Raw genomic sequence first — 144179 nt, forward strand, 5'->3', positions numbered from 1 at the left:
CTCTGGTCCATTCTGATCATATAAACATTGTCAAGTAATAATGTCGCCAGCTCCTCTGTTCTCAGGAGAGTGAAGATGTATTTCTTGGTTCTTTATCTAAATACTTTCAACAGAGTAACAAATCTGAAACCCAACTGAAATCCCTTCCTACAACTCAAACTCAAAAAAACTGCATGATATTTTAAGAATTCAGTAGAATTATGCCAGGCCAATATAGAGAGGTTTGTGTGTGTACATAAAAATATTAATAGCGGGAGTCGGGCGGTAGTGCAGCGGGTTAAGCGCAGGTGGCGCAAAGGGCAAGGACCAGTGTAAAGATCCCAGTTGGAGCCCCGGCTCCCCACCTGCAGGGGCATCGCTTCACAGGTGGTGAAGCAGGTCTGCAGGTGTCTGTCTTTCTCTCCCCGTCTCTGTCTTCCCCTCCTCTCTCCATTTCTCTCTGTCCTATCCAACAACGACATCAATAACAATAATAACTACAACAATAAAAAGGGCTGCAAAAAGGAATAAATAAATATTTAAAAAATATTAATAGCATGTCTCTGTGTAGTAGTGCTTTGCATATGTTTTTAATAATAAATGTGATTTTGCTGTTATGTGGAAAGTTTTTTTGTATTTTTTTAGACTTATTTTATATGAAATAAAGAGAGCGTGCTTCATGAAATACAGTGATGTTGGAATCAAACTATGAGTCTGAGCATGCAAGTTCCAGAACCTACCAACTAAACTATTTTCCTGGCCACTGGACAGCTTTTTTTTTTTTCTTTTAGTAGTACTCAAGTAATTTATCAAATCATAGACTCATATATGTTCCCACTAGATTTATTTCTGGATTCTAGTTTATAAAATACACTATCAGGGGGCCAACTGGTGGTGCACCTAGTTGAGTGCATACATTACAATGCTCAAGGACGGGGTTCAAGCCCCTGGTCCCCCACCTACAGGGGGAAAGCTTTGTAAGTGGTGAAACAGGACTACAGGCCTCTTTCTCTCTATCTCTTTTTTTTTTTTTAAATATTTTATTTTATTTATGTATTCCCTTTTGTTGCCCTTGTTGTTTTATTGTTGTAGTTATTATTGTTGTTGTCGTCGTCGTTGTTGGATAGGACAGAGAGAAACGGAGAGAGGAGGGGAAGACAGAAAGGGGGAGAGAAAGATAGACACCTGCAGACCTGCTTCACCGCCTGTGAAGCGACTCCCCTGCAGGTGGGGAGCCGGGGTTCGAACCGGGATCCTTATGCTGGTCCTTGTGCTTTGCGCCACCTGCGCTTAACCCGGTGCGCTACAGCCCTACTCCCTCTTTCTCTCTATCTCTGTCTGCCCACGCCTTTCAATTTCTGTCTCTGTTCAATAATAAAATAAATAAAAAGTATATATGAAAAATAGACCCAGTGGAGGCCAGAAAAATAGGTCTTTTGGATAGTGTGCTGCTTTGTCATATGGCAACCGAAGTTCAAGCCCAGCCCCCATCTTACTGAAGGAAGCTTCAAGCTATAGTTCTCTCTCTCTCTCTCTCTCTTTTTCCCCTCTCTCTCTCCCTCTCTCCTCTGTCTGTCATTTTTTTTTATTTAAAAAAAAAGACAAAAAAAAATCCAAAATTGTTCATAGTACATATGTTGTGAACCCAAGTTCTCAATGAAAATTTTGGGGGGGAACTAGTGTTTCCCAAATTTGCCTCATTATTGAGCTCCTATCTTTCAGGAATAGTCACACTTGACTCTACCATAACAGTGACTCACTAGGGCTAGGTCCACTCAGACTCCACAAACATTTACAGTAAGGGGTCAAGGAATAAATAGTTTAGGCATTTCAGGTTAAATGGTTTTAGTTGCAAGTACTCATCTCTACCATTTCTTTTTTTTTTAAATTTTTTATTTAAGAAAGGATTAGTGAACAAAAACATAAGGTAGGAGGGGTACAACTACACACAATTCCCACCACCCAATCCCCATAACCCACCCCCTCCCATGGTAGCTTTCCCATTCTCTAGCCCTCTGGGAGCATGGACCCAGGGGTCGTTGAGGGTTGCAGAAGGTAAAAGGTCTGGCTTCTGTAATTGCTTCCCCGCTGAACATGGGCGTTGACTGGTCGGTCCATACTCCCAGTCTGCCTCTCTCTTTCCCTAGTAAGGTGTGTCTCTGGGGAAGCTGAGCTCCAGGACACATTGGTGGGGTCTTCAATCCAGGGAAGCCTAGCCAGCATCCTGGTGGCATCTGGAACCTGGTGATTGAAAAGAGAGTTAACATATGAAGCCAAACAATTTGTTGAGCAATCATGGATCCCAAGCTTGGAATAGTGGAGAGGAAGTGTTAGGGAGGTACTCACTGCAAACTCTAGTGTACTTCTGCTTTCAGGTATATATTTTGCAGTAGTTTATGGATACGTGTGCACATAAGCTCTCTCTCACAGAAACTGGTATATATCTAGATTATGGGACTTTGTTAGAAAGTGAACTACCTGAGATGAAATTAGAGTGTACTATAAAAGGAAAGGTCTCACCCGAGTAATGAAGTTGAAGGGTTATCTCTACCATTTCTATTGCCAAAAGAAAAAAAAAAACCTGACAATGTGTAAGGGGCAGGTAGACACCAGGGAAACTTTATTTACAAAAAATGTAGTAGACACAGCTACATTCTAGTATAGTATATTTTTGACACTCAAATCAGAATTTTGGGGTGGGGGGGAAGAAATAGCATTCTTGGCAGAGTGTATGTCTTGCCATATGGGTATCCCAGGACTGAACCCCAGTTCCTATGTCATCAGAGGAAGCTCCAATGTGGCCTTCCTTTTCTTACTCTCTATTTGAATGGAAAAAAAATAGTGAAGTTGTGCAGGTATGAGCTGCAAGCTCAATAATAATAATAATAATAATAATAATAAATTACTTATACAAAGGACACCAAACACCAATTTGAAGGGACATATCTGTCCCTATGTTCATAGCTGCATTATTCACAATAGCCAGAAAGTGGAAGCAGCCTAAATGTCCATCAACAGAAGACTAGGTAAAAAAAAGTTATGGGATATATATTACATGGAATATTACTCTGTGACAAAAAATGATGATATTGTGTTTGTTGGGAAAAATAAATGGAGATGGAAGTGATTATGCTTAGCCAAACAAGTAAAGAGATGAAAGACAACTACTGGATGGTTTCTCATATATTGAATCCAGAGATCTGATACAAATAAATTTGAAAAAAACTGCTCAGGTGGTGGGAATTGTATGAATTATACTCTTCTTATTCCACAATCTTGTTATCATTATTAAATCACTAGTAACAATAATAAGAAGAAGTTGAAAAATAAGAAAACACAAAGCAGAACTTGGGCTAGTTTTTGGTGTATTTCACTAAAGTAAAAGATGGAACGGCGGAGAATCTAGAGGGGGCTGAATTTTTCTTTTTCCTTTCTTTTTATTTAGTTTTAATAAATAATTCTTTTTTTTTTAGAAGTCCTACACCTCTTTATTTTGATCAACAGTCATAAAGCCTTTTATCTTTAGTTTATTTTACCTAACATATATAGTTGACTTTTTTAATAACAAATAAATATACTGTCAATATAGAGAACCTGGGGCACTGGGTGCTGTATACTTTGATTTCTCTACAAAGGCTACGGCTGTCATTGGTGTCCCGATGCTTCCTCTTGCTGAGGCTGTCAATTCTTCAATCTCAGCATTTAATTTATGTGTTACCCATTCCAGTGCTTCTCGCCCTTTATTAGCATTTGACGATATCATACTTGCCATCAGCCCTTCCAGGTAGCTACTAAAACTAACTCCTTTTACAGTGATGATAGCTTCCTGAGTCAAAACAGTTTTTCCTGGGTCCTGAGGATGTGGTTTGTATGTAAGTCTCTCATCTACTGAAACCATATTTGTAAATAAAATATTAGTAGACTTAAGTTCATTGTTTTCTCTACTGGATCAACTACAGAATGTCCTTGCACATATGTTTTGGTTCTTACTGCACCGATAATAGATTTCACAATGGAAGGCAGTTCCCACTCTGCTGAGAAGTCTATGGCTATGCAAGTTTCCAGATGGTTCTATACGTCTGTCCAATACATCAACTGCAACCACATTTGGGTTCATAGGGTTTGGGTATTTCTGCATTGCAGCTGCTGTAACAGTTTCCTAAGGGTCGTCAAAAACGTGCTCAGACGTACAGATTCATGGTGCCGGTAGCCAGTGCGATGTCCCGGCATCTGTAGGGGACTACGAGGCAAAGAAGCCACACTTGCCCCCGGGGGGCCCCGCCCCCCGGCAGCCTTTTTATTTTAAAATGTATGTATGTATGTATGTATGTATGAATGTATGTATGTATGTATGTATGTATGTATGTATGTATGTATGTATGTATTGCCTCCAGGCCAGCACTATGAATCCACTGCTCCCGGGGACTCTTTTTTCCCAATTTGTTGCCCTTGTTGTGGTTGCTATTGTTATTGTTGTTATAGCTGTTGTTGTTGTTGGATAGGAGAGAAATGGAGAGAGGAGGGGAAGACAGAGGAGAGAAAGACACCTGCAGACCTGCTTTACCGCTTGCGAAGCGAACCCCCTGCAGGTGGGGGGCTGGGGGCTTGAACCAGGATCCTTACGCGGGTCCTTGCACTTTGCATCATGTGCCCTTAACCCACTGCGCTACCGCTCAGTCCCTGGGGGTTGAATTCTTATGTGGAAAAGTGAGAAATGTTACACCTGTACAAACTCTAGTGTATTTTACTGTTGACGGTAAGCCATTAATCCCCCCCAATAAAGAAAATAAAACATTAAATATTTTCTTTAGGTAAAGGTTATATCATAATAAAATTTATACTGTAGTAAAAAAAAAAAAAAGAGAAAGTTTTACCTTTGTCTCTTCCAAGCCGAAAATTAACAGCCAGAAAATATTAATGCTAATGGGAAAATTCAGTTGGACCATTCATATAGAATGCATTCTGGTATAATAAAATGGTATGGGTTAAATATTAGAAAATCTCCATGTATTTGGCTCCTTTATAATAAATTATTTTTATTTTACTGTTTAATTAATTAATTTTACCAGAGCACTTCTCAGCTCTAGCTTGTGGTCGTGTGGGGGATTGAACCGGGTACTTTGGAGCCTCAGGCATGAGAGTCCTTTTGCATAACCATTATGTTATATTATAGGGCAGGAGTAGTCCTGCCCTATAATCAATTATTCATAGACACGTCTTAATTGTCATTTTTTGAGAGGGAGAGAGACCAGAAAAAAAATAAAAGATTATGTGCAGTCTCAAAGATTGAACCTAGGACTTCACACATTCGAAACATATAAATTAGCACTGAGCTACATATCTGGGCCCCTAACCAATTATCCTTGAGCTTATTGCAAATAGCAGGTGCCTCCAGGACTATGCTGACTAATAATGGTGATAGTAGATATCCTTATCTAGTTTCAGATTTTAGAGGGAAAGCTGTCAGTTATTCCCCGCTGAGGGGAAACTGAAACTGGAGGTGATTATGCTTGGAGAAATAGAGGTGAAAGACAGCTATTTTGTTTCTAGAAAGACAGCTATATTGTTTCACCCATGTGTGAATTCTTGAGAACTGGAATGTATGACTTTAAAAAATGCAGAAACAAACAAGCTGTTTCTAAGATTTTTTAAAAATTTATTTATTTTCCCTTATGTTGCCCTTGGTTTTTATTGTTGTTGTAGTTATTACTGTTGTTATTGATGCCGTCGTTGTTAGATAGGACAGAGAGAAATGGAGAGAGGAGGGGAAGACAGAGGGGGGAGAGAAAGAGAGACACCTGCAGACCTGCTTCACCTCTTGTGAAGTGACTCCCCAGCAGGTGGGGAGCCGGCGCTGGAACTGGGATCCTTCCGCCAGTCTTTGCACTTCTCCCCATGTGCGCTTAATCCGCTGCGCCACCCGACTCCCTGTTTCTAAGATTTTATGTAAATTATGGTGATTACCATTGGGAAAATGAGGGCACAGAATTTTGGTGCTGGGTGTGGTGTGGAACTATTCTCTGGGACTTAGGTTCAAGCCTCCAGGCCCCAGCTGCAGGGGCAAATATTCAGGAGTGATGGAGGGGCTGCAGGCGCTTTCTTTTTATCATATATAAAATAAATAAAACGAAATATTTTTTCTTCTATAACTAATAGAAATTGAGAGGGCAAGGGAGGGAGAAAGCAAGATAGACACCTGTAGACTCACTTCACCCCTTGTGAAGCTTCCCCCCTACAAGTGGGGAGCAGGTGCTTAAAACCTGGGTCCTTGCGCGTGGTGATGTGTGCTAAACCGGGTAATGACAGGCTATTACCCCACATCTTTTTGAGGCTTGTCATTGAATCATGTCTCACTGTATGATGTAGCATGATTTCTTTATTCTCAAGAACATCATGCTGGCTTCCAAGTTTTGATCATTATGAACAGAGTTGTTAGAAATCCGCATCTGCATGTGCAGGTTTCTAAAATAAATTTTCACTAGTGATTTAATACTGACTTCCAAAATCATCACAGCGGTTATAATTCCACACTGTTCCCACCACCAGAATTCTGTGTTCCCATTCCCTCCACTAAAAACTGCAGTAGTTCTTCCAAGGTCACAGATATGGGCTGACTATTATTTCTAGAAATATATATATATATATATATATATATATATATATATATATATATATTCCCATTTTTTTCTATGGTCTTGCCTTCTTTTCTTTATTTATTTAAGCAAGGAGACATTAACAAAATCATAGGATGGGGGGGTACAACTCCACACAATTCCTGCCACCCAATCTCCATATCCCATCCCCTCCCCACTAGCTTTCCCATTCTCTATCCCTCTGGGAGCATGGACCCAGGGTTGTTGTGGATTGCAGAAGGTAGAAGGTCTGGCTTCTGTAATTGCTTCCCCGCTGAACATGGGTGTTGACTGGTCAATCTATACTCCCAGTCTGCCTCTCTCTTTCCCTAGTAGGGTGGGTCTCTGGGGAAGCGGAGCTCCAGGACACATTGGTGGGGTCTTCAGTCTAGGGAAGCCTGGCCAGCATCCTGATGGCATCTGGAACCTGGTGCTGAAAAGAGAGTTAACATACAAAGCCAAACAAATTGTTGAAGAATCATGGACCCAAAGTTTGGAATAGTGGAGATGAAGTGTTGGGCGGTACTCACTACAAACTCTAGTGTATTACTGCTTTCAGGTATATATTTGTCCTAGTTTATGGATACGTGTGAACATATGTTCTATTTCCTGGAACCTGGTGTATATCTAGGTTTTGGGACTTTGTTAGGAAGTGAACCACCTGGGATGGAATTAGAGAATACTATGAAAAGAAAGGTCTCACCCGAGTGATGAAGCTGGAGGGTTGTCGTTCCACACCTGAAGTCTCTGGACACTGTCTGAAGTGAAGCAGGCTGCAGTGGCACTTGTTGCGTTGATTAGGCTGCGATCAGCGGATACAATATTATTTGATAAGAACTGGGAGAAGCATATGGGAAAGTGGGCCCTACCCTAGGGTGCCAGGACTGGGGGAAGTTTACGCTCTATAGTGGAAATGTGAGGTTCCTGCTGTCTTAGGGTGCAAGAAGACAATGGATAGTTACTGTTATCACATTATTTGGTAATTGGGTAAACTTTGAAAAGTCCCTTTGTTAGACATACAATCAACTTTTCCCCCTCTCATATTAATTAAATAGTGATTTATATGACTACAATTTAATAGGTGTGTACATAAACACCTTTCCCATCACCAAAAGATTATGTCCCATCCCACCGCCACCCCCCGCCGGCCCCGGAAGCCACATGTCCACCCTCCCCTCACCACAGGGTTTCTACTTTGGTGCCTTACTTCTTTTCTAAGTCACAATTACCACAACTATACCTGCTACTACTTCTGAATGTCCTTCTTTTTAATACATAGGCTGAGTCTTTGATATGTTGACTCTTTCTCTGGAGAGATGAGGTACTAGGACACATTGGGGAGATCCTTCCTTTGTTTCCTTTTCTCTCTGGGTCTTGATAGAATTGGAGTTCAGAGCCCTCTAGTCATCTTCCCTTAACACCCCCCACGGGGTATATAGAGAGGGATGGAGAAAGACACCTGCAGACCTGTTTTACAGGTCATGAAGAGTTCCTGCTGCAGGTGAGGAACGGGAACTTTGACTCAGGTCCTTGCACGTAGCATATGTGTGCCTAACGAGGTGTGCCACAGTCTGCCCCTTGGACCAAAATGGGGCGCAGAAAGTCGAAGGTTTGGCTTCTGTAATTGCTTCTCTGGATGTGGATGTTGGCAGGTTGATCCATACCCCAAGCCTGTTTCTGTCTTTCCCTAGTAAAATAGGGCTCAGGAGAGGTGAGGTACTAGGATACATTGGTGAGGTCATCTGCCCAGGGAGGTCAAGATGAAATCCTAGTAGCATCTCACGTGCAGGTTTTTATGCAAACAAAAGTGTTCAGCTCCCCAAGGAACGTGACTGCAATATTACGTGATACAAAACTGACTGGCTGGAGAGACAGGATAATGGTTATGCAAAAAGACTTTCAAGGTCAGATGGTAGCACAGTGGGTTAAGTGCACATGGTGCAAGCGCAAGGACTATCGTAAGGATCCAGGTTCCAGCTCCCAGCTCCCCACCTGCGGGGGCGGGGATTTGCTTCACAAGTGGTGAAGACACTCTGCAGGTGTCTATCTTTCTCTCCCCCTCTCTGTCTCCCGTCTTCTCGTCTTCTCTCAATTTCTTTGTCCTATCCAACAACAATAACAACAACAAGGGCAACAAAATGGGGGGGATTGGTCTCCACTTAAAAAAAAAAGACTTTCATGCCTGAGGCAAAAGACCCCAGGTTCAATCCCCAGCACCACAAATCAGGGTTGAACAATGAGTGGTAAAAAGAAAGAAAGAAAGAAAGAAAGAAAGAAAGAAAGAAAAAAAGAAAGAAAGAAAGAAACAAAGCAATAGATGTATTATCTTCTAAGTTGGCTGCACCATTTGCATTCTCTCTACTGTTTGGTACTGTCAGGGTTGTGCATTTTGAATATATATTATAGTATCTCATTGTTTCCATTTGTCTGCCCCTAAGGATTTATGGTTAGTAACTTTTCATGTGCTTACTTCATTTTACTCTTTGGTGAGGTGTCTTTTCAGATCTCTCACCCAATTTTCAGTCAAGTCACTTATTCTCCTACTGTTTTAAGTTTTTTTTAAAAATATTTTGGATACCAGTCAGTCCTTTGTCTGATGTGTGTTTTACAAAGATTTTTCTCCCAGTCTTTCTCCTATTTTCTTATCACTTGTTTAGCTTTTCTTTAAAAAAAAATTCACTTAGGGTCTAGGAGATAGCATGATGATTATACAAACAACTTACTTTTTTTTTTTCTGTGTGGTTCTTTTTTTTTATTTAAGAAAGTATTAATTAACAAAACCATAGGGTAGGAGGGGTACAATTCCATACAATTCCCACCACCCATTCTCCATATCCCACCCCCTCCCCTGATAGCTTTCCCATTCTCTATCCCTCTGGGAGCATGGACCCAGGGTCATTGTGGGTTGCAGAAGGTAGAAGGTCTGGCTTCTGTAATTGCTTCCCCGCTGAACATGGGCGTTGACTGGTCGGTCCATACTCCCAGTCTGCCTCTCTCTTTCCCTAGTAGGGTGGGTCTCTGGGGAAGCGGAGCTCCAGGACACATTGGTGGGGTCTTCAGTCTAGGGAAGCCTGGCTGGCATCCTGATGACATCTGGAACCTGGTGACTGAAAAGAGAGTTACCATACGAAGCCAAACAAGTTGTTGAGCAATCGTGGACCCAAAGCTTGGAATAGTGGAGAGGAAGTGTAAGGGGGATATTCACTGCAAACTCTAGTGTACTTCTGCTTTCAGGTATATATTTTGCAGTAGTTTACGGATACGTGTGAACATATGCTCTCTCTCACAGAAACTGGTGTATATCTAGGTTTTGGGACTTTGTTAGAAAGTGAACCACCTGAGATAAAATTAGAGTATACTATGAAAGGAAAGGTCTCACCTGAGTAATGAGGCTGAAGGGTTGTCATTCCACATGTATAGTCTCTGGACACAGTCTGAAGTGAAGCATGTTGAGGTGGCAATCGTTATGTTGGTTAGGTTGTGATCGGCAGATGCAATATTATTTGATATGGATTGGGAGAGGCATACAGGAAAGTGGGCCCTATCCAATGGTTCCAGGACTGGGGGAAGTAGAGGCTCTATAGTGGAAATGTGAGGTTCCTGCTGTCTTAGGGTTCAAAAAGACAATCGATAGTTAATGTTATCATCACATTAATTGGTAATTGGGTTAACTTTGAAAAGTCCTTTTGTTAGGGTTTGCTGTACAGTACCCAGTATCTTGTATATAGCTGTGCTATTGGTTGCTTCTGATCTACTTGGTCTAGGCTTTTGAGAGAGTCTGCATATCAATTACACTGCGTATACTGAGAAAAGATTCAGTTTGTGTTTTGAAAAACTTCGAGACATACAATTAATTTTCCCCCTCTTGTATTAATTAACTAGTGATGTATATGACTACATTTTACTAGGAGTGTACATAAACACCATTCCCACCACCAAAAGACTGTGACCCATCCCTCCCACCCACTCCCACCCCCCACTGTCCCAGGAAGCTGCATGTCTACCCCTCACCACAGGGTTTTTACTTTGGTGCCCTACTTACAATTTGGTCAGGTCCTGCTTTTAGTTTCCCTTTCAGATCTTCTTACTCAACTTCTGTTGATGAGTGGAATCATCCCATACTCATCTTTATCTTTCTGACTTAGCTCACTTAACATAATACCTTCTAGCTCCATCCAAGATGGGTCAGAGAAGGTGGGTTCATTGTTCTTGATAGCTGCATAGTATTCCATTGTGTATATATACCACAGCTTTCTCAGCCACTCATTCACTTAGGGTCTAGGAGATAGCATGATGATTATACAAACAACTTTCTTTTTTTAAAAAAATATTTATTTTATTTATTTTCCCTTTTGTTGCCCTTGTTTTTCATTGTTGTTGTATTTATTATTGTTGTTGTTACTGATGTCATTGTTGTTGGATAGGACAGAGAGAAATGGAGAGAGGAGGGGAAGACAGAGAGGGGGAGAGAAAGAGAGACACCTGCAGACCTGCTTCACCGCTTGTGAAGTGACTCCCCGCAGGTGGGGAGCCAGGGGCTCGAGCCTGGATCCTTATGCCTGTCCTTGCGCTTTGTGCCATGTGTGCTTAATCCACTGCACTAGCGCCCGACTCCCACAAACAACTTTCATGCCTGAGGTTTTGACATTCTGAGGTCCCATGTTCAGTCTCTATCACTACCATAAGCCAGAGTTGAGTGATGTTCTGGCTAAGAAAAATAGCATTAACGTATTTATGAGAGAGAGAGAGAGAGAGATATTGAGAGGTGAAGACCAGACCAGAGCACTGCTTGGCTTTGTGGTACTAGTGTTTGAACCTCACACCCCCATGCATGTGAAACAGGCAGTGACCCATCTCCCTGACTGAAACACATATTTTTATTTAATATGAATATCAACACTGAATGTCTTTAAAGTGGCCAGGGGAGGTGACTCAAGCTTTGAAAACCTGCGACCCTAGATTTAATCACTGGCATAACTTATGGCCAGAGTAGTGTACCAATTTTCAAATTAAAAAAAAAAAACTTAACGGACAAGGGTAGATAGCATAATGGTTATGCAAAAAGATCCTCATGCTTTTAAGTCCCAGCTTCAACTCCCCTTCACCACCATAACCCAGAGCTGACCAGTGCTCTGGTAGGAGAAAAATAAGTAAACTTAAATAAAAATAAATCAATTTAAAGATTTGAAAGATCCCCAAGTTTTTAGGCTTCTTACTCTTCGAAGGGATGGGCAATGCTAATATTTCATTCCTGTGTCCCCGTGATTGTTTTTGCGGTTGGTCTTATTTGTAAATGGATCGAGTCATCAAACCCATCAGTGGCTCAACCTCAGACCTCATGTTCTTAACCGGGATCATCGTTGCCATCATCTGAGAGGCTGCCGATGGCTTGTCCAAGTTGGCTGGGTATCCCTGAGCAGATTGGAGCGGTGGACATTTTTGCTGACTGGAGTCATGCTATCTCTGCCAGTTTGCTGGAACAGCCCCAGACACAGATTGGGTCACGCCGAAGACATTCCTGTCTTGTGAAGCAAGTCTGTTTGTATTTTCACTTGGCCAGGACTAATGAATTAAAACATTTGGACTCCCCACAACTTGCTGTTTATCAATGCCTCTGACAGGAGGAGGGTGTTCTTGTGCTCTGGCTTTTTCTAGAAGCATGACAACATCCTGGCTGTTAGAGAGGCAGGGAGGGGAAGAGTGAGGGGTTGTGGAGGGAAGCGGAAGAAGGAGGCCCCGTGGGACGCCAGGGTCTGGGGGAGAGCAGGTAGCAGTGAGCTGCTCCACAGCTGTCACAGTGTCTCAGAGTGGCAGTGGCTGCTATGTAGCAGGTGCAGCCTGTACTCTCCCCAAGTCTTCACTCCACAAAGGCGACGACCGGCCAAGGCAGTAGCTGGCCCTGGATTACACAAGTGCAGACACTCTGCGAAGTGAGGTAAGGCAACAGGTGTAAAAACCCCGACTAACTGCTCAGAGCACCAGCAACTTAAGCAAAGCTCTTTTGCAGCAGCCGGGTGAAGGAACCAGTGGTCTGTTTCCCCAAGGTGGTGTGATGAAAAGGCAAGTTGGTTTCGGGTGGGTGTGGAGACTGAAAAATCTCCTGGACTTTACCACCATCATCCTTTGGGTGGCAGACAGATGTTCTTTATTGAACAGAGGGGAGGGGCTCTAATTAGCTGTGCTGATCAATTTTATTTCCTGTTGCTGGGAACCAAACCAAGGATGTATTTACACAATCTGGGAAGTAGATTTCTACCTCCTGGGTTTTATTTCTCCATGCAGGAAAGCCTTAGGAGAATTAGCCAAGAGACTAGCAGATTTTCACCCTGGGATGCCGTGATACAATGTTCTGGTGCTGGTCCAATGTGTAACAACAATCAGACTTTTGCTTCTAGCTCCCACTTTCAAGGGGGTTGAGAAAAATGGTTTGTTTGTTTAACTTTGAGACAGGCTGTTCTATTTCCCAGGAACAGGTGGTTAACAAGACACTTGATTCTGAGCAGATGAGATGATGCAGGAATGTACACGGAACTAAGATAAAACAGACATTGAGTAAAGTTACTGTGATTTTATGTTATACTTTTCTTAAGCTGAATGCTTCATGTTACGACTTAATGCCCTGCCTCAGAGTGCTTTCCTGTCCATAGCTATTTGCTGTGTTAGATGAATGGGCCAAGTAAGACTCTAACTAGGTAGTGAACAGTTGCTAGGTTTTCTTCCAAATTCTAGTAAGTATTTAATATGAACCTGTATTTTCCCCCCATACTGTGTGAGATGATCCCATATGCATGTGTGCCTAGATATATGTGGATTTATATATATGCATGCATTAACCTTGACTATAAATAATTGCAAAAACAAAATTAAGTGCTCTGGACACTATTTTTAGTAGAGAAAAGTTATGGGAAAAAGTCAGAAATCTAGCTCTGAGAAAATGTTCTGCTAGTGTAGTTCCCAGAATCTCACTAAAGGGGAATTGAAGAGATGATTTATACCGAGCCATTTTTAAGAGACATTTTCCTTAAAATATCAGCCAGGATTTTTGGTTTTCATGACAAGGCAAGCACAGGGTTTAGGGGAAACATAACTAAAAATAAAAAAGTGAAGTATATGTGCTCATACAACAAAGATGCCATGTAGTTATGATAATAATATGTCTTCTTGGGTCAGTGAAAAAACGACCAAGTAGCTTGGTTAAAGTATATTTGCACTAAGTTCTGTTATTATAACAAAGAAATGTACTTTTGAGTACTCCAAACCATCTTATCTATAGGCCATTTCCATTCATTCTATCTTTATTAGCTTAGTGGGTGGAGTGGAACATCAACAGACTGTTTTTAAGTTTTGTCTCTGGTCAGTATCACATATTGTTTAGATATACAACTTTAGACAAGTTTTCTAGATTTATAAGTAGTTTTTCCCCCAGATATTAAAGCATAGAGGAGTCATAATATAATTAAGGGATATTTTAAATAGTCTTTGTATTCTTGAAATGATTCTGTAACAGTCATTTTTATCCCTCTTAGGTCAATAACTCAGATGCAGTTCGGACTTTTGAACATAAAAAGCAAGTCTAATCTGAAGTCATCTAATACCCCCTTAATTAAGCCTTAATTTATCCCTCTCAATTAAAAATAAAATGCTATGTAAGAACCTGAAGTGCTAGGGTGGGGCTGATTGGTGTGAAGGGAGATTTAAAAAAGTAAGGGAGATAGAGAATTTGCTCCATCTCATATATTTCATGCTCTTTTTAAAAATTTTAAATTTATTTATTTTTCTTTTTAAAAAATTTTATATTTGTTTTCCCTTTTGTTGCCCTTATTTTTTATTATTTAATTTATAAAAAGGAAACACTGACAAAACCATAGGATAAGAGGGGTACAGCTCCACACAATTCCCAACACCAGAACTCCGTATCCCATCCCCTCCCCTGATAGCTTTCCTATTCTTTTTTTTTAAATATTTATTTATGCCCTTTTGTTGCTCTTGTTGTTTTTTTGTTGCAGCTATTATTGCTGCTGTTATTGATGTCATCATTGTTGGATAGGACAGAGAGAAATGGAGAGAGGAGGGGAAGACAGGGAAGGGGAGAGAAAGATAGACACCTGCAGACCTGCTTCACTGCCTGTGAAGCGACTGCCCTGCAGGTGGGGAGCCAGGGACTCGAACTGGGATCCTTATGCCGGTCCTTGTGCTTAGAGCCACGTACACTTAACCCACTGCACTACCGCCCTACTCCCCCAGCTTTCCAATTGTTTAACCCTCTGGGAGTATGGACCCAAGGTCATTGTGGGATGCAAAAGGTGAAAGGTCTGGCTTCTGTAATTGCTTTCCCTCTGAACATGGGTATTGACAGGTCTATCCATACTCCCAGCCTCTCTCTCTCTCTTTCCCTAGTGGGGCAGGGTTCTGGGGAATCAGAGCTCCAGGATACATTGGTGGGGTTGTCTGTCAAGGGAAGTCTGGCTGGCATCATCTTAGCATCTGGAACCTGGTGGCTGAAAAGAGAGTTAACATATAAAGCCAAACAAGTTGTTGACTAATCATGAAACTAAAGGCTGGAATACTGCAGATGAAGAGTGGGGGGGGGGGTTGTCTCTGTTTTGTAGATAGCTAGTAGGCATATTTTAGTTATATTCCAAAGGGACTGTGGCTATACTAGTTTTTTTTCTTTTTTTTTCCCCTGATCCTGAAATCTGAAATGCAGGTGGATCCAAGTTATTGTCTGGGGGGCTGGAAAAAGGACCAGAAAGCTGAGTTAGGGAAGAGAGTAGCTCCCTAATATGGGAAAGGGGTATAAATACTATTGACTATAAACCCCATTGATTTGATGTGATCTGGGGCCCATATTCAGCTTAGGAGCCTATGTGACCTCTGCATCCCTGTAGATCTGAGCTCACATTCTGTGGTCATGAGTAGGAACATTCCAAGCTGCCCCAATATCAGGACCCATCTTCCTCAGGTATAGCATAGAGTACGTTTTCCAGCCTCCCTTTGGAGGATGGAACATCCTCTACCGTTGTTGATCCAAGTTGAGGGCAAGGTCCTATAGGGGCCCACAAAGGGGTCTATTTTGTTGTTCCTGATAGAGATGACTGGTAACAATGAAAAGAGGGATTTATTTGAGGTCTAGGCCCATTATGTCTGTTTGTGAATCTCAGGACTCCCCGAATAGGGCCCCAGCTGATGGGGTGGCCTGATAGTGACTAAAGAGTCATCGTTAAAGTATGCCAGTCTCTTGCCCTTATTCAGCTTTTGCAGTTCTTGCTTTGATAAGGTTAGCTTTGGAGTGAGTAAGGGAAGTGTAATAGGAAGTAGGTGAGGAGGGTATCTAAGTCTAAGTAGAAACTATTTCATTATGCAATTTATACTGACTCACTGTAGACTATTGAGTACTTTTGCTTGCAGGTATATATTTTGCCCTAATTTATGAATACATGTGAACATATGCTCTATCTCATGGGACCTCGTCTATATCTAGGTTTTGGGACTTTATTAGGAAGTGAACCACCTGGAATGGAATTAGAGAATACTATGAAAGGAGAGATCTCACCTGAGTAATGAGGGTGAAGGGTTGACATTCCACGCCTGATGTCTCTAGATACAGTCTGAAGTGAAGCATGCCGAGGTGGTACTCATTGTGCTGATTAGGTTGGGATCAGCAGATACAATATCATTTGGTATGAATTGAGATAAGTATGCAGGAAAGTGAGCCCCACCCTAGAGGTTCCAGGCCTGGGGGAAATATAGGCTCTATAGAGGAAGCGGGAGTCTCCTGTTGTCTTAGCGTTTAAGAAGGCAATAGATAGTTATTGCTGTAATAAAGTTATTTGACAATTGGGTTAACTTTGAGGTTTTTTTTTTTGCATTATCTTTATTTATTGGATAGAGACAGCCGGAAATCGAGAGGGAAGGGAGTGATAGAGAGGGAGAGAGACAGACACCTGCAACACTGCTTCACCACTTGCAAAGCTTTCCCCCTGCAGGTGGGAACTGGGGGCTTGAACCTGGGTCCCTGATCACTGTAACATGTGCGTTCAACCAGGTGCACCACCACCCAGCCCCTTGTGTTAACTTTGAAATATCCCTTTGTTAGGATTTGCTATATGATACACAACATCACCATAATTTATGTCCTTTGACATTATTTGTATATAGCTGTGCCACCGGTTGCTTCTTATTTCATTCTCAATGTGTATTTCCAAAGCGAAAGTTTTCTAAGCCATAACATTTAATTTTTTAATTTATCTGTATATTTGATAGAAGAGAGAGAAATTGAGAGGGAGAGGGGGAAGAGAGAGAGAGAGAGAGAGAGAGAGAGAGAGAGGGGCATATCTGCTTTACTATTCATGAATGTTTTCCCCTATAAGTGGGGGCTAAGGACTTGAACCCAGGTGTGCATGCATGGTACTGTGTGCACTCAACCAGGTGCACTAATGCCTACCCCTTATGCCAAAAGCATAAGTTGATTCCTGGCAAGTTGATTCTTTCTTCTTTTTAAAATTTCTTTATTGAAGGATTAGTAGTTCATAGTTGACAGCAAAATACAATAGTCTGTACATGCAGAACATTTCCCAGTTTTCCACATAACAATTCAACCCCCCCCTGCTAGGACCTCCTCTGCCATCATGTTCCAAGACCTGAACTCTCCCTGCCAACCCCACCAAAGTAAAACCCCAACAGAGTGTTTTTTTGGTGCAATACACCAACTCTAGTCTAAGTTCTGCTTAGTGTTTTCTGATTTTGTTTTTCAACTTCTGCCTGAGTGAGATCATCCCATATTCATCCTTCTGTTTCTGACTTATCTCACTTAACACGATTTCTTCAAGCTCCATCCAAGATAGGGTGAAGAAGGTGAATTCACCATTTTTTTAAATAGCTGAGTGGTATTCCATTATGTATATATACCACAACTTACTCAGCCACTTATCTGTTGTTGGACAGCTGGTTTGATTCCAGGTTTTGACTTTCTTTTTTTTTTTTATTATTGGGGAATTAATGTTTTACATTCAACAGTAAGTACAATAGTTTGTACATGCATAACATTCCCAGTTTCCCATATAACAATACAACCCCCACTAGGTCTTCTGAATCCTTCTTGGACCTGTATTCTCTCCACCCACCCACCCCAGAGTCTTTTACTTTGGTGCAATATGCCAATTCCATTTCAGGTTCTACTTCTTTCTTTTTTACACAAATGTATTTATTTATTTATTATTGGATAGAGACAGAGAGAAATTGAGAAGAGAGGGGAAGTCAGAGAGGGAGAGAGACAGATATCTGCAGCACTGCTTCACCACTCTTGAAGCTTTCCCCTTGCAGGTGAGAACCAGGGGCTTGAACCTGGGTCTTTACACACTGTAAAGTGTGTGCTTAACCAGATGCACTACCACCTGGCCCTGTAAGTTGATACTTTCTTTCTTTTTTTTTTTTTAATTTATTTCTTTATTGGGGAATTAATGTTTTACATTCAACAGTAAATACAATAGTTTGTACATGCATAACATTCCCCAGTTTCCCATTTAACAATACAACCCCCACTATGTCATTTATCATCCTTCATGGACCTGTATTTTCCCCACCCACCCACTCACCCCAGAGTCTTTTACTTGGGTGCAATATGCCAATTCCATTTCAGGTTCTACTTGTGTTTTCTTTTCTGATCTTGTTTTTCAACTTTTGCCTGAGAGTGAGATCATCCCATATTCATCCTTCTGTTTCTGACTTATTTCACTCAACATGATTTTTTCAAGGTCCATCCAAGATCGGCTGAAAATGGTGAAGTCACCATTTTTTACAGCTGAGTAGTATTCCATTGTGTATATATACCACAACTTGCTCAGCCACTCAGTAAGTTGATACTTTCAATGTAAGTCAAGAAAACTAGGAACTAGGAAGATCTTTATATTAAGAGCACAATGTTTGCCAACTTTCTCTTCTAGTTCTTAAAGGTCTCTGTATTTGAAAGTGAACTGATGGTGGCTCTTTCTTCCACTTTCAGCTGGAAGACCCAGGGGAAGGCCGAGGCTCAGGTGCCCACATGATCAGCACAGCCAGGGTACCTGCGGATAAGCCAGTACGCATCGCCTTCAGCCTCGAGAATGCCTCAGGTACGTTTGCTCCATGGGAGAGGACACATCTCCCTGACTGCTACCGTTTTCCCCCCTTTAACCTTTGGGTTCCCCAGAGGGGTTTAAAAATTACACTTAGGGGTGGAGAAGATAGCACAATGGTTCTGCAAACAGACTCTTTGAGGCTCTGAGATCCCAGGTTGAATCCCCTGTACTGCCATCAGCCAGAACTGAGCAGTTCTCTGGTAAAAACAAACACCCCCCACCAAAAAAAAAAAATCAAGACACATGCTTGTCATGACCTAATGATGCAGTCTGTGATCTACCTAACTCCCCCCCCCCCCCCTTCCTTCTTTCTTTCCTGTCATGAGGGTTATCTCTGGGGCTTGGTGCCTACACAATTCAACCACTCCTGGCAGCCTTTTTTTTTTTTTTTTTTTTTTTACTTTTCCTTTCTGTTCTAATAGAGAGTGAGGAATGTAAGAGGGAGGGTGAGAGAGGAAGTTAGGGACAGACAAAAGGAGAGGCACTGGTAGCACTATTCCACCAAGGATTGTCATTTTCTATCCTGTTGTTGCCCAGGTGTAGTCTCCAGAGGGCGCCTGATGATGCTTTCCAAGTCTTCCATCCTGTGGCTGTCTCAGCATATTTCTTCTTCTTCTTCTTCTTCTTCTTCTTCTTCTTCTTCTTCTTCTTCTTCTTCTTCTTCTTCTTCTTCTTCTTCTTCTTCTTCTTCCCCTTCTTCTTCTTCTTCTTCTCCTTCTCCTTCTCCTTCTCCTTCTCCTTCTCCTTCTCCTCCTCCTCCTCCTCCTTCTTCCTCTTCCTCTTCCTCTTCCCCTTTCCCCTTCCCCTTCTTCCTCTTCTTCTCCTTCTCCTTCTTCCTCTTCTTCCTCTCCTTCCTCTCCTTCTTCTCCTTCCTCTTTTTCCTCTTCTTCCTCTCCTCCTCCTCCTCCTCCTCCTCCTCCCTCTTCTCTTCCTTCATCTTTTTTTCTTTTCCTTCCCCTACTTTAGACTTCCTGTATTATATAGTTCACAGAGCTGTGGCAACCTCTGATAGTACACTATGTCATTGTTCAAACGGCGTGAGGAAATGTTTATTGAGAGCTCACAGTTGGTTAGGTAATACAAAAATATCACTGCCCCAGTGCCAACAGCATTTCCTGAAACAGAAGTTCCAAATGCTGTTTTCTCACTGATGCTCCCACACTTCCGGCTGAATAAACAGACTGCAGCCAGAGTGATGAATGGGACAGGTGAGGCGGACCGTCTCAAAATAGTGAAGTCTGAGAGTAGTCTGCCATACTTAGAGTCCTCCGTCATGGCTCCCCTCAATGACCTCTTAACATACATATCAAATTACACTACCTTTGACAGGGGATCTCAGGTGATGCTGGGTCACAGCCGCTGGGAGGAAAGGCTTGGATCTCTTCCTGGCTTTAGTTGCTTTTCAGTCCAGTGCCATCTGTTAAAAATCACATAGTCACATGCTCAAACTGTCTGACTGTTTAATCCTTGGGTCTTTTGAGGACTGATTCTATTTCTTTCTGTATTCATCTGTTATATTTCTTTTCTTTTTGCACTGCTCATGTAGGGGTACTGCTTAAAAAAAAACTAAGGATTTCAAAGGAACCAGTTTATCCCCCAAATAATGCAAGGTCTGGATGTAGGGTAGTCTTACGTTACACCACCAACTCAAGCATCACCATGTCAAGTGACTAAAGTGAGTGCATAGTTATCTCCTGGGTTTCTCAAACTGTGCAGTGTTTAGGGGGTGGATTTGTTCCACAGCAGGAACAGGTAACGCTTTGACTTTTCATTACTTGTCTTCTAACATTTTCCCTGTGATTTGCTATCGGCCCATATCCCCATGAAGGGGAATCTTCATAGGAGACAAACTAAACTAAACTTCAGATTGCAATTGCTTCTACTACTAGGCATCTATTCCTTTTAAAAATATTCAGTTAATGTATGTATGTATTTATTTATGAGTCAAAAGGAGGAGGAGGTGGAGGAGAAGAGAGAGAGAGAAACAGAACATCAGTGTGGAATATGCAATCACAGAGATCAAAATTGGGACATCATGTTTGAGAGTCTGACACTACATTTACATAGTACCACCTCCTGGGCTGCTATGTCTGTATTTCTGATCTTGAAAATAATCATGGAGTATGGGCATTAGGACAATTTGCAGAGATGGAGACTGAGGTCCAAAGACCTTTCTGTTAATCATGAATGGTGTTTTGATTTAAATTCAAGTCCTTGGACTAAGTAGCTTGGTTTCTCTCTGTTATTCCAGTTGCTTCTCTAAGAAGAAGAAAAGTTCTTCCTATTTTTATCTATTTCACAAATATAAGATTTTGAGTATGGGTGGCTACTTCTCAGCATTGACACATGTAGACTAAAAAACCCAAGGAAAAAAGATGTATCATTTATCTCTCTGGTATTTACTTATGTTCCCCATGAGCAGAACAAGTCTTGTTACAACGGACATCTCAGTATAGAAAGCTTATTTATTCGTAATCTTACTGAGTCATAGTTTTGGATGGAATAAGTACATGTGCTGTTTCCTCAGTTTCATTTTAATAGCATTTAATTTATGTTCAGAAAAGGGCTATGGAGATGTGGATCTTGATATTTGGGCTACAGGAATAGGCTCTTCCTTGTACAAGATGCACAACTTGGAATTGATTAGCTACCATCCTTTTAATTCTCTTGGACCCTCATTGGAAATTCTTGCGCGTGTTTTATCAACCAGCTTAGATTTGTTTGCTCCAGCCTCTCTCAAGAATGCCCACTTTTGAAATTCATGTTTCTGATATGATCGTTCCAAAGTGGTTGTCACTTATTTCAAGTCATTCCTACCTTCTACTTTCACAAAAATTGCTTTTGCAGTCTTATAAAGAACCCATAAAAAAATGACCAATGTGTCCTGAAACCCTGCTTCCCCAGAGCCCACAAGGGAAAGAGAGAGACAGGGTAGAAGTATGGATCAACCTGCCAACACCCATGTTCAGCGGGGAAGCAATTACAGAAGCCAGACCTTCCACCTTCTGCACCCCATAATGACCCTGGGTCCATACTCCCAGAGGAATAAAGAATAGGAAAGCTATCAGAGGAGGGAATGGGATAAAGAGTTCTGGTGGTGGGAATTGTGTGGAGTTGTACCCCTCATCTTATGGTTTTGTCAGTGTTTCCTTTTTATAAATAAAAATAAAAAAGACTACATATATATATATATACATATATATATATATATATATATATATAGTAGATCTCACTACATGATCTAAAGTATAAGTTGAGGTTGGATGTTTCTTAATTATTCTTAAGATAATCAAATGTGAGCACTCATCAAAAATGCAAATTCCTAGGCCCTATTTCTGCATATTCTGATACCCTAGTCCAGATGGAGGGCCAGTAATCTGTATTCTTGTATGCACACAAGATTGCAAGTTCACTGAAAGATGCTTTGCAGATATTTGGGGACACTCCCTCTGGATTCTGGAATGAGGAGCACATGGAGTGCCACACAGAACAACATTTGGCTTCAGGAACGTTGTACATGCCTTTGGAATTCCAGTGCATGTGGCCTGCAGACCACACATTTACAAGGGAAAATGTCCTAGACTTTCCGAGTAAATGCGGGAAATGAAGGTGGGCAGTTGGAGGGCAATTTCATACTGGTGGGTTTATTGCTGAAATGTAACCACAACTTGTGAGGAAAGGAGACATCTTTGCCTGTGAATGTTGACTTGCATATTTCTTTAAACATTTTAATTTATTTTATTTATTTATTGGATAGAGGCAGAGAGAAATGGAGAAGGGAGGTAGAGATAGAGACAAAGATGATAGAGATAGAGATAGATTAGCTAGCTAGACAGACAGACAGAACTGCAGCACTGCTCATTGCTTGTGAAGCTTGCTCCCTATAAGTGGGGATCGGGGACTTGAACCTAGGTTCTTGTGCACTGTAACATGTGTGTGCTCAATTGGGTGTATCATCACTCGCCACCCAAGCCCTGACCTGTTTGTTTCTTACTTCAGTGATCATTTGCCCTTTATGTTAGAGGTATTTTTTTTGTTTGTTTTCAATTATTTTGCTTAGGCTATTGAAGTAGCATAATGGCTATGAAAAAAAAGCTTTTGTGCCTGAAGTCTAAGGTACCAGGAGGTTCAGTTCTTGGTGCCAGAGCCCAACAGTGCCTTACTTAAAAGAAAAAAAATTGGTTAGTTAATTTGGCATGGACCTACGATTATTAAGTTAGCAAGCTGCTATTTCTAAACCATTATCACAATTGCTTGTATGGTTTTGGGCAGTTCATTCAATTCTCCTGAACTTCATTTTCCCTGAGGTATACATAATAATTCACAGAGTTGTGGTAAGAATTAAATAGCAGTATATAGGTAAAACATTTAGCATAGCACATGACACAAGATATGTTCAACAGTATTTATGATAACTGATTCTTGAGTGTCGAGGGAACTGTCAGTAATGAATCTGTTTTACATTTTGCCTACACCTCACACCTTTTTAAAAAAAATTTTTAGACTTATTTATTTATTCCCTTTTGTTGCCCTTGTTGTTTTATTGTTGTAGTTATTGTTGTTGTTCTTGATGTCGTCGTTGTTGGATAGGATAGAGAGAAATGGAGAGAGGAGGGGAGGACAGAGAAGGGGAGAGAAAGACACCTGCAGACCTGCTTCACCGCTTGTGAAGCCACTCCCCTGCAGGTGGGAAGCTGGGGCTCAAACTGGGATCCTTCTGTGGGTAAGGACCACACCACTTCGAGCCAAGTGCGCTTAACCCGCCCGACTCCCCACCTCACACTTTTTTTTTTTTTTAAAAGTTATTATCCAATACCAACACTGGTTCGTTGAAGAAATTGGGATTTAAGGATTTTTGTTGTCACCAGCGTACATTTCCTCATTTTCCCAAGATAAGATTTGGTACATTTTAACTTCATGCATACCAGCATCTCCTTTTTTCCAGTTTTTTTTTTAAATTGTGATTAATGGACTATGAGTCTATGAAATTACAGTGTATAGTTCCACACTATATCCACCACCAAAGTCCCCACCTTTCCACTTCCCAAAGAGAACCACAATAGTTCTCACAAGTGTTAGAAACAGTTTGGGGCTGGTCGGTGGGAGGTATGGCTGAGCACACATGTTACAATGCACAAGGACCTGGGTTGAAACCTTCCCCAGGCCCTGCCTGCAGGGGAGAAGCTTCATGAGTGCTGAAACAGTACTAAATATATCTCACTCTTTCTGTCTCCTCTTACCCTCTTGATAGTTCTCTGTCTCTATCCAATAAATAAACTTTAAAATATTAAAAAGAAAAACAACTAGCTTCTGTTTTTTTTTTTTCTTCGAGTTCGTGGGTATTAGTTCTCTAGCTTCCACATATGAGTGAAGCCATCTGGTAGTTGCCTTTCATCTCATTATTAGTTCACTAAGCATCGACACCTCCAGTTCCATCCATTTTGTCCCAATAAACCACCATCACCTCACACTTGTTGATGTCAAGGCAGAGTCTGTAATATAACAGACCTGTACTTATTTAGGGGCAGTCATCTACTTTGACAGATTATGGTGTCTTTTATTCTCTTTTCTCTTAATTAATGAGCAAGACCTAAGTCTTTATGTTTCTAGTGCTATCAAAGGTTCATTTCGTATATGGGAGGGGAGCGTCTTACGATCTCTCTCTCTGTTCCTTCTCAGTTTCTCTTAGTCTCTATCCAAAAATAAATAAATACAATAAAATATAAAAAGTTGATATATACATATCTATATATCTACTTTGAGTTCATGATATCTGACGTTAGCAAGGGTTCATTATATCTTGTCTGATATCTATAGATGGCTAAAGCATCAATCTAGATATCTGACAAAGATTCTTTGAGATACAACTGAATTTGTTGGTTGCAATCTATAGCTTAAGTCTGCAAAGAAAATGTTTTATTGGGGGCTGGGCGGTAGCGAAGTGGGTTAAGTGCACATGGCTCAAAGCTCAATGACCGTCAGAAGGATCCAGGTTCTAGCCCCCGACTCCCCACCTGCAGGGGAGTGGCTTCACAGGTGGTGAAGCAGGTCTGCAGGTGTCTATCTTTCTCTCACCTTCTCTGTCTTCCCCTCCTCTCTCCATTTCTCTCTGTCCTATCCAACAACAATGATAGCAGTGACAATAATAATAATAATAATAACCACAACAATGGTAAAAACAACCAGGGTAACAAAAGGGAAAAGATGGCCTCCAGGAGCAGTGGATTTGTGGTGCAGGCACCGAGCCCCGGCAATAACCTGGGAGGCAAAAAAAAAAAAAAAAAAGAAAAGAAAATGTTTTATTTATTCACTAGTGAGAGAGAGATGAGAGAAAAGCATCACTCTACCACATAAGACAATCAGGCATCAAACTGTAGACCTCATACTTGAGAGTCTAACACTTTATCCACACATCGTCTCCCAGATCACACGTTATTATTTCTTTTGTAAAATTTGTTTATTTATTTTATTTTTACCAGAGCACTGATCAGCTCTGGTTTATGGTGGTGCAGGGGATTGAACCTGGGACTTCGAAGCCTCAGGCATGACAGTCTGTTTGCATAACCATTATGATATCTACCCCTGCCCAACACGTTATTATTTATTTAGGTCACATTTTATTATCTATTTAGAGGTTGGGAAATATAGAAGAAGTTAGTGGTTTTTTTTTTTTTTTTTTTTTTTTTTACCAGAGCAGCATACTGCTCAGCTCTGGCTTACAATGGTATGGGTAATTGAACCTAGGTAGCCTCAGACATAAGCGTCTTTTTGCATCACCATTATTGCTATCTCCCTATCTCTCCAACCTGAAAAAGTTAGTATTTATACAGCAAGGAAGAAGGAGAGGTATGATGTGCTGACAAAATGTACTTTTAATAGGTTTTTATTATTTATTTGCCACCAGGATTATTGCTGGAGTTTGTTTGATGTATCATGAATCGACCACTCCTAACAGCTATTTTTTTCCTTTTCAGAATTTCTTTCTTTTTCTTTTTTTTAATAGAACAGATAGAAACCAAGAAGGGAGAGGGAAATAGAGAGGGAGAGGACAAGATAGACACCTGCACCACCCGTGAAGCTTCCCCCTGCAGATGGGGAGAGGGAGCTTGAACCTGGGTCCTCCCACATGGTAACGTGTATACTTAACGGGGTGCACTACCACCTGACACCCTTTTAAAGTAGATGTTTCTGAGCTAGAGCATATGCCATCAGCTCCATAAAAAAGTTCTTGCTATCGGGGGAGGGGGTGGGATATGGAGATTGGGCGGTGGGAATTGTGTGGAGTTGTACCCCTCCTACCTTATGGTTTTGTTAATTAATCCTTTCTTAAATAAAAAAAAAAGTTCTTGCAAAAGGAAGAATAGATGAAAGTCACACAGTGATGTCTACAACAGTGGCTATTAGATGGATATTGCTAAGAAATGTAAGATAGGGAAGAAATGTAAAGCAGTGTGGGGCACAAGACTGGGATGCATGAGGTTCTTAGTTGATCCCTGACCCCATATATACCAGAGTGATGCACTTTTATCTCTCACTCTCCCTCAAAAGCAAACAAACAGACAGACAAACAAACAAATAAAAAACCTGAATCGCATCTCTCCATGGAAAGAAATATTGTTCAGTCTAAATGGTGTATGATCTTATTTGGCTGAGAAGTTTATGCTCTGGTTAATGTGTCGTGGTGACTATCACTGATTATAAAGATTTAATAGGGGGCTGGGCAGTGGCTGCACCAGGTTAAGTGCACATAGTATGAAGCGCAAGGATCAGCTCAAGAATGTTGGCTTGAGCCCGGCTCCCCACCTGCAAGGGGTAGCTTCAAGAGCAGCAAAGCAGGTCTACAGGTGTCTGTTTTTCTCTCTCCCTATTTCTCCCGCCTCTTTCAATTTCTCTCTTTCCTATCCAATTAAAAAAATACGGCTGCCAGGAGCAGTGGATTCTTAGTACTGGCAATGAGTCCAAGCGATAACCCTGGAGGAAAAAAAAAAGGGAAAAAAAAATTGAGAGGTGGTTTGGGAGGTAATGCAGTGGACAAAGCATTAGACTCTCAAGCATGAGGTCCTGAGTTCAATGCAGCAGCACATGTACCAGCATCATGTCTGGTTCTTTCTCTCTTCCTATTTTTCAAATAAATAAATAAAAATCTTTAAAAAAGAGTTGATAGTTGACTGTCAAGCCAAATCTCTGCCTATTTCTAACTCTCTCTCTCTCTCTCTCTCTGTGTGTGTGTGTGTGTGGTTTTTTTTGTATGGAGATGGAAATCAAGAAGAAAGGAGATGGAGAAATACCTGCTTTAGCTTTATTATTTGCAAAGCTTTCCCCCCTGCAGCTGGGGACCAGGGGCTTGAACCTGGGTCCTTGAGCATTGTAAGAGGTGTGCCTGGGCCCCAAGTGTCTGTTTATATCCATATCCAGACTATGTCTATACTTTTCATATTGTGGGTGCTGAATATCCAGTGTGTAATAGAGTTTACATATTTAATGCTTTACAATCAGGAGGTGAAATTTAAAAAAGCTTTGATGTCTCCCCAAATGACATGATACTTTAACAAGAAGCTAACCATTAACAAAGTTTTTTTTATTATTAATGAGTTGGCAGCTTTATAGCACTTATAAACATCTCTAAAAATAAAATAATGAATCTTGATTTGGAACTGAAATGAAAATACTTATGGGAGTAGATAGAACAGTGGTTATGCAAAGAGACTCTCATGCCTGCGTTTCTGAAGTCACTGAACCACCATAAACCAGTGCTCTGCTTAGAAAGAAAGAAAGAAAGAAAGAAAGAAAGAAAGAGAAAACACTCATAGGCCTTTCATGCATAAGTTATACATCTTTTACAATATTTTATATGAAAAAGGTTTGCTTTGGTTGGGAAGTAAATTTAATTTCTTTTTTTTTAACAATGTTGATTATACATTTTAAGCATTGATAGTTTATTATTTCCCAATTAAATGAAAATCAAGGAAGTTGAAAAGACATTTTTAGTCAAAGGGGACATTTTGTGTACCTTAAACCTGTAGTTTGATCAAGATAACTACTTTCAAAATATTCCTTATCAATCAAATGCAATTGTTTATCTATAATATATAATAGAGCTATGTACAATGAAAAAAAGAAGGCACAGTTAAGTGCTAAAAGCTTATTAGGGTTTGTTATTTTATTATTATTTTAATTTTTATAATCTTTATTTAAAAGATGGAAATATTGACAAGACCATAGAATAAGAGGGGTATAATTCCACACAATTCCCACCACCAGAACTCCGAATCCCATTCCCGCTCTTGATAGATTTTAGAGAAGAGAGTAAATATGCAAAACCTGAGTTTGTAGCCTCACTAGAGATGTCCCCTCTATTTGGCCTGGGAGTCTTAACAGCTGAGTAGTTAGAGTCAGAATTCGTGAGCTTGCCTGCTCTCTCTGTTATTCAGATATTGCAGAATACCTTCAACCCCCCACCACTATACACCTGCTCACATATGCACAAAAGCTCACAGTCTCCCTGGCCTCACTGCTACTTTGGTTGTATGGACCTAGAGAAGGAATAGCAGGTAAACTCCATCATATCACGCAGTCATAACTACTAATGACTATTTCTCTTTTTCTTTTTTTTTTTTTTGCCTCCAAGGTTATTGCCTGCACCGTGAATCCACAGCTTCTGGAGGCCATTTCCCCCCCCCCCCTTTGTTGCCCTTGTTGTAGCCTTGTTGTGGTTATTATTGTTGTTGTTGTTGATGTCATTCGTTGTTGGATAGGACAGAGAGAAATGGAGAGAGGAGGGGAAGACAGAGAGGGGGAGAGAAAGACGGACACCTGCAGACCTGAGTCTTTGTGCATAGTAACGTGTGTGCTTAACCAGGTCTGCCACCTCCTGGCCTTATTGAGTATTTATGTATTTATTTATTTGCCTCCAGGGTTATCACTGGCACTGCAAATCCACTGTTCCTATGCCATTTTTTTTTTTCGTATTTTTGGATAACACAGAGAGAAATTGAGAGGAAAGGGGGAGATAAAGAGAAAGAGAGAAAGACACCTGCAGACCTGCTTCACTGCTTGTGAAGCGACAACCCTGCAGGTGGGGAGGTGTGGGCTAGAACCTGGATCCTTATGTGGGTTTTTGTGCTTTATACTATGTGCGCTTAACCTAGTGTGCTACCAACTCCTCCCCCCACCCCCCACCCACTGAGTATTTCTTAGGTGTCAGGCTTTATGTTACATAGTTGACTTATGTGTTCCTTTACTGGTGGTAAGTTTTGGAGACAGGATCTATTATGCCCTTTTGTGGGGGAAAAATAGATTCTGAAAGAGATGGTGCTAATTTATCTACCAGTTAGAAAAGGACTGAGTCAAGATGCAAATGCAAGTCTGTCCTGAAATGAAATTTGCTCCAATCTGTCATGTCTTGGATGTTTAGCCACACTCACTAGAACATGCTTAGCAAGAGAGCTTTTGTGTAAGCCTTTATGCTGTAGCCACTAGCTGGCCCCAACTCACAAGTCTATTAAGTGTCCCTTTGCCTCTGGTGGCTTAAAAGACAATCTCTAGCACACCAGTACTCAGGGTGTGAACTGCAGGCAGGCCTACCTACGTCATTTGTGGGGAGGTAGTGCAAACTAAGTGTTGTTCTTTGTCCAACAATTGTTGAGGATTGGAATTCTTTTTAATTTTTTAAAAAATTATCTTTATTTATTTATTGGATAGAGACAGCCAAAAATCAAGAGGGGAGGGGGAGGTAGAGAGGGAGAGAAACAGAGAGACACCTGCAGCACTGCTTAACCTCTCACAAAGCTCTCCCCTGCAGGTGGGGACCAGGGGCTCAAACCTGGGTCTTTGTGTATTATAATGTGTGCTTAACCAGGTACACTGCCACCTGGCCCCTAGAGGATTGGGATTCTACAGCGAGAACATTAAATTAAATGCAGCACCAGCCTGGGAGAAGGTGCTTTGCGTCTCTGTGCAGGTGCAGGTGCAGGTGCATGTCCTTGACTTTGGCTCTGAGTACAGAGATTGTAAACAGATGGACTTGTGTTCTGGCTAGGGCTGCTTCCTGAGTTGTATTTATGGAGAAGGCGGGTGTTGGGCATGTCCTCTGAACGTGCCTTCTCCCTCCTCTGAGATTTTCTCTGGGTAGAAACTTTCTGTCAAGGATTTCACTTCTCAGTCTAGTTTCCAGCTATATCTAAGATGAAGGGAGAGATATTAAACTATAAAGTGCAATTAAGATGTTGTCTAGAACCCTAGCTAATTCATAGTCCTGGCTTTGAGGATATTTTTACCTCTCTTATAGTAGAAGAAACAATGACAAGAAAGAGATGTGTGTGTGTGTGTGTGTGTGTGTGTTAGCTTTTGTTTAGAAAGCTAACTTAAAATTTTTTTTTATTAGTGATTTAATATTGAGTGACAAGATTGTGGTATATGAAGGGAACAAATCCTACCACCAGAGTTCTATATCCTCTCCTCTCCATTTGAAGCTTCCCTATTTTTTATCCCTCTGGGATTATGGACCAAAGATCTTTATGGGGTGCAGAAGGTGGAAGGTCTAGCTTCTGTAATTGCTTTGGAAATGGGCTTTGGCAGGTTGATCCATACTCCCAGCCTCTTTCTATCTTTCCCTAGTGGGGCAGGACTCTGGAGAGGTGAGGTTCCAGGACACACTGGTAAGGTTGTCTGCCCAGAGAAGTCAGGTTGGTGTCATAGTAGCATCTGCAACTTGGTGGCTGAAAAGCATTAAGATATAAAGTAGAATGTTTTAAAATAATCAAGAATCTAAAAGTAAAAGTATAGCAGATGAAATTTAGGGTTTTTATTTGGTTGGAAGGAGCTAGGAAGTCTATTTTAGGTATATTCTAAGGAACCCATGACTTTACTAATTTTTGCCTGAGCCTGACATCTAACTAGGTGGGCTAGGAGTAGTGTCTGGGAAGATGGTGTCAGAACTGAGGATAGGACTAGAACTAGAAAGCTTGATAAGGGCAGAGAGAAGCTCCCAAATATGGGGAAAGTATGTAAATACTGTTAATTATAAACCCCATTGATCTGACGTAGGGCCCAGGTCTTTTCATATTTAGCACAGGAACCTGTGTAACCTCTGCATCCCTGTCAGTCTGAGCTCGCATTCCATGGTCATGGCTAGGTACATTCTAGGCTGCACTCTTTTCAGGACCCATCTTCCTCTAGTGGCAGAGTATGTTGACCCAGCCTCTCTCCAGAGAGTGGGGCAGTTTCTACTACTGTTGTTCTACCAAATCGAGGGCAAGATCCTCTGGAGGCCCACAGAGGGTTTATGATGTTGTTCCTGTTGGAAATGACCAGTAACAGTGGAGAGAAGGACCTATTAGAGGTCGCGGTCCATCATATTTATATGGGAATCCCAGGAGTCCCTGACTAGGGCCCCGGATGATGGGGTGACCTGGTAGTGACCAAAAGGGCTATCATTAAAGTGTACAAATCTCTTCCTCTCATCCATCTTTTGTAGTCCTTACTTTATCTGACACAGTTGGAATTGGGGTGATTGAGAAAAGTGAAAAGGAGTAGGTGAGAAGGGTATCTAGGTCTAAGTAGAAACTATTTAAGTACTTTATGATGTCTTCTTTAGGTTTTTCTGCATGCTTGCTGTACCTATAGAATCATTGTAGACTATTGAGCACTTTTACTTTAAGGTATATATTTTTCCCCAGCTTATATATGCCCTATTTCTTGGGCCCTGGTCTATATGTAGGTTCTGTAAGTTTATTAGGAGTTGTGCTACCCAAAATAGAACTGGAATCCTATGAGAAAGATAACTTTCTTTTGGGTTTCCTTGTAATTCTTAAAAAAAAAAAAAAAAGAAATTTGTTGTTGTTGATGTTGAGGGAGTTAATGGTCTACAGTGTATTCACTGACACATGGGTGCAGTTTCTTTATGTGCTGGGACCCCAAAATTCCCTTCAGTCCCTTCCTCCCACTCCTTCTCCAGAGTCTTTTGCTTTGTTGCAATATACTATGTCCAGTCCACATTTCACTGTGTTCTTCCTCACTGTCCCCCATATATTAAGTACCACTTGTAAATGAGATATTATGGTGTTTGTCCTCCTTTTGGCTTCTCTCACTTAACATGATACCTTCAAGAGGATGCAAGGGAGATGACTTGATCATCTTTTTTTAACAGCTGAGTACTATTCCATCGTGTATATATACTTCATAGTTTTCATTAGCCATTCAGCTGACATTGGACATCTGGGTTGCTTTCAGGTTCAGGCTATTACAGATTGTGTTGCTATGAACATAGATATGCATAGATGTCTTCTGATCTATGCTTTTTTTGTTTGTTTGTTTGTGTTTCCCCCTTTGGGTGTTTTTGTTTCCTTTGGGTAAATCCCCAGGAAAGGAATTGCTGGGCCATGGGGTAGGTCTGTTTCTAGTGTTTTTGAGAAATCTCCAGACTAGAAAGCTAACTTTATTTAGCACCAACGAGTACTCTTCTGTTTCATGGTTCTGCTAGTCTTATGATTTTGGTGCTAAGATGTTCTCTCTGTCATAAAGAGACAAAAATGAAACATGGTAGTTGTTTTGGGGTCAAGGTCACAAGTTGAATGATTCCTTTTGTTTTGGGGACTCTGGTCGTCAGCCTTACCCTGAGAGAGCTGGACCAGAGAGTTACTTCACTCTGGTCAGTTACATCATCCTGCAAAGACGCTGACCACATAGTGCTCACTGGTAAATAACCTTAGGATTTGGATTACTACCCTGTGGGTTCCACTTACCCAGTTCATGGGCACACACAGAGAAGACAATTTAAGGAAATCTGAAGACAGAATCACCACCTCAAAACCCAGCAGCTTCTCAGTCACTGCTAAGTGAATTTCAGAATGCTCTATGGTCTATCTTAGGGGCTGGGATATCAATAAGGAAGTTCTAGCTTAAGTCTCATTATCTTAATCATCTCATGCTTGTTAACTAGGCAGTGAACATCTGTTTATTAAAAAAAAAAATCCTTCTTAATCTGTTTCTTTGTATGTCAGCCTTTCTAAAATGCCTCAGAATGTCTACGGCCAGCTGCCGTGAACACGCCTGACTTTATCTGAAATGCTTCAGAACAGTTGAGGAGGTGTTTACACAGGGCTTGTATGCTAGAAACTCTAGGGTGTTATCCTTTGCACCACATATACTAAAGAGATTCTCTGGACACTTCTTTCATAAAATAAATAAATAAATGAATAAGCAAACAAATAAATGTAAATAGATTTCTTTTTTATAAATTTTTTTCATTTTTTAAATATTTATTATTGGATAGAGACAGAGAGAAATTGAGAGGGGAGGGGGAGGGAGAGTGGGAAAGAGATAGACACCTGCACTTGTGAAGCTTTTCCCCTGCAGGTGGGGACCAGAGACTTGAACCTGGGTCTTGCGTACTATAATGTGTGCACTTAACCAGGAGTGCCACCACCTGGCCCCCAAAGATTTCTTAGAATTTACTTTGTGGGCCAGAAAAATAGCTCACTTGGAAGCTTCAGTTTTGTGGTCTCTCTGTCTTTGTTTTTGTCTCTATTGAGAGGATACTTTTTAAAAAAAAATTCTTTATTGGGGAATTAATGTTTTACATTCAACAGTAAGTACAGTAGTTTGCACATGCATAACATTTCCCAGTTTTCCATAAATAATACAACCCCCACTAGGTCCTCTCTCATCCTTTTTGGACCTTTATTCTCCCCCCACCCACCCCAGAGTCTTTTACTTTGGTGCAATTTGCCAATTCCAGTTCGGGTTCTACTTGTGTTTTCTCTTCTGATCTTGTTTTTCAGCTTCTGTCTGAGAGTGAGATCATGCCATATTCGAGAGGATACATTTTGATTGGTTCGTTTAACCTATAGTACCATTTTGAAAAAGAAGTCCAGAAATTATTTCCTTGATGCATTAAAAAAAAAAAAATGACAAAGCTGTTTGCCAGTTTAGCAAAGAGCCTCAGTAGAGATTTCACAAATAAATATATTTTAATCAAGTGTTCTTGCATTCTAATTTTGTCTCACTATAAACATCTACCAACTGCTCTTCCATTATTATTATTATTATTATTATTTTTTTTTTTTTTCAAAAAACAATGGCCATAACATTTTTGGGCATGGGGAGGGTCTCTTGTTTAACTACTGTACAGTCTACTTTGTGCTTCTGGAATTGTCAAAACAGACTTAACTGCTCCCAGGAATTCTGATCCGCTCCCACTGTCAAAATGTTTTACAACAATTCAGCCAAATGTTTGTGGAACAGCTGTGCTACTACTCGTCTGCCTGAGTCATTTTCCTTCTTTCCTCTTGGCCTGATCCTGTGATTCATCCTGCTGCTTTTAGAAGATTTGCCTATTTTTAAAGCCAGTCAAAGAAGGCAGCCACTGTTTAAAAGTAAACACACCACACATCGACGTGGGGCAGGCAGCTTGGTAAGCAGTCTTGCATGCCCTGAAATTTCTGGCTGGTCGAGATGCCAGAGAAACCAGATGGCAATGGAGCAGTCAACTGCAGGCCTGGCTCCCAGACGTGGAAGCTTTCTTACATCTGTCTTTGGTTTCTTCTTTCCTCTGCCACTTCCTACTTGGATTAATCCAACTTGATCCATTCTTTAATGAGAGCTTTACTTTTATTTTGCTAGTCTCTCTAAAATACCCATTTCATGCTTATTTCTTTGTTTCATATATATGTATTTGTAATTTATGTATTCATTTTTTTTGGGGGGGGGTAGAGACATAGAGAAACTGAGAAGGAAGGAGGAGACAGAGAGGGAAAGAGAAATAGAGACACTTGCAGTATTATTCCACCATCTGTGAGTCATTTCTCTGTAGGTGGGGACCAGATCCTTATGCATTGTAACGTGTGCACTCTACTGGGTGTGCCACTGCCTGGCCCCACACTTGTTTCTCTCCTTTCTTTCTTTCTTTCTTTCTTTCTTTCTTTCTTTCTTTCTTTCTTTCTTTCTTTTTCTTCCTTCCTTCCTTCCTTCCTTCCTTCCTTCCTTCCTTTCTTTCTTTCTTTTTAATTTTTGATTAGTGATTTAATAATGATTAACAAGACTGTAAGATAACAGGGGGATAATTCCATAGAGTTCCCACCACCAGAGTTCCATATCCTATCCCCTCCATTGGAAACTTTCCTATTCTTTATCTCTCTGGGGGTAGAGACAAACATTCACAAAGATTTTTTTTTAAGGGTTGTTTATTTGAGAGGGATAGAGGAGACAGAAAGAGAAAGAGTGACAACTGCAAAATGGCTTCACCATTCATGAAGTTTCCCCCTAACAGTTGGAAACTGGGGACTTGAACCTGGGTCCTTACACACTGTAATAAATGTACTCTCCTGGGTATACCACTGCCCACCACTCCTTTTTAAGATAATAATATTTGTTTGAATAGCATTTTTCCATTCTTTTGCATAGATACCTTGGAGTGGACTCAGCCAGTCATAAAATAATTTTATATACATATAAAATTATATATATATAATGTGTATAAATAATAAAATTATTTTATATACATATTTTGTGTAAATGCCCAAGTGTTTATTTATTTATTTTTCTTTATTGGGAGGATTAATGGTTTATAGTCAACAATAAAATACAGTAGTGTGTACATGTGTAACATTTCTCAGTTTTCCATATAACAATTCAGCTCCCTCTAGGTCCTCCTCTGCCATCACGTTCCAGGACCTGAACCCTCATCCCCTTTCACCCCAGAGCCTTTAACTTTGGTGCAATACAACAAATCCAGTCCAAGTTTTGTTTTGTGTTTTTGAACTTCCACTTTTAAAAAATTATTATTATTATGATTTAATAATGATTGACAAGATTGTAGGTTAAGAGGAATACAATTCATACAATTCCCACCACCAGAGTATACATGTTCATTTCTATGTCTATCCATTACAATTTTATTCCAACTCAAGGAATTCACTCTAAAACAGTTCCCTAATTTTCAAAATTATCAATGTGGTCACATGTATGTGTTTCTGCATATATGTAAATAACAACTTTCACTCCAGTGATGAGCTTTGTTAGTGCTGGGTTACATCAGATATCTGTTAGGAGCTTTGTTCTTGCAAGGAAAATAGATACGTATTTTTCCTTTTTATAACTGTGTAGGAATGGGTGTGACGGCACAGGGAGGAAGATGGATTAAATCCCAGGAAGCTTTGAGTTCCATTCTTGGCAGTCTTTCATAATTCTCAAATTCACTGTCTGTTCTGGTGCTTGACAGAAATGGGTTTTCTTTCTCTAGAGTGCCTGTTCACTTATGATGAGGGCAAAGGAATGTGACTCTTTGAAATGCCAAAGAATAGCAAACTCTCATTTACCTGCATCAGATTCTTTTGGCCTTGAACTCAATAAGCTAAAATCGTCAGTGGTGTCTGAGTTACTGACATTTGACTGAAGAAAATTTACATGTGATTTCTACCAAATCAGTTTGATAAAGTATAGGCCTTATAAGAAAGGCTACCTCAATGAGACAGATGGTGGAAAACAAAAAACAAACAAATAACCCCCCCCCCTTGGCAATTTTGGTTTTGGTCCAATTATTTGCAAATAACTGTTGACTTAGAAATCTACAGTAGTTGGTAGATGTTGTTGCTACTGCTCTTGAGTAGAAAGTTGATTCAATGAGTTTGGACTTGATTGCTTTATTCACTTTCTTTATTTATTTACCTCCAGGGTTATCACTGGGGCTAGGTGCCAGCACTACGAACCCACTGCTCCTGCGGCTATTTATTGATTGATTGATTGATTGATTGATTTGATAGGACAGAGAGAAATTGAGAGAGGAGGGGAAAACAGAAAGGGGAAGAGAAAGATCTGCAGACCTGCTTCACCACTTGTGAGGCAACCCCCCTGTAAGTGTGGAGCCCCAGGCTCGAACTGGGGTCCTTGCGCAAGACTTTGCTCTTGGTGCTATATGCACTTAACCCAGTGCACCACTACCTGGCCCCCTTCGTTTCATTCTTTTATTAATAGTTTAATAGTAATTTACAAGATTATGAGATGATAGGGGTATAGTTCCACATCACTCCCACCAGCAAAGTTCTGGGTTCCACCCACAAAAGCCCCCCTCCCAGTTCTCCTACGAAGCTCCCCCCTCTGTAGTTCTCCCAAGGCCTTAGACACAGGTTGTCAATTTTTTTTCAAGTTCATGTGTTTCAATTTTCTATATTCCACATATGAATGAAGCCATTCAGTAGTTGTCTTTTACTTCCTTCTTTACTTCACCAAGCATGACCACCTCCAGTTCCATTCATTTGACACTGAAGAACATAATATATTGTCTTTTTAAATTGCTTAGTAGTACTTCACTGCATATGTATCTCACCACTTCACTTCTCTATTCAGTCATCTGTCAATGGGCATTTAGATTGCTTCCATATCTTGGCTACTGTGAATAATGCAGCTATGAACAAGGAGGTGCTTCTGTGGGACTAGATCTCTCTCTCTCTCTTTTTTTTTCCTCTCCCTTCAGCTAAGATAGCAGAAGAGGTTATTTATTGTACGTGGGTTACATTCAGCCACAAGGAGAGCAGAACCAGTCCAGAATGACAAGTCCAAGGCAAAGGAGCAAAAGGGACTGTGTCTTGGTATGAGCAATGAAGGTCCCTCAAGATGGTCGCGTAGGATCAAATGGTGATGAGGTTCTAGACCTGCTAAAACAAGTTCTAGGCTGCAGCACAGAAGTCCAGTTTGTCCCAGTGCCTCTGGCCTCCGTCCTCCTTTATTTCTGCTCCTGTGGTTTCCATGGGTAGACAAGTCTACTTGGACCTCTGCCTCATCATCAGCCTGCGCATTCGCTTCTTCCTCCACTTGGCTCTCATTGTGCAAAGGGTTCTAGGAAGATGGCGCTAAGGCCGAGAGCGGGACTAGATCTTTTTAACTTGCAACTGGAGTCTTGGGAAGATCTCCCCATTTATACTTGCTCTCTGATGCTAAATATTGTCAGTGAACCTATAGGCTCCCAGTGTTTGGCACGGGTACAGCAGCAAATGGACTCAAATCTGGTACTGCACTGTCATGATCTTAAGCCACCCTTAAATGGCAGTAATGTTAAACTACACATAGCATCTAAAATATACCAGAGCTGAGTGGTGGCACACCCAGTTAAGTACACATATTACCAAGCCCAAGGATGCGGGTTCAAGCCTCTTCTCCCCACCTGCAGTGGGTCTGCTTCATGAGCGGTGATGCAGGTGATGCAGGAGCTAAGGAGACAACATAATGCTTCTGCAAACAACTTTCATATCTGAGGTTTGTGTTCCCATGTTCAGTCCCCAGAACCACCATAAACCAGAGCTGAACAGTACTAAGGACCCATGAAATATCTAAATTAGTTCTTCGTCTCTGGAAGATGTTGCAAATTTTCTATTTTTGTGTTTACAATTTACTATTTGAATTTTCTCACAGTATCTTCTCTTTAAAAAGCTCACAAATCAAATGCCTCACCACAGGAAAATATAAAAAAAACATGTAGGAGGTGAAAGTCACTACTGTGTGATCCTAATGAAGGAAGACATGTCAGCAACAACTCAGAATGGACACTAAGACATGAAAAGGTTGGTGGGCAACACTTTAAGACATCTCTCAATCTAAAAATAGATGATTTAATATCACTAATATCCCCTATTATGTGTAGTAATAGGGAAGGTGGATCAGTGATAGAGCAAAGGACAGGTGTACTTCTGTTTTCACGCAAAAGTACACAAGACTGTACATCAAATCGTGTCCTTTTAAATGAACTTCATAAAACACATAGTCTTGGAAACTGTCCTTTCCTAGGACATAGACTATCTCCTGCTTCCCACTGAGATTTGAATTTGGACTTCTTATAGTTTTCATAATCTAAATTGTACATTTGTGTATTGCTCAGAACTTAGAATGCCATGCTTTCCAACAATATGATTATGGGAATTATTTTCCTTTTTCAAACTGGTATTGGGATTTTGGGAAATTCATTGCTATTTTTTGTGTATTTTTACATTTTTGCAAAATGTCCTCCCCCAAAAGAAGCCCTTGGATATTATTTTCCTTCTCTTGTCTGTTAGTAATATAATAACTCTTTGCAGCAAATTAATTCTCATGGCAACAGACTTTTTTGGCATTACAAACTCTTTGAATAATTACTGGTGTAAAGTACTTTCATTTTTATATAGACAGTCTCGGGGACTCTCACTTTGTACAACCTGTCTCCTAAGTGTGGCTCAGGCCCTCACTATCAGCCCTAACAAATACAGGTGGACTTGGCTGAAGGACAGAATACACCAAAATACCATGGTCTTTCTTCTTTTGTTTTGGGTCATCAATAGTCTCATCTATATAAGACTTTTATTTTTCCTCGATACTGTCAAAGATTACAACGTCACCGACAAATTTCTGGTGAAAATGTGTCCAATTATACCACACATGAATAATGCAGTGACATTTTTTAATATGAGTATTATCACCATCCGGGACTTTTTCCCCCTCATTCTCATGAGTTTGGCTAGTGGCTATATTATGGTTTTCCTTCATAGGCACCAGAAAAATACTCAGTATCTTCACAAAAACAACTTCACCTCTAGGACTTCCCACGAGACCAAAGCTAGTAGAACTGTTCTATTCCTTATGCTTTGTTTTGTTATCTTTTATTTGACCAACTCATGCCACAGTCTCTACATAAGTATAACAAAGAAGAAACATCAATTGTTGGAGACTATTTCAGATGTGTTTTCTATATGCTATCCTGCTTTTTGTCCATTTTTGATCATTGCTAGAGAAAGTCGTGTCTTGAGTCTGAATTTTCTTGTTATGATGTGGAGAAGTATATTGAATCTCCAAAATCTGTCCAAGTAGACTCAACTTATATTCTTTTTTCAACCAACAGTAATGAAGAATGAATATTTATCTGAATAATAAGAAATAGGATTCATGTCCTCAAAATAGCATATTCCTTTGTACACAGCATGAAATCTAACCTATACATCCTTACCTTAAACACAATCTGGAGGCCGGGTGGTGGCACACCTGGTTTAGCACACAAGTTACAATGCACAAGGACCCCGGCTTGAGCCCCGGCTCCCACCTGCAGGGAAAAAGCTTCATGAATGGTGTCTCTCTCTCTATAACCCTCTTCCTCTCAATTTCTGGCTGTCCCTATCCAATGAATAAAGATAATAATAAAAATTAAATAAAATGAATAAATACAATAATACTGTATAATTTCATGTATATTCATATTTGTATCTGATCACTTAACATATATATTTACATACACAGATAAATAAATGATTTGTAAATAAAAAATAAAATAAAATATACCAGAGGCTATTAAGTGACGTGACCTTAGAGGTCTTTGGAAGAGGTGAATTCTGTCTTGTTTGAATTGTCTTTTATCTTAGGTGCATTTCAAAGAAATGTAATCCCTTACAAGTCAAGAGCTCTCTGTGTGTTGTGTTTTACTCAGAATAGAGAGGTAACACTTCATTTTTGCATTGTGTGAATGTCTTTTTAATTTTAATTTCTTTATTGGGGGATTAATGTTTTACAGTCAACAATAAATACAATAGTTTGTACGTGCATAACATTTCCCAGTTTTCCACATAACAATACAACCCCCACTAGGTCCTCTGCCATTGTGTTCCAGGACTGAGCCACCCCCGTGTGTGTATGGCTTATAGCACATTTTTGGTAGTTGTCATAGAAATTATTTCTCTTATTTATTTTTTTTACTACAGCACTGCTCAGCTCTGACTTATGGTGGTGCGGGGGATTGAACCTAGAAATTTGGAACCTCAGGCACAAGAGTCTCTTTTCATAACCATTATACTATCTATCCTTCTCCTGAGTTTTGTTTTGTTTTTTAAACAAGTAAGCTTAATTATGATAGAAAGAAATAATATATGTATATAAATGTATATATCTCTATCTCTATATATGGAATGATCATCACATACTTTTTTGGTTTTTACATTTTTATTGATTTAATAATGACTGACAAGATTGTAAGATAAGAGGGGTACAGTTCCCACCATTTTTAAAAATGTTTTTCAAGTGAATGATTTAAGGTGAGTGAGGCTCAGTTTGAATTATGTTAAGTACTAACAGGTGAAAAGTGGGAAAACACAAACACTTTCCTTCTAACTAAAAAATAAAGAGTTTGATGCCCGGACAAACTAGTCTGTCTAACAATAGCTGATCCAAAAGGCTAGAGACGTTGGATGAGAAAAATGCACTTAGATGCACTGTCCTCTGAGAGTCTGCCTCCATGAAGAGTAGCAAAACACTGAAAATAAAAACAATTAAATGGCTCAATAATCAGATGGCACAGTTGGTTGAGCACACATGTTACAATGCACAAGGACCCACATGCAGGGGGAAAGCTTTGTGAGTGGTGAAGTGCTGCAGGTGTCTCTTTTTGTCTCTTCTATATATCTCCCCATTCCCTCTCAATTTCTGATTGTCTCTATACAAAAAATATATTATTAAAAATAATTTTTAAAAGAGAAATTAAGAAGAGGAGCTAGTCAGAGATTGTAAAAAAAATTGAGAAGTGACACTAAATGTACCTAGATTAATAATTCTGAAGTTTCCTTGAGCTGACCAAAGTGTATATAAACTTTGATCCTTTGAACAGTGTTTTAAAAAAATATTTATTTATTTATTCCCTTTTGTTGCCCTTGTTGTTTTATTGTTGTAGTTATTGATGTCGTCCTTGTTGGACAGGAGAGAGAGAAATGGAAGGAGGAGGGGAAGACAGAGAGGGGGAGAGAAAGATAAACATTTGCAGACCTGCTTCACTGCTCTGGTGAAGCGACTCCCCTGCAGTTGGGGAGTCGGGGGCTCAAACCGGAATCCTTTTGCTGGTCCTTGCGCTTAGAGCCAAGTGCGCTTAACCCGTGGCGCTACTGCCCGACTCCCGTGTTTTTAAAAATTTCTTTATTGGGGGATTAATGTTTTACAGTCAACAGTAAATACAATAGTTTGTACATGCATAACATTTCTCAGTTTTCTACATAACAATACAACCCCCACTAGGTCCTGAACAGAGTGGTTTTAACTAATAGATTCTCCAAGGCACCAAACTGAATTTTCAAGTATAATTTTAGTTATTTGTATCTAGAAAGATGGAAGAAAAAGCAGGGGATGGGGTGGGGGCATTGCCAAGTACATAGGACAAAAGAACTTGGCAGCCCTAGAATTCCCAGTCCAAGTCTTTTTCATCAAGAAAATCACATTCCAGCTCAGTCCCTGGTGTTGCTGGAGGCAGAGGTATTGACAGCTTGTGGTAAGCAGGAGACAACACTTGGAAGCACTGGATCCTGGCTTTCTTCTCTCATCTGTTTGAAGAAAACATGGGATAATATACTGCTTGCTGATGGCCTTTTCTCAGGATCTTGTTGCAAACAGAGCTGTACCCAGCTGAAGAAGGCAGGAGAGAAAGTTTTTGAGGATGGTCACTATTAACAGTTCCAATGGAGGCAAGTACGCTTTCTCCAATTCTCGAGCGTACACCTGATCAGGAATTTTTTCATTCTGAATTCTGACTGGGTGAAAATACTGCTATCCAATGGGCTATAAGGAGGACCTTTCAATTTCTGTAAGAGCATCTGAGTCCTAGGCGGGTCCTGCAAGAGTAGCTGCCCACTGGCCAGTTCACACACTGTAATCCAGACACTGTAAATATCTGACTTTACATTATATCTCTGTAAATCCATTTTGGTGCAGATAGTTCCAGTCCTCCCACTGCTCCAGAGAATATTTCTTACTAAAGTTTCTCTCATTTCTTCAGGAAAGTAAGTCTTTAACAGCTGGCTTGCTGGGGCTGGGTGGTAGCACACCTGGTTGAGTGCACATGTTACAATGCACAAGGACCTGGGTTCAAGCCCCCAGTCCCCACCTGCAGGGAGAAAGCTTTACAAGTGGTGAAGCAGTGCTGCAGATTTCTCTCTGTCTTTCCTCCTTGATATCACTTCCTCACCTCCTGATTTCTGGCTGTGTCTACCCAATAAAAATAATAATAAAAAAATTAAATAAAAAACTGGTTTGCTGAGCCATAGGCCATAAAGAGAAATAACCCAAAGTCAACTTCTTTTTTTAAAATTTTATTTATGAAATGGAAATACTGACAAGACTATAAGATAAGAGAGGTACAATTCCACACAATTCCCACCACCAAAACTCTGTATCCCATCTCCTCTCTTGATAGCTTTCCTATTCTTTATCCCTCTGGGAGTATGGACCCAGGGTACAGAAGGTGGAAGGTCTGGCTTCCATAATTGCTTCTTTGCTGAACATGGATGTTGACAGATTGATCTATACTCCCAGCCTGTCTCTCTCTTTCCCTAATGAGGGAGGGCTCTGGGGAGGTGGGGCATCTGTCCCAGGGACATGGTGGGGTCGTCTGCCCAGGGAAGTCAGGTTGGCATTATGGTAGCATCTGGAACCTGGTGGCTGAAAAAGAGTTAAGATATAAAGAAGAACAAATTGTTGATTAACCATGACCGTAAAGGCTGGAATATTGCAGATGAAGATTTGGGGTCTCTGTTTTGGAAATAGCTAGTAGGTCTATTTTAGGTATATTCCAAAGGGCCCATGACTTTACTAGTTTTTGCCTGAGCCTGACATCTAATATGCAGGTTGACCAAAGTTATTGTCTGGGGAGATGATGTCATGGCTGGAAAAAGGACTAGAAAGCTGGATCAGGGAAGAGAGTAGCTCCCAAATATGGGGAAAGTATATAACTATTGTTAACTGCAAAGCCAACTTCTAACAGTAAAAGTTGTCCAGTAAGTTGTAATATTGGGATACCAGAAGAAGCAGGATAGAATCACTGCTGTCTGTAAAGCTTTCAGACATTCTTCAGTGCAGTTTTCCATATTTGTAATTTTTACAGTCACCAGTGTAACATGTGTGCTCAATCAGCTGTGCCACTGCCTGGCCTCTCCTTGATTATAATTTAAAATAGCTTTGGTTTCGGGAGTCGGGCGGTAGCATAGCAGGTTAAGTGCACGTGGCGCAAAGCTCAAGGACAGGCGTAAGAATCCGGGTTTGAGCCCCCAGCTCCCCACCTGCAGGAGATTTGCTTCAAAGGCAGCGAAGCAGGTCTGCAGGTGTCTGTCTTTCTCTCCCTCTCTTTGTCTTCCCCTCCTCTCTCCATTTCTCTCTGTCCTATCCAACAACAACGACATCAGTAACAACAATAATAACTACAACAATAAAATAACAAGGGCAACAAAAGGGAATAAAAAAAAATAGCTTTGGTTTCTTAGTTCTCCTTTGGGCCTGTATTGTGCCTTATTCCCACAGTCATAGAACCTGGGGAGATGCTTCTAGCAAGGAGGATCCAGTGAAGGCCAGTGAAGCCTTGAGAGTCTGTCTGGTCACATGGAGGTTCTGCTGACAAGGGGCTTGTCCTTTGGTACCAGGGCTTGGTCAGCAGTGTTCTCTGGAAGAGACTTGAGGGTGACTTTTATTTATTTGTTTTTTAAATAAATTTGTCATTTTATTTATTTATTCATTCCCTTTTGTTGCCTTTGTTGTTTTATTGTTGTAGTTATTGATGTTGTCGTTGTTGGATAGGACAGAGAGAAATGGAGAGAGGAGGGGCAGACAGAGAGGGGGAGAGAAAGAGAGACACCTGCAGACCTGCTTCACTGCTTGTGAATCGACTCCCCTGCAGGTGGGGAGCCGGGGGCTCAAACCGGGATCCTTATGGCAGTCCTTGCGCTTTGCACCACCTGCACTTAATCCACTGAGCTACAGCCCGACTCTTGGTGACTTTTACTTTTATATATAAATCTTTTTTAATAGTGATATAGTGTTGATTTACAAAATTAGAAGGTAACAGGGTTATAATTCCACACCTTTCCTACCACCAGAGTTCTGTGTCCCCATTCTTTCCACTGGAAACTGCGTTAGTTCTCTCAGGATCACAGATATGGGTTGACTATTATTTATGTAAAATCTATCTGTATTTATATATATTTACCCATTTTTTTCTCCTGTGGTCTTTCCTTCTCTTCCTTTCTAAGGTGACTTGGACAGTTGAGGTCAAATTTTTCTCTGGGGCCTCCTCTGATGCTTCTGGGCACAGCATCTTTTGATCCAGAAACCCCTGCCAAGGGTCCTGAGACATTAATACTCTCTGAGCTCAGACTTTTCCTGAGCCCTGGTGGTTACTGGACTTCTGGTGCTGAGTGTTGCTTGGTTCACTGGGAAGAAACTCCTCATTGAGTCATTGCTTGGTGCCCACTGTCACAGAGGAGTGGTCTCTGGCTAAACACCTGTTCATGGTGGTTTGTGGGAATGGCAGAAGGTACCGCAGCCACAGCTTGTCTGTCACACACGGAGTCACTCAGAGCAGAGCTCACACTTCTGTTTCACTCACATGTTCTTCCATCCCACTGAGGTTGTCAGGTCACCTCATTAGCACCTTGTTAAAGCACTTTTCTGCAGATCATATTTTTTGCTTTTGGCAAACAGAGGAGTCTTGAGAGACCAGCAGTGCCTAGTTGGAGAGCTACCAGATGGAATGGAACGTTTGAGGATTCTGAGATTTGTTTGCAAAAATTTGGCCAGACTAGTTACACTTGAAGTAATTCTGTCCACAAAAGGCAAAACTATCTTCTGCATTCTATCTGTCCCCAACTGAAGAGATAAAAATAACTGTATATATATATATATATATATATATATATATATATATATATATATATATGGTTTAATTCTGCAAGTCCAGAGATGATGGCAATGACATTACTCTCCTGACAAGAAAGATTTTTTTTTCCTCCAGGGTTATTGGTGGGCTCGGTGCCTGCACCATGAATCCACCGCTCCTGGAGGCCATTTCTCCCCCCTTTTTGTTGCCCTTGTTGTTGTAGCCTCGTTGTGGTTATTATTATTGCCATTGTTGATGTTGTTCGTTGTTGGATAGGACAGAGAGAAATGGAGAGAGGAGGGGAAGACAGAGAGGGGGAGAGAAAGACAGACACCTGCAGACCTGCTTCACCGCCTGTGAAGCGACTCCCCTGCAGGTGGGGAGCCGGGGCTCCAACTGGGATCCTTACGCCGGTCCCTGCGCTTTGCACCACATGCGCTTAACCCACTGCGCCATTGCCCGACCCCTGACAAGAAAGATTTAATACTGAGAAATGAATCATTTTTTTGTCTCCTCTTCTTCTTCCCCTCCCCCTCCTTCCTCCTCCCCTCCTTCCTTTCCCCCTCCGCTTCTTGCTCCAACTCTCCCCTGCCCCCTCTTCTGCTTTTTTAAATTGAGGTAATGCTGGTTTAAATGACTGTAAATTTTATGGCTACCGTTCTCTCTTTCTTCAGATTGTGTGTTGACACATTTTAATCACCATCAAAGTGAACATCTCCCTTATTTTCATGTTTTAGATGAAACACCTCCCGACGATTCCATTCCTCTGGTCTTTCCGGAATTAGACCAGCAACTTCAGGTAAGGATTTTTCTAGTCTCCCTTCCTTCTTCCAATGTAATAAAACAAAATGGTTGGAGTCGGGTGGTAGTACAGCAGTTAAGCTCAATTTCACAGCGGGTTAAGCGCTGGTGGTGTAAAGCGCAAGGACCAGAGGAATGATCCCGGTTCGAACCCCTGGCTCCCCACCTGCAGATGAGTCACTTAACAAGCTGTGAAGCAGGTCTGCAGGTGGCTAAGTAAACAAAATGGTGTTGCTCCCAGTGGCCATTTTTTCCTTCCTTCCTTCTTTCTTTCTTTCTTTCTTTCTTTCTTTCTTTCTTTCTTTCTTTCCTTCTCTCTCTCTCTCTCTCACTCTCTCCTTCCTTCCTTCCTTTCTTCATTCCTTCCATTTTCTTTGATAGGACAGAGAGAATTGAGAGGGGAGGGAGAAATAGGAAGGGAGGAAAATAGACAACTGCATACCTGCTTCACTGGTCATGAAGCATCCCTCTCTGCAGGTGGGGAGTAGGGGCTGAAACCCAGGTCCCTGCACGTGGCGATGTGTGCATCAACTGGGAGTGCCATCACCAGGGGGATCTTGAGTCCAGGACACAGGCATTGCCACAGCCTGCCTGCCTTTCTTTCTTTCTTTCTTTCTTTCTTTCTTTCTTTCTTCCTTCCTTCCTTCCTTCCTTCCTTCCTTCCCTTCTTTCTTTCTTAGCTCTGAACATTGACTTTGAAATGTTTACATCTTAGGACAGCTCTTCACTATTGAGTTCCCAATAGACCCTGCTGGTCTCTATTACTTCATCCTCAGCAATTTTTCTTATTTATTTGGGGCATGCCTGGTGTTCTGAGATCATTTGAATTTGATACCCTTGCTTCTGAGCAGCTCAAAACAGAGGAAAGTAGAGACAACAGTGAGCCCACATGCCATCCAACACGGCTTCCATTTGTTGACTCTAAGCTCTTTTCTCTGTGCCAAGTATATTAAACACAAAGCTGGAAGCAACTAGGCTGGATTTGAAGAGATGGGACTCGATGGCTGGAGAAGCTTCTAGACATCAATTCAGGTGTGACTGGGTCCCTTAGAGGAGCCCACATTCTTACTCCTGTCATAGTTCTGGTCACTGTCACAGCCCTTTAACAGAACAAGCCATCAGCGCACTAGTAGTTGTGTAGGTGGGAGGGCTATAGAGATTATCACACCAGTGTCAAAACACAGGTCAGTCTTCCTCTAAAAGTCCTTCTGCAGTTATTGACCGTCTGTCTTACTCCTTTTCTTTCCCTTATTCAGTGTCCTCAGCCCAGCTCCTCCTGGATCTTTGTATCTATCTCCTCTTTATCTTCTACTATCCTTTCTTTCTGTCAAGAAGAACCATTCAGTCCTCTCTGATTTTTCCATTTACATCCTCACACGACACACTGTGTTCTCTGCTTAGGTTCTGTTACTTGAGGAATAGAGGGATTACAATGTAATAACTACATTTCTCCCACCAAGGGTTTTTCTCCTTTATTTCATTGTAAGCTCAAAGCTGTGTTATGACCATGGAAGTGAGATGAAAACAAGCAGCAAGAATGCTTTGAAAGTTAAACAGTAAAAGCATTTTCTAAAGAAGATTCTTGTTCTCTATCAAGTGATGAATCATCGCTTCTCTTTTTTTCTATGGGCAACAGATTTTTCTCCCTTTAGGAAGATTAATGGTCTTTTCTGGCTGATTACTTATTCTTCATAGCAGTCATAGGCCCCTTGACAATAACTCAGATAATTTCTTTGTTCAAACATCACTAGATCCATTTGTATTTCATAGCTTTAATTCCATTTGACAAATATTAGAAATTAAGATTCTTTAATTATTTTAATCCAAGGAGACCATTTCCTCTTCACTGATCCTTTGCAAGTTAGGCAGTTGAGAAGCTGACTTCTGGCTCGTGGGTTTTGATTTCCCCTTACCACTTCATGGACAGAGAGAACATTCCCAGTACTGCAACAGAAAACATTTAAATATGTTCTTGTTTGCTGGATGAAAGATAGGATTGAGTTTGTCATAAACAGTTACAGTCTGGTAAGCTATTTATTTGGGTTTTTCTCTGTCTAGGCATTTTACCTGTCACCTTGATTTTATTCTTTAGAGCACGCATAACTAAAAATCATGCTAGTATTTTTTTCTTCTTCTACCCTTCCCTCCTTTCTCTTTCTCTTCCCCTTCCTGTTCATCTCCTCCTTTTTTCTTGTTGCAAAGCTGGGGCCTTGAACATGTATAATTTCATATGTCTGGGTCAATTTTTTTTATTCAGCAAGAGGTAGTGAGAGAGAGAGAGAGAGAATGAGAGAGCAATATAGCAGTCCAAGATAGCAGGTTTTAAAAGGGGAATAGCCAGCAACCCCCCCCCCCCAAGAAAATAAAATCTAAAACCAGATGCTTGTTTCTATGCTAAGCACAGCCATTTAATTCAAGTCAATCTGAATATGCAACAGGGAGTCTCTGTGTTGAAAGCAATGGAAATGCTTTATATTGTAAAGGCCTTCTTTGCACTTATACTTAAGTGCTTTCATCACACAGTAATAACTCAGAAATTTATTGACTGTCATTATCATCAGTGGAAATGTGAAAATCAGGTTACAAAGGCTTATGAAGTGCCTTGGGGTTATCACTATTTCCTTGAAGATGAACTGACTTTTTTTTTCTTTTCAATTTTAACTTTATTGCATAGAGACGGTCAATAATCAAGAGGGAAGGGGGAGATGTAGAGACAGAAAGACACCTGCAGCACTGCTTTACCACTAGCAAAGCTTTCCCCCAGTGGGTGGGGACCAGGGGCTCAAACCTGGGTCCTTCTGCATTTCAACAGGTGCACTCAAACAGGTGCGCCACCTCCTGGCCCTAGGATGAACTGACTGTTTGATTCCCAACTGGAGCTATCAATTTTGCCTGCTTCTAGGGGAGGATGCTCCATATCAGAGCACAGGACTTACATATCCAAGATCCCAGAGGTCTCAGCTTCAGTCCCTGGTCCCACCATATGCCAGACCTGAGTAGTACTCGCTATTCAATGTAATAAATAAATAAATAAATAAAGACAGGTGACTTTTTTCAGCCCCACTCTTTGCAGACACTCAGATTTGAACCTTACCAATGCATACAGAATACTTAAAGAGCAACGGTGTTTCCTTGCAAATGATCTCAGTCAATTTTTGCAACAGCTGAGTAAGCAGTTATAGTTCCACTTTCATGCTGAGATATGTGAAGTCAAATTGTGGTCACAGATTCAGACATGATCTCTGATTGTTTTGTTTACCGGAGCACTGCTCACCTCTGGCTGATGGTGGTGCAGGGGATTGAATGATCTCTGATTCTGAGTCAAAGTGATCTGAGTCTGGCTTGATCTGATACCTCTTGTGAAACCCAAGGACTGATCAAATTACTTTTGATAATTGGAGAGTTTTACTTTTTGTTAGTTTGTTTCTGGTCTGCTAGGTTGTCAGATGTGCTGATGGAACAACGTTCTGCTCGGCTTTTCAGATATCCACTGAACCTTCTTTGGTGGTCTGTACAATTAAGCAACAAAATATCTGTATGGTAGATACTCCCTCACCTATTTGGCCCCCAAGATTATTTTTTTCTGTTGCTTTGTCAAGAATGTGGACATGTTGGAGCATGCAACATGGTGCTTCTATTTTCTCAGAAGCCAAAAAAAGCCTTGTGCAAGAATAGCAGTGACAAACATTTCTCTTGATGTCTCTATTAATGTAGAATGTTGGGCAAGAGACCAAAGGGGAAGGGAGGTGTTAAAATGAACGTCTCTTTATAATGTTCATCTGTAGGTTGTAGGGCACAGCTCAGGGGGCAGGTCAAAGGTTCATTCTATTTTATGCAGATTCCTCTTCTTCAATGTGGTTCCTGAAATGTTCCCTGCCTACAAGAAGCAGTGTTTGGGGAGACCTAGTTTATACCATACAGAGACAAGAAAGAAGGTCCTGGTCTGGCAAAATAGCTCACCTGGATAGTGTGTTTGCTTTGTCGACACCCCAGGTTCAATTCTGACCCCCCCACACACTTCATCAGGGGAAGCTTTTATGTCTTTCTTTGTGTGTGTGTGTCTCTATCTGAAAAGGTCAGACTGAGACAGCAAAGCTCTGATGATGACAAAGAAACAAACAACAACATACAAAATAAGAAAAGAAGCCCATTTCTAGGAATGAATGAAAAATCACCATCATATTGCTATTATTTTAATTGCCACCAGGGTTTCCTTTTTTCTTTCTTTCTATTGTTCTTGATGAAGCGGGGAGAAATTGAGAGAGGACAGGAAAATAGAGAGGGAAAAAGAAAGACAGACACTTACAGACCTGCTTTCCCACTTATGAAGAGTTCCCTTCAGGTGGGGAGCAGGGGCTAGAACCTGGGTCTTTGTGCATGGTAATGTGTGTGGTTAGCTGGGTTGCACCACTCTCATATTATTGCTGTTGTTGTCTTGTGATCTAGGACTTTGGGCATAGGCAAAATTTACTGCTCTAAACAGGTTTTTTGTTCAGATAGACAGAGAGAGACACCATACCACTCAAGTTTCCAAGCTTTTGATGTCTCTGTTAATGTTATCATAGTACTTGCCATGAAGTGCTTGTGCTTGAATCTGGACTAAGTAAGTGCCTGGTGATGCAGGCACCCTACCCACTGAGCTATCTATGATTCTCATTTGAATGTCTCACACTCCTTCAGTTTGAGAAAGAGGTAATAGTTGTCCTGACTCTGAGAAATGATATGATCCTGTCCTACTCCAAGGGCTGGGACAGGACCAAATTTGTCTTAAAAATTAACCATATTGTTATGTTTTGGAGACTGTGACTTGGCCTAATAAAGATCCAAGGCTGAGTTGCAATATGGTTTAATTGAGTTGAAATGAGGAATATATATTATCAGGCAGAAGACTTGCATTGTAATAAGCTTCCCCATGGGAATTATAATAAGTGGAGCTTGTGCTTTGGTTTAGTTTTGTCTGGACTTAGTTCTCAGCATCACATTAGCTATTCGCTTTGTGATTTATTTTTTTCTATTTATTCTCTGAAAACCACCCTCATTTTTCAGAATTGCAAAGAAGAAATAACAGTGTCTTCCTCACGTTGTTGTGAGAATCCAATGTGATAATGAAGAGGTTCTAGCACAGTGCTTGGCAAAATAGTTACTCAATTAAGGTTAATTACCTTTCCTTTTTTTTTTAAATTGCAAACAGAGTCAGTGTGGCCATTTGTTTCCCATTTCTTCTTTCTCTCTCTCCTTCCTTCCTTCCTCCCGTCCTCCCTCCCTTCTTTTTTTTCTCCCTCCCTTATTATTTTTTTATAGAAACAGAGAAATGGAGGTTCAGGGAGTTGGGTGGTAGTGCAGCGGGTTAAGCACACATGGTGCAAAACACAAGGACCAGCACAAGGATCCCAGTTTGAGCCCCCAACTCCCCACCTGTAAGGGGGTCACTTCACAAGCAGCTCAGCAGGTCTGCAGCTGACTTTCTCTTCCCCTCTCTGTCTCCCCCCCCATTTCTCTCTGTCCTATCCAATAATAATGATATCAACAAAGACAACAATAATAACTACAACAACAATAAAAAGCAACAAGGGCAACAAAAGGGAAAATTAATAAATATATATAAAAATCAGGACAAAGAAGACACACACACTAGAAACTTATATAAAATCATTATACATATACATATATGTATTACGTATATATCCAGGTGATGTTAAGCACACATGTTAAGCACCATGTTCAAAGACCTGGGTTCTAGACCCCAATCTGTACCTTCAGTGGGGAATGCTTCATCAGCAGTGGAGCAGACCTAAAAGTGTCTCTCTCTCTTTTTCTATCTCTCCCTCACCCCTCAATTTCTTCCTGTCCTAGAAAGTAAAATAGAAAGAAAAATCTCTCATATGAAATACATGAAATAAAAATTTAAAAATTACATAGCTGACCCTGCAACAACAACAATAAATACCTCTTTGGATTTTTTAATGAGAGAGGTTTTCCTCCCTTTTAAAATATTTAATTTATTTTGTATAAAGACAGAAATAAATTGAGAGGGAAGGGTGAGATGTGGGAAGGGGAGTAGAGATACCTGCAGCATCATTTTCAGTGCTCCTGTAGCTGCCCCCCCTGCAGGTGGGGACCAGGGGCTTGAACCCAGGTTCATTCACATTGTAAAGTATGTGCTTTACCAGATGTGTGACCACCCACCTGTGTAAGATTCTCTTGGTGCCCTCTTTTCTTCATTAAGCTGAAGTACTTGGAAAGCAAACTGACTTTTTATTTTTAAATGCTTATAATTTTTTCTCCAGCAGTTTATAAAAATGTAATATTTTGGGGGTATAGTTCACACCGTGTGTGTGTGTGTGTGTGTGTGTGTGTGTGTGTGTGTGTGTTTAACTTACTGACCCACCACTAAAGTTCCTGCTCCCCTCTATCCAGTTTTTGCTTGTTTGTTTTGCTTTGCTTTTTGGTAAGCTGATTGAGCAATAACTCCAATCCCTCCTCCATCTTATTCAAGAAGACAGTGACAGGTGTTTCTGTGGTACACATTGAACTTGCTTTTTTCTCAGACAGTCTTGTAAGTGCAGCAACTGATGTCACCGCCACAAATAAACAGTCTCATAGCTCTAGTCGTACTATAACATCCTGCTTTCCCAGAAGTCTCTCCAGAAACTTCTTTGAAGACTTTGATGTATCACTCCATCTCTAAGAAATAAAAATAGTACATAAATAAAGAGATTTTAGCATTTCACTATTCTGTTCTGTGGATCTTGAACTTTCATTCAAACACGCAATCAGGAAATAGCCCCATACAAAGCACTGAAAATGTCTTCCACGTGACCATTAGAACAGCCCTCTGATCCTAGAGTCCTGTCAATATTTCCATTTTATAAAGAGAAAGAAAAGGAAAGAAAGAAAAAGAATAGGTCCTTTTGAAGTTTGAGGTACTCTCGAGTTAACCAGTTAGTATTGTTTGTGTTAATAGAAATGACTTTCATAGGACCCTGGCAGTAGTACACATGGTAGAGTGCACACATTACCATGTGAGAGGACCCGGGGTCAAACTCCTGGTCTCCACCTGTAAGGCAGATGCTTCATGTGCAATGGAGCAGTGCTGAAGGTGTCTCTCTTCTCTGTATCTCTCTCCATTTCCACTTCTTTCTGTCTCTAACCCTCTATCAAAAAAAAAGAAGAAGAGGAAAGGAGAAGGACCTTTGGAAGTAGCAATAGGTGCAGGTGTGACTTAGAAAGGAAGAGAAGTGGGGGAGAAGTAGCACACTGGGTTAAGCACACATAGTTCAAAGTGCAAGGACCTATGCAAGGATCCCAATTCGAGCCCCGACTCCCCACCTGCATGGAGGTTGCCTCACAAGTGGTGAAGCAGATCTACAGGTGTCTTTCTGTCCTCTCCCTCTGTATCTCCCCTCCGCTCTCAATTTATCTGTGTCCTAGCCAATAAAAATGAAAAATGGACTCCAGGAGCAGTGGATTTGTAGTGCTGGCACCAAGCCCCAGCAATAACCCTTGAGAAAAAAAATGAGAGAGAGATATGGAGAGAGGAGGCAGGACCATAGAAAGTAATGGGCAAATATATACAAATATAGATAGCTATAGAAATAATAGTCATCCCATAGCTGTGACCTTGGGAGAATAACTGCAGTTTCCAGTGGAGGGAATGGGGACACAGAACTATGGTGGTGTGAATAGTGTGGGATTATACTTCTGTTCTCTCACAAATCAATATTAAATCACTAACAGAAAGGAAAAAAATAATAAGAGGAAAAGATGGCCACAGGAAATGGAGCTATGCAGGCATGGAATTTCGGAGATACTGTACTCTACTGGATATGTATATATTCTTTCTTGGCTCTTCAAAGTGGTTCCTTTAATTTTTTTTTTTTTAATTTGAGAAGCCAATGTGATATGGCTTTATAAAAGTTTGAAATACTCTTGAGTTAACATCCTCTTTAATATTGTTTATGACAATAGACATGACTTATATACTCTTCCTTTCAATGTTATATAATGTATTATCACCAGGGCTGACTGACTCTAACACAGACATTATAGAAATGTCAGTTTTTTAAATATTAAAAATTCTCAGCTAACAAGAGCTTTCAAAGATCAGACTAAGTTTAAATTGTGTTTTTTTCCATTAAGTATTTTTTTTTAAAAAAAGCAACAACTATGCTTGTTAATTACAGGGCACTGAAAATGTAGTTTAATTTTTTAAATGTTTTAAATATAATTTAAAAATTGAGCTTAAATCTAATGTCTCATCCTCCCCCGAATGAAAATAAACCACTGGGAATCAATGAATAAATAAATACAGAGTCTGCTCAGCAACTGTAGAAGATTTAGTTGTTTAAATATAGTCTCTGTGTGGGAAGCTGGGCTAGGAAAATTAGATTTTTTTGCTGTAGATGGGGCCAGTAGTCTCAAAAGAAGCCAAGTAGAAAACGGAAACACTTAAGCTGGCGTTGCCCCTACTGAGGGAGGTTTGGCTGGGTCCTTTCCCGTGAGGCTCTTTCCAGAAGACTGAATCCATTTCAGGAGATGCTTGCCATAAACTGATGGTCTGGGCAGAGGACAGAGTTGGGCCAGCATAGTTCAAGCTGACATTCTTGGAACAGGAGCTGCGGTTTCTCCCTGACTTCATTCTCTTAAATTGGTCCTGATGATTGGGGCGGATACCAGAGATAGTAGTGGTTTACTCCCTGTGTGGTGTAATTTCAAGTGTTTGAAAACTCCATCCTCTGGCTGGGGGAGGCAGAGATGGAAGAACAGAGGTGAGGAGGAAGTGTCCTTTCCTGGGCTCTGACCTCATCCAACCCCCAATTTGTGTCTTGGGGAAAAAAAAAAGATCGCAAGTTGACTTGAAGCAACTGTTATGAGAATGTCTTCATTGAGACTTCTTAGTACTGGCTGTGTTGTACATACACCAGATGCCCCAGCATCAAGCATGTTTGAAGAGTTGTGTCTGTCATTCCACAGAATTTATGTTCTCATAAATGAAGAGTATGCTTGCCTTTCCATTTTCAAATCAAGTATCTCTGGTTTCCTTTTCTTCAGATTGCACTATTCTTCAACTGGGACTGTAGGATAAACGTATCTAAATGTGGCCTGGGATGTGGCTCAGTGGATAAAGTGTTGGACTTTCAAACACAAGGCCCTGAGTTCAATCCCTGGTATCACACATGCCAGAATGATGCTCTGGCTCTTTCTTTCTCTTAGGTAAAATATTTGGTTGTTGGACAAGTCATAACATATGCAAACATGTGTCATGACATGTTGGACAACCCAAATAAAATTCGTAAAAACTATATATGGGGGCGGGGACAAGCAGTGGCACACCTGGTTAATTGCACACATTAAAGTATGCAAGGCCCCAGGTTCAAGTTTGTGTTCCCCACCTGCAGGGGGAAAGCACCATGAGTGGGCTGCAGGTGTCTCTCTGCCTCTTTTCCTCTCTATCTCCCCATCTCCTCTCAACCCAATAATAAAACTAAATAAATACCAAAAATATGTGTGTGTGTGTGTGTGTGTGTGTGTGTGTAGTGTAATAATTGAGAAAATAACAAGGAGCTATTACCCTACATCAGTGCAAGGAGGAATTCATTATTGGTATAGAGATATGTTTTAAATTAAATCAAGTTAAAATTTTAATGTAACTCTTGGGAACAGTATGAAGGTCTTGTGCAAGTCTGATATTACTGAGCCCTAGACCACTTTTCACTTAGCGTTTTTCTGAGAACAAGAGTGATATAGATTAAGAGGGAGAGGCAGACACAGACTCCACAGCACCAATGCACCACCTGTGGACCTCCCTGGTCCCCTCTATGGTGATCCCATGTTGTGCCTGAGCTTGAACCCGGGGCCTCAAACACATCAGTGCACATGGTCTACAGGGTGAACTATTTCACCCAAACCCATGAAGAATTTTCTTCTTTCTTTCTTTCTTTCTTTCTTTCTTTCTTTCTTTCTTTCTTTCTTTCATTCTCTCTCTACCTCACTCTCCCTTTCTTTCTTTCTTTCTTTCTTTCTTTCTTTCTTTCTTTCTTTCTTTCTTTTTACTGGATTGAGAGGGAAGGGGTGATAGGAAGAGAGAAAGACAGAGAGACACCTGCAGCCCTGCTTCACCACTCACAAAGCTTTCCCTTTGCAGGTGGGGCCCGGGGGCTCGAATTGGGCTCCTTGTGCACTGTAACATGTGTGCTCAAGCAGTGGTGCGACACCACCCAGTCCCAAGAATTTTCTTTAATTGCTTGTTTATGTCTAACTTTGGAGCCTAACTACAAATATCTCTTGGACAAGAATAGCTATTATGAAGCAATGAGAATTTAAGTAAGTGTGAATTTGTATTCCACATCATTAGTTGATGTTTTAATCAGGTTACCAGAGATATTCTTTTAAATTAATTTTTAGTTTTTAAAAATATTTATTTATTTATTTATTCCATTTTGTTGCCCTTATTGTTTTATTGTTGTAGTTATTATTGTTGTTATTGATGTCGTTGTTGTTGGATAGGACAGAGAGAAATGGAGAGAGGAGGGGAAGACAGAGGGGGGAGAGAAAGATAGACACCTGCAGACCTGCTTCACCGCTTGTGAAGTGACTCACCTGCAGGTGGGGAGCTGGGGGCTTGAACCAGGATCCTTACAGCGGTCCTTGCGCTTTGTGCCACCTGTGCTTAACCTGCTACGCTACCTCCCGACTTCCCCATTAATTTTTAGTTTTAATGTGAACATATGTTTCTATCTTAGCCCTGTATGTGTATGATAGATCAGTTTGCAGATAACCAGTGTTGTACATGCCACATGATGTAAAACAACTGGTAGTTCCTTTTTAATATATTTAATATTTATGTATTTATTTATTACCTTTTGTTGCCCTTGTTTTTTTAAAAAATATTTATTAATCCCTTTTGCTGCTCTTGTTTTTTTATTATTGTTGTTGTTATTGATGTTGTCATTGTTGGATAGGACAGAGAGAAATGGAGAGAGGAGGGGAAGACAGCGACCGGGGGAGAGAAAGACACCTGCAGACCTGCTTCACCACTTATGAAGCAACTCCCCTGCAGGTGGGGAGCTGGGGGCTCGAACTGGAATCCTTGTGTTGGCCCTTGCGCTTTGTGCCACCTGTGCTAAACCAGCCATGCTACTGCCCAACTCCCTAGTTCCTTTTTTTAAACTGAAACTTGATTCTTGTGCTTGAACTTCAGGAATCTATTTCATTAGGGAAATGCTTTTTCAATGAACACTGTTGATCATATATTTTATTTTGAGGTGTTTTAAGGAGGTAGAAGACAGGGTCCAGCAGTGGCACACCGGGTTAAGTGCACATAGTAGGAAGCACAGGACCCCATGCAAGGACCCGGTTTGAGCCTCTGGCTCCTCACCTGCAGGAAGGTAGTTTCACAAGCAGTAAAGCAGGTCTGCAGGTATCTCTCTGTCTCTCTCCTTCTTTATCTTCCACTCTTCTTTCAATTTCTCTCTTTCCTATTCAATTAAAAAAAAGTGAAAAATAGCCTCCAGGAGCAGTGGATTCATAGTGCTGGCACCAAGCCCCAGCAATAACTTTGGAGTTAAAAAAGAAAAGTAAGAGAGAGTCAAACTCAGTAAAAACCTCATACATGTGAACACATGAGCATACATTATATTGTAAAGCAATGCTAAGTTTCCTGTGTCATAAAGAATGCCATACTTCATTTTTCTCTAATTCTACTTTTAAAATATTAGACATAAAACGTAAATATCAGCACACTCTTACTTGCCAGAAATCCTGTTGGAATGATAACTGCATGTATTTAAGTTCTTTGATAAGTTTCCTGGTTTTGCACAATGTCCATTGATGTCAGTTTCCTTTTAAGGACTACTTTGTCTTATCCACTTGGGCTTAGTGGTGAGTGACCCTGGTTTATAAACAAGTGAGATTTTTCTTTTAAAGATTTATTCATTAGAGAGAGAGAGAGAGAGTCTGTGTGTGTGTGTGTGTGTGAAAGAGAGATAGGGAAAGAGAGAGAGGAAGGGAGGGAGGGAGGGGAGGAAGGGAGAGAGAAAGAGAGGGAGAGAGAGAGGGAGAGGGAGATGAGAGAGAGAGAGAGAAAGAGAGAGAGAGAGAGAGACAACATGTCGGCACCACTGTAACATTTAGCATGCTAAGGATCAGACCTAGGGCCTTATACTTGTAAGTTTTCCACTCCACTCTATCTGCTTGTGTTATCTCTTGGTAGTTAAGAGTCAGAAAATTTAAGTTCCTTGAAGAGAAACTTGGGAAGGAAAGGCTAAGTGCTAGTACAGTGAAGCACAGACAGAATCCTCATCATTCTTAGGAGATAAGCTTTGGGCATGCGGAAAGGTATAATGACAATCGTTTTCGCATCAGCTTTTGTATTATGCTAAATACATCACAGGAACTTTATTGTTTAAGCTTTTTCTAAGCGTACAGTTGAGTAGTGTCTCGTATATTCACAGGGTTGTGCAATCTATTTACAGAACTTTCACATCTTGCAAAATTGAAACTCTATGCCTATTCAACAGTTCATTTCTCCCTGCCCCCGGCAACTAATGAGATAATTTTGCATTACTGTGGTGGGTTGTGCAACGTAACTTCCGTCCTCCGTGCTGAAAGCACATCCACATTGCTCTGGAATGCTTTCATGCAAATTGGGAGAACTTGAAGTGGCACAGAGTCACATGTCAGGCTGGGTGGAGACAGAGTTGTAGGTGTTCAAGTGATTCCCTGAAACACTAACCACTGTCTTTATTTTTGTGACTTGTCCTTTTTTATTTTTGGACTTCATCATCATTATGGGAATTTTTTTTTTTTTTTTTTGCTGGTGTGGGAGATTGAACCTGGGAACTTTGTATAACTATTATGCTATTCATGTAATTTTATTCGTTTTTTAATAATGGTTTTATAAGAACACAGGGGTATAGTTCTGTACTGCACCCACCACCAAAATTCTTTGCTCCCCCCACCCCAGTTCTCAGAAAGTCTCAGAGATAGTTTTGTTACTTCTTTTTTTCTTTTGGAAGTGTTTTTAATGCTTAATGTTCTGCATATGAGGGAAAGCTTACTCTAGTTGTCTTTCACTTCCTTACTTCACTAAGCATAATCACCTCTAGTTCTATCTCTTTCATCCCAAAGGATATTTCATCTTTTTTTAAGTTGCAAAGTTATAGCCCTTTGGGTATATATCCCAGAACTTCCTTATTCAGTCATCTGCCGATGGACATTTAGGTTGCTTCCACTCCTTGTTTATAGTGAATAATGCAACGAGAAACAGAGTTGCATATGTCCCTTCTTCTTCTTCTTTATTTTTTTTCTTTATTGGGGGATTAATGTTTTACAGTCAATAGTAAATACAATAGTTTGTACATACATAACATTTCTCAGTTTTCCACACAACAGTACAATCCCCACTAGGTCCTCTGCCATCCTGTTCTGGAACCTGAAGCTCAATTTAGCTTCTCTGCCAAGCCCAGCAGCACTGCTGGGCCCTGTGAGTTTCTAATCAAGTCCTGTTTATAGTTTGTAGGTTCTGAGGCAATTATTCACCATGTTCTCCCAAGAGAACAATGTGGAAAGTCTCCTCCCACTATACAGCCCCACCACTAGACCATGGGGATGTAGTCTTCTCCTGAGTTTCCTGGTCAGTTTTCTGCCTCCTGATATCAGCAGAGGGCCACCCCCCCAGCCTCTGAGGGCAGTAGCAAATGGAGACTCACAGTTGCATTTGGTGAGTCTTATGGGAGTCCTCCCTTCAGCAGTCTTTTTGTTGGTTATACAGACTGGAGGTGGTTGCTCAACTGGCAAACTGCCAGACCCTTTACCAGCCGCTTGGGAGTAGATATGAGCTATAGCCCCAGGAATCTCTCCTTAGGTTCCTCTCTGTCCACGAGCCACACGTGTTTTCACTCACCAGTGACTTGGTGGGTTCCCAGAGTAGCCCCAGTTTTGTCTTGTTGCAGTCTCAGGTGATCTTTGGTATTCCTTATTCTTTAGAGAAGTTTCTCATCTGGGTTGAGCTGGAGGTCTGGGCAGAGTTGTGGTCTCTGGATGCCCTGGTGATTTGGTGGGTTCCCAAAGTATCTTATGTCCATTCTAATCTGTGTTTTCTTGCTCCTTGGGGGAAACCTTTATAACATTAATGAATAAGTAATATGATCATTCTGCTAAGAGCATATGAGAATAGTGAATGTGTCTTGACATATTTCCTTTCTTTATGTGCACTTAGCAGCACAAACATGCTATTTATATGGAATAATATTATCCATTTTTCTTTTTAAAATATTTATTTATTTATTTTCTTTTGTTGCCCTTGTTGTTTTATTCTTGCAGTTACTATTATTGTTATTGATGTCATCGTTGTTAGATAGGACAGAGAGAAATGGAGAGAAGAGGGGAAGACAAAGGGAGGAGAGAAAGAGAAATACCTGCAGACCTGCTTCACCACTTGTGAAGCAACACCACTGCAGGTGGGAAGCTGGGGCCTCGAACCGGGATCCTTATGCTGGTCCTTGTGCTTTGCGTCATCAGCACTTAACCCACTGCACTACCGTCTGACTCCCCTATCATCCATTTCTACAGCCAAGAAGTGCCAATAGAAAAAGACATATGAATAAATGCTCCATTTTATAGAATGCATTTTAGGGTGGCAAGCCAAAGGGAAAAACAGGCTTCTCTCACTCATCATTTTTATTTTGAGTTAAAATTGCATTATGACATATATTTCTTTTTATTTCTTATATTCTTTATTTATTTATTGGATAGAGACAGACAGAAATCAAGAGAGAAGGAGGTGATAGAGAGGGAGAGAGAGCGAGAGATACTTGCATCATTGCTTCACCACTTGCAAAACTTTCTCCCTGCAGGTGGGGAGCAAGGGTTTGAACCTGGGTCTTTGCATATTGAAACATGTGCACTTAAACAGTTGCGCCACCACGTGGTCCCACAACATTTATTTCTGGTGTGTTGTTAAAATTTCAGGGCGCCAGCTGGCCGGGCTAGCTTTGTGGCGGTAGACAGAGACAGACTCCGGGACACACTGCTGGGCCGAGAAGCTGTAGTTTAATCTTTATTCACAAATGGGCACATCACCACACCATGTGCTTCCCAATCATTCTTCCTCCGCCGCTGCTGCTGGGACTCTGCACATCCTTAGCATACGGGGCAGGGAGAAAGAGGGGCTCGAGAAACTAGCAAGGGCCAAACCAATTCTCCTGGCGGGGGGAGAGTGAGACCAAACCATTGTGAAGCATACAACACTGGTGTACACCATTAAACAGTCAACATCTGTATATACTGCATTAAACTCACTACAAGTTCAATTCTGCCATTCAAATGAAAATTGACCTCCTCTTGCTGATTTATCCACCTTGATTTTTCTTCCTTTCTTTTTAAGAAAAATCATATATATATATATATAATTTATGAAAGAGATGATATATACATGTGATATATAATATGTGTATCTCTCAGTTTTCTATTTTAATTAGAACAGTTAAGGACATTTCTTCCTTTTTTTTTTTTTTGCCTCCAGGTTTATCAGTGGAGCTCAGTGCCTGTACTATGATTCCACTGCTCCTGGAGGCCATTTTTTCCATTTTATTGCCCTTGTTGTTACTGATGTCGTTGTTGTTGGATAGAACAGAGAGAAATGGAGAGAGGAGGGGAAGACAGAGGGGGGAGAGAAAGATAGACACCTGCAGACCTGCTTCACCACTTGTGAAGCGACCCCCCTGGAGTTGGGGAGCGGGGGTGGGGGGGCTCAATCTGACATTTCTTCCTTCATATGACTCTTCTCAAATATATCCTCTTTAGCATGCCAGCTCTTTACATAGATTCCTAGGATCTTCTGGCTGTCATATTGAAATCGGCACTGAGTTTATGGTCCAGGTACTTACATGTGTCTAATAGTGGACAGAGTATAGCTTATGTGGTATTTGTAGGGGCAGGAAATGGGATTTGTAGAGTCTTACGGCTGTCTAGTATGCAGATCCTTTAACAGGGCACAGATGATTTAATAGCCACTTGGCTAGGGTGCCCACAGTAAATTGCTTTCATTCCCCTCACTGCTATACCTGGGAATTTGCCAGTGCAACAGGTGAAAATTGATGAGAGGGTGATTTCTTGGACATACTCTGGAGGAGCCAGGAGTTCTGAATTCCTTTGGCATTGGCTTTATCTCCTGGGTTGAGTTCTTCTGTGACACCACTGAGTGCTATGTTTCCATTTACTTCTGTCTGGGAAAAGATCATTGTTTCCACAGGTGGTGTTTATGTCGTGAATATATTCATGGGCCAGATGGGAAAAATGCTGAGTCATATACTTAGTAGATTAACTATCAATGAGAACATGATGGGTATGTCAGGAAGGTAAACCTTACCCAGTTCTATTTTTGTTTAGTAGTTGTTTTTTTTTAAGACATTAATTTTAATTTTATTTTTTAATTTTTTTCATTTTACCAAATATATTTATTTATCTATAACATAGAGGCAAAGAGAAATTAAGAGTGAAGAGGGATATAGACAAGGTGAGAGAAAAGAGAGATCTACAGTACTGCTTCAAAAGCTTCCCCCTGCAATTACAGAAGCCAAACCTTCCACCTTCTGCATCCCATAATGACCTTGGGTCCATACTCCCAGAGGGTTAAAGAATAGGAAAGCTATCAGCAAAGGGGATGGGATACGGAGTTCTGGTGGTGGGAATTGTGTGGAGTTGTACCCCTCTTATCCTATGGTTTAGTCAATGTTTCCATTTTATAAATAAAAAAATTATAAAAAAATTAAAAAGTTTTCCCCATAGGTGGGGGCTGGGGGCTTGAATCTGGGTCTTCGAGCATTTTAAGATGTTTGCTTAACCAAGTTTGCCACCGCCAGTACCTTTATTTATTTATTTTTATGGAGACAAAGAGAAAAATGAAAGGGAACAGGAAGTTAGGGAGAAAGAGAGACACTTGTATCACTGCTTCATTATTCATGAAGCTTTACCCTTGCAGGTGGGGACTGAGGGCTTGAACCCAGGTCCTTGAGTATGGTGCTGAGTCTGCTATACCAGGTGCACCACTGCCTGGGCTCTATTTATTTTATTTTAATGAGAGAGACACACAGACACAGAGAGAAAGACATACACAGAGAAAAGTTAAAGTACCGGAGATCTGCTCAGCTCTGGCTTATGGTAGTGGAGATTGAATCTAGGACGTTAGAGCCTCACGCACTAAAGTCTTTTACATAACCATTATGCCATCTCCCCAACCCCTGTTTCTTTTTAATTTGATAAGAGAGAAGAAAAGAGACCAGAGCATTGCTCATCTCTGGCATGTCACACAGTAGTAGGAATTTATTTATTGGATAGAGACAGCCAGAAATCAAGAGAGAAGGGGATGATAGGGAGAGAGACAGAGAGATACCTACAGCCCTGCTTCACCACTTGTGAAGCTTTCGTCCTGCAGGTGGGGACTGGGGGCTTGAACTCAGGTCCTTGGTCACTGTAACATGTGCACTCAGCCAGGTGCACCACCACTTGGCTCCTCCCAATCTATTTTAAATTTTCTTTTAGAAGATCTCTACAAGAGGCCTTGTGATAAATAAGAAGAGTCATTTTGTCTATCATCTAGACTTTATAGTTATTTATTAGAAGTTCTATTATGTCATAAATAGGGTTGCTAGGTATGATCCTCAAAGAAATCTGAATGAAAGGCACAAATAGTAAGACATTCATCAATTCTCTCAATTTTCCCCTCCTCCTCCTTCTCCTCCTTATTCTTCACTATCTAGTAGAAAAATCAGTGAGATTATGATCTAACCAGACAAATAGATTACATGTATAGACTGTTGTGAGTAAATTATTAGGCCAAAATATCAACAATTGAGTCCCATTTCTCAAATATTATTTCTCTACAAATAGTTGAATAAAGCAATTAAAAGACTTTTGAAAGGCTACTCAGTAGTATTTCTAAAGGTAATGCTTTAATTAGAAATTACAATTATAAGCTCAGGAAAAGCTGGCTCTTTAAAAAAGAATTTCTGGAAGTAGGACTTTTTTTTTCTTTACCGTGATATAGTTGGAAGGACTTGTAATGCTTTTGTTTCCCTGGGAGAAAAAGCAAAGACAAATCTATTTTTGGGACTGGGAGGTAGCGCAGAGAGTTAAGCGCACATAACGTGAAAAGCAGGGATCCACTTAGGATTCTGGTTGGAGCCCCCGGTTTCCCACCTGCAGGGGCGTCGCTTCACAAGTAGTGAAGCAGGTCTGCAGGTGTCTGTCTTTCTCTCCCCGCTTCTGTATTCCCCTCCTTTCTCGATTTCTCTCTGTCTTATCAAACAACAACAACAGCAATAACAACAGCAATAATAACAACAAACAATAAAAATGAGGGCAATAAAAGGGAAAACAAAAAAAGAATGCTTTAAAAAAAGATAAATTTATTTTCGCAAATAAAAATGGAACTACCTTATGATTCAGCAATACCTCTCTTAGATATTTATCCAAAAGACATGCAAACACTAATTCTAAGGGACATATGCACCCCTATGTTCACAGCTGCATTATTCACAATAGCCAAAGAATGGAAACAGCTTAAATTTCTATCAACAGGTGCCAGGATAAAGGTTAATGGGATATATATATATATATATATATATATATATATATATATATATATACATACACTCAATGGACTATCATTTTGCAATAAAAAATATGATGTTTCCTTTGGGACAAAATGGATGGATCTGGAGGTGACTGTGGTTGGCATAATATAGAAAGAGGTAAAAGAAATCAGAAGTAGCGCAGTGGGCTAAGTGTAGGTGGCGCAAAGCACAAGAACCTGAGGAAGGATCCTGGTTCCAGCTTCCAGCTCCCCACCTGGGGGGGAGTCACTTCACAGGCGGTGAAGCAGGTCTGCAGGCGTCTCTCTTTCTCTGCCCCTCTCTGTCTTCCCCTCTCTCCTCTCTCCATTTCTCTCTGTCCTATCCAACAACAATGACAACAATAACAACAACAATAATAACTACAACAATAAAACAATAAGGGCAACAAAAGGGAATAAATAAATATTAAAAAAAAAAGAAATCAGGAGTTAAAAAAACAAAAAACTGTCTCTATGGGCTGGGAGCATGGCTCGACCTGTCAACGCCCATGTTCAGCAGGGAAGCACTTACAGAAGCCAGACCTTCCACCTTCTGCAACCCATGATGTCCTTTGGCCCATACTCCCAGAGGGATAAAGAATAGGAAAGCTATCAGGGGAGTGGATGGGAAACAGAGTTCTGGTAGTGGGAACTGTGTGGAGTTGTACCCCTCTTATCCTATGGTTTTTCTCAATTTTCCCTTTTTTATAAATAAAAATTATATATATATATATATAAATAACTGTCTGTATGACTTCGTGAGAATCATGATGGTCATCGTTGTTAAGGTGAGGGCATAGCACTTTGGTCGGTGTAGTGTGGAACTATATTGTATCTTACAATCTTGTGAGCTACTATTAATCACAAATAAAAATGACTTGTAAAAAAATAACAAAAAGCAATTCACATTCTTTCATTCAATAAGCCTCATTTTATCTTGGTTTTTCACTTGATGCATTCATCTTCGAGAACGTTGTTTCTAGTCCAGCATCATTCTTCAACTTGGGTGCATTTGTCAGAAGAGAGCTTTTCTGGTCCAAGATGAAATTATGCCCTGCAGTCTAGGGACAGGAAGCAAGGGATAATTGTAAATTCTCCTGAAACATTTCCTTACTTCACTGTTCTTCACCAAAGCAGATTTTTCAGATTTCTAGGGAAAAATGCAAAATCATTATAAGATGATGTGTGCCAGGTAACTGACATATCAGCTATCTCACGGTTCTGACTAGGTCTCATTATTGACAGGGGAAGATGGATTTGGGGTGTGTCCATCTCTATTTTTAGCCAAGTAGAATCAGTGAGTGAGTTGTGTGGAATGTTGATTGACAATGTTCCTCTCTTCATGCAAAAACAAAGATAGATAGATAGATAGATAGATAGAGAGAGAGAGAGAGAGAGGACTCCTAAAATACATCAGGGGAACAAAATGGCTGGTAATTTATTCTGTGTTATTCTGACTCATTTGTTCTTGTTTTTGAAGCCTTTGCCACCTTGCCATGACTCCACGGAATCCATGCAGGTGTTCAAACAGCACTGCCAGATAGCAGAAGAGTACCATGAGGTCAAAAAGGAGATTGCCCTGCTTGAAGAAAGGAAGTAAGTGTTGCTCTTCTAAATACTCCCAGTTGGGAGTCCTAAAACTGGGAGGGTGAATAATGAGATTAAAAAGGACCAGGCAGGATCCTGGCGGTGGCACTCCTGGTAGAGCACAGATGTTAAAATGTACAAGGAGGTTGGTGGTTCAGGCCCCTGGTCCCTACCTGCAGGGGGGAGAGTTTCTTATGCAGTGAAGCAGTGTTAATAGATCTCTCTCTCTCTCCCTCCCTCCCTCCCTCTCTCCCTCCAGGGTTATCTCTGGGGCTTGGTGCCTGCACTATGAATCCACAGCTCCTGGCGACCATTTTTTAATTTTCTTTCTTTATTTGACAGGACAGAGAGAAATTGAAAGGAAAGGGGAGGTAGAGAGGAAGAGAGAAAGAGACCTGCAGACCTGCTTCACTGCTCATGAAGTACCCCTGCTGCAGGTGGGGAGCAGGGACTCAAACCCAGATCCTTGAGCATAGTGATATGTGTGCTTAACCAGGTGTGTCACCACCTCCTTCCCTTACAGCTGTCTCTCTAGCTCTTCATCTCTTCCTTTCCCAATGGGGTTTTCTCTGTCTTCATACAATAAACATCTAAACTAAACTAAACTAAACTAAACTAAACTAAACTAAACTAAACTCTTGAGGTAGAGAAGGAAAGAGAGAGAGAGAGAGAAAGGGAGCAAGATATATATAGGAAAGCACTGGCACTCGGAGGTTCAGAGGATGTAAGGTCCTGTCTGATTTGAGAAGTGATCCAAATGCAGATGAAGGGCTTCACACAGTCATCAGAGAGGGGAGCTAGGGAGCTAGAGAGATAGCTCTCCAGGCAGAGTACCTGCCTTGCTATTCTTACAAGCCAGGCTTGAGTCCCAGAGGCACTATGGTAACAGCAGAAATTCTGGTATCAAGAGGAAAAAATGGTCAAAAAAAAAATTACAAGACAAAAAAGAAAAGAAAAGAAATTCCGGTGTCTTGGTCCCTTTTTCTCTTCTCTTCTCTTCTCTTCTCTTCTCTTCTCTTCTCTTCTCTTCTCTTCTCTTCTCTTCTCTTCTCTTCTCTTCTCTTCCTTTTTTAAATTATCTTTATTGCTTGGATATAGACAGCCAGAAACTGAGAGGGTAGAGGGTGATAGAGAGGCAAAGAGAAAGAGAGAAACCTGCAGACCTGCCTCACCACTCAACAAAGCTTTCCCCCTGCAGGTGGGACCTGGGGCTTGAACCTGGGTCCTCGCACATTGTAGCATGTGTGCTCAACCAGGTGTGCCACTTCCCAGCCAGTCTCTGATAAAGAGACTGATAAAGAGTCTCTGATAAAGAGCTTCTGAATGGTGAGATTACACATAAATTTGTCTCAGTTCCACCAAAAACAAAGCAAAAATAACAAGGAAAGATTGTTTTCTACCCCAAACTTAATTTTTTTGGAGGCATTTTTAATTTTGGGAAAAGAAAATGACATTAGAAGAAAAAAAAAAGCAACACTCAGTGTCTCACTATGTTCCCAGTGAAATTACAAGGTCCTAGGGAATTCAGGCTTGGTGTGAAATTTAATTAATGCTTACATGGTAGAATTCCTGCTTGCACTCAAGAAACCACCGGGATAGCTCTCTGCAAGAAAGTTCACCATATTCATTAAGTGCATTTTCTAGCCTGTCAGTGTGAGTACGTTTTTATCTTCATTGCTTCAATTACCACTGTGATTCTGCTGCAGGCAGTTTTATTAATTACAGTGTCCTAATCTTACTCACTCATGATGTTTTGTTTCAGAAGTTGCCTCCTTAAATATATTTATATATATTTATTCATTTATGAGTGTGTGTATAAGAGAGAGAGAGAGTGCGAGCCAGCCCATAGTACTACTCTGCCATCTGTGCACTAGTTACTGAACCTAGAGTTTCACACGCAAGGAATCAGCTCTACCCACTGAACCAAACCCTAAACCCATCTCCTTTGTGGTTTTCTCCTTGTCTCTTTATCTACGTCTTTCTTTTTTTCTTCCTTCCTTTCTTTCTGCCTTCCTTCCTTCTTTTCCTCCTTTTTTCTCCTTTCTTTCTTTCTTTCTTTCTTTCTTTCTTTCTTTCTTTCTTTCTTTCTTTCTTTCTTTCTTTCTTTCTCTTTTTCCTTTTCATCTTTATTTTATTTTAATGAGAGAGGTACAGAGGGAAAGAGGTACACACACACACACACACACACACACACACACACGCGCGCGCGCTATTTTAAAATTTCAGGTTAAGGGGCAGGATGGTGGCGCACCTGGTTGACCGCACATATTACAATGCGCAAAGATCCAGGTTCAAGACCCTGGTCCCCACCTGTAGAGGGAAAGCTTCATAGATGGTGAAGCAGTGCTGTATGTGTCTCTTTGTTTCTCCCTTTCTCTATCTCCCCCTTCCTCTCAATTTCTGGCTGTCTCTATCCAATAAATAAATAAATATAATAAAAAAATTAAAAAGAAAAGGGAGCTTAAAACCTCTCACTCTTTAAAAAAATAAAAATAAGTAGGGGAGTTGGGCGGTAGCGCAGCGGGTTAAGCGCACGTACGCAAAGTGCAAGGACTGGCCAAAGGATCCCAGTTCGAGCCCCTGGCTCTCCACCTGCAGGGGAGTCGCTTCACAGGCAGTGAAGCAGGTTAGCAGGTGTCTATCTTTCTCTCCCCTTCTATGTCTTCCCCTCCTCTCTCAATTTCTCTCTGTCCTATATAACAATGACGACATCAATAACAACAACAATAATAACTACAACAACAATAAAAAAAAGACAATAAGGGCAACAAAAGGGAAAATAAATAAATAAAATTTAAAAAAATTTAAAAAGTAAGTAAATAAAATTTCAGGTTAACAGTACAATGTAATATACCTGTATATTTTGATAGATATAATAAGTAGATCTATACACACACATCATAATAGGTATTATTAGGGATTTAACATATATATGAAAATCATATTTATATCTACAAAGTCATATATTATAAATATTTAAGACATATAATATGGATATTAAAGCCATGTATATGTACATATATGTCATACATACATATGGAAGTCATTTACGTGTGAGTATATATCTATGACTCACCATACTCACTACCAAAGTTCTAGTTCCATTATGCCAAAGAGACCCCTGTATCTATTCCCCACTTTCCCCACCCCATCCCCTCCAATAACCATCACAATTTTCACAAAGTTTGAGGATTCGTTATGTTTTTATTATGATTTTCAAATTTGTATGGACCATTTATTTATTTTTTGGTAATTCTTTTTTGTTATTAATTTAATAACGACTGACAAAACTGTAGGCTAAGAGGGGTACAATCCCACACAATTCAGTTCCCTCCACCAGCATTTCATATCCCATCCCCTCCATTGGAAGCTTTCTTGTTCTTTATCCCTCTGGGAGCATGGACCCAGGAACAATATGGGGTACAGAAGTTGGGAGGTCTGGCTTCTGTAATTGCTTCTCCATTGGACACAGGGGTTGGCAGGTGTATCCGTACTCCCAGCCTGTTTCTGTCTTTCCCTAGTGGGATGGGGCTCTGGAGAAGTGGGGTTCCAGGACACATTGGTGGGGTTGTCTGCCCAGGGAAGTCAGGTTGGCATCAAGGTAGCAACTACAACGTGGTGTCTGAAAAAGCATTAAGACATAAAGCAGAAAAAATCGTTTAATAATCAGGAATCTAAGGTCAGACCATAGCAGATGAGATTTTGGGGTCTCTATTTTGGAAAAGGCTAGGAAGTCTATTTTAGGTATATTCCAAGGGTCTCATAAATTTACTAGTTTTTGCCTGAGCCCAACAGCTAACATGCAGGTGGACCAAAGGTATTGTCTGGGAAGATGGTGTCAGGGTTGGAAAAAGGACTAGAAAGCTGGATCACAGCAGAGAATAACTCCCCAATATGAGAAAAATATATAAATATTGTTAACTGTAAACTCCATCGATTAGATATGGGGCCCATATTCAGCACAGTAGTGTTTGGACCATTTCTTACTTCCTGATACTGTGGTACCTCAAACAGGAAAAGTCATACCAGGACTTTCCATTATAGGAAAAGAGGATATTTATGAGGAGATCAGAAACACAACTTCCTTTCCCCACATAGATCATACTGCTCTAGGAATCCTTTTTTTTTTTTTTTGCCTCCAGGGTTATGGCTGGGACTTGGTGCCTGCACTACAAATCCACTGCTCCTGGAGGCTATTTTTCCAATTTTGTTTCCCTGTTTTTATTGTTATTGTTATAGGACAGAGAGAAATTGAGAGAGAAGGGGAAGACAGAGGGGGGAGAGGAAGATAGACACCAGCAGACCTGCTTCACCGCTTGTGAATCAACCCCCTTGCAGGTGGGGAGCCAGGGCAGTGGGGTGGGGAGGGGGGTGGCTTGAACCGGGATCCTTGTGTGGATCCTTGCGCTTCATACTATGTGCGCTTTACCCGGTGTGCTACCGCCTGGCTCTAGGAACTATCATAAATTGTTTGGGGTGACCAGCTTACACATTCATATACAGTCTGAATCCTAAAAAGAATTCTGTGAAGAAACTGAAAACACTCACTCATTGCGCAATGGGGAATGAAGTTAAAGGAGGATTCATATGAGTAAGAGCCTATAAACACATCTTCTGGTGAGTTTGCATGGACATACATACATGAGCTGCAGTGTTAGAACTAGAAAAAAACCCCCAGATAATTTATATATCTGTAATAAGTTATTCAGATTGAAGCTGTTATAGATTTTGCTATTTAAATTGATCATTTTATACCTTCTTATTTATAATTGAGTCTGAGAGAGAGAGAGAGAGAGAGAGAGAGAGAGAGAGAGAGAGAATGAGACAGAAACAGAGAAAGAAGAGAGAGCCACACACATACATACATGGAGCCAGGGCATCACGCTTGCACATGTAGTACTGAGTTTTGAACTCAGGACCTCCTGACTGTAAGTTTGTCGCTTTGAGTCACCAGGTCACCTTCCAGGCTGCTACACTTTCTCTTTAGCAATGAAGAAAAAAAAACCCTCAGAATAAATGAGCTATCCCATGAGTTTATATATATTTTGCACGTTGCATTAGATCGTTCTTTTGGCCATAGCACTTCTCAGTTCTTTCTGTCTTTGGGTGGGGCCAGGAATTGAACCTGGGGTCTTCAGCCCTCACACATGAAAGCATGTTACATAAACCTCTGTGCTCTCTCTCCAGCCTTGTCCATTGCATTTTAGAAGCATGACAGGGTAACTGTATAACAGTGACTCATTTGGTTTTATTGAAGCACCTTCTGCTGTTTTGGCAAAACTCATAGTCTCTTCAGACATATTTGAACTTTCCTTGAAACTCTCTTCTTACTTTTCTCCCTAAATAACTGGCTAGATATGAAGCAAAGACTAAATTCTCTTATTCTTTTTTTTTCTTTCTTTCTTTCTTATCTTTGTAAGTCTCTCCAATTCTTTTTTGCTCTATTTCTGCTTATGCCACTTGGGAATTGGGATTTGTCATTTCCAACATTATAATTGGTTTCCTTGTGTATGAGTTCACCTTCTGGAAAAGGTTACTATCTCAACATAACCTTAACTTTGTAGAATATTCTGTCTCATTCCTCATTTTTAGCTACATTGCATGACTCCCTTCCCCTGCCCCCGAACCCTTGCTGACATCAGTCTTCCGGCTTGGTGCCTACACTACGAATCCACTGCTTCTGGTGTCCATTTTACTGGATAGGACAGAGAGAAATTGAGAGAGGAGGTGAAGACAGAGAGGGGGAGAGAAAGATAGACACATGCAGACTTGCTTCACCACTTGTGAAGCGGCCTCCCTGCAGGTGGGGAACCAGGATCTTTGCTGTGGTCCTTGTGCTTTGTACTGTGTGAGCTGACATCAGTCTTTCTGTCTAGACTCCCACTCCTTCCTCTTTGCCTGCCCAAAGGCTGCCTGTGAGGCAGACTTATCTCATATCCATGCTTCAACAATGCCACAGCAATTGGCTCTTTTCTCAGGCAAAGGGACATTCCCTGGAATGATTTTTTTAACACTTTTTAAAAGTCAGGGTTGTATATGGGAATCTGGGGAATGTTAGGCATGTACAAACTATTGTACTTACTGTTGAATGTAAAGCATTAATTCCCCAATTAAAAAAAAAGAAAAAGAAATAAAATTTTAAAAAGTCAGTATTGTCAGTTGTTATCCATTTAAATTCTTATCTTGTCTTTCAAACTGGGTGAAGTTCCTACAGATATCTCTATATCCCAGTTCTAAACAAGGAGTCACATGCAGGGTTAAATATAGGTAAGGGTGATTTACAATGGCTGATTACAGAAGTTAGAAATATCTCCTGTAGAAGGATGAATACCAGAGGAGCTTACCAGCAGGTGTATTTAAGAAACAAGGGCAGAAAGGAAAAACACAAGATGAAATCTCTACCACAGCAAAGGACTCTGAAGAAGAAAGGGAGGGAAAAGGCTCTGGGGTCCTGATGATGGTGGAAAAGGACCTCAGTTGGGGGTGAAAATATTTTGTAGACACCTATCATGGGAAGAGGAGGGGTTGTCCATGTACCGACAACTGTATTGTGTACCATTAGTCCCCCAATAAGTGATAAAGATACCCACTGTACACACCGTGCACACATGTTTTATTTGTAATTTAAAATAGTGGCCATAAACAATTGTGAAAGGCCAATACCAAATGATCTCACTTATTGGTGGAACTTAAGAAGCAGGGACAGTAAGGAAAAACATAAGGTGAATTTGGACTGGGTGTGGTGTATTTGACCAAAGCAAAGGACTCTGGGGAAGGAGGGAAAAGGACAGGATGGCAGGGCACTGGTGTCTTGTTGTAGGACGTGGGGGAAAGAACTTAGGTTAGGGGAGTCAGTATTTTGCAGACTCATGAGAAGATGAGAGATCACACCAACGCATCAACAGCTGTACTGTCAACCAGTACCCCCTCCAACAAAGTATATATTAAAAGCGTGGTGCATAAATTAAAATATATCAGAATAGTCTGACTACATCTTATATTTGTGAATAAAAGAATTATTTCCAAGGTCTTCTCATTGATTATTATTTCCTCTAACACTTCGGATATTCATTCTGCAACCATATTTTTGCTGTTGTTCAAGATGCGTTCCTGAACAGTATCTGTTTTGTAGTAGGATAAATTAGGCCAAGTGGCTTTGAGTGAGAATTTCTCCACATCATTTCATAAAAATATGGCTGGTTATGTGGCCGCTGGTGATTGACCAAAATGAATGGGACAAAGAGAGGCAACTCAGAGTACTTTCCAGGCGAAATGTTTCCTTACTGGAGTCCTGCAGGCACAGCTGAGGCTGAAGTTCTCTCTCATCTCCAGAGGGGGTCTCCCTGGGTAAGCTTTGGGAGACTGCAGAGGAGCCAGAAAAGTTGATAGAAGTATGGCTTTAAATCGTGTCTACTGGCACATTCCTTTCTTTTTAGAGCTTTATTATGGAGGTTGAATGGATTACAGTACAGTTGTTGACACATGAGTACAGATTCTCATCTCCTTGTGATGGGTATCTGCAAAATACTCCCACCCCCAACTTGGGTCCTCTGCTAACCATCATGTATGTGCCAGGATCCCCAAACCCCCCTCCCAACCTCTCCCTTGACTTCCTAAAACTTTACTGAGGCAACTTTGTTTTACAAACCTGCTTATGTTTTAGGGGTACATTTCATACCTCTTCACATATGTGCTCCAGTAATTTGTCAATTGTCAAAAATGCCAGTACCAGAGTTTGGGGACACCCTCCTTCCTTTCCATGTGGTTACCTCAGATCTGTCGTCAGAAATTGAGGCCTGGACTTGGCCTGATATTTTTCTATTCTCCTACTTTGTTCCTTATATCTCTCCAGACGTGTGACATCATCTGACATTTGTTTTTCTTCTGGGTTATTTCACTTAACAAGATTCCCCTCCAGCTCTACCCATGTTGTAGCTAAAGACAAGATTTCATCTCTTTTTGTCGACTGCTATTCTATTTTGTATGTGCAGCACATCTTCCATGCCCATTCATCTGTCACTGAACACTTGAGTTGTTTCAAATCCTGACTATTGCCAACAGCGTTGGCATGGAAATAGATGATGTGCATATCTTTTCAAATGGATGGGCATTTTTTTTTCTCTTTGGAAAATCGTGAATGGAATTGCTAGATTTACAGCTTTTTTTTTTCTTTGTGAAATTTCTGTACTGTTTTTATAAAAAGACTGCACCAATCTGAAGTTCCCATCAGCACTATTCAGCATAGGTCACGTTTAAAAAGTCACATCTAGTTTTTTGTTAATTTTGTAAGGAACGCTTTTTCTACTTTCATTGAAGTTCTTTCTGTTTTCATTAATCAACTTTCTTTTCTTTTCTTTTTAAATTTATTTTTTATTTAAGAAAGGATAAATGAACAAAAGCATAGGGTAGGAGGGGTACAGCTCCACACAATTCCCACCACCCAATCTCTATATCCCACCCCCTCCCCTGATAGCTTTCCCATTCTCTATCCCTCTGGGAGCAGGGACCCAGGGTCTTTGTGGGTTGCAGAAGGTGGAAGGTCTGGCTTCTGTAATTGCTTCCCGGCTGAGCCTTGCTTAGCTCTGGTTTATGGTGGTGTGAGGGATTACGTGAGGGATTACACCTGGACCTTGTAGCCTCAGGCTTGAGAGTTTTCTTTTTTTTCTTTTCCCCTCCAGGGTTATTGCTGGGCTTGGTGCCTGCACCATGAATCCACCGATCCTGGAGGCCATTTTTCCTCCTTTTGTTTCTCTTGTTGTTGTAGCCTTGTTGTGGTTATTATTATTACCATTGTTGATGTTGTTCGTTGTTGGATAGGACAGAGAGAAATGGAGAGAGGAGGGGAAGACAGAGAGGGGGAGAGAAAGACAGACACCTGCAGACCTGCTTCACCGCCTGTGAAGCGACTCCCCTGCAGGTGGGGAACCCTCTCTATCTCCCTCTCCCCTCTTGATTTCTGACTGTGTCTACCCAACAAATAAAGATAATTTAAAAAATTTTTAAAATATATTTTTACTTCTTTTCTTTATTTTAATACATACTTACCTATTATCTATCATTTATCTGTTTTTCAAGACTGACTTATTTCACTTAACATGATTTTCTCACAGACCAACCATGCTCCATGCAAGTATCCCATCCCCCCTTTTTTTTAAAAAAATGTTGAATAATATTTCATTTGTGGCTAATCCATATTTTATTCATTCACTCATTAGTTGAACATTTGAGTGATCTACACTTTTGACTTTGCTTATTTCTTCTTCTTTTTTTTTTAGTAAACTCTTTTTTAAAAATATTTATTTTATTTATTTATTCCCTTTTGTTGCCCTTGTTGTTTTATTGTTGTAGTTATTATTGTTGTTGTCGTTGTTGGATAGGACAGAGAGAAATGGAGAGAGGAGGGGAAGACAGAGAGGAGGAGAGAAAGATAGACACCTGCAGACCTGCTTCACGGCCTGTGAAGTGACTCCCCTGCAGGTGGGGAGCCGGGGTTCGAACCGGGATCCTTATGCCGGTCCTTGTGCTTTGCGCCACCTGCGCTTAACCCGCTGCGCTACAGCCCGACTCCCAGTAAACTCTTTTTTAAATATTTATTTATTTATTGGATAGAGACGACCAGAAATTGGGAGGAGTGGGGAGAGAGACAGAGAGACACCTGCAGCTCTGCTTCACGTCTCACAAAGCTTCCCCCCTTAAAGTGAGAACTGGGGGCTTGGACCTAGGACCTTGCACATGGTATCATGTGTACTCAACCAAGTGCACCACTGCCCAGCCCCTGATCTAGACTTTTTTTTTCCCCTCCAGGGTTATGCTGGGGCTCGGTGCCAGCACTATGAATCCACTGCTCCTGGTGGCTATTTTTCCCATTTTGTTGACCTTGTTAGTGACCTTATTGTGGTTGTACTGTTGTTATAGCTGTTGTTGTTGTTGTTGGATAGGACAGAGAGAATCGAGAGAGGAGGAGAAGACAGAAAGGTGGACAGAAAGATAGAGACCTGCAGACCTGCTTCACCATTTGCAAAGTGACACCCCTGCAGGTGGGGAGCTGGGGGCTCTAACCGGGATCCTTATGCCTGTCCTTGGGCTTTTACGCCCTGTGAGCTTAACCCGCTGCACTACGGCCCACCACCCTGATCTAGACTTTTTAATTATACCTGATTGCATGCAGTCAAGTATCTTATTCCTAGGTATCACTGAATGATCTGTCTGGAGCCATATTAAAAGAGACAGACTCCTAGTGGGGGCTGTATTGTTATGTGGAAAACTGGGAAATGTTATGCATGTACAAGTTATTGTACTTACTGTTGACTGTGAAACATTAATCTCCCAATAAAAATTTTTTTAAAAAAGAGAGAAACAGACTACCTCTCTTCAGTGAGAGGCCTCAAAGTATGTCTTTCTTGGTCTCTTGGAAGAAGAGAAAGTAGAAACATTTTGCCTTTCATTGTATTTCTACCTCAAGACAACCCCCTTTTGGTATGATTAATAATAGAGATCTCTATTTTCTTTATTTACTTTAATTAGTGATTAACTAGTGATTAACAAGATTGTAAGAGAACAGATGTTTGCTTCCACACAATTCCCACCACCAGCATTCTATGTCCCATTCCCTCTATTGGAAAGTTCCCTATTTTTTTTTTTTTATCCCTCTGGGAGTATGGACCAAAATTCTTTATAGGGTGCAGAAGGCCCATACCGCTCCCTCCTCCCAGCCTGCCTCTATCTTTCCTTAGTGAAGTAGGGCTCTGGAGAGGTGAGACTTAAGTAGTTCTTCCAAGAGCTGATTCTCAGTCTCCTACATATTGGCAATGTCTAAAGGCATTTGGTTATAATGGGCAGAGAAGAGGAATTAATGGTTCCACTCAACGAATAGGGCCTAAGGGTGCTGCTAAATCCTCTAACATGCCAATATTTAGAGCAGTCCCTAGTGGCAAAAAAGTCAGCTGGACCCAAAAGATCGATTGTGTCAAGACTGAGAAACTCAAGAATTTCACCTCTTTACCCGAGGGTATAGAGTTGCTCTCTGGCTCACAGAACATAGAATGCATTTAGTCCTCATGCATTATTCATTTATTAAACTGAACCACCACAGTCTAGACTGTGCTTTGAAAATTTCAGTTCAGTACAGTTTATAGTTTCTGCATCTACATAAACAAAATGAAGATAGACTTTTAGTGGTCATTTTTTTACATTTTATCAGGTAGGACAGAGAGAAATTGAGAGAGGAGGGAGAAATAGGGAGAGATCTAGACACCTACATACCTGTTTTGCTGCTTGTGCAGGCTATAATTCCCCCCTGCCGGTGGGCAGCTGGGGGTTTGAATCCAGACCCTTGCTGTGTGCTTAACCAGGTGTGCCACCACCCAGCTCTCTCTCTCTCTCTCTTTCTGTCTCTCTCCCTTTCTAATTGCCACCAGGGTTATCTCATTGAGGCTCAGTGCCTGCAGGAGGCATCTGCCTCTCCCAGCAACGATTTTTTATTTTCTCTTTCTTTTATTTAATAGAACTGAAAGAAATTGAGATGGGAGGGGGTGGAGATAGGGAGAGCAGAAGAGAGACACTTGTAGCACTGTTTCACTGCACATGAAGCTTCCTCTGCTTGCAGCCCAGTAGGTGGGGACCTAGGACTTAAACTTGGGACCTTGTGTATCGTAACATATGTACTCAATTGGGTGCACCACTGCCAGATCCCTTATTCTTTCTTTTCTCTGTATAAATGTTCATACTGTTGATAACACACATTTATCTTTTTAGACTTTTTATTATGTTTATTAATTTTTTATTTGTGATTAATAGTGGTTACAAGATGATAAGTTTACAAGGTATAGTTCCACATTATACCCACTACCAAAGTTCTGTGTTCCCACCTTCCCTCCTCCCAAAGACAAACACCACAGTTCTCACAAAATCTTTGAAGCAGTTTTCTTGCTTCTATTTTTTTTTTCCAGTTCATGTGTATCAGTTCCCTAGACTCTACATATGAGTGAAACACTTTGGTAATAGTCTTTCATTTATTTTGCTAAGCACAATCACCTCTAGTTCCATTCATTTTGTTCCAAAGGACACAGTATCATCTTTTTTGATTACAGAGAAGTATTTCATGGAATATATATCCCATAACTTCTTTACTGTTAATGGACATTTAGGCTACTTCCACTTTTTGGCTGTTGTGAGTAATTTAGCTATGAACATAGGAGTGCATATGTCCCCTCAAATTAGTAGAACATGTATTTCTTTATATTATCAAACTATTTAGCCCATCCGGGCAAACTGTCTAGTATTTTATTTTTTTCAAATAAAAGTCTTTAGTTAATTGGAAAGTCTGAAAAACTATGCCAGTGGTCTTTTCAGAAACATAAATATTTGTCTTAATAATTAATCCATGTTCTAACCTCTTTCTGCATAAAAAATTTCCATTATTTAAAAAAATAATGATTTATTTACTTTGCTTCATATGTAATGTAAAAGAGGGGGGGTTGGGTAAGAAGATACTGAGGATTGAATGGGGAGTATTCTATATTTGAATTCATGAGTTGAACATAAGAGAGTCCATGACTGAGCTATTTCTCTGGCCAATAATTTTGGAAATAGTTTTCACACTGTTTCAGAATTCTGTTTGCCATTTCACTTGAACTTTTCCTCCTCTCATTTGTCTTTGCAAATTAAAAAAAAAAACAACCAAAAACTTGTCCAGGCATGTACTGAGTTGTCAGAAAAGTTATGATGTATTTTTCTATGTTTTTCAAAGCAAAAATGTGTCATGACTTTCCCCACAAATAGTGTGGAGTAAAAGGATGACAGAGGATCTAGTGGGGGTTGTATTGTTATGTGGAAAACTGAGAAATGTTATTCATGTACAAACTATTGTATTTACTGCTGTATGTAAAACATTAATCCCCAATAAAGAAAATTTTTAAAAAGTGTGAAGTGGGAATAGCAGATGATCTACAGTGAACTCAGAGTAATGGTCCCTCCACTGCTGAAGTGCATCATGTGGAAAGAGTTATAAGTTCTTGATCTCAGAAATGAGATCCCTATAACCATGCCTTCGACTCCCATATCACCTTATACTAAAGATAATAATACAAATGATGAATAAGAAATCAAAGACATGACCGCATTTTAGCCGAGATAGATATTGATTTGTTTCTCAGATCACATTTCTGTGATTGTCTTTAGAGTTTTATTTGTCAGGATTTAACTATGAATTTCTTTATTTTTATTATTTATTTATTTATTTATTTATTTAAGAAAGGAGACATTAACAAAACCGTAGGATAGGAGGGGTACAACTCCACACAATTCCCACTACCCGGTCTCCATATCCCATCCCCTCCCCTGATAGCTTTCCCATTCTCTATCTCTCTGGGAGTATGGACCAAGGTTCGTTGTGGGTTGCAGAAGGTGGAAGGTATGGCTTCTGTAATTGCTTCCCCGCTGAACATGGGCGTTGATTGGTCGATCCATACTCCCAGTCTGCCTCTCTCTTTCCCTAGTAGGCTGGGGCTCTGGGGAATTGGAGCTCCAGGACACATTGGAATTTCTAATGGATAAACATTAATCTGTATACATACAGGACAGGAGACGACTAGACATTCTGACAATATTCACTTAATATGTGGATAATTGCTTATCACATACATGAAACTAATTTAGAAACCTATCAACTGAGTCTTCCTGGTTCGAGCAAGGAAGAAATTGCTGTTGACTTTTTCTGATGAAAGATTAGACTAGACAATCTCATCTACTTGTTTTAGTAACAAAATATGATTTTATATTTTCTCTACCAGGCAAAACTAATAACAGATGCTCATAGGAGTTTTAAATATATAGAACCAGAACAATTGTCACTGTTAGACCTAGAAAAACTCTATTGTCACCTGATTTATTTGTGTGGCATAGTCGATTTGAAGTGAGGAAGAGATTAGGAATCAGTGATATGATGAGTGGAGAGTCATTTTTAGTTACCTACATTTTGCTTATCAACTCAACTAATTTTTTTTAATTTTTTAAATTTTAAAAAATTTTTTATTTAAGAAAGAATTAATGAACAAAAACATAAGGTAGGAGGGGTACAACTCCACACAATTCCCACCACCCAGTCTCCATAACCCACCCCCTCCCATGATAGCTTTCCCATTCTCTAGCCCTCTGGGAGCATGGACCCAGGGTCGTTGAGGGTTGCAGAAGGTAGAAGGTCTGGCTTCTGTAATTGCTTCCCCGCTGAACATGGGCGTTGACTGGTCAGTCCATACTCCCAGTCTGCCTCTCTCTTTCCCTAGTAAGGTGTGTCTCTGGGGAAGCTGAGCTCCAGGACATATTGGTGGGGTCTTCAATCCAGGGAAGCCTGGCCAGCATCCTGGTGGCATCTGGAACCTGGTGATTGAAAAGAGAGTTAACATCAACTTAACTAATTTAAAGAAATCTGCAGAAGGGAATTTACTAACACTGAACTATAGACATTTATTGCTTAAACCTTGCTGAGAGGCAAAGAAAACTACACATTTAGGAAGATTTTTTTATTAACCATGTGACTTTTCAATTAATTTAAGCACATTGAGTTTGTATTCCCTCACCTTTAATTTATATATTATTTATCTCTGAATCCTATTACTCTTCAATTATTCATTTTGACAAGCATTTACTAGGAGAATTTATATGTTGAAAATTATTTTCTCTCTTATTTATTTATTTTTACCAGAGTGCTGTTCAGCTCTGGCTTCTGGTGGTGCTGTGGATTGAACCTGGGTCCTTTGATATCTCAGGCATGAAAGTCTTTTTGCATAGCCATTATGCTATTTTCCCAGCACAAGGCCTTTTAGATTGTAGCCTCCATGGAAGATTTATAGGCCAGTGAGGAACCCCTTGATGCCAAACTTTTAAAAAAGATTTTGTGGGGATTTGTTTTTACACTGAGTACTGTTAAGGTGATATCATAGTCAGCACATATTAGGAGCTTTCTGGAAAATTCATGTCTATCTATGAAGGGAAAGGTGAGGATGCTTAGTAGAGCAAAATACGGTCACCATATGGTGTATGCAGAGAAAATGGTGGGTGCTATCGGTTATAGAGGGCTCCATTACACGGCCTCCACTTACCAGCTTCACCTGACCAGTATCTGAGATCTTTGTTAGCAAGACTCAGTCCAGTCAAGGCCAAAAAAAAAAAGTAACAGTATGACATCTCTGAGGTAGAGACTGTTAGTTACATGCACATTTCAGGCCAGTGTTTGCTTCTCTTAACCCCCAGAAAGTCTATGTCAGTTTTATTCAGGAAAAGTAGGGGTGCCAAGTTGAAGAAAGTTTTATCATTCTAGAAATATGAAACCATCTCTAACATCTTGGAGAGTACAGGCAAGGGGTCTTGTGGGATTTTCCTGAATATGAGGTTGTCTGACATATTATCTTTGGGCAGGAATAGCCAACATGGATGATGTAGTCTTTGTGGGGTGCGCCACATGTGCTTAACCCACTGCACTACTGCCCGACTCCCTCTGTTTGTTTGTTTTTTTTACCCATAAATAATATTTACAATTTGTTCCACTCTTGAAAAAAAAATATATATTTATTGCCGCCAGGGTTATAGCTGGGGCTTGGTGCCTGTATGATGATGCTGCTATTTCTAGTGGCCATTTTTTCTTTCTTTCTCTTATAAAGACAGAGATAAAGAGGGAGAGAGAGAGAGAGAGAGAGAGGCTGAAAGGAAGAAACACCTGCAGCATTCATCCACAGCTCATGAAACTTAACCCCTGCAGATTGGAACTAGGGATTTGAACCAAAGACCTTGCACATAGAAATGTGTGCAATCTACTTGATGCAACACTACCTGGCTCTTGAAAGGATCACTTTAAAAATGGTTGCATACGGGAGTGGGGCTGTAGCGCAGCGGGATAAGCGCAGGTGGTGCAAAGTGCAAGGACCGGTGTGAGGATCTCGGTTGGAGCCCTGGCTCCCCACCTGCAGGGGAGTCGCTTCATAGTCTATCTTTCTCTCTCCCTCTCTGTCTTGCCCTCCTCTCTCCATTTCTCTCTGTCCTGTCCAACAATGATGACAACAATAATAATAACTACAACAATAAAACAACAAGGGCAACAAAAGGAAATAAATAAATATAAAAAATTTTAAAAAGAAAATAACTTTTAAAAAATGGTTGCATACAATAAAAATAAAAATGATTATTTTATTTTATGATTAAGGAGATGTTATTTTACAAGACCATTCTTTTTTATTATTAATTAATTAATTTATTTATAAAATGGAAATACTGACAGGACCATAGGATAGGAGGGGTTCCCACCACCAGAGCTCCATATCCCATCCCCTCCCCTGATAGCTTTCCTATTCTTTATCCCTCTGGGAGCATGGACCCAGGGGCATTATGGGATGCAGAAAATGGAAGGTCTGGCTTCTGTAATTGCTTCCCTGCTGAACATGGGTGTTGGCAGGTCGATCCATACTCCCAGCCCATTTCTATCTTTCCCTAGTGGGGCAGAGCTCTGAGGAAGCGGAGCTCCAGGACACATTGGTGGGGTCATCTGCCCAAGGAAGTCAGGTTGGCATCATGGTAGCATCTGTAACCTAGTGGCTGAAAAAGAGTTGACATATAAAGCCATACACATTGTTGATTAATCATGAACCTAAAGGCTGGAATATTGCAGATGAAGATTTGGGGTCTCTGTTTTGGAAATAGCTAGTAGGTCTATTTTAGGTATATTCCAAAGGGCCCATGACTTTACTAGTTTTTGCCTGAGCCTGACATCTGATATGGAGGTGGACCCAGGTGATTGTCTGGTGATATGACGTCATGGCTGGAATAAGGGCTGCAAGACCGTTCTTGTCACAGGGGTACAATTTGATATCTCCTCAAAATAAGTGTCAGCACACTTTACCCATCACCAAAGTGCCATCTCTCTCCACTGTAGGGCTCTGGCTGCCCAACCTTCCCTTTCACCTCCCCCTTAGACCCATAGAACTGTTGAACTTGACCACACAGTGTAGTAGTGCTTCACTTTGTATTTTCCTTTCCTTTGTTTCACAAATGCCACACATGAGTGAGGTCACCTGGTCATCTTTCTCTTGCTTGACCTCAGCAGTTTTTCCTCCAATTCCATCCATGTTGTAGCCAACTCATCTTCATCTGTAGCTGAACAGTATTTCATTGTGTATATGCACCACAACCTCCTCATCCACTCATCTGTTTTTGGATTCTTGGGTTATTTCCAAATCTTGGCTCTTGTCTCTAGCCCCGTTGAGATCACCGAAGGACTGATTTAACTGCTTTATTTACTTATTTATTTATTCCCTTGTTGTTTTATTGTTGTAGTTATTATTGTTGTCAGATAGGACAGAGAGAAATGGAGAGAGGAGGGCAAGACAGAGAGGGAGAGAGAAAGATAGACACCTGCAGACCTGCTTCACTGCCTGTGAAGCAACTCCCCTGCAGGTGGGGAGCTGGGGGCTTGAACCAGGATCCTTACTCTGGTCCTTGTGCTTTGCACCACCTGCGCTTAACCCGCTGCGCTACTGCTAGACTCCCTTAACTGCTTTTTTATCTGCTTAGTATTTTGGATGAGTTTCCTCTTTCTTTCTTTCTTTCTTTCTTTCTTTCTTTCTTTCTTTCTTTCTTCCTTCCTTCCTTCCTTCCTTCCTTCCTTCCTTCCTTCCTTCTTTCCTTTCTTTCTTTCTTGTTTTCTTCTATTTTCTTTAATAAAAATCTTTGTGAGAGGTTTTTGGTTATTTTTTTAATTAAAAAAATTTATTGATTTAATAATGACCATAGGATAAGAGAGGTACAATCCACACAATTCCCACTTCCTGAGCTCCAAATCCTCTTCCCTCTACTGGAAGCTTTCCTATTTTTTATCCCTCTGGGAGGATGGACCCAGGATCATTATGGGGTGCAGAAGGTGGAAGGTCTGGCTTCTGTAATTGCTTCTTCACTGGACATGGGTGTTGGCAGGTGGATCCATATTCCCAGCCTGTTTCTATCTTTCCCTAGTGGGGCAGGGCTCTGGAGAAGTGAGGCTCCAGGGTACATTGGTGGAGTTGTCTGTCCAGGGAAGTCAGGTTGGCATCAGGGTAGCATGTGCAACTTGATGGCTGAAAAAGAATTAAGATATAAAGGATGAGTTTTCTATCAGAGGTGCTAGCAGGAAAGAAAGATTTGAAAACTGGAAACATAAAATGAGACATTGAGGGTGGAGGAGAGGTAGGTTGAACTTCACTGGCTTATGGAGGATGTCTCCAGTCTGCTTCCACTGTGCTCCAACTGTAGCTGTGCATTTATTTGCACTCATGTTTTATTCTTCTTCCTCACCTGCCTCCCTGCCTCTGCAGAAAGGAGCTCATCGCCAAGCTGGATCAGGCGGAAAAGGAGAAGGTGGATGCTGCCCAGTTGGCTCGGGAGTTTGAAGCCCTGACAGAGGAGAATCGGACGTTGAAGTTGGCTCAGTCCCAGTGTGTAGAACAACTTGAAAAACTTAGAATACAGTATCAGAAGAGGCAGGGCTCATCCTAACTTTGGTTATTTGATGTGAACAGGAGAAGTTGGTGAAAGCTAGGGGCTCACCAGAAGATTTTTATTTTAAAGGGATATTAAGCAAAACTAATTACTTCTCTAATTTACTCACACAGCAAATGTCTATAATGAGTGTAATGCTTGCGAGATCTAGTTGGAGAAAAAAGTTATTTTAAAGAAGATAAGTAAATGATACCTATCACCAGTCTATGTTTTAAGAGGTCATAATTCTTTCCCAGAGAGCTATAGTTCCCCTTTATTTAGGAAGATATGATCATCTTGTACATCAGGGGAGAAAAAGATAAAAATGAAATATTGACTGACTGCAAAGGCTCATGAGTTGAACATGATTAAGCCATGAAATAAACCAGTAATGTGCTCACTGCAGTTCCATGTCTCTGTATTTTTAAATGTCTTGCCATTCATATTTCACCTGTGCTCAGATCTGAACTTCTCTGCAGGCTTTTCTGTTCCCCAGAGTTAAACTTAATCCCTGAATGACTGATTGTACTCAGAATATGGTCACATATCATACAAGCTTCCTCATGAAAACATGAGCAGAAGGCATGCTTGTGCCAAAAACACCGTTGCCAGTGCTAACTTGCTGTTGTAAGAAAAAAACAGCTAAGGCTGCATTTTCTTCATGCCACGTTACCTCCTGGTAAACATCTCTGCCTTGTGTGTATTCTGGGGACACGGGGTACGGAGAGAGGGGTGGAAAATATTGTTTGGCTGTTACTTTCGTGAGTTCTCATTAAACTAAAGTCATTCGCTTTGGATCTGAGGCACTGTTTTGGATCAGTCATGACTGAGGGGAATATTGGAGTGAATCTAGGGTTTCAATGATTTCTCCCTGCTTCCACCAAGTACCTTCTCTCCCCGGATTGATCTCTTTGTCTTATGTCCATTTCTATTGTTTTTCATTAAACATGGAACAAAACGATCAGTTTGTATTTTGTCCCTTTCTTAAATCTTCCTTGTGCTAGAAGTGGGAATTGATTGTCCCAGCCAGAATTTGTGCTTAACTGTATTTTGCAGATGCCAACAATTCAGTGCAGTTTCTTTTCTTGGGATGTCCTTTTCATATGAACGACTCAGCTCTCAAATGAAATATGATGCATTTGGTGCCTTTAGAGTGTTGATCCACAAAATAGGAAAAAGAATAATTAAATAAAGAGAATACATATCAGGATAAACCAGTTCCCCTTGAGGATATCTAGATAGATAATTATTTTGTCATCATGCCTCAGAGAAAGGCTTGACACTGGCAAGGGGAAGGCCAAGTCTCAATAAACTGCTTCCAACCCTACTATACACAGGACACACTCCCCCCACACACAATAAAAAGTAAAGTGAAACAAAAAACAAAGGCAAGGCACCAGGCTTCTTATGCTGGGACACTCTGATGACTGGACAGTCTGGGAAAATTCCAAGTCCTGTTGTAGTCAGGGGCCCATGAGCTTCTTTCCATGAAGTGTTGAGACCATCTAAATCCTCAGTTATCTCGTTGGTAAAATGGAACTTGAAGGAGTCATGTTAAGTGAGATATTTCAAATAAAAAGGATGAAGCCTCATTCAGGGGTCACACTTAAGAAATAAGGGTAGAAAGTGAAAACACAATGTCAAACTTGGGTTGAGTGTCTTGCATTGCATTAAAGCAGGGGACTCTGGGAAAAGAGGGCAGGGAGGGGGCTGAGTGGGGAGTGTGGGGTTCTGGTGCATGATGGAAATGGTGGAAATGGTGCTAAGCTGGGGATGAATGTTTTGCAGACACATATCATGGGGAGATAAGAAATTGTACCCATATGTCAACAATTGTTCTGTAATCTATTCAACTGTAACCCCTCCCCCCCTTCCCACAGGTGGGAAGCCGAGGACTGAAACTGGGATCCTTGCATGATCCTTGTGCATTGTACTAAGTGCATTTAACCCAGTGCACCACTGCCTGGCCCTCCAGTTTTTTTTTTTTTTTTCTTTATTGGTGGGACTAATGGTTTACAGTAAAATACAGTAGTTTGTACATGTGCAACATTTCCCAGTTTTCCGCATAACAATTCAACCTCCTCTAGGTCGTCCTCTGCCATCATGTTCCAGGACCTGCAAACCCTCTGTCCCCACTCTAGAATCTTTTACTTTGGTGCGTACAACGAGATCGCATGGTTTTAATGCTTTTCAGGATGATTCACCATACTTATGCTGCTTTAACATTTATCCAAAGGTAAAAGTCTTGACAAAACCTTCCCTTTTAGTAACCTCAGGGTTTATAAGTACTAGTATAGAGGAGGCATTTAATATATAGAGATCCAGAGTTAATGGAATGAACAGGAGAAGGGTGAATTACCATTTATTATTATTATTATTAATTTTACCAGAGCACTGCTCAGCTCCACCTTATGATGGTGATGGGGATTGAACCTGGAACTTTGGAACCTCAGATGTGAGAATTTCTTTGTTTAACCATTATGCTATCTACCCCTGCACCACCAACCTTTCTATACTAGGATTGGCTTTTGGTCTCTGCTGAGCTAAAGATTTGGTTGACAGAATTGAAGCAGTTATGGTTCTTTACAGAAAATGGGGACATGGGTGGGGGAGATGCATTGCAAGCTCCTGGAGGCCATTTTTCCCCCATTTTTTTGGAGAGAACAGAAAAATTGAGAGAGGAGGGGGCAGAGAGAGGGAAGAGAGACACCTGCACACCTGCTGCACCTTTTGTGAAGAATCCCTGCTGCATGGGGTAGTGGGGGCTCGAACCCGGATCCTCTAGTGGGGTCCTTCTGCTTAGAACTATGTGCGCTTAACTGAGTGCCCCACCTCCCAGCTCACAAATTTCTTAAATCATTTGACAAATTTCTCCCAATCTAATTTACCACTGTATACTACCTATAGACAAAATCACCTAAGCCTTTTCTGTTTCCAAAGACATTTACTGTAGACTTTGCTATTAGCAATAGTGAGAATTTGATAGCATCATAAAAGTGAGCACATAAAAGTGAGATGTGCATCCTAGTAGTATTAACGTGCTAGCATTTGGGGGTAAAATTAAAAAGAAACCATACCCCATGATATATTCTGTTATTGTTCTGTTACCGGATTTGTGGTCCATTCAGTTTATGTTTTTTAAAAAATATTTCATTTATTTATTTATTATTTGATAGAGACAGGGAGAAATTGAGAGGAGTGGGGGAAATAGAGAGGGAAAGAGACAGAGAGACACTTGCAGCCCTGCTTCACCACTTGTGAAGCTTTCCCCCTGCAGGTGAGACCAGGGGCTTGAACCTGGGTCCTTGTGCTCTGTAGTGTGTGCACTTAACCAGGTGTGCTACCCCCTGGCCCCTGGTCTATTCAGTTTATGTAGACACTAAAAGAACATGGCTACCCGTGGCTAAAAGTCAAATCTCTAGTCACTGGTTTTGGCAGAGTGTGTGTCTCTATCTCATCCTGATTCCTGGACTGGGTTATAGCATTAACTTAGTACAAATAAGGAACTGTAGGGCACTTAAAAGTCTCATTCTACCCAACAAGGCTTTATTACACACTTAGCCAAGCACAAAATAGAGCAACTACAATTGAAGGTGCAAAAAAGGAATGGCATGATAGCAGTCTTTAAAATACTTCCAATTTTTTTTTCCCTCCAGGTTATCACTGGGGCTTGGTGCCAGCACCATGAATTTACTCCTCCTGGTGGCCATTTTTCATCTTCCTTCCTTCCTTCCTTCCTTCCTTCCTTCCTTCCTTCCTTCCTTCCTTCCTTCCTGTCTGTCTTCCTTCCTTCCTGTCTGTCTTCCTTCCTTCCTTCCTTCCTTCCTTCCTCTCTTTCTTTCTTTTTTTCTTATTGAACAAGATAGAGAGACATGGAGAGGAGGGGAAGACAGAGAGTGGGAGAGAAAGATAGACACCTGCAGACCTGCTTCATCATTTGCGAGCGACCCCCCTGCAGGTGGGGAGCCAGCTGGGAACTTGGAACCAGGATCTTTGCGCCTCTCCTTGTGCTTTGCACTATGTGTGCTTAACCCACTCTGCTGCTTACTTACTGCACAGTCCCCAATACTTGCAGTTTTTCACAGAGATGGTGCACACACAGTCTTTCCTGGAATTCAAGGATAACAGATGTGTGGACTGGCATGACAGCTCAACTGGATATCATATCTGCTTTGCCATTCCGAAGACCCAAGTTAAAGTTTAACTCTCCACTGCTCTGGGGGAAGCAGTGGTGCTGTGGTGTCTTTCCTTCACTCCCTCATCTCTCTCTCCCTCTCTTTCTGAAAAAGTCAGCACAGAGTGACAAAACCCTGATGATGACAAGAAAAGAAAAAAAAAAAAAAAGAAAGAAAGAATGGACATAAGTTCAGTAAGAGAAAGTTTATGTTGGTCCGGGAGGTAGTGGATAAAGCATTAGACTCTCAAGCATGAGGTTCTGAGTTCAATCCCTGGCAGCACATGTACCAGAGTGATGTTTGGTTCTTTCTCTCTCTCCTATCTTTCTCATTAGTTAATAAATTAAAAGTATTTTTAAAAAAGAAAACAGTAATTTTAAAAGAGAGAGAGAAAGTTTATGATCGAGGTTGAAAAAAACAGCACGTAAGGGGGAGAGTGAAAAATTCAATCGCTAAATAACACCAGGTTCTTGGTTATGGGGGGACATCTGGACCAAATATCCATTTTGAAAAGAGGAGGAGTGACTGATCAGGGTAGTAACTGAGAATAATCCATTAAGTTGAAGAACCTGCCACAGACCATAGTAAGTAGAGATCAGAAGGCTGAGGAATGGCTAGGAGTGTGTCAGAAGGGAGAGAGGTGGTGACTGAGAGGGAGTAATAGACTGGCAGGGAAAGGAGAGGGATCATGAGAAGCAGAAGCCACAGGCCTTAGGATAGAGAGTATGTGCATTAGAAGCTAGACAGAAGAAGTACTTAACGAGCCCCGTCAGTACCAGTCTTTGCTAAGTGCCTTATACAGGATGCATTATTTAGTTGTTTGTTTTGTTTTTATTTATTATTTTTTTTGTTAACTTTATTTGATAGAGACAGCCAGCAATCGAGAGGAAAGGGGAGGTAAAAGGGGAGAGAGAGAGAGAGAGATTGAGAGAGACACCTGCAGCCCTACTTCACTACTCCCAAAGCTTTCCCTGTGCAGGTGGGAACTGGGGGCTTGAACCCGGGTCCTTGCTCACTGTAACATGTGCACTCAACCAGGTGCCCCACAAGCCAGCCCCATTATTTATTTACTTATTGTAACAACCTGAAAGCTATCATTCACCCCCTTCTCCAAAACCAGGAACTAAAGCACATGCAGTTCACACCAATTTCCTCAGATCTGGGACTCAATACTAAATTGATCTCTCCAGTGCATAATTATTGAATGCATGCACTTGGTGAGATATGCTGGAAGGCTCCAGAAACACAAGAGTGAACACAGAACAGGAACCCTTACATTGGAGGTGGGGGAGTATGTAAGTGACTACTGAACCACCTGTGGAGCAAACCTCTCCTCCCCCTTGAAGGGAAGGGAAGTATTGGGAACTTGAATCTATGTTCCTATCATGGTAACATGTACACTTTTGTCAGGCGAGCCACCACCGGGCCCCCAAGATTTCATCATCTGGGTGTGGTGTATTGTGTCAAAGCAAATGACACTGGAGGAGGAAGGGATGGAAGGGATAGAGAGGCTGTTAGAGTCCTGTTGCAAGATGGTGAAAAGGGACCTGAGGTGGTGGGTATGGTTCACACATATCTATCATGGAAAGATGAGAAATTGGAGTGGGGGGAGATAGCATAATGGTGATACAAACAGACTCTCTTACCTGAGGCTCCAAGGTCCCAGGTTCAATCCCCCATACCGGAGCTGAGCGATGTTCTGATTGAATGAAAAAAAAAAAAAAAAGAGAAATTGTACCCATGTGGTCACAATTGCACTGTAAACAATAATTTCCCCAAACCAGAGCAGAACACTGCTCTGGTAAAAATAAGTAAACAAAACAAAACAAAGGGCGGGGCTAGATAGCATAATGGATATGCAAAGGGACTCTCATGCCTGAGGCTCCAAAGTCCCAGGTTCAATCTCCTGCACTACCATAAGCCAGAGCAGAACACTACTCTGGTAATGAATAAATGAATGAATGAATGAATGAATGAATGAATGAATGAAAAGATTTGGGGGGGAAGAGGAAGAGAAGAAAACTTCAGTTGCTTTGAGGCTAAGTTTAGGAGAAGGAATCTGAGCAGAAGTTTGGAGCTGGTACGAACAGAGGAGGAACCACATTATAAATTTACTTATTTATTGGGGAATTATTACAGTACAGTTATTGATACAGGGGTATGCGTTCTCATCTCCCCATGGTCGGTATCTGCAAAACACCATCCCCCCCAGCCTAGGTCCTTTTCTACCGTGGTGAATCGAGAGCTCAATGTCCCCCAACACCCTTGCTTGCCCACCCCTCCCAGAGTCCCATTCTTTGAGCCAATACACCAAACCCAGTCCAAGTTGGACTTTGTGTTTTCCCCTTCTGTCCTTGTTTCTTAAATTTTCCTGATGGCTGGTCTTCATCCTTATTTTGGCTTATCTCAGTTAACATGATTCCTTCAAACTCCATCCAAGATCAGGAAAGGAGATGACTTCACTATTTTTAACACTTTAACAGCTGAGTAATATTCATATATGCATGTATCTCACAACTTTTTATCCACTTCTCTGTCATTGGACATTGACATTTCTTCCTAGTTTGTGCTATTACAAATATTGCTGCTGTGGATATAAGGTATAAGGCATACGTTGATCTCTTCAGATGTATGTATTTGCTCCCTTTAGCTATATCCCCAAGAGGAGCTTTTCCAGGTCATAGGTAGGTCCATTTCTAGCATTCTTAGAATTCCCCAGACTATTTTTTTTTTCACAAGGGTTAGAGCAATCTACATTCCTCCCAGCCGTGTAGAAGTGTTTTAAGGGAAATATAGAGAGAAACCGGAACACTTCTTGTGGTGCATCCCATGAGTACCCATTCATTGGGGAAACTGAGGATCCTTCCTAGCCGACTGAATCCACATGGATCCCAGTCACTTTCAAAGCCAGCAACAAGCAGCTCCTGACAGCTTTCAACCTGACCTGTTGACTGGCTACGGAAGAAGGGCAAACACTAGAAGAAGAACTGCTCAACTCAGGTTTATAGTGGTGTTGGAAATTGAACCTAGAACCTTAGAGCCTCAGGCATGAAAACCTTTTGCATAACCATTATGTAAAAGGTTTCCTCTACCCCAACCTTCCCCCCCCCCCCCCCCCGCCCCCAACAAACAAACAGGGAAGGATTTGCATTTGCTAACTGCTCATTCTACTTGAATGCCCAGCAGAGCTGTTCTTCTAGGTCTCTGTGTTGGAAAAGGAGATAGCGGGCCAGAGTAAAATGCTGTGTGAAGTGGATTCTTCCCTGAGCCTGCTTACTTCTCCTAAGGAGGGTGACAGCTGAGCTAGCTGACTTTCCCCCATTTTTCCTGTAAAGAAGGATATGACTCACAGACCTTGCAATCTCCAAAATGCCATAGATACAGTGGTGATTTGATTATTCAAAAATAACTGCAATTAAGCTCTCGATTGTGGGTAAGTTGGGGTGATTTCTTTCTTTCTAAGAGGTTGAGTTAGTCTGCAGCTGAGCAGCTGGTAGAATTTTATGCTGGAGGCTTTCAGCTTGATTTTTGGCACCGTGTGTATGTACAAAAGTGATGCTCTGACTTGTTTTTCTTGTTCTCTGCTTCATGTGAAACTCACAACTGTAATAAATAAGATATACACTTTAAAAAAAAAAAATCAAACCAACTTCTTCCAGGCTGGAGAGACAGCATAAGGACTATGCATAAGGCTTTCATGCCGGAGGTTTTAAGGTTCCAAATTCAAATCTCTAGCACCACCATAAGCCAAAGCTGAGCAGTGCTCTGGTCTCTGTCTCTCTCTACTTTCTGTGTGTGTTTCTCTCATTGAAGAAAGTTAATTTCTTTTATATATCATATTACTGTGTCTAACCCTAAGTATTCTGAGAACATTCAGCTTGTCAACCAAATTTTAGGGTTTTGACATGGTGAACACAGTTATCAGGTGTCAGATATCAGGCAAGAAATAAGGACTCAAGATTTAATCGTGGAGTCATTGTGATCTGTATGTGAATCTCTATTTGGCTATGCTGTTCTCTCTCTCTTTTTTTGAACAGAAAAATGTGAGCAATAATGTCATTTGAATATGCTGCTCTTCCAAAACTATTACACAATCCTTTAACAACATGAATTCAGATTAGCCAGGATGCTACTAACAAGAGTAGCAGTAGCCCATGGAATGGCATTGACTGGTTTTGGGGGACTGGCTTATCCAGAAATGACAGCAAGACATCTCTTAGCGAGAGGCTGAGGCCCCCAAGTCCCCTACACCAAGCAGGACTTTCTAACAAAAAAGGTTTGAGTTTGAGATTTAGGGTTAAGAGGCAGGCAGGGACTCTCTCCTGTAGACAGATAGGCTAGATCCTAGGACTGCTTCTTGCTGATAACAAGCAAGGACCCATTGCCTAGCACCTTGGAAAGTCAAACTCGATCAGTGGTCAGAAATTTTTTAAACATATTTATTTATTTATTATTGTATAGAGACAGAGAGAATGAGAGAGAAGGGGAGATAGAGGGAAAGAGAGAGATTTGCATAACTATTTTACTATCTCCCCAGGCCACTGATATAATTGTTTATTTATTTATTTATTATTTATTTTTCACCACTCCTGTCACCAAAGGTCTGTGTCCCCATACCTACCCCCATAGATAACCACAGTCTTGAAAATAGACATTTTTTCCCCACATTTGTATATTTAATAGTTTATATTCCACATATGAGTGAAACCATTCTGTAGTTGTCTTTCACCTCCTTACTTGCTTCACTGAGCATAATCTCCAATTCCATCATCTACTTTATCCTAAAAGACACAGTATTGTCCCCTTTTATTGCTGCATAATACTCTGCTGTGCTGTGTCTATGTTCCATAACTTTAAAAAATTTTATTTATTTATTTTCTCTTTTGTTGCCCTTGTTGTGGTGGTTATTATTGTTGTCATCATTGTTAGATAGGACAGAGAGAATTGGAGAGAGGAGGGGAAGACAGAGAAGGGGAGAGAAAGATAGACACCTGCTGACCTGCTTCACCACTCCCTGGCAGGTGGGGAGCTGGGGACTGGAACCGGTTCCTTACGTGGGTCCTTGCGCTTTCCACCATGTGCACTTAACCCGCTGCGCTCCAACTCCCACTTTTTTTTTTTTTTTTTAACCAGAACACTCTTTGGCTCTGGTTTTGAACCTGGGACTTCAGGGCCTCAGGCATGACAGTCTCTTTGCATAACCATAACTTTTTTATCCAGTCATCTGTTGAAGGCACTTTGGTTGTTTCCAGGTTATTGCTATTGTGAATAAATTCATATAATTATTTTTTTTATTTATAAAAAGGGAACACTGATAAAACCATAGGATAAGAAGGGTACAACTCCACACAATTTCCACCACCACAACTCTGTATCCCATCCCGTCCCTTGATAGCTTTCCTATGCTTTATCCCTCTGGGAGTATGGACCCAAGGTCACTGTGGGATGCAGAAGGTAGAAGGTCTGGCTTCTGTAATTGCTTCCCTGCTGAACATGGGTGTTGACAGGTTGATCCATACTCCCAGCCTGCCTCTCTCTTTCCCTAGTTGGGTGGGGTTCTGGGGAAGCAGGGCTCTAGGACACATTGGCGGGTTGTCTGTTCAGGGAAGTCTGGTTGGCATCATGGTAGCATCTGGAACCTGGTGGCTGAAAAGAGAGTTAACATATAAAGCTGGACAAATTGTTGGCTAATCATGAAACTCAAGGCTGGAATAGTGCAAGTGAAGAGTTGGGGGGTCCTCCATTTTGTACATAGCTAGTAGGCATATTTTAGTTATATTCCAAAGGGCCTGTGGCTGTACTAGTTTTTTTTTCCCCCTGACATGAAATCTGATATGCAGGTGGATCCTAGTTATTGTCTGGGGAGATGAAGTCATAGCTGGCATATAATTCTTTATATCACTCTGTCTGATTGTTTTTATCATAGCCTCCCCCCTTTATGAGTCTAGTAGAGGATCAAAAGGGTAGGAAAAAAAAGTTGATAAAAATGCATGGAACTGCAGCTGATAATGTTTAGCAAAATAATTAAAGAGATGAAAGACAACTACTGGAGGTTTTACTTGTATGTGGAATCTACAGAGCACATACACATGAACTTGTAAACACAAAAACAAAACAAAACAAAACAAAAATCAAACAACCCCCAAACTCAGAAGCAAACAAACTGTCTTTAAGACTTTGTGAGAACGTCGATGGTTATCCTCAGGAGGGTGGGGCACAGATTTTTTTTATGGTGGCCGCAGTACAGAACTATACCCTGTAATCTAACAATTTTATAATCACTATTAATCACACACATAAAAAGATGGTCTAGGCAGGAACAACCCTGGATGATTAATGGAAAAATAAGGGAAGAGACATGAGTTTTCTCTGCTCTGAGGGTTATTTTTAGAAAGAAATGAAGTAATGAGAAATGTCAGACAACCATTGCTTTGCTACTTAAAGTTTCATTACTATACACTCTGTCCAGTTAGGAAGGCTACTCAGGTCTTATAGTTTCTCTTTCTCTAGTCAGAGGAGGCCTTTTAAGCTAATTTACTGCCCAATCCATGGGCCTATCGTGTCCTGTGAAATGGGAGGGAAAAGTGAGCTTTATGAGTTCTGTCTTTGCCTTAGCAAGGACAGAACTCTTTATTCCCAAACATTACCACCAAATTACAGTGGCTCAGATGAAGTGCATGTTTCTTTCTTGTATGATGTGAAAGACTGGAGAGAAAGAGAGAGAATCCTGAATTCATGTGCTGTCTGTACACCATATAATATTAAAGATCTCAAATTTTTCCACTGGTATTGTGTTATGTCTTCCTATCCTAGTCATTCAAGATGGCAGCAGTCAGATGGGCCAATAAAGAGGAGGGGCATAGTGTGCTGGGATAGGCCCAAATGGGGCCATGTGGCAGTGCACTTAGTTGAGCGCACATGTTACAATGCACAAAGACCCAGGTTCGAGCCCCCATCGGTTCCCATCTTCTTTAGAGAAGATAGAATGCTTGTGTAGTGACTAACCAAAGTATCTCTCTTTCCAATAAGATAATGATAATAAGGCAAGTTATGGTGGGTGTTCACAAGTAAAAGAAGTACTGATGGTTTAAAACTACATATTGAATCTTATTCTGCAAATTTTTCATTAGGCTTCTGTAATGTTATTAAATGCTCCATAATGATGACATGTATTTCAGTCCTCACACTCTTTCCCCTTTTCTACCAAACACCCACTAGTGCCATTAGTAGTGTTCATTAACTGGTCGTTATGATTTTTAGAGGCTTCTGTGCTTATAGTTGGTATAATTTTTATTAGAAACACTAGACAGTCACAGAAGAATAGATTTTAAACACCTTCATTATTCTATAACCTGTATGAATGGTTATAGAGTTGGTTTGACTAAATCCCTCCCACATAATTACCCCAATTATATAAAATGTTACTTATATAACTGGAGGGGTATTGTAGTTGTAAAATATTCAATTTTGTAGTTATGTAAGATTAAAGCAAGTGTAAAGAAAGGCATGGAAATTTAAATAACCTCCTCTTGAGAGAAAAACTGGAGCAGTCCCATTTCTACATTTTAAAAAAATTATCAAATTTTAATGTAAATCATAACACCAAATTTTAATTTAAGACGTCAAAGAGGTAGATTACCAGGCAAGGCATGTGTCTTGCTGACACATGGCCCCCAGGTTCAAGCTTTGGCTCCATGTGGCAGTGTTACATCTATTTCTGGATGAAAAGTGACTCAGAGTAGTGAAATCACAGATGCATTCAACTGCAGTTCCAATCAATCAATCAATCCATCAATCAGATATGACAGTGTTAGTTTTAAAGCTACTCTTATGAAGTGAATCATCATTTATGCCCTCCTTTTCATTTATTATTATTACTTTTTATTGCTATCAGGGTTATGGCTTGGCTTCATAGTGCTGGCACAATCAATACAAAATCTACTTCTCCAGGAGTCAGGTGGTAGTGCAGCAGGTTAAGCGCATATGGCGCAAAAACGTGAGGACTGGCATAGGATCCCGGTTTGAGCCCCTGGCTCCCCACCTGCAGGGGAGTCACTTCACAGGCAGTAAAGCAGGTCTGCAGGTGTCTATCTTTTTCTCCCCCTCTATGTCTTTCCCTCCTTTTTCCATTTCTCTCTGTCCTATCCAACGACATCAATAATAACTACAACAATAAAACGAGGGCAACAAAAGGGAATAAATATTTTTTTAAAATCTACTTCTCCTTGTAACAATCTTTTTCTTTTAATTATTATTATTTTCTATCTTCTTTCTATTTTATTTGGTAGGACAGAGAGAAATTAAGAGTGGAGGAGGGAGGGAGAGAGATACCTGCACACCAGTTTCACCACTCATGAAAGTGGGGAGTGGGGCCTTCAACCAGGTCCCAGCAGCAGGGTAACAGATGCTCTCAACCTCTGGGCCATTGTTGTCCTCTTTTAATTGTAAATTAGCTTCTAAACCTTCCCTCCAGGGAGCTTCCTAGCAGTGAATGCAGTTCACTTCCCTTAAAGCTCCATCCCTATTTCTCAATTGCTTTAGGAACTGTGTAAATTTTTTTCCAATATAAAATTTTATTTAAAAATGCCAAATTCAAGGCTCTCTACACTGTTAAGTGTAGGCAGGTGGCCACATTTCACTCACCAGCTTATGACATGGACTTTAAAGAAGCCACAGGAAGAAGGATTTAATTTTGACCCTTGTTTAAAAAAAAAAAAAGGCAGGGGCAAAGAAATTAATTTGTTTGTGTTTCTCATGTGCTTCTCAAGGTGTAGGGATGTTGTGGGGATGAAAGGTTTTCATTGGAGGAAAGATTGTTGAGCTAAGTTTCATAAAAACGGTACCCAACTGCTGCTTTTACCAGAAGCATGACAGCCCTCAGCCCGGCATCCAAAAGGAACCCCAGACAGTGTTTAGTGCTTTGTGGGCCACTCCTGTCTTGGAAAAGAGCCCAAAGACAAAACTTCCCTACCACTTCTCTCTACCCCCCTCTTTCTCTCTGACTATCTTAAGCCTGCTCTCTGCCCTCTCTGCTTCACCCCATTACCTTTTGAAAGTATCAGGTTAGGCAGTCTGCTGTCACTATTCCCGCAAAAATTCTACAGCTGTAAACCCTTGCTCCATGCTATGACTGGCCAGTTGTGTTTTGTAAGTGAGTGAGTTGAATGACTGAATTTTTTGTATGACCCATTTTGTTCAGGGTACTCTGAAACTTAATTGACTTTATATAGAAATGCTGGATGTGACCATGGTTTCTGGAGATGTCAAAAAACAACCCTAAAAATTTTGTTTTTTCCTCTTTGATTTTTTTTTTTAAGTCTTGGTATAAACGTGAAATGTTTAGTCTTTTTATTATTATTATTATTATTTTTAATTTTTATTTATTTATTCCCTTTTGTTGCCCTTGTTTTATTGTTGTAGTTATTATTGTTGTCATTGTTGTTGGATAGGACAGAGAGAAATGGAGAGGGGAGGGGGAAGACAGAGAGAGGGAGAGAAAGATAGACACCTGCAGACCTGTTTCACCGCTTGTGAAGCGACACCCCTGCAGGTGGGGAGCCAGGGCTTGAACCAGGATCCTTATGCGGGTCCTTGTGCTTAGCGCCACCTGTGCTTAACCCGCTGCGCTACAGCCCGACCCCCGAAATGTTTAGTCTTAAACTGCGTGAGTAAAAATGGTTTGACTAAGACAATAGAGACCTAAATTTGTGTTTGAAATAATATGTTTTTGTAACAAAAGGTTTTCTCCTCTTGTGTATTATAGACTACATGTTTATGTGTGTTTTTGAAGTTTGGTAAACATTAACTTTAAGGTTAAAAGTGTACAGGCAAAGTTAAATGAAGGAGTTTTTAACACGATTCTTATAAAGGTAAAATTAATTTGCTAAAGTAACTGAGTATTTAAGGTAAAAGTCTAAATATTTAACGTGACAATTCATCATCTCCAAAATTAAAATACAAATTATCTATACAGGACATTTTTGGAGGGCCCCCAAAATGCCCTGTGAACTGATCTTGTGGAAATTAATCCACAACAAATCTGGCATCAATCTGGCATTGTAAATGTTCTAAGAAACATTGTCACTAATATATGTTAACTGTCTAAGTAACCTGAGTTTGTTTAAAGTCTAAGGTAAAAGTTAGTTAAAAATCAACATATTTTAACTAAATTTGGTCTGAAAATCCTACTGTACAGAGACTGCTACACGATGCTAAATAGGTTAACCTTTAAATTTATTTTCTTTAAAATTCAGAGCCTTTCAAAATAGGTATCACACACCTAGGGTGTGTCTCTATCTTAACTGGGTGTGACAAAAGGTAGAAAAGACGTTATTGATATGTAAAGCTCTTAAATACCTTCTCAATTAAAGAGGTAGAACCAGCCTGGGTGAATGATAGATCACACAATGGTTATGCTAATGATTCTCATGCCTGAGGCTTCTAACAATGGTTCTTCTCTTTACCTTTCCACATTTTATTGTGCCTAAATATTTTAAACAGCCCTAAATCATATTTTAAATATTAGAAATATTTTAAATCAGCCTAAAAAGGGCTTCTAAAACTATAAAGATACTTAAACCAATTCTAACCGAGTCATCAATTATAGTAAACTTCTAACATGATGCAAGTTTTTTCTTCACAAGTAAATGATTACAGCTATGTCAAGCCTTCACATGAAGAACCAACTGCTCATATGGTAAGATATTAACCTATATAAGAAGTTCCCCCATATACAACTTATGTAAATTAACAACAACATTCACATATTTTTCTACACTTAACTGGTATATCTTGTTTTGCCACTATAGGCCTGCCTTTGTCAGCCAACAATTTAAAGACTTGTTCCCTTCAAAACTTCACCTATACCACATACATCCTTTACAACCCCCAAGGACAAACTGTTGTTGAGAAAGCCCACCAAAGCCCACCTAAGGCCCAATTAAATAAAGAAAAAAGGGAGGATACATCCTGTCAATATTCAGTTGGCCAAGGCACTAACTACATTAAACCTCTTTTAATATTTATAAAAATTCGAACCAGATGCCCTACTAACCATGGGAAGCAGATTTGTATGTGTTTCTTTCACAGGAATCCCTCGAAATCCATTTGGACCCCTGCCCTCTAACATCACCCACAAGATGGCATGACTACAGCACCCCCTGAAACACGTGATGTGATTTGGCACAATCTGAAGAACATGAATCACAGAGTCCAGGGACAGAGCTTTCCTACTGCCCATCCCTCGCCATCACTGTCTGCCCTACCTGCTTCTGCTTCACCTGTCACATTTCGGTGGTCTCAATTCACTCTACAGAAAAACAAAATTCCAGTGGCTGTCCTCCCCCATCAAGATAAGATGTGAGGTGTTTCTTCCCCTGGTTGTTGGCATTGGACTGACACTTCTATAGGACTTGCTGGTGGAGCTCTTGGACACTCCCTTTACACTGCTGGACTTCTCAAGGACTGACTGCAGCAGTCCATGGACTTCGCAGCCAGATGTCTCAGGACTCTGTAGCGCTGGATCACCCCTCTTGCCCCTCAGGCCCCCGTCCTTCTACCCATGAGGCAGCCCCCTCAGCCCACCAGGCCTCCCCTCGGCCTCACACTGGCTCTTGCTGATCTCCTACTTGTCGCTCCCTGTCTTGTTGCAGTTATTTTGAAAATGCCTGCATGATATCATTTAGGTTTCTGCCCAAAAGGTTTCTGTTCACCCCTACACTGCTATTCCTGTCAGAAATGGAGTCTTTTACAGACATTGACCCATTTAAATATGGCCATTAGATAAAAGTAAAGGGGGAGATTGTGGGGAGGTTGTGGGGATGTGGTGGAGCCTGGCAGAGCTTGACCTGAGAGGTGAGTCCCTCCTGGTAAGTCTCTCTCTCTATGGAGGGGTTGAGCAAAGGGGAGACACATGAAACTCAAAAGGTTGGTGGCCATTTTAAGCCTTCCCTGCCTCACAAAAACATCCTGCATCTTCCCAGTGGAGTCTGGCATTCCTTAAAAAACATTAAGCCTGCTCCACCCTACATTCCCTGATACTATGGCCTGTCCATTTATCATCTACATATCAATCTTCTGCTTTGTCTTACAAATGAATAAAGGTCTTTTTCCTAATTCCCCATTATTGCTAATCCTGCCAGTTGAACCCCTAGCAACAGTTGCTGGGAAGGTTCATACCATACCCAGCCCCCTTTGCCTTTTTCCACCCCTTTCCTAACCATGTATGGTATTGTCAAGCAACTTCTGTTTATGTCTTGTCTCTTCCGTGTCCTGACCTGGGGGAGGGTGGTCGTGCAGACTGGGAGGCTGACGCCAGCCATTGTGGTTTGCACCACATGGCTTAACCAGGTGTGCTAGCACCAGACTATGGGGCGTTCAAATGAATAAAAATTTGTATTGCTTTGCTGCCACGAGCTTAGTTCCTGGGGTATCTCTCCCTCTCTCGCAACACTAGCCCAACACAGCAGGTCTGGTAAATCTACAGTTTATACTTATTAAAGAATATAATTTTGGGGCTGGGCTGTGCACACTGAGTTAAGCATGCATAGCACCAAAAGCAAGAATGCCTGTTCCAGCCCCCTGCTCCCCACCTGCAGGGGAGTCCGTTCACAAGTGGTGAAGCAGGTCTGCAGGTATCTGTCTTTCTCTCTCCTTCTCTATGTCCCTATCCCCTCTCAATTTCTCTCTGTTCTATCCAATAAAATGGAATAAATGACTTTCAGGGTCAGTGGATTTGTAGTGATAATCCTGGAGGCAATAAATAAATAATATATATGTATGTATATATTTTTTCTTTTTATTTTAACTTTCATTTATAAAATGGAAATACTGACAAGAATATAGGATAAGGGGTATTTTCCACACAATGCCCACCATCAGAACTCTGTACCCAATCCCCTCCCCTGATAGCTTTCCTATTCTTTATCCCTCTGGGAAAATGAACCCAGGATCATTATTGGGTGTGGAAGGTAGAAGGTCTGGCTTCTATAATTGCTTCTCCACTGAACATGGGCATTAACAGGTGGATCCATACTCCCAGTCTGTCTCTCTCTTTCCCTAGTGGGGCAGGGCTCTGGGGAGGTGGGGCTCCAGGACACATGGTGGGGTTCTCTGTCCAGGGATGTCAGGTTGGCATCATGGTATGGTGCAGGCACTGCCATGTGAGCTTCTTGACATGGTACCAGCATCACAGGAAGTTCAGCAAGGCTGTACTCTCCAGGCCAAACTGAAACTATCTTGCCTTTTGCCATGTATAGGGCTTGGGATTAAACTCTGTGTGGTCTTAATACTATTTACCTATGGAAGGGCTCAGAGCCTGACCAATAACAAAAGTAATGACAAAACTTGCACTGCGCAACGATTGCCACCTCAACATGCTTCACCTCAGACTGTGTCCAGAGACTTCACGTGTGGAATGACAACCCTTCAGCTTCATTACTCGGGTGAGACCTTTCCTTTTATAGTACACTCTAATTTCATCTCAGGTGGTTCACTTTCTAACAAAGTCCCAAAACCTAGATATACACCAGTTTCTGTGAGAGAGAGCTTATGTTCACATGTATCCATAAACTACTGCAAAATATAAACCTGAAAGCAGAAGTACACTAGAGTTTGCAGTGAGTACCTCCCTAACACTTCCTCTCCACTATTCCAAGCTTTGGGTCCATGATTGCTCAACAATTTGTTTGGCTTTGTATGTTAACTTTGTATGTTAACTTTGTATGTTAACCAGGTTCCAGATGCCATCAGGATGTTAGCCAGGCTTCCCTGGATTGAAGACCCCACCAATATGTCCTGGAGCTCAGCTTCTCCAGAGACACACCCTACTAGGGAAAGAGAGAGGCAGACTGGGAGCATGCACCAACCAGTCAACGCCCATGTTCAGCGGGGAAGCAATTACAGAAGTCAGACCTTCTACCTTCTGCAACCCTCAATGACCCTGGGTCCATGCTCCCAGAGGGATAGAGAATGGGAAAGCTATTGGGGGAGGGGGTGGGATATGGAGATTGGGTGGTGGGAATTGTGTGGAGTTGTACCCCTCTTACCCTATGGTTTTGTTAATTAATCCTTTCTTAAATAAAAAAAATTAAAAAAAAAACTTGCACTGGACTCTGTAAGATTGATCATAATGAAACAAGCAATATCAGTAATGCAGAATTTTTTTAGTAGACTCCAAGAGGAAGAAATATGTCCCCCTTTATCTGCACCACTTCCTTTAGTACTCCCACTAAAGTATAGGGAAAGATTGGTGCTTCCCACAGTGGAGGGGCCACCTTACATAGCATAATTAATACATGGAAAGTTATGGTACCTGCCTATATACAATGGACCTTTTAATCTACCACCCACCACTATGCTTCCACTTCCTCATGCAGGAATAGTAGATGAGAACCTCAGTCACATAGTGAGCATAAACAAAAGGTGGATTCCAGCTAGAGAGCTTAACTTTATGGAGAGGCTGGCCAGGTCAGCACCACCTTGGTATCTTCTCAGTAAGGAACAAAACAAAACTCCTTGATCAAACAATGGAACAGATATTATGAAAAATGGGCTGTTTGATTTGTTTAAGGTCCCTAGAAACATACAAGCTTGAACTTTCTATGAACCATGGCTTCTGATGCATAGGGGCAAGAGAATGGCATAAACATACAGGTAGAATATTCATCTTAATCAATAGGACATTTGCCTAGCACACAGGTGCAGGAATAACAAAAGACATAGAAACTGTGATGTGATCTCAAGGAAGAAAAGTGCCCCTGGAATGTGAATGTTCCACAAAGCAGGAGGTGTTCCCTACCTGTGCTGTTCTTACCTGGTGATTTTTGTTTTAATAATCAAAGCCTTGGTGATTTATGTATTAGTGACAAAGGCCTTGGTGAGTTTTGTTTTAATGATCTAAGCCTTATGATACTATAAAAACAAAGTTCTGCTTAAGTATGACAGAGATGTCTGCTTGAGCTTGATTCAGCATCAACTCACTCATTTCTCATTCTTCCTCATTCTTCACTGCCACTCCTCCTCTTTCAGGATACCCTAATTAATCTGCTGGGGCTGGCCCCCCGACAATGGTGGCATCTGGAACCTGGTGGCTGAAAAAGAGTTAAGATATAAAGCAGAACCAATTGTTGACTAGTCATGAACCTAAAGGCAAGAATATTACAGATGAATATTTGGGGTCTCTGTTTTGGAAATAGCTAGTAGGTCTGTTTTAGATGTATTCCAAAGGGCCCATGACTTTACTAGTTTCTCCCTGAGCCTGACAGGTAATATTCAGGTGGACTCAAGGTATTATTTGGGAAAACAGTGTCATAGTTGGAAAAAGGACTAGAAAGCTGATCAGGGAAGAGAGTAGCTCCCAAATATGGGAAAAGTATATAAATATTGTTAACTGTAAACCCCATCAATTTGATCTGGGGTCCATAGTCAGCACAGGAGCTTATGTAACCTCTGCGTCCCTGTAGGTCTGAGCTCGCATTCTGTGGTCATGGCTAGGAACATTCCAGGCTGCACCAGTTTCAAGTTTCACATCTTCCTCAGGTAGTAGGTAGAGTGTGTTGTCCAACCTCCCTTTGGAGAATGGAACATTCCTTGCCATTGTTGATCCACATTGAAGGCAAGGTCTTTTTTTTTTTTTCCTTCAATTTATAAAAAGGAAACATTGACAAACCATAGGGTAAGAGGGGTACAATTCCACATAATTTCCACCACCAGAACTCTGTATCCCACTCCCTCCCCTGATAGCCTTCCTATTCTTTAACCCTCCAGGAGTATGGACCCAAGGCCACTGGGATGTAGAAGGTGGAAGGTCTGGCTTCTATAATTGCTTCCCTGATGAACATGGGTGTTGACAGGTTGATCCATACTCCCAGTCTGCCACTCTCTTTCCCTAGTGGGGAGGGTTCTGGGAAATTGGAGCTCCAGGACACATTGGTGGGGTTGACTGTCCAGGGAAGTCTGGTTGGCACCATGCTAGCATCTGGAACCTGGTGGCTGAAAAGAAAGTTAACATATAAGTATGTATATAATTTTAATGAGAATTAAGTGATGATTTTCCTAGGACACAAAATCAACAGACATTGAAGTTTACTTAACTCAGGAATTAATAAAGAGATCAATAAATATTGCAATCAGTTTCTGAGAGAACCACAGAGAGCTGTGAGGGCACTTGAGGTAGACCACATGTCTATCCATGCTCAGCAACCCAGATATGAATTCTGGTGTCATGTGAGAACACTATGCATTGGGGCAATCTCCATGGATGGTGTAGCAGTGCCAACATGTCTCTCTTCTCTTCTCCTTTCTTCTCTTCTCTCTTCTCCTCTCCATTCTCCTCCCTTCTCCCCTCCCCTTCTCTTGCCCCTCTCCTCTCCTTTCCTCTCCTCTCCTTTTCTCCCTTTCCCTCCCCTTCCCTCCTCTCCCTTCCTCTTTTATTTTCTTGAGGGTTAATGGTTTACAGTATAGTTGTTGACATGTGGGTAAAATTTCTGATCTCACTGCAAATCATTCTCACCCCCACCTAGGTCCTTTTCTACTCTCATGCACCAGGACCCCAAAGTCTCCCCTCCTTACCTCTTTCCTCCAATTTTTACTTTATGTTTCCCCTTTTTCTGTTCTTGTTTCTAAAGTTCTGTCCATGAGTTTCTCTTTGAAATAAAAAGAATGGAGTAGTAGAGTCGTGCACATCTAAGGCACCTGTGTTGCAAAATCAGTTAATCAGTAAATAAAAGATACCCACACGTGTACATTCAGATAAAAAAATAAAATTATGAATATATGCAAACTGGCAAAACCGGTTGGTAATGACAAGGATACAATTTGCAGTTTATTTGACAGGAAATACAACCGTCAGATTTTTTTGCTTGTTTGTTTTATTGGCCAAGTTGAATTCTTTATCTAAAAGGTTGTAAAACAGTCTGACTGGAGGCAAACAAAAGTCTGGCAACCTCATACAGATGAACCAGAAAGGAAAGGATCTTAGTAAATGTGCAAATCTTGGTGTGTGTGTGTGTGTGTGTGTGTGTGTGTGTTCTTTTGTTGTACTTTCTTCAAAGGGTGTTTTTGGTGTCCTCAACATCTTTGTGATTATAACTGAATCAGGATTCAGAAATTTGTGCACACCGTTAGCGTCTGATGTTGAGAACTCACTAACAAAAATCTGATATTGTGGATAGTAAGATAAAAATTGATATATATATATATATTCTTTTTTGGAGAGTGTGCTCTTCACTGATTAAACTTTGGATACAAAAAGTGAAATATTTTATTTGCTATGCACAGGTCATGGGATACAATATAGAATGATTTGAATAAGTTTTCCAACAACCAGGAATCTCAGAGAGTCATCACTATAATAATAATAATAATAATAATGACAAGAAATATTTAATATGAACCAGGCACTTTAGATGGTTTACCTAGAATTAGATGGTTTATTATTAGATGGTTTACCTAGAATTTATTAGATGGTTTACCTAGAATTTAAAATATGTAATTAAAAAAAATTTTTTATTGGGGGATTAATGTTTTATAATCAACAGTAAATACAATAGTTTGTACATGTATAACATTTCCCAGTTTTCCACATAACAGTACAACCCCCACTAGGTTCTCTGTTAGCATGTTCCAGGACCTGAACTCTCCCTGCCACCAACCACAGAATCTTTGACTTTGGTGCAATCCACCAGCTCCAGTCCAGGTTCTGCTTAGTGTTTTCTCTTCTGTCCTTGTTTTTCATCTTCTGCCTGTGAGTGAGATCGTCCCATATTCATCCTTCTGTTTCTAACTTATTTCACTTAACATGATTTCTTTAAGCTCCATCCAAGATGGGCTGAAAACGGTGAAATCACCATTTTTAATATCTGAGTAGTATTTCATTGTGTATATAGACCACAACTTGCTCAGCCACTCATCTGTTGTTGGACACAACTTGGGTTGTGTCCAGATTTTGGCTATTACAAATTGTGCTGTTAAAAAAAAAAAAACAGGGAGTCGGGCTGTAGTGCAGCGGGTTAAGCGCAGGTGGCGCAAAGCACAAGGACCGGCATAAGGATCCCAGTTCGAACCCCGGCTCCCCACCTGCAGGGGAGTCGCTTCACAGGCGGTGAAGCAGGTCTGCAGGTGTCTATCTTTCTCTCCTCCTCTCTGTCTTCCCCTCCTCTCTCCGTTTCTCTCTGTCCTATCCAACAACGACGACAACAACAATAACTACAACAATAAAACAACAAGGGCAACAAAAGGGAATAAATAAATAAAATAAAATATAAAAAAAATTAAAAAAAAAAACAAAAAAAACCAAAAAAAACAAAAAAACAAAAAAAAAAACAAATTGTGCTGTTATGAACATAGGTATACACAAATCTTTTTGGATGGGTGTGCTGGGCTCCTTAAATCTGCAGGAGAGGAATTGCAGGATCATAGGGTAGGTCCATTTCTAGCTTTCTGAGAGTTCTCCAGAATGTTCTTCACAGAGGTTGGACCAATTTTCATTCCCACCAGCAGTGCAGGAGGGTTCCTTTGACCCCACAACCCCTTCAGCATTTGTTGCTGCTACCTTTTCTGATGTATGACATTCTCACAGGAGTGAAGTGATATCTCGTTGTTGTCTTTATTTGCATTTCTCTGACAATCAGAGACTTGGAACATTTTTTCATGTGTTTCTCAGCCTTTTGGATCTCTTCTGTGGTTAATATTCTGTCCATGTTCTCTCCCCACTTTTTGATGGGATTGTTTTCTTGTTGTTGAGTTTGGTAAGCTCTTTATATATTTTGGTTATTAAACTCTTGTCTGATGTATGGCATGTAAAGATCTTTTCCCATTCTGTGAGGGACCTCTTGGTTTGGGTGGTGGTTTCTTTTGGTGTGTAGAAGCTTTTTAATTTGATGTAGTCCCATAGGTTTATGTGTGCCTTAGTCTTTTTTGTAATTGGAGTCATTTCGTTGAAGATGTCTTTAAAATTTCTGTGGAAAAGAGTTCTGCCAATATTTTCCTCTGAATATCTGATAGTTTCTGGTCTAACATCCAAGTCCTTGATCCACTTGGAATTTACTTTTGTATTTGGTCAAATATAGTGGTTCAGTTTCATTCTTCTGTATGTTTCAAACCATTTTTTTCCAACACCATTTGTTGAAGAGACTCATCTTTCCCCAGTTAATAGTCTGGGCCCCTTTGTCAAAGATTAGATGTCCATAGGTGTGGGGGCTTACTTCTGGGCTCTCAGTTCTATTTCACTGGTCAGTGTGTCTATTCATTGTTGGGAACATGTGTGAGCCTGATAGAGCTTAGGGAGAACCACCCCCATCTTTGGATGGAGGTCTGAGAAGATAACCTCTTGGTAAGTCTCTCTCAACCGAGGTGAGCATAAGGGGAAACTCAGACTTGGTTCTTTCCTTCTTGACTCTCAGGCCCACAGATACCCCAGTACTTCCCTCCATTAACTGCAGGCCACATGGCCACAGATTCACTCATTCAAAGTCACCTTCTGATCACAGAAGAACACATCTTATCACACACTTCATCACACACCTCAGACCCCAGACAAGATAAATTCCAAACTATATGGCCTTTTGATATCCATCTTCTCTCTGTCTCACCCTACGGGTTTAACCCCTATGCTTCTCTCAAATACCTTTGGATAATTAAGTTGCTTGTGTTATGGAAAATAACTGTCTTGTATCTCATCAATTCCTGTCATACCAACCCCCTACCTTAGGGGCATGCTGACTGTTAAGAAACCTGTAATTTCTGTCATATTGCAACAATAATTACCTCCATTGCTTTTCTATTTAACTCATGTCAATTTTGCTAATAAACGGACTCTAGGATTCTGGGACTCTAAGGACTCAGATTCTAGATTCATGCTAAGAGTCCCCTGGTGTCTTTTACTTCGTGTCACCCCTGTCGTGAGCGAGAAAGAACCAGCCCGTTACCTTTCCCTCTGGAAGACACCCTGCCGGAGAAGGAGAGAGACACCCCGAAAATTCATGTTCCAGTACCAAGCAGTTTTGATGACTATGGCCCTATAATACAATTTGAGGTCTGGAAGTGTGATGCCTCCAGTTCTGTTCCTTCTCAAGACTGTTTAGGAAATTCTAGGTTTTTTCTGGTTCCAGATAAACATTTGTAGGATATGTTCTATTCTCCTAAAAATTGTGGTTGGGATCTTGATAGAGATAGCATTAAATTTGTAGATGGGTCTGGGTAGTATATTCATTTTGATGATGTTAATTCTTCCAACCCATGAACATAGAATATCTTTCCACTACTTTCTGTCTTTTTCAATTTCCTTGAGTAGTGACTCATAATTTTCAGTATATAAGTCTTTCACTTCTTTGTTTATATTTATTCCTAGATATTTTATTATTTTTTTTGTTGCTATAGTAAAAGGAATTGATTTCTGGATTTCATCTTCTTCTAACTTAGTGTTTGCATAGAGGAATGCCACTGACTTTTGAATGTTAATTTTGTAGCCTGATACCTTACTGTATTGTCTGATAATTTCTAAAAGCTTCTTGCTGGATTCTTTAGGTTTTTCTATGTATACTATCATGTCATCTGCAAATAGGGAGTTTGACTTCTTCTCTTCCAATCTGTATGCCTTTAATTCCTTGCTTCTGCCTGATTGCTATGGCAAGAACTTCCAACACTATGCTGAATAGTAAAGGTGATAGTAGGCATCCCTGTCTAGTACCTGATCTGAGGGGAAATGCTTTCAGCTTTTCACTATGGAGTATGATGTTGGCTGTAGGTTTGCTATATCTATCTCTATCTCTATCCAACTCTATCTCTGTCTCTATCTATATCTACATCTCTCTCTATCTATCTCTATCTATATCATCATCTATATCTATCTATATCTATCTCTCTCTATTTCTATCTTTATATATCTCTCTATATCTATCTCTATCTATATCTATCTCTATCTCTCTATATCTGTATCTATCTCTATCTCTATCAATCTATATCTATATCTGTATCTATATCTCTATCAATCTATATCTATCTCTATCTCTCTATATCTATCTCTATCTCTATCTCTATATCTATATATCTCTATCTATATATCTCTATCTATCTCTTTCTATCTATATCAGACAAGATCGGCGTGTTCAGGGTGGTATGGCCGTAGACAATCTATATCTATATCTCTATCTATATTTATATCTATATCTACATCTATCTCTCTATGTATATATGTAGAGTGTACTATCTTGAGGAATTTTCAATCTATTCCCATTTTTTGTAGCATTTCGATCATAAAGGGATGTTGGATTTTGTCAAAAGCTTTCTCTGCATCTATTGATATGACCATGTGGATGTGGTGGATCACGTTGGTTGATTTACATATTTTAAACCAAATTTGCATCCCTAGGACAAACGCCAGTTGGTTATGAAAAATATTTTTAATATACTGCTATATCCGGTTGGCTAGAATTTTGTTCAATATTTTAGCATCTATGTTCATCAGAGATATTGGTCTGTAGTTATTTATTTATTTATTGGTTGTGTCCCTGTCTGCTTTTGGTACCTGAGCGATCGATGTTGGCTTCATAGAAGCTGGAAGGGAGTATTCCTGTGTCTTCAGTCTTCTGGAAGACTTTTAAAAGTAGAGGTATTAGTTCTTCTTTGAAGGTTTTGTAGAATTCATTTATAAAACCATCTGGTCCAGGACTTTTATTCTTAGGAAGGTTTTTGATAACTATTTCAATTTCCTTGGCTCTGATGGGCCTGTTCATATTATCTAGTTCCTCTTTATTTAATTTTGGAAGTTCATAGGTATCTAGGAAATCACTAATTTCTTCCAGGTTCTCTAGCTTGGTGGCATGTAGTTGTTCATAGAAGCCTCGCATGATATGTTGAATTTCTGCGGTGTCTGTTGTGATATCTCCTCTTTCATTTATGATCTGATTTATTTGGGTCTTCTCCCTTTTTTGTTTTGTGAGTCTGGCAAAAGGTTTGTCGATTTTGTTCACTCTTTCGAAGAACCAACATTTACTTTTGTTGATCTTTTGTATGGTTTACTTATTTTCAATGTTATTTATTTCTGCCCTGACTTTAGTTATTTCTGTCTTTCTGGTTGCTTTAGGTTTCCTTTGTTCTTTTTCTTCTAGGTCTTTAAGGTGAAGCTCTCTCTATTTTTTTTTTTTTGATACTCATTTTTTTTTTTAAACGCCATTCCCACTACCAAAAGTCTGTATTCCATCCCATCCACCACCCCCACCCCTGCCCCAGGAAGCCGAACATCCACCCTCACCCCAGGGTTTTTACTTTGGTGCCTTACTCCAATAGACACTCATTTTTTAAATAATTTAATTAATTTTTTAAAACTTATTGGATAGAGACAGCCAGAAATTGAGAGGGGTGATAGAGAGGGTGAGAGACAGACACCTGTAGTTATGCTTCATCACTTATGAAGTTTTCCCCCTGCAGGTGGGGAGCAGTGGCTTGAACATGGGTCCTTGCACATGGTGACATGTGTGCTCAACCATGTGCACTACCATCCGGCACTATGTATATATATTATTAGATAGAGATAGATAGAAATTGAGTGTGAAAAGGGAGATCAAAAGGGAAAGAGAGAGAGATACCTGCAGTCCTGCTTTACCACTTTGAAGGTTTCCCCCTGCAGGTAGGGAGCAGGGGCTTGAACCTGGGTCCTTGCACACTGGGTTGTGTGCACTTAGCTAGGTGTGCCACTGCCTGGCCCCATCAATATATATTTCTATAAATCCCATTCCTACATTCTTCAGTCAAAAAATGGTTATGTCTGTTCTTTCTATTGTTGTTGCTAATCAAATTGATTATCCATTCCATAAAAATCTCCTAATTATGTGTCCAGAAAGTTTGCCTCCTATGACTCAGGATCTTGGTGAGAGAGAACACAAGAGGAAGAAGGAACAGGGGTTTTCCTCAGGGTGTGGTAATAGTGATGACTCATGACACTTCCTTTTTCTAACCCTTTCCATGAGTGGGATGAAGAAAGCCCGCAGACAGGCCCTAGGGGAAGTCTTTTTTATTGGGGTGCCCTTGGTGGAAGGGTTGCTTTCTTGCTTTCTTTTTGCCACAGTACAAAGCAGGAAAATGAAACAAAGAGATCATCATAAGAGTTTAGAATTACAGCTAGAAGTTAACATTAGGATCATCTGTAAAATAAACAAAACATATACTAAGACTAGTTTTTTAATGACTGCAAAAAAGAAAGTCAAACTCAGTTTTCTTTCTTTTTTTCACTTTCAGGTACTAAGTAGCCCTTTCACCATCCAAAGCCAGTTAAGAGAACAGAGACAAGAAAGAGGGGAATCAAAGGAGAGAGGAAGCAAGTGAAGAGAAATGTGAGCTTAAGTTAGCTTTCCTTTGTGAGCAGTGGAGATAGTTATCTCAGTTCCTCCAAATGATGTTTGTTTTGTGATCTGATTGCATTACTCTTTCAAATGTTTTCTCTCCAAACGGCTAAAAGTCAGAGAGATCCCAAGCTGTGAATCTGTATGTCAAAGCAAAGCATTCAATTCAGGTCCAAATCGCTCCACTCATAAATAGAGGAGTTAATGAGGTTTTCATATCTTAAGACAGTTCTCACAGAATAGCACAGAGATTGAACGTCAGCAAAAATAACAGTTAGCCATCACTTGAAATTAGGGCAAAAGAAGCCAAGATTTTGAAGAAAGCAAACTCAGAAAGCACTTTGGTTTAGGTTGCTGAGCCATGCTGCTTTTGAAATACTACAATTCAGGTCATTCAACAGAATCTGCTTGCATAAAGCCTCTTCTCAGAAAGAGAAACAGAGCTCTCAAGTAAACTCACTGAAGAGAGTGCCTGCTTTGCCTTATTATTAATTCCTGAGACCCAGGTTCTAATCTGGCCCCACTCACTACACTGGAGAATAAACCTCAGTGCTGTGGTGTCTTTTTGTCTCTCTCTTTCTGGAAAAAAAAAGGTGACTAAATTAATGAATTAAATAAAAGTTAGGGAGATAGCACAGCCGTTTATACCACAGACTTTCATACCCAACACCACCACCAAATGCCAGAGCTCAAACAAATAAACAAAATGCCAGAGCTCAAACAAACAAAATGCCAGAGTCAAACAAATAAACAAATGCCATAGTCAAACAAATAAAAAGAAAGTAAGAAAGGTCTGAATTGCTATTTCATAAGACCAACATAATTATGCTGTTGTGTAAAGGCAGTGTTATAAGCATTACCGGAGGTGGGGCTACCAAGCAGCAGCAGCTGTGTTCCTCTCCTCTCCTCTCCTCTCCTCTCCTCTCCTCTCCTCTCCTCTCCTCTCCTCTCCTCTCCTCTCCTCTCCTCTCCTCTCCTCTCCTCTCCTCTCCTCTCCTCTCCTCTCCTTTCCTCTCCTCTCACTAGGAATACCAAAGGAGATCACCTGGGACCTAAACAAGACAGTACTAGAACGACTTCAGGAACCCACCGGCAAACGCTAGAAGAAGAAGGAACCCACCAAATCACCAGTAAGTGCAAACACCTGTGGCTCATGGACAGAGAGGACCCTAAGGAGAGGTTGAGCAGCTGGTAACAGTCTGGCAGTTTACCAGTTGAGGCACCAGGCTGTTTTACCAAGAAAAGATTGCTGAAGGGAGGAGAGGATTCCCCTTCTTCTTCTAGCATTTGCCCTTCTTCCGTAGCCAGTTAATGGCTTTGAAAGTGACTGGGATCCATGTGGATTCAGTCGGCTAGGAAGGATCGTCAGTTTCCCCAATGAATGGGTACTCATGGGATGCACCACAGGAAGGTCGATCCAATGCATCACAGGATTCCCCTAAGACTTGCCAAATGCAGCAGTGAGTCTCCAAAACTACTGCCCTCAACAGCTGGAGCAGCAGGGGAGAGGCCCTGTGCTGACATAAGGGGGCAGAGAACTGACCAGGAAACTCAGGAGAAGATCTATACCTCGGTGGCTTAGCAGTGGGGCTATATAGTGGGAGACTTTCCATATTTTTCTCCTGATGAGAACACATTGAATAATTGCCTCAGAACTTATAGACTATAAACGGGACTTGTTTAAAAACTCACAGGGCCCAGCAATGCTGCCCAGCTTGGCATAGAAGCTAAATTGAGCCCAGAGCTTTGGATCCTTGGGGTGTGAGAGTTTATTTGCATAACCATGGTATTATCTCTCCCCGACCCTGCTTTATCTCTTGTTCAGGAGTGAGTGATTAAGCTAAGAAGTCTACTTATAGTTTAAAAGCCCTCAGGCTCCCATAGCCTACAGAGAAGGAAAAGAACAAAAGAAAAAGAGGCTTTAACAGCCACTGTGCTTCAACTTAGGTAATGAAATAATATTGAAACAACTGTTAATTTCCACAACTGTGAACTCTTTAAGTGACTTACTTAGACACAAGTCAATCCAGGCAAGAGTGATCAGTAATTTGAAAACTACTGAGAGAGGGACCTCATAGCATACTATACAGAATGGTTAAACCAACAAGAAGAAATATTAGAGAAATGAACCAGAACAAAATCCAGCTAAAAGCCCCCCAAAGGTTGAAGCACAGAATAATGAGGTCAACATCCAAATGGTAGTTAAGGAAATAGTCACAGGAGTGAGTAAAGAGTGAAAGAATTGTCATCAGAAATGCAGAAGCAACAAATGAAACCCTGGAAGAAAACACTAAGTATCTCAAGGTTATTAGAGAGCTGAAGGCTTAAATAGCTGAGCTAAGAGCACGACTAGCTGAACAAGCTAAAACAGTATTAGAACAAGGTAACAAAATAGATGAACTATAGAAAACAGTAGAGAGGAGAGAGAATAGAATAAATGAGGCTGAAAACAGAATTAGTAAGATTGAGGACAAATTAGAGACAACTAAAAAAGAAGTAAGGTATCTCAAAAAGAGATTAAGAGATACTGAAAACAACAACAGAGACATATGGGATGACTTCAAAAGAAATAATGTATGCATTATTGGCTTACCAGAGGAAGAAAGAGACGTAGGGGAAGAAAACCTTCTTCAGGACATAATAGCTGAGAACTTCTTTAGTCTAGACAACATCAAAGACATAAAGGTTCAAGAAGCCCAGAGGATCCCAAACAGAATTAACCCAGACTTAAAGACACCAAGACACATAATATTTAAAATGGATAGGAATAAGGATAAAGAAAGGATCCTGAAGGCTGCAAGAGAAAAACAAAGAGTCACCTACTGAGGAAAATCCATAAGATTAGCAGTAGACTTCTCCACACAACACGACAGACTTTTCCTTTTTTTTTTTTTCTCTTCAAAAAAATGAGATGAAGAGGCAGAGAGAGAGAGAGAGAGAGATGGTGAAAGAAAGAGATCACCACAGTGAAGCTTCCTCCAGTGTACTGGGGGGCCAGGCTTCAACCTGGGTTGCACATATGGCAAACATCACACTATCCAAATGAGCTGTCTTGCCAGTCCTCTGACTGGTTTTACCATCACTGTAATCTATCTGGGACATGTTGGCTTTTCTCTGTCTTTTGAGAAGAGTTTCTGAAAGACTGGTGTTCATTCCTTAGGCATGTGGTTGAATTGACCAGTGAAACTGTGTAGTTTGGGATTTTTAAAAACCTAATTTAATTAATTAATTTACTTACTTTTGGTGTTGAGGAATGAATTGAAGGCCTTGGGCATGAGAAATACTACCGAGAGACCTCCCTCATCCAGTTTTCCATCCTTTTAATTTATTGGTATAGGAAGTGAGACATTATAGCACAACACCACGATCTGAGGAACTCCTCCTGGTGCTTCCATTTGGTACTGCAAATCAGGAAAAGTTGGGTTGAAACCATGAAGAATGAAACCACTACATTTTTTCCTTTAAAAATTTTTTATTAGTAATTTAATATTGATTTACAAAATTATACGCCAACAGGGGTATAATTCCACAACACTCCTACAACCAGAGTTCTGGATCCACAATTCCTCCATTGCAAACCACTGCAGTTCTCCCAAGGTTGCAGACATGGGTTAACTGTCATCCCTACAACTATCTGTCTACGTTTGTACATAATTCCCCCTTTCTCTTCCTGGTCCAGTCCTCTCTTCCCCTCCAAGTCACACATAGCCCTATTACTACATCCAAATGTCCCTCCCTTTTTCCTACTCTCTCTCTGGGTCCACATGGGATTAAAGTTCAGAGCCCTCTTATCCTCGTCCTCCTATCCTATCCTATCCTATCCTCCTATCACTTCCCCACTGGGAGTATGGATTAAAATAGTTTTTGGTGGGCGCAATGGGTAAAGGCACATGGCACAAAGCACAAGGGGCCAGCTTAAGGATCCCAGTTAGAGCCCCCAGCTCCCCACCTGCAGCAGGTTCACTTTCTAAGCGAAGAAGCAGGTCTGCAGGTGTCTATCTTTCTCTCCCCTTCTCTGTCTTCCCCTCCTCTCTCGATTTCTCTCTGTCCTATTCAACAACAAAGACAGTTATGACAACAATAACAACTACAACAAGAGCAACAAGGGCAACAAAAAATGGGAAAAATGGCCTTCAGGAGCAGTGGATTCATAGTGCATGCACGGAACCCCAGCACTAATCCTGGAGGCAAAATAAATAAATAAAATTGTTTTTGGAGTGCAGAAGGTAGGAGTTCTGTTTTCTGTAATTGCTTCTCCACTGAACATGGGCATGTCAATCCATACCTCTAGTCTGACTTCTTTTCTTTTCTTCTTTTCTTTTATTTCTATTTATTAGATAGAGACAGCCAGAATTTAAGAGTGGAAGGGCAGATAAAGAGGGAGAGTGAAAGAGAGATAAGCTGCAGCCCTCTTTCATCACTCACAAAGCTTTCCCCCTGTAGCTGGGGACGGGGTTTCGAACCTGGGTCCTTGTGCATTGTAACATGTACGCTCAACCAGGTACGCCACCACCCAGAACCCCTACCCTCCACACTCCCAGCATGTTTCTAAATTTACCTAGTGGAGTAGAGCTCTGGAAAGGTGAGGTTCCAGGATACACTGGTGAGGCCGTCTGCTCAGAGAAGTCAGGGTGGATCTTGATAGCATCTGAACTTTGAACCACTACTTTTCACTAGATACAAAAGTAAATTTCAAATAGATCAAGGTCCTGGATATTAGACTTGAAACTACCAAATACTTAGAGGATAATAGTGGAAGAACCCTTTTCCATCTAAATTTTATAGACATCTTCAATGATATAAATCCAGTTGGGGGCCGGGTGGTGGCGCACGTGGTTGAGGTCACATGTTACAATGCATAAGGACCCAGGTTGAAGCCCCTGTTCCCACCTGCAAGGGGAAGCTTTGTGAGTGTTGCGGCAGGGTTGCAGGTGTCTCTGTCTCTCTCTGTCTCTAGCTCCTTCTTCCCTCTCAGTTTCTGGCTGTCTCTAACCAATAAATAAAAATAATATAAAAAATTTAAAAAAAGAGACTTCAAATCCAGTTGCATGGAAGCCTAAAACAAAAATAAATCAATGGGACTACATCAAATGAAAAGGCTTCTGCACAGCAATAGAAACTGCTGAGGGACAGGAGACACTTGGAGGGTAAGGCCCAGAAAATGGGAGTGGTGACAAGTGTGGCTTGGAAAGGTGGAGGCTGGGCTTGGGTGTTCAACGCTAGCCCTGTGGGCATGGCTCTCAGTTCAGATCATCATGTAAGTAGAAATTCCACTTCTTTCTCCCTCTCTCCCTAGCTCTCTCATGTTTTAATATGTGAATGTTCTCAGTTTTCCAGAATAAAATTTAAAATTCCTGAAAATCATGCTCTCTCCTCAATTCTTTGTTGAGATAATGCATGATGAACTTTTTAAATGTTGAAGAAACAAGCTTCTCTTCTTTCCCCCCATAAAAAAACCACACCCCCCAAGCAGAAATCTACCACAGAATGGGAGAAGATCTTTACATGCCATGTATCAGACAAGAGGCTAATAACCAAAATATATAAAGAGCTTACCAAACTCAACAACAAGAAAACAAATGACCCCATCCAAAAATGGGGAGAGGATATGAACAGAATATTCTCCATAAAAGAGATCCAAAAGGCCAACAAACCTATGAAAAAATGCTCCAAGTCATTGACTGTCAGAGAAAAGCAAATAAACACAATGAGATACCACTTCACTCCTGTGAAAATGTCACAAATCAGAAAAGGTAGCAGCAACAAATGCTGGAGAGGGTGTGGGGTCAAAGGAACCTTCTTGCACTGCTGCTGGTGGGAATGTCAATTGGTCCACCTTTGTAAATTTCTGTATTCTTTTTCAAAGAGAAGTTTGATTTCTTTCCTTTTACAGATCTTTCTGAACCTGTAATGGGATTACATCCCCATAAACATTCCTATATGTTTAAAATATCTACAAGTCAAGGATCACCATTAGAGCGCAGTGTATGCAGGTTTCAATCTCTGGCAGTGTAGTAAGTAACCTATAGTTGAAGGATACTCTGTTCTCTCTCTCTTCCTCTCTCTCTCTTTCTTTCTTTCTCTTTCATTAGACTAAGTACTAAATTGAAAAATGTATTTAGGATGCTATTAAAAAGAAAAAAAAAGTGACCCAAGATGAAGTCATTTGTACCAAGCTTCACCAAGACTCAGTACCCAACCCAGCTGCAATTTCAGCCTTTCCCTAGTATAGTAACTTAATTCACCTGGAGTTTCCTGGTCAGCACAATGAGGTGATCTGCATGATAAGACCTTCCTCCTCTAGGAGAAGGTGGCTTTGCCAAGACTAATCTGTCTTGTGTTTTGCTAAGAATCTGTCCCACCCTCAAATGTGCACAATTTCTTATGCCACTTTTCCACTTGCTAGACAGGATATGGCCCATCATTTAACAAAACCAATTAGGTGGTTAAAGCACTCAGCTGAATTTTGTTACTTAGCTACACCTAACTTTCTGAACCTCAGTGCTTCATTACCTAGTCAACATTAAATGAACTTCATCACTTATACTAGCTTCAGGTTGGGCAAGGCCACTACCACAAAGCTAGGATATAAAGTGTTGAATATCTTGCAGATAGGTATATGGACGGGGGTTTTGTAGACATGATGGGATGCAAAAATCACTGTGTCTAGAAGAAACTGGGGCCATAGTCCACTGGGGGTGTTTTTAATCCTTTTATTTATTGATTATTGGACAGAGACAGAGTGGAGAGGGAGACACAGAGAGGGAAAGAGACAAAGACATCTGCAGCCCCATTTCACTACTCCTAAAGCTTTCCCCCTGCAGGTAGGGACCAGGGGCTTGAACCTAAGTCCTTGCACACTGTAACATGTGTTTAACCAGGTACACCACCACCTGACCCAAGAGTATGGGTTGTTCACACTCGTGATCTGTGGCTGATTGGAAGCTGTAGCTCACTGCTGCTGCCAGCATCCTGAGAGTGTAGCACAGCATACTTACTGCTGAGAGCCTGGCCCAAGGGGACCGAGCTACTCACCTGGTGACCTCACACTGACAAACTGGATTAGGGATGTGATAATAACTCATTGTCTTATACTCACAGATGCTGTTTTGCAAGAAATAATTAGTGCTGAAAATGAATTTGGATGAGAGCTTACCTGGGAAAGCATCTGCCTGGTCATAGTTGACCTAGATTGGATGCCCCAGCCTTTAAAGTGAAGGCATTCAGTGCTGTGGGCTCCATTTCTCTCTTTAAAAAAAAAAAAAAAAACGTCACCTGGAACATGAAGTCCTAGCTAGCAGAAAAAAAAACAAAAGACAAGACAAGCTACATGATTTTGGAGAACAAAAAGATGAGATCAGATTTTCACTTCCCACCCTTTCTTCTTTGGATACCATAAAACAAACAGAAACGTTGAAATCAGTTGCAAATTATGGTTTCGGGGGGATTCAGGGAAAGCATCTTAGGAGACTGGAAGATTTAGTGACTTTAAGTCCCCATCCTGTTTGCCCTGAAATCCACTTCCTGGTTTTCCAGTCCGCTCTACCTTCCACAGGTATAAATGTTCCCTGAGGCAAAGGCCTGAGGTTGATTTCAGCATTGCTCAAATCTCAGTTGCTTGTTGGACTAGCAATAAAATCTTCTCCCCTTGTGCAAAGGCTCTGTAGTAGCATTTGGGTTTCTGTGGAATCAGGAGCGGGCCCTTCAGATGACAATATTGAAAGTTAAGAGAAGATCAAAACAAAAAAATCTGAAATACAATTTCTTTTTTTTTTATAAAAATATTTATTTATTTTTCCTTTTGTTGCCTTTGTTTATTTAATCGTTGTTGTGGTTATTATTATTGTTGTTATTGCTGTTATTATTATTGTTGTTGGATAGGGCAGAGAGAAATGGAGAGAGGAGGGGAAAACAGAGAAGGGGAGAGAAAGATAGATACCTGTAGACCTGCTTCTCCTCTTGTGAAGCTACCCTCCTGCAGGTGGGGAGCTGGGGGCTCAAACCCGGATCCTTCCTCCGGTTCTTGGTGCTTTGTGTCACGTGCTCTTAACCCGCTGGCTACCACCCAACCGCTGAAGTACAATTTCTACTGAACGTAATTACTTCCTCTCCATACAAAGTCAAATACACCACAAGTAAAATCATTGCTAACAGGGACCGTTTGAATCTGCTTCTTCTCAACTTTCTACAGTGGAAAACAATCCTCAGACAGGGGCTGGGTGGTGGTGCACCTGATTAAGTGCACACACTACAATGCACTAGGACCAGGGTTCAAGGCCCCTAGGCCCCACCCGTAGAACGAAAGCTTCACCAAGTAGTGAAGCAGGCCTGCAGGTGTCTCTCTTTGTCTCTCCCTCTCTTTCCCCCCTTCCCTCTCAATTTCTGGCTGTTTCTATCCAATAAATAAAGATAATTAAAAATAGATTGAAAAATAAATATTAAGAAAATGAAAGAAAAGCATCTAAAATGTATAGTAAATTTTAAAAAATGGTATGTTTAGCTATTTGCTTTTCTGTAATTTATTTATTTATTCCTTTTTTGTTGTCCTTGTTTTTTTAACTGTTGTTGTAGTTATTATTGTTGTTGGATAGGACAGAGAGAAATGGAGAGAGGAGGGGAAGACAGAGAGGGGGAGAGAAAGATAGACACCTGCAGACCTGCTTCACTGCCTGTGAAGTGACTCTCCTACAGGTGGGGAGCCAGGGGCTCGAACTGGGACCCTTACTTTGCGCCATCTGCGCTTAAGCCACTGCGCTACCACCCGACTCTCTGTTTAGCTATTTTCTTCCACTTTATAGTCACCTAATCAAGCAGGAAATGTGAATGAAATGCATGATGTCCTCTACAGAACTGACCAGAACAATTGGGAATTTATCTGAAAGATGATGCACCATGGATTCACACACACACACACACACACACACACACACACACACACACACACACGATAGTGGCGGGGGAGATGCCATGAACAAAAGCTTGGCTTTAATGTTTGCTGTCTCTTTGTGAATTGGTCTTGCTCTGAACTACTTTTCTATTAATGAATTTCATCACTGCACAATGGGAAGAATAAGATCAACCTTGCAGAGTAATTGTGAGGATAAAAGAAGAGAATATGCATAATACTTGTAAAATTATTATAGTTTAATGCAACCAGTAACACCTAGACATATTTCGCTTTGGATTGTATCCAGAGACACCAGGCATGGGAGGTCAGTCCTTCAGCTCCATTACTCTGGTGAGGCCTTTCCTAGCTCATTTGACTCCTTAATTCCATTTTGGGTGGTGTACTTCCTAGCAAAGCCACAGAACTTAGATATGGACCAGGGCCCAAGGGACAGAGCACATGTACACATGTATCCATAAGTTAGGGGAATATATATACCGTAAAGTAAAAGTGCATAACAGTTTGCAGTGACTTGGTAAGTGCAGCAAACAAGTAGAAAGACCCAAAAAAGGCATAACCAAGAATTTAAATAGTTATTACTTAGACCTGGATACCCTCCTCACCTACTTCCTGTTTCACTTTCCTCAATCACTCCAATTCTAACCATGTCAGATAAAGTAAGGACTACAGAAGCTGGATAAGGGCAAGAGACTGACACACTTTAATGATGGCTCTTTTTGTTACTACTAGGCCACCCCATCATCCTGGCCTCTAGTCAGGGAATCCTGGGATTCCCACATAGCCATGTTGGGCCTAGACCAACCTGATTTCCTTGGGCAGAGAGGATCTCACTAATATGTCCTGGAACCCTACCTCCCCAGAGTCCTGCCCCAAAGAGAGAAAGAGGCTGGGAGTATGGATCAACCTGCTAACATCTATGTCTGGCGGAGAAGCAATTAAAGAAGCCAGACCTTCCACCTTTTGCACCCCATGATGACCCTGGGTCCATACTCCCAGAGGGATAAATAATAGGAAAGCTTCCAATGGAGGGGATGAATATAGAACTCTGGTGGTGGGAATTGTGTGAAATTGTACCCCTCTTAACCTATGGTCTTGTCAATATTTTTATTTTCTAGATAAAATAAAAAAATATTATGGTATGCTAAAATAAGGAATTATTGTTACACAGAACTTCCTTGAGGATCAAGTTTCATTTATCACTTATGTCGTATGAGAAAGACTCTCATCAAGATAGAAGGTTTATGGGAGTTTTTCTTGAAGTTTCGTCATACTGATGTCACATTCATGAGTTACAAAATTCTCCCTCACTAAAATTTCTTACTCTTTCTTCCAGGTTCAAGTGAAACATCCTTTTCTCTTTACTATCTTTGTCAACATCTCTCTACTATCAGTCGCCTGAGTATTCTGTTTGAGTCTCTCTCATACAGGCACACTGTATAATGTTGTTGTGGGTGGTGGTCTTATTGCCACCAGGGTTATTGCTGGCACTCACATGGAGTGGCTCCAACCAGGGGGTAAGCCTCCAACCCTCCCTCACCAGTTCTAGTGACTGTATAACTCAAAAAGAGGCATTGGGGACTATTCTGGTATGAACATGCATTTATTTGGAGATGGGTATTATATAGAGATTATATGTCTCTATATAGATTATTGAGAGAGTTAAACAAAGAACATTTTCACATATGTCAGAAATTGCAGGTTTCTTAATGGTCAGCTTGCCCCTATGGTAGGGGGTTGGTATGACAAGAATTGATGAGATACATAAAGGTCAAAACCATTAGTCTCCATGATGCAGGCAAGTTAATTATCCAAAGGTATTTGAGAGAAGCATAGGGGTTAAACCAGTAAGGTGAGGTAGAGAAGAAAAAAAAACAAAACTTGATATAAATCACAGATATCAAAGGGCACAAGGAAATAGAAATTGGGGTTTTCACTGTCTGGTGTTGGGGAGTTGTATGATAGATATGTGCTCTCCTTTATGATCAAAAGGTGAAGTGGATGTGTGAACTTTGAATGAACCCTAAAGCAGGCAACCATTTGGCCTGCTGCTAGCAGGGGAAACTAAGTGTGAGAATCTTAAAGGCTGTCTGTGAGCTTGAGAGACTAACAAGGAGAAACTGAGTCTGGGATACTTTTCCCTCTTGGCTCATCACTATAAGGAGAGAGGATAACAAGTGGGGTATCTTTCCAGACTTCCATCCAAGGATGGGAGAGCTCCCCTAAACTCTACCAAGTTTTCACATAGTCCCACAGGTTATCGCTGGGGTTCTGTGCTGCCATGACAAATCCACCTCTCCTGGTGACCATCCCTCTTTTATTTATTTATTTTATAAGATAGAGAGAAACTGAGAGGGGTGGGGGAAATAGAGAGGAAGAGAGACAGAGAGACACCTGCAGGACTTACTTCACCACTTGAAGTGTGAAGCTTTTCCTCCTGCCACTGGGGTGGGGGAGCTGCTCAGACACAAGCCCTTGTGCATGGTACGGTGTGCGCTTAACCAGGTAAGACATCATCCTCCCTCCCCCCACACGCATTGTATATATCTAACCCTCCAGCTCTGTTCCTCCAACACCTGTCGGCATAAATGCTCCATGTGTGTTAAAGCTGAAAACTGCTCCTCAACTTCTGTCATTCTGCGGCTGTTCACAGGGCTAAGTTTGGAACTCCGGTAAATATTTTTGAATATTCCTCAAAATGTAGCTTAGAGCGAAGGACATCTGATCTCCTCTGATAAGTCTTCAGAATGCCTACATTCTTGCCCTTTTTCAGTCATTCTCCATTTTCTACAGAAGAACATGCTAAGACAAATCTATCACTACTTTTTTGCTTAAGACTCTTCAAAGATTTCTTTTTTTTAAACTTTTTTATTAGTGATTTAATATTGATTTATAAAATTATTGAAGTAGTGTATAGAAATTAATTGCAACTGCTTGTATCAGGCTCCTTTTAGCTGCCTGTAAATCTTAGCCCAACCTCCTCTTCCTCCTGGTGTTTGTAAAAGCCCTGGCAGTTTTTTTTTGTTTTGTTTTGTTTTGCCTCCAGGGTTATTGCTGGGGTTCGGTGCCTGCACTATGAATCCACTGCTTCTGGAGGCCATTTTCCCCATTTTGTTGTCCTTGTTGTTGTTGTTATTGCTGCCATTGCTGTTGTTGTTGTTTGATAGAAATTGAGAGAGGAGGGAAGAGAAAAACAGACACCTGCAGACCTGCTTCACCACTTGTGAGGTGACCCCCCCCTGCAGGTGGGGAGCCGAGGGCTCAAACCTGGATCATTACACTGGTCCTTACACTTAAGGTTGCGCCATGTGTGCTTAACCCACCACGCTCCCACCTGGCCTCGCCCTGACAGATTCAAAGCCAGCTTCTGGTATTTGTAAAAGTCCTAACAGCCTTTGACCTTTATGACCTCTGCATATCTCTTAGTGCTTGTACGCATAATATGAATCATTTTTCTGTCAACCTTCTTTTTTATAAAGAGAAATCCTACTGAGCATAAAGAGAAGTCTTACTGAATATCAGAACCCAGAAATTTTGGCAAGAGCTGATTCCAATACCACTAGGATGAAACTGTTTTCCAGTAACCACAAGGTTTCGTGACTTTTGTTCTGTTTCCCACGTTTCCATTATGAGATAACAGGTATAATTCTTTATTATTATTTATTTATTTATTTCCCGTTTTGTTGTCATTGCTGTTTTTTGTTGTAGTAGTTATTATTGTTGTTGTTATCGATGTCGTTGTTGTTAGACAGGACAGAGAGAAATGGAGAGAGGAGGGGAAGACAGAGAGGGGGAGAGAAAGATAGACACCTACAGACCTGCTTCACCGCCTGTGAAGTGACTCCTCCCCTTCAGTTGGGGAGCTGGAAGCTGGCACCCGGATCCTTAGGCCGGTCCTTGGGCTTCGCACCACGTGTGCTTAACCGACTGTGCTACTGCCTGACTTCCAACAGTATAATTCTGCACCATTCCCACCACCAGACTTTTGTGTCCCCATTCCCTCCATTAGAAACTGCAGTAGTTCTCCTAAGGTCACTGACATGCGTTGAATACTATTTTCTCAACTATCTGTGTTTTTATATATTTGCCCATTTTTCCTATGGTCCTGCCTTCTCTTCCTTTCTAAGTCACCTGTTACGACTTCTGGATGTCCTTCCTTTTTTTTTTTTTTTCTCTCTTTGGGTCCTGATGGAATTTGAGTTCAGAGCCATCTGGTTATCTTCTCCTTACATTTCTCCCTTTCTCAGAGTATGGACCAAAATTCTTTACAGGGTGCAGAAGGTGGAATGTCTGGCTTCTGTAATTGCTTCTCCCTTGGATATGGGCATTGGTAGGTGGATCCAAACCCCCAGCCTGTTTTTATCTTCCACTAGTTGGGTAGAGCTCTGGAGAGGTGAGGCTCCATGACACATTGATGAGATCATCTACCCAGAGAAGTCAGGATGGAATCAAAGTAGCATCTTCAACTTAGTCACTGTGGCTTTGTGAGTTTCTGAAGAAATCCTGGTTGTATTTTGTTGAAATTTCAGGCTTTTACCTCCCTAGTTTCACAGGAAAGAGGCCTTAGATGGCTATTACTCCACATCCACCCCTCTGAAAGTCCCCTCAGCTAGCTTTCTTCTTGCTGAGGGATGAAGTCAGACTTTTCAAGATGGCTTTCAGGACCCTACTGAACTTTGTCATACCTACCTCTCAGAACCTATGTCTTTATGTATCTTCTCTACTCTGGCCCCTTGGCCCTTTTGCCCTTTCTGTCGTTGTACACAGCTAGCACCACACACAACCTCACTTCCCTCCATACCTACTTACTCACTTTAAAGATGACAGAAGAAAAAAAAACAATGATTCTGGGTTCCAGGTAACTATGGTAATGGGCTATGCTTTGTTATAACTTCTGTTCTTTTCCTTTCATTATTAACACTTTTTTCCCCCCATTATTGTTTCTACTCCTTTTATCTCCATAGTTACATAAACAATATTTATTTTATAATTTTGTTCAAATCTATCATATTTCGTGATGGTGAAGTTTTCCCTAATGTGTCTCTTGATGTGCACATTTTATTTATTTGATTGTAGGACCATCTTCAGCAGGGGTTGATTTTCACCCTCCCTTCATGAGAGTAGTGCTATGGATGGTGGAAGCATCAGATTTGGTATTTCATGAATCCCAGCTGTTCATACCTGCTAAATGATTGAATGAATGAATGAATGAATGAATGAATAAATAAGTAAGTATATTGAGTGAATAAGTAAGGAATAATAAAATTAAATATTGCTCCGCCTTTCCATAAGCCAGATCACTGTAATAGGCTATAGCTGCAAGTCATAAAGAAAATAAAATTTGGGGGCCAGGTAGGGGCACACCTGGTTGAGCGCACATGTTATAGTACACAAGGACCCAGATTCCGGCCTCCAGGCCCCACCTGCAGGGGGAATTCTTTGCAAGTAGTTTTCTTCTAGTGTTTGCCCTTCTTTCGTAGCCAGTCAACAGCATCAGGTTGAGCCTGATGTAAAGTTTTAAGACCTCCTTTGAATATGGAGGGGTGGCAGTCGTTGACTATGTGGGTCATAGTCTGTCTGTAGCCGCAGGGGCAGTTTGGGTCGTCTCTGGCTCCCCAGCGATGGAACATAGCGGCGCACCGGCCATGGCCTGTTCGATAGCGATTGAGGAGGGCCCAGTCATAACATGCTATGTCAAAGCCGGGTTGACGCTTGCAGGGGTCTGTGATGAGGTGTTTGTTCTTTACCTCAGCTGACTGCCAACTCTGTTTCCAAGAGTCTGGAACAGAGAAGTTCAGTGTAGGCATAGGGGACCAGATTGGGTGAGGAGACGTCAAGCGTTGGACAGGGTGGGCGAAGATATCCGCGTATATTGGCAGGTCCGGTCGAGCGTAGACGTGGGAAATGAACTTAGATGATGCCGCATCCCGACAAATATCTGGCGGGGCGATGTTGTTAAGAACTGGCAGCCATGGAACCGGGGTGGAATGGATGGTTCCAGAAATTATCCTCATGGAGGAATATAATTTGGAATCGACCAAATGGACATGGGGGCTACGGAACCATACTGGGGCACAGTATTCTGCAGTGGAATAGCATAATGCCAGAGATGATGATCGTAGTGTGGAAGCACTCGCGCCCCATGAGGAGCTGGCCAGTCCTGCAATGATGTTATTCCTCGCGCCCACCTTTGCTGCAGTTTTTATGAGATGTTCGTGAAATGACAGGGTGAGATGGAGAGTAACGCCAAGATAGACTGGCTGGGCTTCATGCCGGATTCTCGTATCGCTAAGCTGCACATTAAGCTCATGCGAGGCCGAGGCATGGTGTAGATGGAAAACAGATGATACCGTTTTTGCAGTGCTAGGGATTAGTCGCCATTTTTTACAGTAATCAGATAACAGAGACATGTCTTTCGTGAGTGTTTCCTCGAGGATGTCGAACTTGGATGCCTGAGTTGCACAGCAGATGTCATTGGCGTAGATGAACTTCCTTGAAGAAGTTTCTGGGAGGTCACTGATGTAAATATTAAATAGTGTAGGAGCCAGAACAGAGCCCTGGGGGAGGCCACTTGAGACAGGTCTCCATCTGCAAGTAGTGAAGCAGCATTAGAGATGTCTCTCTGTCTCTTCCTCTCTATCACCCCCTTCCCTCTTGATTTCTGGCTGTCTCTATCCAGAAAATAAAAACAAATATAATAAAAATAGTTTAAAAAAAGAAAAGAAAATTTGTAGGGGCTGGGTGGTACACTTGCTTGGGCACACATTACTATGAGAAGGACCCTGGTTCAAACCCCCAGTCCTTGCCTGTGAGGGTGGAGGGAGGCTTCATGAGCAGTGAAGCAGTGCTATAGGTCTCTCTCTCTCTCTTTTTCTTTCTTTCTTTCTCTCTCCTCTCTCTTTCTCTACCTCCTCTTCCATATTAGTTTCTCTCTGTCTCTGTTCAACAAATGAATAAAATTAAACAATAAAAATTGTTAGATGTGCAGTGAAAATCATGGAAACAGTCACAGATAGTGTTCATCATGTTCTGGATATTTTAGGGTAACATCCCTTGGAAATAGATACTATTAACGTCCTCTTCACAGAGGAAGTAATTGAGTCATTGAAAGTTGAATAACTTGACCAAGTTTATAAATGTCAGAGCAAGGATTTGAGTCCAGGTAGTCTGGTTCCAGAGCCCATTCCTGTAACAGTAATAACAGACAGCCGGTGAACACTAATGAAACAAGGATGTTGATACTTCTGGAGCCAATATTATTTTTTTTTAGAAAAACAATTATTTGTAAGTCAAATTCAATAGTTGTGTTTGAATGCCTGCTCAGGATCCTTGCTCAGTGGAACATTTATCTTTTCACCCAGAAAACCATCGCTAGCGGTTTTTTTTTTTTTTTTTTTTAACCAGAGCACTGCTCAGCTCTGGCTTATGGTGGTGTGGAGGACTGAACCTGGGACTGTGGAGCCTCAGGCATGAGAGTCTCTTTGCATAACCATTATGCTATCTACCCCTGTGCCATCTCTATCTTGATGGATCTAAAAATCTTTCTAGAATTGAATCCAGATCTCAAAAGTTACTGTTTAAACCCTTGCTTCTCTCTCTTTTTTTTGATTACCTTTTTAATTTTTTTTTTTAGAGTAAACACAGAAACCTTCTCCTTATGTTTTTGAAATAAAAGTTGAGACTTGAATAGAAATTATTTAGTACAATAATAATAAAAACCACAATCTTATTCTGAGCATTCCAGTAACTTCTTTTTGTGTATGTACTTAGCTGTGCTATAAGTAGTTGGTTTGTATGAGATGGTTAAAAAGGCCAAAGATAAAAAGTTTCTTTTTTTTCCTTATTATTATTATTTTTGTCTATGAAGTTGCTGTTAATTTTTTTGGGGGGGCCTATTTGATGTATTTGTGAAAACATGTTATCCACACTAAATAGGAATTTTATTTTGCTGAGTTGTTCTAACAAAAAGAAAAAAAGAAATTATTTTGTACTATATCCTTTTTCTTAAGAATCCAAGAACTATATATCAGTATTTTGAATAGACATCTATAAAATCACCATGGTTTTATTTGTCCCATTTGTCAAATCATTGATCAAAATGGAAGAGTCCAGACATACTACAGCGAAGCAGTGGTCTCTATCAGTCAGTCAGTGAAATCTTCAGGGTAAAAATAACCACAATGCTAATTATCTATGTGGAACTAAACTCCCAGCACTCGGTACATAACTAATATGACTCCATCTGCCATCTAAAGCCCTTTAGTAGGATATTGTTGAGAACTCATCTCCTTCGGGTTTATCAGAAACCATAAGACTTGTTGACTAAAAGCTGGAAATGCATTTTTGAGAGCAGCAAAACTTTCTTACTTTGTATTATTAAAAAATATGATAAAGAGGGGCCGGTTGGTGGTGCACCTGGTTGAGTGCACATGTTACAATGCTCGAGGACCCGGGTTTGAGCCCCGAGTCCCCACCTGCAAGGGGAAAGCTTTGTGAGTGGTGAAGCAGTGCTGTAGGTGTCTCTCTGTCTGTCTGCCTCTCTATCACTCCCTTCCCTCTTGATTTCTGGTTGTCTCTATCCAGTAAATAAATGAAGATAATTAAAAAAAATTAAAAAGATATGCTAAAGAAAGATAAGCAGCTTGAGCAGTTACTAAATATACTAAGCAAGTCTTGGACTGGGATATGTGGAGTTATGTGCAGCTGAACAAACAAAATGACTATTAATTTCCGCTGTAGAAGATATCTAAGTTGTTTATGAGCTGCTGGCACTGTTTTTTTTAATTTGAGAAAGGAGACATTAACAAAACCGTAGGATAAGAGGGCTACAGCTCCACACAATTCCCACAACCCGATCTCCGTATCCCATCCCCTCCCCTGATAACTTTCCCATTCTCTATCTCTCTGGGAGCATGGACCCAGGGTCATTGAGGGTTGCAGAAGGTAGAAGGTCTGGCTTCTGTAATTGCTTCCCCGCTGAACATGGGCGTTGACTGGTCAGTCCATACTCCCAGTCTGCCTCTCTCTTTCCCTAGTAGGGTGGGTCTCTGGGGAAGTGGAGCTCCAGGACACATTGGTGGGGTCGGGCACTTTTTTTTAAAAAATGAATCTCCAGTTGTTGCTTTCCTTCCTTCCTTCCTTTTCTTTTCTTTTCTTTTCTTTTCTTTTCTTTTCTTTTTCTTTTTCTTTTTTTTCCTTTCCTTTTCTTTTCTTTCCTTCTCTTTCTTTCTTTTTTTTCCCTTCTTCTCTCTCTCTTTATCTTTCTTAATTATCTTTATTTATTGGATAGAGATAGCCAGAAATCGAGAGAATGGGGGGAGACAGAGTGGGAGACAGAGACACCTGCAGCCCTGTTTCACCACTTGCAAATTTCCACCTGCAAGTGGGGACCAGGGGGTTTGAACTTGGGCCCTTGTGCATTGTAACGTGTGCACTCAACCAGGCACGCCACCACCCGGTTCCCAGTTGTTCAGTGGGAAGTCCTTTTTGATTTTTGTCATGTTTTATGAAGATCATCCCACCTACAGAGATTGGATGATTCCTTTTCTAACCAAAAGAGAAAATGAACCCGAAAGTCACTAACCCATTTGTCCCAGTTCATTTGTTTATGTAAGGCTTATTTCTGTTTTTTTTTTAATTATTTATGTATTTATTTTGGACAGTGACAGAAATGGAGAGGGAAGGAAATAGACACCCGCACCACTGCTTCACCACTCGAAGCTTCCCCACTGCAAGTGGGGATCAGAGACTTGAACCTGGGTCCTTGTGCACTGTATTATGTGCATTCAATCAGGTGTGTCCTTATTTTGCTTTTGAGGTATAGTAGTGAAATTAAAAGTTCTTGATAGACAGCATTTAAACCATAAACCTAAAATATTTTTTTACCTGGCTCTTCTCAGGAAATATTTCCCCCCACCAAATATATTGTTACTTCTTATATTTTTTTAAAAATTATTTTATCAAATATATATTTTTTGTTATATATTTATTGGGGGGGAGGGCTGATGGTTTACAGTTGGCAGTAAGATACAATAGTTTGTATGTGCATAACATTTCCCAGTTTTCCACATAATAATTCAACCCCCCACTAGGTTCTCCTCTGCCATCTTGATCCAGGATCCAAACCCTCCCTCCCAGCCCAGAGTCTTTTACTTTGGTGCAATTACTTCTTATATTGTCAAGATTTAAAGTATGTTTCTATGTCATTATATTTAAGTAGGTACAATGTTCTTCTACTATTGGGAAATTGTGCGGATGTGGTTGAGCTTGGCAGGGCTCACAAAGCACCCTGCATTCCTGATACTATGGCCTATCTACATAGTCATTGTTTTGCCTGAAAGATCCCCACCCATTCCATTCCTTTGATAAATCTTCTTTCTACCCTCAAGACCCTCCCTGCCTCCAAGGTATTATTATTAATCCTACCAGTTAAAACCCTCGCAACAGTTGCTAAGGAAGTTCCTACCTTTCCAGTCCATTTTTGCCTTTCTCATCCCCTTTCCTAGCCATTTCCGTTTCTGACTTGCCACTTCCAGGTCGGACCTTTAAAAGCTTTGGTTCTCTGATTAATAAATAGATTGCAGTGCCTCATGCCACATGTTTGGTTCCTAAGTCATCTCCCTCACATCGCTGAGTGAGTAGCAACCCAGGATGGCTCCAGTCGAGTTCTTTCAAGCCCAGAGAGTACATGCCCGGGAAGAGGCACCCCCATGCTAGCCCGGCATTCTACTATTCTTTATATGGCTTCAAAAATTTCATAATTTTTAACTCTTTAACTTTAATCTTTTTTTTTTTTGGATTTCATAAAGTTATTAATTCATGACAAAGGGGCCCAGAACATTAAATGGAGAAAGCAGAGTCATTTCAATAAATGGGAAAACTAGATAGCAACATGCAGAAGAATAAAACTGACTACATGTCATCATGCACAAAAGTCAGCTCGAAATAGATCAAAGATTTAAATGCTAGACTTGAAACTACAGAATATATATAGAGGAAATATCAGTAGAACACTATATGATGTCTGCTTTGCAAATGCCTTTGGAAACTTGAATCCAACAGTAAGGAAAATAAAGCAAAAAGAAATTACTGTGATGACATCAAACTGAAAGACTTTTGCAAACAAAAGGAACTATGATACAAAATGAAAAATGTCCAGGCCAGGCAGTGTCACATCTGGTTAAGCACTCATGTTACAGTGCACAAGGACAAAGGTTTAAGCTCCTGGTCCCCACCTGCAGGGGAAAGCTTCAAGAGTGGTGAAGCAATGCTGCAGGCATCTTTCTGTCTCTCTCCTCGATCTTCCCCATCCCCTCTCAATTTCTCTCTGCCTCTAGCTAATAAATAAATAAGTAAAATATTCAAAATTAAAATGCCCTAATGAATAGGAAGATATATTCACATGCCATACATAAGAGAAAGCATTAATAGCCAAAATATATGAAGAGCTCATAGGACTCAGCAACAACAGACAAAACAAAACAAAACAAAACAAAACAAAACAAAAACAGCCCACATTAAAAAATGAATAGACCAGAAGAAATTTTTCACTAAAGATATCGATATGACCAATAGTCATCTGAAAAAATGTTTGAGTCACTGCAAATTGAGCGCACATGTTACAATGCACAAGCACCCAGGTTCAAGTCCCCGGTCCCCACCTGTAAAGGGAAAGCTTCACGAGTGGTGAAGCAGTGCTGCAGGTATCTCTCTTTCTCTCTCCCTCTCTATCCCCCCCCTTCCCTCTCAATTTCTGGCTGTTTCTATCCAATAAATAAATAAATAAAGATAATTTTTAAAAAATTAAAAAAAAAAAAAGATACTGTCTTACTCTAATGATCCAGTCCTTGTGGAAAACAGTTTGAATAGTTCAGAGATTGCTCAAACCATTAATAATGGACTTGACCTACAATATGGTAATTTTCCCCCTAGGCATTTATCTAAATAACATAAAATAACATAGATCTGAAATGGATCTATGTATGGCAATGCTCATGATAGTGCTATTGTATTTGTTGTAATGGCCAAAATTTGGAAACAGCCCAAATGTCCAACAACAGGTGAGTGGTTAAGGAAATTGTGGCATATAGACACAACAGAATACTGCATAGCTACAAGAAACCATGAAATCTACTCTTTTTTTGCTACAGCATGGATGGAACTGAAAGGAATAGGATTGAGTGAAATAAGCCAGAAGAGAAGGTTGAATACTGAATTATCTCACTCATAGGTGGGACCTAAGAAACCAATTAAAGTACAATACTAGGTGAAATCTCTACGAACTGTGGTCTATCACACTGGATCGGGGGACTCAGATGGGAGAAGTGAGGATGCTTTGAGGGTGTTAGAGTTATAGTGCCCGATGGTGGAAAAGGATAAAGATTGATGGAAAGTGAAATGTACTGACACTCACCTTGGAGAAATGTGGAAACATAGCCCTGTGACAACAATCCAGTAGACCAACCTGCCCTCAATAATGTGATATCACTCTATTGTCTAAGGATAATATTTTCTCTTTCTATATTATAATATTCTTTTAAATTATTTATGTATGTGCTTTTATGAGAAAGAAAGAAATAGAATAAAAGACCCAAGCATCACTCAGTTCTGATACACAGTGGTCCTGGAATTAAACCTGGGGCCTCAGGCATGCATTCTCAACCACTGAGATAGCTCCCTGACCTTATTTATATTATTTAGAATCTAATATCTGTTTTTATGATGCTAAATTCAAGTGGTTGTTAATTTGTTCTATTACTGAAAGCTCTTCTGTAAAAAATATTTTTCCATTTCTTCCTCCAGGTTTTGTTCTTTATTTTTTTGCACATATTTTCTTTCCTTTCCTATTTGTTCACATTTTCCCCCACTTTTGTCATGTCCCTTACTATTATTATTATCATCATTATCACTATTGTTATTATTATTATAACTTACTCAGTTTCATTGTTGGCAATGTTTCTTTACTTTTCTAGCCAGGACATCCTTTGCTTTCTGTGATTCTGCTATGATAGGGTGTTAGGTAACTCTCTTCAGAACAAAGATAAGCATTTGGGATCTACTCCCACCCACTTACAAACTTGCAATTTCACAGTTCGCTGATTTGGTAGATAAATAAGTGAAAGGAATTTAAGCAGTCTAAATAGTCACTCTCATCAGCAGTCAAGTCTAGACTTGACTTTGTGTCTAGCATAACTTCAGTTTGTTGACTCATCCAGTGTTACCACAGGCTAGCTTGCCAGGGTGTTGGGTTTTGGATTTGTTCACTATCCTGTAGAATGTAGTCTGTGCGCTTAACCAGGTGAACCACCACCTGTCCCCAACTATCCTGTAGCCTGAAGGCTTGGCGCTTGTGCGTGCGTGCATGCTTGCATGAGTGTGTGTGTCCGTCTAAGCTCCATTTTCACTTTTGAGGTTCTCTTTAATGTCAAGCACCGGGATATTCTCTTTACCCAGTTGGATGCACTGTAGTCTTTGACCTTGAATTCACATTCGTCTTTAATTCACAAACACTGAGAATCAGCCATGTGGTTTACATCTTTTTTTTTTTCTTTTTCTTTTTTCTTTTTTTTGCCTCCAGAGTTATTACTAGGCCTCGGTGCCTGCACCACGAATCCACTGCTCCTGGAGGCTATTTTTTCCCCTTTTGTTGCCCTTGTTTTTTTAATTTTTTTTTATCATTGTTGTAGTTATTATTGTTATTGATGTCATTGTTGTTGGATAGAACAGAGAGAAATGGAGAGAGGAGAGGAAGACAGAGAGGGGGAAGAGAAAGATAGACACCTGTAGACCTGCTTCACTGCTTGTGAAGTGACTCCCCTGCAGGTGGGGAGCCAGGGGATTGAACTGGGATCCATTAGCCAGTCCTTGAATTTCGCGCCATGTGCGCTTAACCTGCTGAGCAGCCCCCCCCCCCCCCCCCGCCTCCGGCCCCTCCTGCTTTTCTTTAGTGACCGTTTTACCTTTCCCAATCAGAAGGGGGAGAAGATAAGAATATATAGATATTTACTTCTTTTCACAAATCTGTGTGAAATATACTAGTGAAAATTCCCAGGATTCAGTTGATAGACTAATCTGGCTTTTTTGGCTGTAGTACTGAAATTTGGAGCTCTAACATGCTCTCCTAGTGCTGTACATTCTCCCATATACTTCACTTCTGTATTCACTTATTTATTTTTTTACCAGAGCACTACTCAGCTCTGGGTTGTGGTGATGCTGGGACTTGAACCTGGGACTTTAAAGTCTCACACATGAAAGCTCATTTCTGTTTATACAGCCTAAGGACCCTGGTCTGTGTCATATACTTTGTTATTTTTTTCTAAGTTTTTCTTTTTTATGGAATGTGCTACAGGTGTCATGTCTAAAAACATTTTGCTTCACCTCCACACATTGATACGTCTAAGTCCATATATCAATATGTTTGAACTTTCAGGAGTACCAACTGTCCTAATGACCATAGCTTTATTTTTTTTTTTATTAGTGATTTAATGATGATTGACAAGCTTATGGGATACGAATGGTACAATTCTATACAATTCCTACCACCAGAGTTCCATATCCCATCCCCTGCACCTGAAAGTTCTCTATTCTTTATCCCTCTGGGAATATGGACCAAAGATCTTCATGGGGTGAGAAGGTGAGAAGTCTGGCTTCTGTAACTGCTTCTTGGTTGGACATGGGTGTTGGCAGGTTGATCGATACTCCCAGCCTGTTTCAATCTCTCCCTTGTGAGGTAGGGCTCTGGAGAGATGAGGTTCCAGGACACACTGGAGAGGTCCTCTGCTCAGGCAAGTCAGGTTGGCATCATGGTAGCAACTGCAACTTGGTGTCTGAAAAGCATTACAATATAAAGCAGAACAAAATGCTTAATGATCAGGAACCTAAAGGTAATAGTGTACCAGATGAGGTTTATATGGTAATGCTTTTCAGACAGGTAGGATGGTTAATTCCACAAACAGATGACTAGAATATTTGATGCTATACTTGTTGAATAACAACTCTAATGGTCAAGACATAGCTAGAGTTCTGTTTGTATTTAAATTTTACTGTTACCTGAATCCTCACCCCCCCACCTTACCACAAAGTCTTTTACTTTGGTGCAATACACCAACTACAGTCAAAATTCTGCTTTGTGAACAATTTTTTTTTTTTCAATTTGCCTCAAGTTAGGGATCACTGGATACTGGCACTACATTACTAAGATCTATTATTTTGTGAAAATGTACTCATCTCTCTCCTTTCTTAAAACCCTTAATAATTTCTGAATTTAAGAAATAGTTTTATAGTGTTCTTTAGTATTCAGATCACTGTAATTTTTTTTTTCAAAGTCAAGAATGTTATTCTATTTCTACACATTTCTCATCTTTCCACACTTAAGTGAATACGGGAAATTGCTATGAAAATGCTAGTTGAGTCAAACCAATTTTCTGCCCTTTTCATAGCTCATGTGACACTTTCAACCTGCTAACCACAAAGGTCAACAATTGACTAGCCAATATATTTACCTTTTCATCCTTATCTTTAGCGTTACTAGACCCTTGACCCCTGGAAGACCCCTGGTTTTGCTCTGTCTGCTGGCTCCTTCACAGATGCCTCTTCCTCATTCTCATCTTAATTGTGGTTCAACAGCAATGAAGTCCTTGTCATTCTCTTGTCTTTATGTCTTCCTGCTTCTAGATTTCATCTGCTGCCAAGACCATGTGGTAGAACCCCATTACTCTCAGCACAAAGCCTGCCCTGGTTCTCTCCAGTTCTTTCTGGGAGTTTTCCAAGGAAGTAAACACATCTGATAATCCAACTTGCTCTCTTTCCTTTCAGAGACAAAAGTTTGGTATCTTCTTTTTCTTCCAGTAATACAACCTTTCTTTCTTTCTTTCTTTCTTTCTTTCTTTCTTTCTTTCTTTCTTTCTTTCTTTCTTTCTTTCTTGATTTAATAATGATTGACAAGACCATAGGATAAGAGGAGTACAATTCCACACAATTCCCACTTCCAGAGTTCCATATCCCATCTCCTCCACTGGAAGATTTCCTATTCTTTATCTCTCTGGGAGTATAGACCCGGGATCATTATGGGATGCAGAAGGTGGAAGGTCTGGCTTCTGTAATTGCTTCTGTGCTGGACATGGGCGTTGGCAGGTTGTGGAACTATGTGAAAGCTTGGTAGAGCTTAGGGGAGCTCTCCCATCCTTGTGATGGAGGTCTGGAAAGACACTCCACTTGTTAGACTCTCCCTTCTAGGGATGGAGCTAAGAGGGAAATTCATTCCATGACTCAGTTTCCCCTTGTTAGTCTCTCAAAGCCTCACAAAAGCCTGCATCCTCTCACACATAGTTCACTCTCCTGCTAGCAGACTAAATGGCTGCCTGCTTGTAAGTTCACTCAAAGTTCACTATATTTACCCAGAGTTCACCATCCTTTCATCCTTTGATAAGAATACTCCATCACAAGCCTTGCCAACACCCTGGTAGTGAGACCCCCACACCTATTTCTTTGTTTTTGATATCTATTATTTACATTAAGTTTTGTCCTTCTCTGCTTTATCTCACCCTACTGGTTTTACCACTATGTTTTTCTTAATATGTTTAGATAATTAACATGTCTTGCATCATGGAAACTAATTGCTTTGACCTGTCAGTATCTCATCAATTCTTGTCATTCCTACCCCTCCCCACCATAGGGGTAGCTGACCTTTAAGAAACCTGTAATATTTGAAAAATGTCCTTTGTTCTGTTTGCTATAAAACCCTGTGATTACCCTAAATAAAGTAGAAGTTCATACCTGAACCTCTCCTGGCACTTCTTTCTGTTTCATGTGGTCACTAGAACCAGTGATGAGAGGGCCAGTGGCTTACCTTGGGTTGTGAGGCCACCCACGTAAGTGCCAGCAGCAGGTCAATCCATACTCCCAGTTTTTTTCTATCTTTCCCTAGTGGGGTTGGGCTTTGGAGAGGTGGGGTTCCAGGACACATTGGTGAGGTTGTCTGCCCAGGGAAGTCAGGTTGGCATTATGGTAACATCTGCAACTTGGTGGCTGAAAAACATTAAGATATAAAACAGAACAACATGCTTAATAATCAGGAACTTAAAGGTAAGAATACAGCAGATGAAACTTGGGGTCTCCTGAGGAGGCTGGTTCTTCTCTATGCATTGGCTGTTGACTGCTGAGGAGGTGGGGAGATGGGTCACCCCAGGGGTCCTGGGGACCCTGCTGATGAGGGTGCGTGCTTGGAAGGAAATCACAACCTCTTGGAGAAGTTTCAGAGAGACAACTTGTTTATTTTGGGGTACAAGTAGATATACTCAAGGGATTAGAAAAAAGGTTAAGGTAATCATTAATCCATACACAATACAGGGTTAAATCTTGACCTATCAAGTATTTGATTATAACTAGCATATAAGCGTATAAGGTCTGGTCATGAGCTCATCATGTGTAGGCAGACTTTTCTTTAAAGGTGAATTACAAGCACCTCAGGGCAGGGGGGAAGAGAGCAGTTAAGCAAAGCCAGCATATTTGTGGTGGCTTTCAGTTGGCCATACACAGTAATGTACAACCTTTTTTCAAAGGGAATGAGGAAGCATGTGCAAGGAAGTTTCCAGTCTGGAAAAGTCCATCCATTTGAAGGTCATGGGGTTGAGTGAGGCCCTGTCTACCACCCCTCCTGTGAGGAGGGGGCTCAGGGTCAACCCTTTCAAACTCTCATGGAGATAATGGCCTGGATTTCCCAGACAGTGGGCCTTTCCCCATGGCCTCCATTTTGGAAAAAGCTAGGAAGTCTAGGTTTTAGGTATATATCAAGGGGTCCATGACTTTAATTTTTGCTTGAGAATGACAGCTAACATACAAGTGGACTAAAGGTATTGTCTGGGGAGATGGTGTCATCATTGAAAATAGGACCAGAAGCTCCCAAATATTGGGAAAGTATATAAATATCACTAACTATAAACAACCTTTTTCTTAGTCATTCAAATGTGGACTACATTATAGTATCTTTCCTCCCTACATGGGGAGGTGGTAGCTTACACTTGCTGAGGTGGTCTCACTGCTAGCTGGAACTTAAGAAGCAAGGTCACATAAGGAAAACCTAAAGTGAAACTTGGACTAGGTGTGGTCTATTGCACCAAAGCAAAGGACCCTGGGAAAGGAGAGAAAGGAATGGAGGTAGAGGGACATTGGTGTCCTGGTGCATGACTGTGGAAAGTGACCTAGGCTGGGAGGAAAAGTCTCTTATAGCCACCTATCATGGGAAGATGAGAATTTGTACCTGTTTATCAACAACTGCACTGTAAAGCATTAGCTACCCTCCCCCTCCTGCAATAAAGTGGGTGAAAAAAGACCTGAAGTAGATTTTTAAAATATTTTCATTCATGTTTGAAAAATAGTCAAAGAAAAATGTACCATTAAAGGTCAAATTCCATATTTTTTTCTACGTATTTCTGATAGTGGAAAGGTAAATAAATTATTTTATTAAAATTGTTTAATTATCTTTATTTATTTATTGGATAGAGACTGCCAGAAATAGAGATGGAAAGAGGAGAGAGGAAGAGAGAAAGAAAGACACCTGCAGCCCTGCTTTCACCACTCACAAAGCATCCCCCCTGCAGGTGGGGGCCAGGGCTAGAACCCAGGTCTTTGTGTGTTGTAACATGTGCGCTACCACCATCCAGGGCCTAAGTTTTCTAAGAACAAAAATGAAAAGATTATGACAACTGACTCAGGTTGCCTAGATTCAAATCCTAGTCCCTCCCTTTTTCAATTATATAATTTGAACAAGTCATTAATATTTTTTCCCACTAGAATTATTACTGAGGCTTGGTGCCTGCCAGACTTTACCAGTCCCAGTGGCCATTTAAAAAAAAAAGACCTTTTTATTATAAACTGAGAGACAAAAGGGATAGAGATGGAGAGAAAGACAGAGAGAGAAGGGGAGATACTGCAACACCATGTACGACTCATGAAGCCTCTCTTCCTCTAAGAGTTCCCATGGAGTGACCTCAAGCTCAAATGTAGGTCCTTGGACATGGTAATGTGTAGGCTTTACCCGGTAAACCACTTGCTGGCCCTCTCAAGTGAACTTGTTAAGGCATCATTTTTTTTCACAGCTGCAAAAAGAGAAGATAATAATAAATTGGATTTTTAAATTCATCTACGAGAAGGAGAGAGAGAGAGAGAGAGAGAGAGAGAGAGAGAGAGAGAAAGAGGAGAGAGAGAGGGGAAAATGAAACAAAGCAGGGACAAGTGGTGACACACCTGGTTAAGCTCACATATTACAGTGCGCAAGGACCTAGGTTCAAGCCCCTGGTTCCCACCTGCAGGGGGAAAGCTTCATGAGTGGTGAAGCAGGGCTGCAGGTGTCTCTCTGTCTCTCTCCCTCTCTATCTCCTCCTCCCCTTTCAATTTCTCTGTCCCTATCCAAGGTGAAGCAGGTCTGCAGGTGTCTATCTTTCGCTCCTCCATCTCTATCTTCCCTTTCTCTCTCCATTTCTCTTTGTCCTATCCAACAACGATGACATCAATAACTACAACAATAAAACAACAAGGGCAACAAAAGGGAACAAATAAATATATATATAAAAAAAGAATTATTATACTATGGCTGGAGAAGTAGTTTTAACTGGTAGAGCAATGGGCTTCAGTGTCTCTGGGGTTCCTAGTTGAATCCCTGGCATTACATGTAGCAAGAGTGGCGTTCTGACTCTCTATCACCATTTATCTATCTGTAAGGAATAAAGTAAGACTTTTAAAAATGAGTTAACGGGGGCTGGGCGGCAGCGCAGCGGGTTAAGCGCATATGGTGTGAAGTGCAAGGACTGGTGTAAGAATCTAGGTTCGAGCCCCTGGCTCCCCACCTGCAGGGGAGTCGCTTCACAAGTGGTGTCTATCTTTCTGTCTTCCCCTCCTCTCTCTATTTCTCGCTGTCCTATCCAAAATCAATGACAACAACAACAATAGTAGCAACAAAAGAGAAAAAATAGCCTCCAGGAGCAGTGGGTTAGTAGTGCAGGCACTGAGCCCCAGCGATAACCCTGGAGGCAAATAAATAAATAAATAAATAATGTTCTGTATTGGATTTCTAGGTTTGTTCTAGCAAGGTGAAAATATATAACCACAGAAATGTATTTTTTTGTGTGTGTCTGTGTTCTCATTTCTCTTTTCTTGGAGGGACACCAGTGATATTGGATCAGGACACTATCAATAGCTATAATTTTGCCATATCGCTTATCTCTTTTTTTTTTTTTAAAGATTTTTTTTATTTTTGAGAGAGATGCAGAAAGACACAGAGAGAAACACCAGAGCACTGCACAGCTCTGGCTTATGGTGGTGCGGGGGGATTGAACCTGGGACTTTGGAGACTCAGGCATGACAGCCTGATTACATAACCATTATGCTATCTCCCCTCCCACTTATCTCTTAAAACAGTGGCTTCTCTGGCTCCAGAACTGCACGTCTTGGCAGAAGTGGAGGCTGTGAGCCAGGGAGGGGTTTGAGAACCATTAATGGCATCCCTTGTAGATGGGGGAAAGTCCATAGACAAAATTAAACTTGCCCAAACTGGGATCCTTCAGCCAGTCCCTGCGCTTTGCACCACGTGCACTTAACCCGCTGCTCTACTTCTGGATTCCCAGGAATCTGCTTCTAAAATGTGTTTGAGCTCAAGTGCCCTCTTGTGTCTACCTTGACTTTCTTTGTACAGAAAGAGTTCAGGTTATATAAAAGTCATATTGTGTATCTCATTTCTCATTTTTGCTTAATTCTCTCTCCATTTTCTTCCCCCTCCATCCCTCCATCCTCCCTCCCTCCCTTCCTTCCTTTCTTCCTTCCTTCCTTCCTTCCTTCCTTCCTTCCTTCCTTTCTTCCTTCCTTCCTTCCTTCCTTCCTTCCTCTTTCTTTTATTGCCACCAGGATAATTGCCAAGGCTTGGTGTCTATACCAGGAATCTACCATTCTTGGCAGCTAGATTTTCCTTCTTATTTTCATTTTTCATTTTTCTCTTTTCCTTGTGAGTAGATACAGAGAGAAATTGAGAGCAGAGGGGAAGATACAGAGGGACAGAAAAATTCACCTGCAACAGTACTTCACCACTTGTGAAGCTTTCTGCAGGTGGGGACAGGGCCTTGAACCTAGGTCCTTTTGCTTGGTAGGTAACCTGCACTCTCAACCAGATATGCCACTGCTTGACCCTTTTTGCTTGATTTTCAAATCAGTTTTAGTCCCAGTTAGATGGCCAGGTGACAGAATCCTTTTATCACTTTATTGAGAAAATGTCAATTTACCAGATTGTTGTTAGAGGGATTCAATTTTCTACCTTCCCAGGATAGATATCTATACTGCCAAATTGTCATAAGGCATTGGGGTTCCAGACCCTTTTTTCATCCTGCCCCCTTTCTGAAGTGTTGCATCTGCTTAAACAGAGTTCAGATGCCTCCACAATTCTTTGAAACCTCTTAACACACACTGTCTGTCGCTGGAGCTTTGTCACAGGTCAGTGAGCTCTGGAAGCTATTCTGAGATCATGGCTACTTTGTGGTTTATGCAAAATGAAAACCTTGCCTTGGTCTGCTCAAAGTAGCAATAACAAGCACTATGAAGAAGCCATCAAAAGACACAACTAAACAAATATAGTTGGTCCTAGAGAAGTATTTATTCTCTTGAGAAGTTCATCTTCATGTGAATCTCCAAAGAAAAGAACATCTTCCCCCTGGTGCTGACAGTATTTATATAACAAAGTGAAATTTTTTTTTTCCTTCTGATACTCAAAGATGTCTCTTTATGATCTCATGTATTGTAATTGATTACGAAGTTTTTGGGATCTGATTAGAAAGGAAATGAAAAAATGACACTGGTAAGAGGGAAATGTACAGCAATCAATGTGCATCTCTGTATATTTCTGAGACTGTGGTGTCAGCCAGTGTTTTAAAACAGCTTTCAGTTTATCTTCAGCATGCTGTGTGAATCCCATGCAGTGCGATTTTTTTTTTCCCTTAAGAAACTCTATTTAGCTATCTCCGCCCCAACCAAGTTCTTTGTTTTAGTTATTTGTCAGTCAGTGTTTTTGTTAAGCACTTCCCTCATCTTCCTTCCTCTTCAGGGTCCCTTCCACCCCACCCACCTGCCTTTCCTACCTCAACCCCAAATGGAATGTGATGTGTTTTATCTATGCTTTATGGAATTCCCAGTAGAGAAGAACTTTATCACCAAGAGTGTGGTCAATTTACAGAATTCTCAAATAGAAGTTTCAGTGGTTTGGAGAACACGTAGTTCAATTTTTATCTCCCACATGTAGACACGAATAAACACTATATAATAATATTTCACCCCCAAGTATTTTTGGAAGTTTTGAGAGCAAAAGTCAATGTCCTGGGCTGATCACTTTCCAACTGCAACAAGGTTCTTCTTATTTTTCATCACTTTATAGGGGAAATAACAATTTTTGGACAGTTGCTGATACATGAGTACAGTTTCACATCTCTCCATAACAGGTGTCGACACACCACTCCCACCACTAACCCAAGTCTCTCTTCACATTGTGTCCTTAGTACCTAAAGCCTTCTCCCCACCTCTCATCTTCTCCTGATACAGAGTCTTTTGCTTTACTCCTATGTACCTCACTCAGTCCAGGTTTTTCCCTGTGGGGCCAGGGAGATAGCTCAGCCTGTTAGAACACAGAACTTGTATGCCTGAAACCCCTTTTCCCCCTGTGCTTCCTTTGTCTTGCCTTGCTTCTTAAGTACCACTTATAAGTGAGACCATCCCGTACTCATCTTTCTCCTTCTGGCCATTCTAACTTAGCATGATTCCTTTGCATCTCATCCAAGATAGGGCAAAGAAGAAGATTCCATCATTTCTTGTCTAATATTCCACTGTGTATATATACACCACAACTTTCTTTTTCTTTTTTAAATTTCTTTACTG

The 144179-nt window shown here is 40.8% G+C and overlaps 1 protein-coding gene and 2 pseudogenes across 4 annotated transcripts; 1 reads left to right on the top strand and 2 right to left on the bottom strand.

Annotated features, from left to right (window-relative positions):
* Positions 1 to 3392: 3392 nt before the first annotated feature.
* Positions 3393 to 4168, bottom strand: LOC103118349 (PRELI domain containing protein 3B-like; annotated as a pseudogene). The gene has a single exon (XR_001601634.2). The product of XR_001601634.2 is annotated as a PRELI domain containing protein 3B-like (transcript).
* Positions 4169 to 12294: 8126 nt separating this feature from the next.
* Positions 12295 to 85819, top strand: MAP3K7CL (MAP3K7 C-terminal like). 3 transcript variants are annotated; one of them, XM_007528553.3, is made up of 5 exons: positions 12295 to 12546; positions 18613 to 18721; positions 46097 to 46158; positions 66254 to 66369; positions 84696 to 85819. In XM_007528553.3, exons 2-5 carry the CDS (start codon positions 18652 to 18654, stop codon positions 84874 to 84876), a joined length of 429 nt encoding a protein of 142 aa, XP_007528615.1. In that variant the 5' UTR covers positions 12295 to 12546; positions 18613 to 18651; the 3' UTR covers positions 84877 to 85819. The 3 variants fall into 3 exon arrangements, with proteins under 3 accessions (XP_007528615.1, XP_060054566.1, XP_060054567.1); XM_060198583.1 differs by having other exon boundaries at positions 12540 to 12671; XM_060198584.1 differs by lacking the exons at positions 12295 to 12546; positions 46097 to 46158.
* Positions 41895 to 42417, bottom strand: LOC132540205 (STE20-related kinase adapter protein beta-like; annotated as a pseudogene).
* Positions 85820 to 144179: the final 58360 nt, after the last annotated feature.

The sequence above is a fragment of the Erinaceus europaeus genome, chromosome 9 (genome assembly GCF_950295315.1).
Source record: "Erinaceus europaeus chromosome 9, mEriEur2.1, whole genome shotgun sequence".
Taxonomy (NCBI): domain Eukaryota; kingdom Metazoa; phylum Chordata; class Mammalia; order Eulipotyphla; family Erinaceidae; genus Erinaceus; species Erinaceus europaeus.

Coding starts and splice junctions, on each gene's coding strand:
- MAP3K7CL (XM_007528553.3), top strand. CDS start 18,652: ATGATCAGCACAGCCAGGGTACCTGCGGATAAGCCAGTACGCATCGCC. Junction 46,159..66,253: donor AATTAGACCAGCAACTTCAG/GTAAGGATTTTT, acceptor TTGTTTTTGAAG/CCTTTGCCACCTTGCCATGA. Junction 66,370..84,695: donor GCCCTGCTTGAAGAAAGGAA/GTAAGTGTTGCT, acceptor CTGCCTCTGCAG/AAAGGAGCTCATCGCCAAGC.